A 144,179-nucleotide genomic window follows, 5' to 3' on the forward strand; every position below is an offset into this window, starting at 1 on the left:
GCTCTGACGGCATCATATTTTCTTCAGCATGTGCTGGCGACCTCTCCACGGCTTAAAATGTAACACTTCTTTTTCGCTCGATGTTCCATGTATTCATAAAGCAGTAAATTATTTTATTAAGTGATTTATTGATACATGAAAACCAGCTACCTTGCGCATCTACTTCAAGTCGTACAATACATTCAATGTACCGAATATTATACATGAATGTGTGGTGTGTGTTCTTTGGGAGATGTCTGAAAGAACAGATACCACGCACTCATATGTAACTGATTCGCCTCGATGGGCAATGAATTTGCCACTTTCGTTGCATAAATCTCAAAGTAGCGAGCGTAGACGACGTGGACGGAGACTGCGGATATGTGGCGCTAGGTGGGAATGTGGATCGACCGAGAGGCCTGCCGAGACCTCCGCGCAATTACGTCACACTGTATCCAGATGGCGCAGTGGTTAACGCAACTGCCTAGTAATTTCCAGTCCGATACTGATGCCGGCACGGTAGCTCAGAGTGTTCGGTCAGAGGGCTGCGTACTCTCTGTAATAAAAAAAACTGTGTCAAGGAATCAACGATCATCTTGAACGGATGTCTTCTGACGTCCGCCCAGACCAAACGCAACGAACTATATCGAACAAAATGGAAAAAAAGTAAGCAGGAGATCCCCGGTTCGAATCCTGATCCATCACACATTTTTACTTGTCGCCGCTGATTCCACACGAAGCCCCGATACCGCCGCCGCTGCCGCCGCCGCCTCCGCTGCAGCAACCACGCCAACACACCACGCCCTCCCATAGCCCCTCGTTGCTGACGCAGACACCCTCCCACCCTCCAACATTCTCAAAGTGCTTGTTAAATGAGTAATGAGCGTGCTTGTGTAAAAATTGGCAGTGCATCATCTGTGTTCTCATATGTGAAAGAGTGCGATACAACAAATCATATCGTCACACAACTAGGGAAAAGTGTTAAAATGCTGGAGATCTCCAGAGTGTCGAAAAGATGTTTATGTAAGTACCATACCAATACCAATACCAATACGACTAACATTCATTTCAATAATCGTGCAAGTCATAAACAATTGTGACTCGATGCAAACATCTCTCTCTCTCTCTCTCTCTCTCTCTCTCTCTCTCCCGCACCCTCTTCTTGTCTCTCTCTCTCTCTCTCTCTCTCTCTCTCTCTCTCTCTCTCCCAAACAAAATCAAAACTACCTCTCCCTAAAATCATTATTTATTTGTTGAGAGTACCCACAGACTATGTCATAGTCACTAGGTTCAAACCAAATTTAAAGGACGCCATCATTTGGCACCAATCAAAATTAATCTCACAAAATGTCATCAGTCTTTCTTTTTTTTACAAAAATAAATAAATAAAGGGTCAGCACTAAAAATCGCATACAGAACTAGAACTAAAAACAGAAAGACCACAGCACCGTAATAAATTAGGCCACACAACAAACAAATATAACCAAGTAGATAATTAGAAAAAAAATTTGCTTATCAGAAAGAACCAAAGCAAAAGAAAACACAAGAAAAAACTATTGAAAAAGATACGAATACTGTATGTGTGAAACTTAAATGTACCAAGGAGTTCAAATGTTAGATTTTCAATATTCGAGAAAATTAAATAAGGCCTGACTTCATTTTATTTTGCAATTATACTCATTTTCTCCCATTTCTTAAATGACTTACACTGCGAATACATTTTGAATACAATGAATAGCCTACTAAGAGCATTGTTAGCAAATGAAGAGAACGACTAGCGGAGAGTTTGTTGTCTTCAGCTCAGCGCTTCTCTCTGTCAGTTTATGTCGCAGCATCATCATCATTGGCAGTTACGCTGATACAGAAAAGAACCGAGGGTCTCTGCAGGTAAGAACTCATTTGGGAGAGCATTTCCTTGTTGCGGGCAGTGAAATAAATTAGACATGAACTCTTCTCGACACGTAACATGTAGTTGCTGTAAATGAGCATTTCCGCGACAAGGTTAGTTTCATTTAATAATCAATATTCGAAGTTCCTTTCATTAGAAATTTACAAATCAAATGATTTTCATTTTGTTAGATTCTTTCCGCGAGCTTCCACCATTAAATATTTTTCATACAACATACTGGGTTCTATTATTTAAGAAATATTAGAGCCACTCTTTTGTCTTTGAACTTATTCTGTATGCTCGTCCTTTCGTTAACAGCTTGCAATGAGGCACAGTCTCAATTCTTTCCGGAAATATGGAAATATGGGATCTGCTTGTTGTTGTTGTTGTTGTTCTTAATCCGTGCTTCGCAGTATGTCATGTGAGAAAAGAGCAAGCTGAGTTTCGCAAGAGAGATGCTTTCTAAAAGCATGCTGATTCGCCGGCCGGAGTGGCCGAGCGGTTCTAGGCGATACAGTCTGGAACCGCACGACTGCTACCGTCGCAGGTTCGAATCCTGCCTCGGGCATGGATGTATGTGATGTCCTTAGGTTAGTTAGGTTTAAGTAGTTCTAAGTTCTAGGGGACTGATGACCTCAGAAGTTAAGTCCCATGGTTCTCAGAGCCAGAGCCATGCTGATTCGTGTGCATAAGCTTCTCAGTCAAGAAAAATTATTACATTCCGACTAAGAATATGCTCACGGATTCTGCAGCAAACCGAAGTTAGGGATACTTTCAACCTGTTAGTAAGTCAGCCACAATACCTAACAGTGCAAAGGCAGTCTGCGTGGGCGGTACGCAGGGACGCCAGCCCGCTGTGGCATGAAGCAGAGTCGCGAGCAGAGCTTGCTCGTGTTTACCTATGCAGGAGGGGCGATGCGCGGCTTGTGTGCGTTACTCATGCCCCAGCAGCCAGCAGCCAGTGTGCGCGCCGCGTGGCACGTGCTAATGGCTAGCCGCCCTGACAGCTGACGCGCAGGGGTGTGGCGGCGTTGCACGGGCAGTCGCGCGCAAGGCGCCGACACCCACTTGTCCCACACCGTCCCCTAGCCTCCCACCCTACCGGCTGCGATTCGCCACGCGCATCACACGCGGAGGACTGTATTGACACTGCGGACTTATATACTGTCTCACCAGCAGCATCGGACACCTCTGTCTAATGCGGTGTTGACCACCATATGGCACGAGAAGCGGTCGTTCATTAGAGTTGTTATATTTGTAGTACTATGCCCAGCTCATGTACCGGGTGATCAAAAAGTCAGTATAAATTTGAAAACTGAATAAATCACGGAATAATGTAGATAGGGAGGTACAAATTGACACACATGCTTGGATTGACATGGTTTTATTAGAACCAAAAAAATACAGAAATTCAAAAAATGTCCGACAGATGGCGCTTCATCTGATCAGAATAGCAATAATTAGCATAACAAAGTAAGACAAAGCAAAGATGATGTTCTTTACAGGAAATGCTCAATATGTCCACCATCATTCCTCAACAATAGCTGTAGTCGAGGAATAATGTTGTGAACAGCACTGTAAAGCATGTCCGGAGTTATGGTGAGGCACAGGCGTCGGATGTTGTCTTTCAGCATCCCTAGCGATGTCGGTCGATCACGATACACTTGCGACTTCAGTTAACCCCAAAGCAAATAATCGCACGGACTGAGGTCTGGGGACCTGGGAGGCCAAGCATGACGAAAGTGGCGGCAGAGTACACGATCATCACCAAATGACGCACGGAAGAGATCTTTCACGCGTCTGGCAGTATGGGGTGGAGCGCCATCCTGCATAAACATCGTACGTTCCGGCAGGTGTTTATCAGCCAGGCTGGGGCTGATGCGATTCTGTAACATATCGGCGTGTCTCTTACCCGTCACGGTAGCAGCTACAAAACCAGAATCACGCATTTCCTCGAAGAAAAAAGGCCCGATAACGGTAGATGTGGTAAATCCAACCCATACCGTGACTTTCTCGTCGTTCAATGGAGTTTCCACGACAGTTCTAGGATGTTCAGTAGCCCACATTCTGTAGTTGTGGGCGTTGACAGACCCTCGGAGCGTAAAATGAGTTTCGTCGGTCTACAACACGTTACTCAACCAATTGTCATCTTCCGCCATCTTTTGAAACGCCCACACCGCAAATGCCCTCCGCTTCACTAAATCGCCAGATAACAGTTCAAGATGCCAATGGATTTTGTACGGATAGCATCGGAGGATACGCCTAAGTGCCAACCAAACATTAGTGTATGGAATGCCGGTGCAACGTGCGACTGCACGAGCGCTGACTTCCCCGTGCATAGACGAACCCGCTGCAGTCTCCATTTCTTCCTGAACTATCTCAGCAGCATTACGCCTTGTGCTCGGTCGGCCACTACGGGGTCTATCGTCTAAACAACCCGTGGCTCCGAACTTCGAAATCATTCTCGCCACAGCTGCATTTGTCAATGGACCTTTACCCGTTCGAATCCCCTTCCTATGGCGATAGGATCGTAACACTGAACTAACACATTCCCCTTTCTGATAATACAGCTTCACTAAAAGCGCCTTTTCAGGTAACGTCAACATGCTGCGACTGCTGGCGCATCTGATTCTCTCTCTCATTACAGCTCCTTTTGTACACGATTGTCATGCACAGTCACTGACGTTTCGCTGTCCAGCGCCATCTGTCGGACATTTTGTGAACTTTGTTTTTTTTTGTTCTAATAAAACCCCATGTCATTCCAAGCACGTGTGTCAATTTTTACCTCTCTATCTACATTATTCCATGGTTTATTAAGTTTTCAAATTTATACTAACTTTTTGATCACCCTGTACTATGCTGATGCAACATTAACTTCTTACCGAGGTCCTCTTGGCCACAATCTTGACAGGTGAAATACACTGAAGCACCAAAGAAACTGGTGAACGCATGCGCATTCAAATACGTAAATAGACAGATTATGGCACTGCAGTCGTCAACGCCTCTGTAAGACAACAAGTGTCTGGCGAAGTTGTTAGATCGGTTACTGCTTCTACAGTGGCACGTTATCAAGATTTAAGTGAGTCTGAACGCGGTGTTATAGTCGGCGCACTAGCGATTGGACACAGCATCTCCTAGGTAGCGATGAAGTGGGGATTTTCCCGTACGACCATTTCACGAGCGAATATCAGGAACCCGGCAAAATATCAAATCTCCGATATCGCTGTGGCCGGAAAAAGATCCTGCAAGAACGGGATCAACGATGACAGAAGAGAATCGTTCAATGTGACAGAAGTGCAATCCTTCAGCAAATTGCTCCAGATTTCAATGCTGGGCCATCAACAAGTGTCAGAGTGAGAGCCATTCAACGAAACATCATCAATACGGACTTCCGGAGTCCAAGGCCCATTCGTGTACCCTTGATGACAGCACGACACAAAGCTTTACGCCTCGCCTGGACCCGTCAACACCGACTTTGGACTTTTGATGACGAAACATGTTGGCTGGTCGAACGAGTCTCGTTTCAAATTCTATCGAGGCAGATGAACGTGTACTGGTATGCAGAGAACGTCACGAATCCTTGGACCCTGCATGTTATCAGGGAACTGTTCAAGCTGGCGGAGGGTCAATAATGGTATGGGGTGTGAGCAGCTACAGTGATATGGGACTGCTGATACGTCTAGATAGGACTCTGACAAGAACGTAAGAATCCCGTAAACAAGGGAACCTCTTCAAGTATCTCTCAGTAAACTTCATGCCCTTGCCTCTGCCTCACTCTTTCCTACTGAAAGCTGTCCGTCATTGCTTTGAGAGATTTATAGTTGTTGCCTTTGTTGCTGGGGTTGTGCTCCAACGATGCAGGCATTTTGTGTGTACTTAGCAACTCACACGAAGGGTGCAGTTACCGGGCCAATCAGCCAAAAGTGATTTTTCTGTAGATTTCTCACAGTGGTATCGTCCTCGAATAAAGGTTAGGTGAGGTTAGTGTTGTTTAACGTCCCGTCGACAACGAGGTCATTAGAGACGGAGCGCAAGCTCGGGTTAGGGAAGGATGGGGAAGGAAATCGGCCGTGCCCTTTCAAAGGAACCATCCCGGCATTTGCCTGAAACGATTTCGGGAAATCACGGAAAACCTTAATCAGGATGGCTGGAGACGGGATTGAACCGTCGTCCTCCCGAATGCGAGTCCAGTGTGCTAACCACTGCGCCACCTCGCTCGGTCGAATAAAGGAATTGCCTGCTGTCAGTTACAAGTAAATAATGAAACTTCTGCTTTGAACGTCAGCGGTTTTTTAATAACTGGGAAATGCTTGGTGATCCATTTTATTTCTATGATGCTTTACGACCACATACATTAAATTAGGCCTTGGACCCTTAGAAATCTTTCATACTGAATTGCGCAGGAGGGTCTGGTAGCAACTTTATGTCGAATGAATTATGGTACACCACTAGACTACTTCGTAAAGCAAACACCGATATGATAACTTCAAATTAAAAATATTCGTTGTAATAAATAAGGACTTTGGTCAGTGTATTTCACTGTTCCTTTCGGAGACAGGATGGCGCTATCGTTTCACGAAATCAGCGATCGTACATGATACTGAAGATCTAACTACTGCAGAATGTTACTACCTTATTACGATAAAAAAGGGGTTGTGGAATCTCTAGTTGAGGGAGAAACTTTTTGCACTGTAAAAAGACAGTGATGTAATTTCCATTTGGAAAACACCCTGCGGACGATGACAAGCAACATTTCGCGAATAAACTGACATCCAGGCAAACTCTGCGATAGTATTGTCTCTAAATTAGTTATCTGGTTTCGAGTAAGAAGAAATGATTCTGGTGGGCGACCATGGCAGAACATGTGTGACGAACCCAGACAGGAGCGGTGTGCGCCGCGAGGCCACTGCCCTTGCCTGGTGCGTGCATTACCACTTAAAGCTCGCAGATGGAAATTAACTGCACCTGGCAGCTGCTCTGAGTCCACTTAACGCAGAGCGTCCACTTCACGGAAGAAACAGACCAGTCGTTAGTGGTGATTATCTTCTCAGACCTCTGCAAAACCACGTCTCTCTCTTCCTCCACTCCACCATCCCTCAGCAATGCTGTGTGTACGGGGGGGAGGGGGCGTGGGGGGGGGGAGGAGTGAGAGAGAGAGAGAGAGAGAGAGAGAGAGAGAGAGAGAGAGAGAGAGTGTGGCGGGAGCTAGAAGTGATACATACGACTACGTGAAATTTCCGTTTGCTTTGACCGACGGTTGTTGATTGCATCGGAGGTCAGCTTGCAAAAGACTGAGGAAAAGATGTATTGCACTGATTGACAGATTAAGATACCAGTCAGAAATTTCGTCGTGTATTATACAAAACATGTCCGGGAAGTAACAACTCGTATAAACATGTCTTTAAAACCAAAATTTACTTTTACGAAAAAGGGCATTTTTTAAACTATTTTCTGCATTAGTTGCCACCATTGTTCAGACGTTTGACGTAGTCGGAAATCAATTTTTCCATGTCCTCTTCATAGATCGATGCCACCAGTGAGAACAGCCACTGCTGAGCACCGTTTTCTGCGTCGTCATCGCTGTCACAGCACCATCCTCCAAAATCACGCTTCATGAACAAGTGGTAGTCAGCAGGTGTGAGATCGGAGCTGTAGGGCGAGAGATATTAAGTTTTGATTTTGCGTGAAACCAGCAGAATGGGCACATGCGTTGTCATGAAGCAACACAGTGAATTGACTGAGCATTCCAGGCCTTTTCTTTTGAACTGGATACCGAAAATTTTCTCAATGTTTCACAATATCGCGCCTCATTGATCGTTTCATCTCTTGGAAGGAACCCAATAGGAAAAATGCCCTGCGTGTCCCATAATACAGTTTATACAATTTTTTGTGATGACAACGTTGTTTTGAATTTTTGTTTCTTGGAGGAACGGCAGTGCCTTTATTCCATCGACTGTTGTTTTGAATCTGGCGTGACGTGACAAACCCAAGTTTCATCATCGGTCACAATTATGTTTACGTGTTGTTCTACCTTATCACTGTATCGGAAAAGAAACGTCGAATCATTGCGAAGTCGCTTCGTTTTGTTGGCATCCGTAAGTATTTTCGGAATGCAGTGGGTAGAAAATTTGCTAAAAATTGTGCTATCTGTGACAATTCATGCAAAATAGTTTTTGAAATTTGTGTAAGCTCATCAAAAACGACTCTTACTGTGAACCGTCAGTTCACACGATCTTTCTCATTCAGATTCTCGACCAAACCATCAGTGACAACAGAAGGCCACCCACTCTGTGCTTCGTCGTGAACATTGGTCCACCCATCATTGAATTGTCTCACTTTTTCACCATCCATCAGTCATTACATTTTCACCCTTGGACCTTTAAACGTGGACGATGAGTTTCAGCTGACTTAACATTCTATGCGTTCAAAAATCGCATTATAGAGTGCACCTCACAGCTGACGGGCTCAGAGATTATCTGAAACGTTTTGGACAATACGTAACAAACAAACACAACATGTAATGGCGTCAGAGGAAAGACAATGAACGAGAGAGACGAGTGGGAATGTGCGGGACTGTGACACTAGTGCTGTGGTGGCGGTAGAACGAAACGGTACTTACTTTCCGGACACGCCTCGTGTTTACTTTGCTGGTTGTTTGTACTTTTTTATAATTCATTAATCTTTCTATTATATGTTCGTATAGTGTAACACGCAGCGCACTAGCTTGCGACAGGAAGGTGAGCCACTCCCGAATGGAATATGCGCAACGAATTAACGACCGTGGCTGGTGCATAGATCAGCTTTAGTGTGTTTTTAGGCGGTTTCCCTACTCGTTTCGGGATATGTGCTAGGCTCGTCTCCATTGTCTGCTTCAGAAAATACGGCATTCAAACAGTGGAAATACGATGACACACAGAACAACGTTCACACAGTTCACAGACGAGAGACGCACACAATTCCCTGCCTTAGGTAAGTGATGGCGACGGTCACAGTATGCGCAGGCGGCCACAGAGTTAAATAAAAATAAAAATGATAAATTCTGAGCACAGCGTATCCCGTACTAGGCGTGGTAAACGCTAACGCAGAGAAGGAGAAGCATTAATCTTTCTAGTGGTTTGAAGGTACCTTCCGTCATTTTCTGCCTTATGCTAATTTCATCCATCTCTATTTCATTATTACTCCCAACATCTTTTATAATCTGTTTTGCATATTCTACTCATTGCCTGCTCTTACAATTTTTCCCCGCTCTACTGTTTCTAGGAAGCACCACCATCCTCATAATTACAGTGTTCGAGGACGTAATAGTGATTTAAAGGTAATCGATCATGCTGCTCTCTGCACAGCTCACAAAAGGTCTCTAATATGGGGCCTCTAAGCCGGCCGAAGTGGCCGTGCGGTTAAAGGCGCTGCAGTCTGGAACTGCAAGACCGCTACGGTCGCAGGTTCGAATCCTGCCTCGGGCATGGATGTTTGTGATGTCCTTAGGTTAGTTAGGTTTAACTAGTTCTAAGTTCTAGGGGACTAATGACCTCAGCAGTTGAGTCCCATAGTGCTCAGAGCCATTTTGGGGCCTCTAGAGATTTCGATGTAGCTGCCACTGTTATCTCTGAAAATTGTCTGACGGGGACGAAACGTTAGTAAATAGTTTTATACATTTACCGGGAACTCTCATCACAGAAGTTTTAAACGAAGCTTTCCATTCCTCCTAAAACCACACTGATCTTCTTCCAGTATCTTCATTTTCTTCTATTCTCCTGTATTTTGTGTACGTCTGCAGTCTACAGGCCCGTGTTATCAGACAAATCTCGTAATTTTAACTTGATCTTTAATGGGAGGGAAATCGTAGTTGTACAAAACAATGCTGAAATGTCGGCACAAAAACCTATTTACAGTGTAAAAAGTACTAGAGTTTTCGCTTTTCAAAGGCCAAGCCTTCATCTTCAGAATTACTTTAAAACAAACCAATATAAAAAATTAAGACCAGTAACGGTAATATCATTTGGCTGCTTACCTTGGTGCAGTGTTTCCTTAAAAAAATGTACACACACAACACAGTCGTCTGATGAAGTAGACTAAAACGGAATAGCTATGTTGTCCATAGGTATTTGCAGCGTCACAATAATAGCTCTGTGCTTGCAAAACCCCTGTATTCCTGAAAGCTGTGTACCGCAAACACACACAAAGTAACGCAAATGATCTCTCCAGGAATGTAAACATGAAATCAAAGAGATTCCGAAGAAACAAAGAGGTGACAAAAGTCATGGGATAGCGATACCCACATATGATGAAAAGTATCCGGACACCCCCAAAATCATACGTTTTCCATATTAAGTGCATTCCGCTGCCACCTACTGCCAGGTACTCCGTATCAGCAACCACAGCAGTCACTAGACATCGTGAGAGAGCAGAATGGGGCGCTCCGCGGAACTCACGGACTTCGAACGTTGTTAGGTGCTTTGGTGTCACTTATGTCATATGTCTGTAATCGAAACTTCGACGCTCCTAAACATCCCTAGGTCCACTGTTTCCGATGTGATAGTGAAGTGGATACGTGAAAGGACACGTAAAGCACAAAAGCGTACAGGCCGACCTCGTCTGTTGACTGACAGTGACCGCTGACAGTTGAAGAGGGTCGTAATGTGTAATAGGCAGACATCTATCCAGACCATCACACAGGAATTCCAAATTGCATCAGGATCTACTGGAAGTGCTTTGTCAGTTAGGCGGAACGTGAGAAAACTTGGATGTCATGGTCGAGCAGCTGCTCATTCGGCACACATCACGCCGATAAATGCCTAACGACGCCTCGCTTGGTGTAAGGAGCATAAACATTGGAACAGTGGAAAAACGTTGTGTGGAGTGACGAATCACGGTACACAATATGGGGATCCGATGGCAGGGTGTGGGTATGGCGAAAGCCTAGTGAACGTCATCTGTCTGCGTGTGCAGTACCAACAGTAAAATTCGGAGGCGGTGGTGTTATGGTGTGGTCATATTTTTCATGGAGGGGCTTGCAATCCTTGTTGTTTTGTGTGGCACTATCACAGCACAGGCCTGCATTGATGTTTTAAGCACCTTCTTGCTTCCCATTGTTGAAGAGTACTTCGTGGATGGTGATTGCATCTTTCAACACGATCGAGCACCTGTTTGTAATGCACGGCCTGCGGCGGAGTGGTTACACGACAATAAGATCCCTGTAATGAACTGACCTGGAGAGAGTCCTGACCTGAATCCTACAGAACAACTTTGGGATGTTTTGGAACGTCGACTTTGTGCCAGGCATCTCCGACAGACATCGATGCCTCTCCTCAGCGCAGCACTCCGTGAAAAATGGCGTGCCATTCCCCAAGAAACCTTTCAACACTTGATTGAACGTATGCCTGCGGGAGTGGAAGCTGTCATCAAGGCTAAGGGTGGGCCAACACCACACTGAATTCCAGCATTACCGATGGAGGGCGCCACGAACTTTTAAGTCATTTTCAGCCAGGTGTCCGGATACTTTTGATCACATAGTGTATAAGGTGGCGGTAGTATCGCATACACAAGGTATATCAAAAGCTTTCCCTTATAAGCATTCCGACGTGATTATGACCACATGACGGGAATTAATAGAGTTTGAACGCGGAATGGTAGTTGGTGCTACACGCATGGGACATTCCATTTCGGAAATCGTTAGGAATTCAATATCCCGAGATCCACAGTGTCAAAGGTTCACCGAGAATACCAAATTTCAGGCATTACCTCTCACCACGGATGACGCAGTGGCCGACGGCCTTCAGTTAACGACCAAGAGCAGCGGCATTTGCGAAGAGTTGTCGGTGCTATCAGACAAGCAACACTGCGTGGAACAATCGCAGAAATCAACGTGGGACGTACGCAGAACACATCCTACAGGACACTGCAGCGAAATTTGGCGTTAATGGGCTGTGGCAGCAGACGACCGATGCGAGTGCCATTGCTAACAGCACGAAATCGCCTGCAGCACCTCTCCTGAGTTGTGCTATAGAGGACTAGAAATTTCAGTTAGTGAGAGATGATGGTAAGGTTCGAGTGTGACACAGATCCCATGAAGCCATGGACCCAAGTTGTCAATAAGGCACTGTGCATTATGGCGGTAGCTCCATAATGGTATTCGCAGGGTTTGCATGGATCGTTTTCTGTAAAAGATTATGTTCGGCAACTTGGAGGCCATTTGCAGCCATTCGGGAACTTCTTATTCCTTAACAACGATGGAATTTTTATTGAGGATAATGCGCCACGTCAACGCCACAATTGTTCGCGACTCGTTTGAAGAGTATTCTGGACAGTTCGAGCAAATGATTTGGCCACCCAGATAGTCCGACATGAATCCCATTGAACATTTATCAGACATAATCGAGAGATCAGTTCGTGCACAAGATCCTGCTCCGGCAACACTTTCGGAATTATTAACGGCTATAGCGGCAGCATGATTCAACATATCAGCAGGAGACTTTCAACAACTCGTTGAGTCTATGTCCCGTTGAGTTACTGCAGTACGCCGGGCAAAAGGAAGTCTGTCACGATATTAGGACGTATCCCATGACTTTTGTACACTGAAAAATCATAGAAACTGGAACTGCTGCCTAATATTGCGTAGGGCCTCCGCGAGCACGCAGAAGTGCCGCAAAACGACGTGGCATGAACTCGACTAATGTCTGTTGTAGTGCTGGACGGAACTGATACCATGAATCCCGCAGGGCTGTCCATAATCCGTAGGAGTACGAGGGTGTGGAGATCTCTTCTGAACAACACGTTGCAAGGCATTCCAGATCTGTGCAATAATGTGGTGGCCAACGGAAGCGTTTAAACTCAGAAGAGTGTTCCTGGGGCCACTCTGCAGCAATTCTGGACGCGTGGGGTGTCGTATTGTTCTCCTGGAATTGCCCAAGTCGGTCGGAATGCACATTGGACATGAATGGATGTTGGTGATCAGACAGGATGCTTACGTAGGTGTCACCTGTCAGTCGTATCTAGACGTATCAGAGGTCCCATATCACTCTAACTTCAAACGCCCCACACCATTACAGAGCCTCTACCAGCTTGATCAGTCCCATGCTGACATGCAGTGTCCATGGATTCATGAGAGTGTCTCCATACCTGTCACGTCCATCCGCTCGATACAATTTGAAACGAGACTCGCCGACTACGCTACATGTTTGCAGTGATCAACAGTCCAATATCGGTGAGGGCGTGCCCAGGCGAATTGTAGAGCTTTTGTGTCGTGCAGTCATCAAGGGTACACCAAGGACCATTTGCTCCAAAAGCCCATATCGATGATGTTTCTTTGAATGGTTCACACGCTGACACTTTTTCATGGCCCAGTATTGAAATCTGCAGCAATTTGCGCAAGGGATGCACTTTTCTCACGTTGACCGATTCTCTTCAGTCGTCGTTGGTCCCTTTCTTGCAGGATCGTTTTCTGGCTGCAGCGATGTCAGAGACTTCATGCTTTACCGGATTCCTGATATCCACGGTACATTCGTGAGATAGTCGTACAGGAAAATCCCCACTTTATCGCTACCTCGGAGATGCTGTGTCCCATCGCTCGTACGCCGACTGTAACACCACGTTCAAACTCACTTTAATCTTGACAACCTGCCATTGTAGCAGCAGTTACCGATCTAACAACTGCGTCAGCCGCTTGTTGTCTTATATAGGCGTTACCGACCGCAGCGCCGTATTCTGCCTGTACATCTCTCTATTCGGCCATGAACAGAAAGCCAGTGATATACCGTAATGTCACCAAATAATTACAGATATTTGAATAAAAAGTCTGCTAAGTGCCTGAAAAATTATCTTTGTGTGTTATTGTGGTCTTAGAAATCTAGCGTCTTTTACGTTGTAAATAAGTGGCTGAATCCAGATTTTTTTATACATATATTCGTATGTTAGGGAGAGGGGATGTAGGACAAAGGGAAATAGAGTATGGGGAGGAGAAGAACGAAACGAACAGTTCAGAAATGTTGGATGCGAGGAGGATCGTAGAGAAGAGCGCAGATGTACAGTTGTAAAATGATCGTCAGCTCACAGAGTTTCTCATTTGTCATTTCGATTGGTGCAGCACTGAAGGAATCACAAGAACGTTGGCATCTCCTTTCCAGAACTTGGGGTGACAGATCAAAAAGAAAACCTCTTTCGGAGCAAGTGGCAAGCTGCGTCATCGTGCAGCACTCGGGAGAAGTCAGCGCCGAGCAGTAGGCGGCGGGCGAATGATTCACAGCTGACCGGGTCAACCGGCGTGACCACCTCTCGTTAGCGGACCTGCGCTTCCGGTGGCGGCCGCATTGACTCCCAGAGAAGTAACTCACCAGCTGCTGTCCAACGTCCGAGACCGTATCACTCAAAAAACGTCCAATGACTGTAAGATTCTATCTCCGCTGTTTGTTGGCGTTGCAGAATGATCGGAAAACCGAAGAAGAGTGTCGTTATTCATGAGGCGTTCTTAAAGAACACCGACTGTTACTAATATTTCTACTGTCAGGGATTATGTTGACAGCTCGAACACCTCTTCATGAAATTGACAGGTGAATCGGCAAGGTTTAACTGCTGTCAGGTACTGGGATGAGATCTTCGGACCTAATGTACGGTTCTCACGAGGTGGAGTGGGCTCAGACTACGTACTGATGGGCGATAATGCTCGACCTCATAGGGCACAGGTGGTTGATGTTTTCTTTAAAACGGAAGATGCTACGCTCATGTCGTGGCCTAGTCGCTCTCCCAATTTGAATCCCATAGAGCACATCTGGTTTGTACTAGGGAGACAAGTTCCATCACGTCATCATTCACCAACCATTCTCTAAGGCTTCCGACCAGTTCTGCAGGAAGAATAGGCATTATTGCCTCAACATGAGATAGAGGACTTGACAGCATGCCCCGTCGTTGTCAAGCCTGTGTTGCTGCCAGGGGTGGTCACAACCCATACTAAGCACATTAACCAGTTGTCAGAATTTGTGAAAAAATCCATCAAGATGGAGATAAAAGAACGTGTGTGTCTACAGCTATGCACGTTGCAGTTGCTTACATTGTATTCTTTAATTGTTTCTACTTTACTATCACACATTAATACTGTTTGGAGGCAAAATAAACGCAATCTTGCAAAATTTCCGATTTTTGCTTTAATTTGGACGCTAGAGTAGTTGGCGTAAATGGAGCACCCAACTGAATGCGTGTCATCCTAGTGTTGCATGACAGTATTCTGTGCATGTGCATGTGCATGTGTGAAAATCTCGCATGGTGGTGTACGTACGTTCATAATGGAAATATTCCCTCTGGAGAGTTCCCTGCAAACGTCCGTATCCCTGAAATAATTAAAGTTATTTCAAACTTGTTCTCAACAAAAGCAGGTGAACAGATGAACTCATGTAACTGGCTGGAGGTATGCGATATAGCACGAAGAGAATCTGCCCGAGAGAAGCAATCAGCCAAAAGGATAGTTTGGACACAGTACTTTACTAGCACGATCCTATCTGAAGCGGGATGCTGCAACCTTCGTCTGACCTATGATATTTATCAAGTCAGTGACAGCGGAACCTACAGTTAAGCGTGGATACCGAACCTCATTTCAAGCTATCTAGGAGTGTTCTTTGTTGAATTCAGTATTTATTATGAGTGAATAAATCACGATCCCAATCATGGTACATTGTTATAAACATCAGTGTTAAAATTGCAACTTCAGTAAGGAGAGAAAATAATGAAATTTCACTCACTGTATGCACACAGTATGTGAGGAAAAAAATACATGATTAAATTTGTAGGGCATTGAAAAGTGTACAGGTAAGATATCTGTGGCAGTAATAATGGCTCCTACATGGTTGGGCATCGAATCAAACTGAACTTGCATGGAAAATACGGGAACATCATTCCATGTTGCTTCAGTACTATGTCAGAGTTTATCAAACGGAGGGGTGTGTCCGTCTGGCGGAAACACATGACCAAATGTTTTCCGTGCGTGAGAGATCTGGAGACCGTGCTGACCAGGCAAACAGTTTAACTCCCTCTGTATTGAGGAAGAACAGGACAAGGTTTCCCTGCTGAAAAGAACACAAGCCTCGGGATAATTAATGCAGTCTTATAACGTTCTTTCTCCTGGAGTTTCTCCACCTGGATAGGTCCATCATAGTGCTGTACGCCGAACTGCCTGAAAGCAGACGCGTCTCTTTGCTGCCATCCCAACAGGAGCCGCAACTATGATCACTGTACCGACACTCCATGATGCTCCACACATAGTCGCATAGTCCGTACAGGTACGTGGCGTGACTGTTCGGTTCTGCACGGCCAAGGGAACAATTTGTCTGTCCTCTCGGGCGCTAGTCACGTAGCGCCGTCACATCCTGCATAGCGTAGATTATGGCCCTCATGAAACAGTCGATTCCGTATTCAACATGTGGTGGTAGACGTTTATTCATTTTAGATCAGGCATAATACGTACTACCCACAAATAACCAACATTCAAATGTGATTTCTGAATAAGGAACCTGCAGCGGTATCTTTCCACAGTTACATAATATATTTGGCGTTAATCGTACCCACTTTGTTGACTTGCGCTGAACCGTCCCACAACAAGCAATATGCTTTTGCTGAGAGCAAAAGGACTCTGCTGATACCAATACGTCGAAGTCCGACAAAAGCAAAGAAAGACATTGTTTCAACCAGACTGTTAGTTTCAATGAGTTGTTTATTAAGCACTACTGATACTGATCAGTTTGGATTGACCGCTCAGTCATAACAACGTATGTGTATGGACTGGAAGTCAACCGAGCGAGGTGGCGCAGTGGTTAGCACACTGGACTCGCATTCGGGAGGACGACGGTTCAATCCCGCGTCCGGCCATCCTGATTTAGGTTTTCCGTGATTTTCCTAAATCGATCCAAGCAAATGCTGGGATGGTACCTTTGAAAGGGCACGGCCGACTTCCTTCCCCATCCTTCCCTCATCCGATGAGACCGATGACCTCGCTGTTTGGTCTCTTCCCTCCAAACAAACAACAACAACAACAACAACAACTGGAAGTCAACAACACAGAACTCGCTACCAACGAAATAGCGGTACTGTTTTCTAAAGGCGTGGTGAACGTACTTTCAAAACGTAAGTACATAATAAAAACCAAAAGGTACTAACATGGGATGAATGCCAATGGCCAGCCGGAGTGGCCGTGCGGTTCTAGGCGCTACAGTCTGGAACTGAGCGACCGCTACGGTCGCAGGTTCGAATCCTGCCTCGGGCGTGGATGTGTGTGATGTCCTTAGATTAGTTAGGTTTAAGTAGTTCTAAGTTCTAGGCGACTGATGACCTCAGAAGTTAAGTCGCATAGTGCCATTTGAACCATTGCCAATGGGCACAACAACAGGATAAGTATCCAGAATCCACGTTACCCAGTTTTAAGGCATGTGTGAAACGCCATCTGAGCCAATGTGGTGTTTTATTTACTGATGTGCGGAACTTAAAGAAGAAAGTAACTTTCGCCTGATGTAACAGTGGCAAGTAAAGTAACTCGATGAAACTTGGTCCATACATAGAAAGAGCTGCTATAAAATAGTGCAGAAATACACAGTGAGACCAACAGAAATGAGATTTTTACAATAAAATACAATAATTATATTGAATTCACCTTCATTTATGATGGTCCCACGTACATTTCAAAAGGCGGAACACGGTTTTTTAAACGCAATGCAGTTTTGCAACGTGCTCCCCATTCTATTCCTTCAGCAGCGTGTTTGACAACTGTTGGATGGTCGTTGGTGCGTATGGACGTGCTGCCATACATCTCCCCAACGTATCCTAACGCGCTCGATGGGATTTAACTCGCGGGGACGGGCAAGCCAACCCATTCACCGACTGAGCGAGGTGGCGCAGTGGTTAGCACACTTGACTCGCTTTCAGGAGGACGATGGTTCAAACCTGCGTCCGGCCATCCATATACAGGTTTTCCAGGGTTTCCCAAAATCGCTCCAGGCGAAAGCCGGGGTGGTTCCTGTGAAACGGTATGGCCGATTTCCTTCCCAATCCTAATCCGAGCTTGTGCTCCCTCTATGGCGATTTCGATGTCGACGGGACATTAAACCTAATCTTCCTTCCTTCCATTCGCCGAATATCCTTTCGTTCCAAGAGAACAACCGTCTGTGCAATGCTATCGTGCAGTGTGATCCACAAAAATGCAGTCAGGGCTGAATGTATCCCTGAAAACACGCACACGAGGAAGGAGTACAATACTGTTGACAGGTTAGAGTAGCGTGTTCAAAGATTTGGAGGACATTACGTCCGTACAACTTTACAGCTCCACACACCTAGCACATGAGCCACAAAACTTTCGTGTTCGACGATGTTGCTGGGTGTAGTACGCGTTCCGCCCCTCCACAGGTGAGGGTACGTGCAGCAATGTCGAACATTATCATTCTGGTGGTCCAGGTGTTATGGGGTGAGGAGGTATAACATTGCATGGGTGTACTAACTTCCAAATATCTGGACACGGTAACTCACTGGTCAGCGTTATTGTGAGACTGTACTCTTCCCCCATGTTCGTCTTTTCAGGTGTGCATTTTTCTGGCTGACAATGCGCGACCGCATGGAACAGCGCAGGTGGAGGAACGCCTGGAACGAGAGGACATTCAGCGAATGGACTGCCCTGCCCGCTCCTCCGACCTAAATTACACTCCTGGAAATGGAAAAAAGAACACATTGACACCGGTGTGTCAGACCCACCATACTTGCTCCGGACACTGCGAGAGGGCTGTACAAGCAATGATCACACGCACGGCACAGCGGACACACCAGGAACCGCGGTGTTGGCCGTCGAATGGCGCTAGCTGCGCAGCATTTGTGCACCGCCGCCGTCAGTGTCAGCCAGTTTGCCGTGGCATACGGAGCTCCATCGCAGTCTTTAACACTGGTAGCATGCCGCGACAGCGTGGACGTGAACCGTATGTGCAGTTGACGGACTTTGAGCGAGGGCGTATAGTGGGCATGCGGGAGGCCGGGTGGACGTACCGCCGAATTGCTCAACACGTGGGGCGTGAGGTCTCCACAGTACATCGTTGTTGTCGCCAGTGTTCGGCGGAAGGTGCACGTGCCCGTCGACCTGGGACCGGACCGCAGCGACGCACGGATGCGCGCCAAGACCGTAGGATCCTACGCAGTGCCGTAGGGAACCGCACCGCCACTTCCCAGCAAATTAGGGACACTGTTGCTCCTGGGGTATCGGCGAGGACCATTCGCAACCGTCTCCATGAAGCTGGGCTACGGTCCCGCACACCGTTAGGCCGTCTTCCGCTCACGCCCCAACAGCGTGCAGTCCGCCTCCAGTGGTGTCGCGACAGGCGTGAATGGAGGGACGAATGGAGACGTGTCGTCTTCAGCGATGAGAGTCGCTTCTGCCTTGGTGCCAATGATGGTCGTATGCGTGTTTGGCGCCGTGCAGGTGAGCGCCACAATCAGGACTGCATACGACCGAGGCACACAGGGCCAACACCCGGCATCATGGTGTGGGGAGCGATCTCCTACACTGGCCGTACACCACTGGTGATCGTCGAGGGGACACTGAATAGTGCACGGTACATCCAAACCGTCATCGAACCCATCGTTCTACCATTCCTAGACCGGCAAGGGAACTTGCTGTTCCAACAGGACAATGCACGTCCGCATGTATCCCGTGCCACCCAACGTGCTCTAGAAGGTGTAAGTCAACTACCCTGGCCAGCAAGATCTCCGGATCTGTCCCCCATTGAGCATGTTTGGGACTGGATGAAGCGTCGTCTCACGCGGTCTGCACGTCCAGCACGAACGCTGGTCCAACTGAGGCGCCAGGTGGAAATGGCATGGCAAGCCGTTCCACAGGACTACATCCAGCATCTCTACGATCGTCTCCATGGGAGAATAGCAGCCTGCATTGCTGCGAAAGGTGGATATACACTGTACTAGTGCCGACATTGTGCATGCTCTGTTGCCTGTGTCTATGTGCCTGTGGTTCTGTCAGTGTGATCATGTGATGTATCTGACCCCAGGAATGTGTCAATAAAGTTTCCCCTTCCTGGGACAATGAATTCACGGTGTTCTTATTTCAATTTCCAGGAGTGTATATCGAGCTCGTGTGAGATGCGGTGAACAGTCGTCCTGCAGAACGCCCACAAGCATCAATGACCATCCAGCAGCTGACAAAAGTATTGTTGGAGGAATGGGACGCCGTACCACAAGAACTCCTTGTCAACCTTGTGGTCAGCACGGGAGCAGAGCTGCATAACCATCCTTGGTGATCGCACACTGTTTTAAGAAGCGTGTTAGGCCTTTTTGATGTCTAGGGGACCACCATAAATCGCGGGGACTTAACCGTATTTATTGTCTTTGATTAGAAGTGTCGTTTCAGTTCGTCTCATTGCATATTTCTATACTAACGTGTAGCAGTTCTTTACGCGTATAGTTTCATTAAGTCATGTTTCATTAAGTCATGTTACTTGGCAGAGACACATCACGAGAAAATGATTTTTGTCCTTAAGTGTCGCATTCCAGTGTATATACTGTACTGTGTTAATAGGTGTGAGCGTACAATGCCGAATGTGCTTTAAAGTACTGGGTGGTTATAACTAAAATGCACCTACTGCGGAAATCCAAAGTGGGCTGTAATTATCGTATGGCAGCGAAACTTGGTAGACATGTTAACGCAGTAATGCGGAGCCGATTTACACTATAAAACAGTTTAGTTCCGGTTGTGGCCTCCAACTCTTGCGCTCTACAATGTTTCTATGACCGTTTGACATCCATCCTGTCATTTCACAAGCCATAACGTTAGCGAACAGTATGGCTATCGAGAAGAGAAATCATGCAGTTAGTGAAACTGTTTTATGCGAACGACAACAATTTCAGTGGTCCATTGAGAATGTGTCACTGACTGAAAGGTCTGAAAGAGGCCCGAAGCCATTAAATGGTTTAAAGAAGGTGACATTGAAATCCGAAAACTTGGGTGTGCTTGACGTGAAACCTGGAGGAGGAAGGCGTCCTATCCCGGTGGCAGTTATTCAAATGGTTGCTGTTGCTGTAACTGACAATACAGCAGCTATACCAGGTAGCGCTAGTGCTCGGGCAGTGTCACGAGAATTGTCTACTCCGTGGTCAACAGTGCCGAGAGTTTCGTGGTCTACATCTACAGCTACATGGTTAATCTGCAATTCACACTTAAGTGTCTAGCAGAGGGTTCATCGAACCATTTTCATACTACTCTACCATTCCACTCTCGAATGGCACGTGGGAAAAAGGAACACTTAAATCTTTCCGTTCGACTTCTGATTTCTCTTATTTTATTATAATGATCATTTCCCGCTACGTAGGTGGGTGTCAACAAAATATTTACGCATTCGGAAGAGAAAGTTGGTGACTTAAATTTCGTAAATAGATCTCGCGGCAATGAAAACCGCCTTTGTTTCAGTGACTGTCACCCCAACTCGCGTATCGTATCAGTGACACTCTCATCCCTATTGCGCGATAACACGAAACGAGCTGCCCTTCTTTGCACTTTTCTGGTCCCGCATTACACTGCCACCCGCACAAGATACAGACGTTGCAGCAAGTGAAACCTCATGATCCGCAGCGACGTTCTCAATTTGCAATTTGCTCTTCGGTTTTCGACACGGATCGAAGCTAATGACATGTGGTCGAGCAATATGCTACGGAGTGACTAGGCACATTGTACACCACATGATGCATGGAGTACATAGAACTATCGAATATGAGGTATTGTTAAAGCCCTTGTCGCGCATGAAGAGCCATTGTACTCGCCGTATGTGACTGTCTGGTGTCGATTCACGAATATCTTTCCTCCCGGTCCGTTTTTCTCCGAATCGAATACACCCAGAGGGCCTATCAGGTGTATCGCGATGTCTGTACGTTATCGAGATCTTCTACAGCATGCGATTTCTGCTTTGGAAGAGCGCAACTGTTTGGAAGCCACAGTACTCATGCCAAATGTGGCAACACCTCATGTCACTCACCCAGTGAAAGATATCCTTAACGCAGCATTCCACAAACGTGTTATCTCCAGAGGTTTTTCAGGTGCTTGGACAGCAAGCTCACCTGATCTGAATACATGTCATTTTTTGCTCTGGGGATATCTAAAAGAACGCGACTACCAGGGACACGTTTGGTCTCTACCTGATCTGAAAGCCATTATACAGGAAGACGTAGCTCAGATTCCACCGGAACTGCAATAGTTGATCACGTCGTTTTACGGATATAGCACGCCGTCGACGTCTCCGGTGATCACATTAACAAGTTATGTAAACAGAGTTCAATAATAAATCAACATTATGCATTTCTCACTTGTATGACGTTCTTTGCCCACGTCTCGATCAGGATCCATTACATATGGAAACATTTATATAATTCTTGCATTCACAGCACCAGATTTGCCCTAGTGGCCAGATTTTGAACTAATTTTTTCCCAGTGTAAATCAGTTCCGCATTAAAATATCTACCAACACTGGACCTCCGTTAGAAGCTGCACTTTAATTGTAATTGACCGGTATTACAAGCACTATTGTAGCTCATCCATAAGCCGTTCCTTGAGTTTATTGATGAGGTGGTTCTCATCACGAATAAGTCTAGTTCTGATAAACGATTTAAACAAGAAAAAAAATTTCTGCTGAATATGAGCAGGAACTGGTGGATTTCGCAACTTCGCTGGAAAGGGTCTACTTTGAAATCGAAGCACTGTTGCCTCGAATTGTTGCTGCTAAGACATATGGGTTACAGACTTTGTGCTGGAATTGAAACAAATTTCCTTGAACTTTGTCGAATGTCAAATCATCATGATAGATTGCCATGTGGAACAAATGTCACCGCAGTTTATTACCGTGACATCATACGGGAACTACGCAGGTAAGTGCACGAAATATGGCCTTGGAAGGACGAGGCCAGGCCACTCATTTTGCATGACAACGCTCAGCAACACGTGGGAAACGCAGTCATCGAAATAGTGTGGGAACTGTTAACTCACGCTTCACACAGTGCGGATGAGAGCCCACCAGTTAAAACAACCTACGGGTGGTCATACTTTCCTCTCTCTGTACCATTCCTCGGCGGCATTAGACAGATGAGTGAAGACAGTATCTTCGAAACTTTCAGAGTCGGCCTTCCAACGTCTGCATGTAAGTTATTCTTCACAAGCCGTTGTGCAGTGACAGACGGCGATTTTCTGTCATATTCCACCTTCGTGTTGAGCGAGGTGTGACTGCAGTCTGTATGCCCTTTAATTTTGTTTCCCTATGATGCGTCCGACGGTAGGAGCATAACTGTTACAAAATTTTATTCGGCTACCGTTTTTCAAAATTTACCGCAACTATATCCGTGAGACAGGATCGAATTTTTTACAATAGTCCGATGTGAGACTTCTGAGCGTATCTGATACACTTCAGTAAAGGTTATACCGAACTGATACCAGATGATACTTCGATATAAAACAATTTTGTGATTGACATTTTGGCGAGTCGAGTGATAAGGATCAGACACCAGCCAATCGCTGTTCTTTCCCGAGCGCCACGCGCTCACTGCTGCTTATTATGTAGTTGCATGCTGAACGTTGTCAAGCCTGGCTGTCTGGACGCTGGAAATACTGAGGCCGCAATTGCAGTCTGTCAATCACAAAGCTGTTTTGCGGCATAAAATCCATCATTTGTATCCAGGTTAATATAAAGTTTTAAAATGTCTATTAACACACAGGCGGAATTGCAAACTAGGGAAGTTTCACAACACATCAAAAGAAGTTTTGCATCAACTCGGTTCCGAGAGTTCCGGAACCAGTACAGAAAATTCGAATAGAGATCAACATAAACATCATTTCCGCCCTTTTTATTGCACATGAAAACCACACGTTGCATGTTGTACCACCATTCAGCGAGACCTTCAGAGGTGGTGGTCCAGACTGCTTCACACACCGGTATCTCTAATACCCAGTAGCACGTCCTCTTGCACTCATGCATGCCTGTAGGCACTGTTGGTCCAGATTGTCCCACTCCTCAGCGGCGATTCAGCGTGGATCCCTCAGAGTGGTTGGTGGGTCACGTCCTCCATAAACAGCCCTTCTCAATCTATCCCAGGCATGTTCGGTAGGGTTCATGTCTGGAGAACATGCGGGCCACTGTAGTCAAAAAATGGTTCAAATGGCTCTGAGCACTATGGGACTTAACATCTGAGGTCATCGGTCCCCTCGAACTTAGAACTACTTAAACCTAACTAAGCTAAGGACATCACACACATCCATGCCCGAGGCAGGATTCGAACCTGCGACCGTAGCGGTCGCGTGGTTCCAGACTGAAGCGCCTAGAACCGCTCGGCCACTTCGGCCGGCTACTCTAGTCGTTTTCCTAAAGGAAGTCATTCACAAGATGTACACGATGGGGGCGCGAACTGTCCATGAAGACGAATGCCTCGCCAATATGCTGCCGATACGGTTGTACTAGCGGATGGAGGACGGCATTTTCGTACCGTACAACCGTTACGGCACCTTGCATGACCACCAGCGGCGTTCTTCGGCCCCACATAATGCCACCTCAAAACAGCAGGCAACCTCCACTCGCTGGACAGTGTGTCTAAGGCGTTCAGCCTGACCAGGTTGCCTCCAAACACGTCTCTGGCAATTGTCTGGTTGAAGGCATATGCGACACCCATCGGTGAAGAGAACGTGATGCCAGTCCTGAGCGGTCCATTCGGCATGTTGTTGGACCCATGTGTACCGCGCTGCATGGTGTCGTAGTTGCAAAGATTCACCTAGCCATGGACGCCGAGAGTGAAGTTGCGCATCATGCAGCCTCTTGCGCACAGTTTGAGTCGTCCTGTGGCTGCACTAAAAGCATTATTCAACGGGGTGGCGTTGCTGTCAGGGTTTCTCCGAGCCATAATCCGTAAGTAGCGGTCATCCACTGCAGTGGTAGCCCTTGGGCGGCCTGAGCGAGGCATGTCATCGACAGTTCCTGTCTTTCTGTATCTCCTCCATGTCCGAACAACATTGCTTTGGTTCACTCCGAGACGCCTAGACACTTCCCCTTGTTGAGAGCCCTTCCTGGCACAAAGTAACAATGCGGACGCGATCGAACCGAGGTATTGACCGGCTGGGTATGGTTGAACTACAGACAACACGAGCCATGTACCTCCTTCCCGGTGGAATGACTCGAACTGATTGGCAGTCGGACCCCCTCCGTCTAATAGGCGCTGCTCATGCATGGTTATTTACGTCTTTAGGCGGGTTTAGTGACATCTATGAACAGTCGAAGGCGCTGTGTCTGTGATACGGCTATCTTCAGGAGTTCCGGGAACCGGGCTGATGCAAAACTTTTTTTGATGTGTGTAGTTTTTTCTTTTTATTTTAAACTCGGTTTGTAATACTTGTTGAATACCATTCACCTACATCATCATACAGCGATAGAGACGCATTCGTGCTGCTTATATACGTCATCCCAACATCACTTGGCTTGAGAAGTAGGAATTTGCGAACAAGTGAGTCTTTTATCTTAAATGGCCGATTGCACTCTTGTACTTCGAAAACTGACTGACATGTGTGAAGAATGTGTTAGGGTTCGTTAAACCCATTATAACTGGCGATTAAAACAGTGTATAATCGACTTCGAAAAGCAGAATCCTCGCAGATGTATTCAAGAGTAACATAACTGACTTTAAAACTTTGCCGGGTTCGGTGGCCATGCGGTTCTAGGCGCTTCATTCTGGAAACGCGCGACTGCTACGGTCGCAGGTTCGAATCCTGCCTCGGGCATGGATGTGTGTGATGTCCTTAGGTTAGTTACGTTTAAGTAGTTCTAAGTTCTAGGGGACTGATGAACTCAGATATTAAGTCCCATAGTGCTCAGAGCCATTTGAACCATTGTAAAACTTTTTTTCCGGGTGCTTCACCCATTATTTACGGCAGTTGTACACTTCTGAACTATCTGCAGCAACTCCTCTTCTTTGGGCGACAGACTTCAGACTGAGGTGTCACAGTATTCTAAGTTTTTGTGGTTGTGTTTTATAGTTGCAAGAAGAAGAAGATTCTCTTAAGCTATATGAATCTTCTAGCACAAAAAATATAAGATTTGAACTAATGGCAGTAACGTCCTGCATATTTACAGTTTGAAGCTGAGGAGAGAGATGTACGTTCGTACGCAAGATCTTTCGATTACGCTACCACAAGTAACTGTGCCAGCTACGCCATCGACGACTTACTACTACTAGCAGATACCTTGCTTTTAATATTTATCCTCCTCCTTTCTCAGAAAGGTCTCAGACAAGTCAAGGCTTGCTGCACACATGCATTCAAGGAGAGGTCGGTGCAATCTCCAAGTGCGTCGTAATTCGCCTAGTCGATTTAAATGCATGTGTGAAATACGTTTGCTAGGAAGGCACTTCCCTAAAAAATTGAAGAGTTCACAGCTTCGTTATCATTAGCATTCGAATAAAGGTCGTGTTTCTGAGTTTCATGATTTGTAACAGTGATCGATCACACTAAAGATGTTGACGATAATTTGATATTTGAATCTGATTATGTTGACTAGGTGTTGCAACAGAGTATTGGGCGTTGGTGAAATTTCTTGCAATTAAAGTAGATTATACTGTAGAAAGTAAAAGGAATTTGGTAGTGTCCGTTGTTATTGAAAACTGTGTTCGATACCTTATGTTGGACGAAAATAAAATACTGAATAGGTTATTCACATAATTCTAAGTTTTAAAGAAGCCCTGCACGCAATGTGTGTATGCACTTTTTGTGAAACTATCAGAATTTACTTCATAACATTGTTACGAGAGACTGTGTGCCACTTGGTTTGGTATGAAATTATTTGCATCATCTTTAAAACCAGATGACGAGCGCTTCGTACTTGATGATAAAGTGGTCACTATAGTGTGTATTCTTTTCGAAAAGACTTGGCTATTTATTAGCTATGAGTCCAACAGGTGGCGATTTAAAATTAATTTATCGTAAAATAATGTAATGCACTGAAACTGTAACCCACTGGTTGTAGATATAATATATTGAAACTGTAACTTAAATGTTGAGTGTATGGGAAAGATGTGTACTGAAATAGTAATCTACCTGTTGCAGATGCATTGAGAAACTGAAATTTTAGCCTAAATGTTGTAGGTGCATTGTATAACGGAAATCGTAGGTCAATGTTTGTAAAATTACTATAACAATGTGACGAAAAACTTCCATAATACATTGAACTACACGTATGTGTTTCTCATTTGATGTTTTCTAGTCGTACCTGTCTGAATTTGTGCGATTGTGCGATTGGCAGATCGGTTCATCCCCTTGATTCATATATACAATTATCTTCATCATATCATTTGACAGCTACCAGAGAGTGGAAAAAAAAAAAAAAAAAAAAAAAAAGAAAACGGCAGAAATGAATCAGCTTACGAAGAAGTCGAGAAATGCGATTGTACAACCTGATAGAACAGCACAAAGCTGTGGGTGGGCAAAATATGTGTAACGCAACTGACTGAGAAGCTTTGTAATTATTCTGTTTCCAAGAAATAAAACAGAAAACGGGGTGGGGGGTTGAGGGGGGGGGGCAGATGGCTGGCGAAGGGAGGGCGAGGAGTGTGGCTTAGGAAAGGGGGGGGGGGCGGTATGACAACGTGACGCAATTGTCCTGCTCCTTCATGTAAGTAACCTGACAGTCAAAGGTCAAACTTTGTCCTGAATGACTAGCTGCCATGCCACTACTCGGGATGCCTGTCGTCTTCCTTTTGGACGCTACGGTATATCTGCAAGTAGTGGAGAAAATCACTTTAATTGGAAGATACGTACTTGCATATTCAATACACACTGTTGTTACTGACTCAGATAACCGGTTTACTTTTTTAGAAGTGCTTCGAAAATCCAGTTTTATAGGGAGTATGCCCTCAAATTCGAGAGTTTTAGGTTCACATACCGTACCTGAATAATCCTCGGGTATTAGTAGATGTAGTTAATAAAAGCTACCGTGATAAAATGCATCGACAAATAGTTACTTGAAATAATAAACAGAAAAAAAACATCTCCATATTGGTTTGCATAATTTTTTTTAATCCTTCACATTACTCTTTTAAATTAGTAATCTGTCTAACGGAGGTGAAAGTAAACCTGCATTACAGTTCAGTTCAGTAGAGACCGCTGTGCCTCAGAATGTGAATGGGACAATGCGGCTTGTACGCTTTGTTCAGCCTGCCAACATGCTTCGAAGGCCGTTTCAAACTTATACCGGTGCGCATTGTCACATTACGGCAAGAAAGTTTATCAGCAGCGGAAGTTGCCCGCCATTTTGCATACACTGCAGCAAAACAAGCGGACCTTCAACCACTATGTGAGGCGCAGGACACTCAAGACCCGCTTCGTAGTGACCTCCCGCCGTTTGCAACACCAGGATTTGTCCGACGCCTGGTATTCATCGTAAAACAGTACGTAGGTGGCCAAGCAGCAATACTACTAGTTCCAGGCACGCAGTGCCACAACCTCATCAGCAAGATGGCTCAATCTTGTTCGGAGCCATTATCACGTACGGATGTACGCCTCTCAGTACTGACGGCGGTAGTTTTAAGGACGTTCAGAATAGGGACAGGATTCACCAACATATTATCCAACGCTGCAGTCAGAATTATACCAATTTTGTGCACACCTCCCTCAAGCATGTAGGAGTCAACCGAATGGAACGGTCAATATGACATCTGCTGACATGAACCTGGGCGAACAAGCTTGGAAACTCTTGAAACGGTAAGTGCGTCGTCGCAGGAGCCCTCCACCTTCACTGCATGACATCAGGGGTGGCGTAGCCAAAGGCCAAGGAAGTGGTATGAGCATCATGTGAACAGCATGGTTAGCACATACTGCGATATCGATGGTGTCTCGTCAACGGCGCGTCGCTGGCCGTTCACATCTCCGTGGAAGACGATACGTTTAGACCTCCTGCCAACATACTTTCTCAGGCACCGCTGTCTCTAGCACTCGCTGCCTTCAACGGGTGGCACCACGGACACCACAACTCGACGCCCTCTTCACAGCACTCGCTTATTTCTTCGGCCAGTCCTTTTAAAACAACGCACAGTGCCTTCAGACCTCGGAAGACTCGCAGTGAGATTACATCGATACAGCACGGCGCTGCAAATCTAAAGAGTTAGCCAATGACTGTACCTCATAATCGCTAGCGATTGAACCATCCTGTTTAAAAGACAGCTCGGAGATTGATGTATCACAGTACGAATGAAAGACTCATAACATTACCAATGTTACAGAGTTCTCATGTTTCAATTTGTACATACTGTAAAACAGAATGAAATATGCTCTTATTACAGCACAAAAAAGACGAATATGTCCTGAGCAGAGTTAGGGGTGTAAACGAAGGGAACTGGCTTCTGAACTTATCTTGCAATTTCAAAGACATTTAAATCAAAGAATTTTGACATATTCGCTCTCTTTTACCTGTTAGTATTGGTACCCATGTCATATAATAAAATGTATCGTGTGTCGTGTAACATGACACGTGCCATCATATCATCCAATATGGCATTTTTCATGTCTTTCAATATGACAAATGGTTCAAATGGTTCTGAGCACTATGGGACTTAAGGTCAGCAGTCACTTAGAACTACTTAAACCTAACTAACCTAAAGACATCACACACTTACATGTCAGAGGCAGGATTCGAACCTGCGACCGTAGCGGTCGCACGGTTTCAGACTGTAGTGCCTAGAACCGTTCGGCCACCACGGCCGGCCTCAATATGACACAATCTGTCATTAAATTTTAGGCTACACGCACCTCCCCCCCTTCCCCCCTCGGATACTTCCTGTTGTAGATGTACCTCCACTCTCGAGTATTTTCTATTATAGCTGCATCCCACTCTAGAAACGCGAACGAGATTTGTGTATTTTTTCTCTTACACCCCTCAACATAGATGTAACAGAGTGTGAGTTTGGGAGAGAAATGTTCCCTTTGGGAGAAGGCAGGTTACTTCATCGGAAAGTTCATTTACTTAACTGCACAGATTCAGATAAGTCTGTCTTGCAAAATCTCGATCAAAATTGCAATTGGAGGCGTTAGTCAAGCTGAGATTCCCACTGCCACTGGCAATTTTGAAACCAATTTCGTTTTAGAATAAAGATCATGCGCGAAGTCTGCTCTGTAGCGTGAACGATATGTTCGCTCAGTTCGGTTAAGAAAAAGTAAATATTATTTCAAATCGTCAGCAGATTCTTTTTCATCATCACGAATTTTACTGCATAACTGAATAGTTCCTTATTTTAGAATCGCCGTTTGCTGCAATCTATACTTATTTAAGCTACAAATGAGGTATGCCCTGTCCATTAAAACATATTCAATGGATTAAGTCTGGAATAGAGTATTGTTTTTACATGCGGTACTTCCTGATTAGGAAGCAGTTCGACACAAAAATTATAGGGTGAACTGCTCTCTAATATTTAAGTATCGAACATAAACTATCTTTGTAGATTAAACCCACTGGTGATGCTTCAATGTAAAAAGTGAAATGCGTCTGGAACATAAATATAAATTACAACAGGACAAAGGTGTCCCAGTTTATAGAACGAATATTTATACAGGATGTTCCGCAGTTCCCGCTGCAGGTTTGTAGGGGTTGTACGGGGGAGTTGTAGATAAAGTTTTAATAAGGAACGCACGCCCGAAAAAGTACGATTTAGATGTAAAGTAAGTTCCACGATCAGGTCCCGCTTCTAGCTACCGACACAGCGGAGACAGTGGGCTCTGACTTACGGGCTTTACAGGCGGCGTTCCACGTAGCTACCCTGACTTTGAACGTACCAGTTTCCCCAGGCCGTTACTGCAGTGACGGACTGGGACGATTCGCTCGATAAGCGCCTTGCTCAGCTCCACTATTACGTGCCATACCATGAAGCAAGAGGTTCGAAAGTGTTTCGATCTTCCAACTTATTTTATATCCGAGTGGTACATTTTCGAACATGGGTTCCCCATCAACCTGTGTCCGCTAAGTCCCTCCACAGCCCCTAAAAGTCTATCATAGAAGTTTAGAAACTTTCTGTACACTTGATGTGGATAATGTCCTCCGAAACAAACTAGTGAATAGTTCCTGTTTCGTATGTGTACCTCGTCAATCATGCTGCGACGTAAAGTAAGGACCCGATTAACGAGAAACTTTTATGGATAATACTGATATACTAAACATCCTCATAGAAGCACACAACGCCACACGTGTCCCAGCTGCTTACTCGCTTCCGCTAACGCAAAGGAAATTAGCACTCTGCTTTTCTAACTGCGTCGCGAGCAACTCTTGCAGCTTAGCACCTAACTGTTATCGTCACAAAGGTTTCTCTGCAACGTGTTACCATGCCTTGTAACTTAAACGCAGACCACCTTCGACATCTCACCTACGTGTGAACACCCACAGGGGCGAAAAAATGTTTCGTCTTTCATAGAGACAGCAACCTTTCAGATGTTCTGACATCATAATTGCTTTTTATTTTGTTCCATTCTTCGTCCATTTGAATGTTTTGAAACGTCCCCTTTGGAAAATTATATATTGACTGTGCTGGTAAACCTCTTACGTTATTTGATTTTCAAACAGCTGAGCAAAACTGAACGTACTCAGACATTTCTCTCTTTACTTATTCTGATCAACACTAAACAGACACACAATATTTTTAGCGCAACGTAATCTGACTTTCAATAATCCCTACAAAAGAATGGCCCTGACTAACAATAATCTGTACCTTTCATGAATCACTTAACTCACAAAAATCTTCGTTACTCGAACTACTGCAATACAGCGAGCGCCAATATTGCCAGCTAAATAAAAAATTCTAACTACTGAAGGCACTAACTGCTGGTAGGCATAGTTACCAAATGTAAGATTTTGATGGAGACCAAACAATGTATTTACCTTGATAGTGTTCAAAAGTCATAATATATATCTATCAGTTCAGTCCAGTCTTGCAAATTTCCTTTTTCTGACGGACACACATCCAGATCAACCGCTCTCAAAACTCTGTCATCTCTCTCCCCACGTCCACCACTGCTGGCGGCTCACCTCCAACTGCGCAACGATACGTGCTGTTCACCTCCATCTGCCCAACACTACAATAGCAAATATTCCAACAATGCAAACCAGCCACAGACTGCACACAGCACAGTCAGTGATTTTCATACAGAGCGCTACGTGGTGTTACCAACATAAAAACCTAAACGGCCTACTTACAGTTTCTACTCCACTTCTTATACCTGCAGGGCTGATATTAAAATAAGTGGGGCGGTTCCGTTGTAAAGGAAACGGCCAATTACCTTTCGGATCTTTCCCCAATCCGAGGACTTGCTCTCCCTTTAATGACATTAACGTCAATGGGACGTTTAAGCCTAATCTTCCCTCCTGCTTGTGATACGATACTGGAATCATTCACCGATGGAAGAGTCTCCAGTACAAACAAGTATATTGAGAATTGATAAAATTCAAATGGAGACTTGAATTTTTGTATGTAAATTGAAGGGGGATCAGTGCTGTCAGCTGCAGCGGGAGATTAAGCGGCATCAGCGGCGATGAGCGAAAATGTGTACCGGACTGGGATTCGAACCCAGGGTCTTCTGCTTACTAGGCTGGTGCGATAAGCATTATTGTACTGTACGGAATATCTTAGTACGCCCTACGGCTGACCCACACGAGCGCCACTTATGCGCAGTCCCTGTCCATTACACTCCCGTCCGCTTCTTACAAGGGAATCTCCTCATCGCAACCCCCTCAGATTTAGCTATAAGTTGGCACAGTGGATAGGCCTTGAAAAACTGTACACAGATCAATCGAGAAAACAGGAAGAAGTTATGTGGAACTAAGAATAAAATAAACAAAATATACAAACTGAGTAGTCCATGGGCAACATAAGCAACATAATGGATATTGTAAGATCAAGAACGCCGTGGTCCCGTGGTTGGCGTGAGAGCTGCGGAACGAGAGGTCCATGGTTCAAATCTCCCCTCTCGTGAATATATTAACTTTTTATTTTCAGACAATTATCAAAGTTCAGGCACTCACACATAATCAACTTCGCTCTCCAAAATTCCAGGACATGTTCAGATTTGCTTGGACATATGCAGGATTTGACTGTCTACACACGGGAAAATTTGAAAACGTTAATAACGTATGTTTTGACAGAGCACAGGGAAAACTGTGCGACTGTGAAACTGTTGCATTCATTTGTTGCAGTTTATGTGACAAACTCTTATGTTTTCATCACTTTTTTGAGAGTGATTATCACATCCACAAGAAAACCTAAATCGGGCAAGGTAGAAGAATCTTTTTACCCATTCGCCAAGTGTACAAGTTAGGTGGATCGACAACATATTCCTGTCATGTGACGCACATGCCGTCACCAGTGTCGTATAGAATATATCAGACGTGTTTTCCTGTGGAGGAATAGGTTGACCTATGACCTTGCGATCAAATGTTTTCCGTTCCCATGGTAGAGACACGTCCTTTCGTCTACTAATCACACGGTTTTGCGGTGCGGTCGCAAAACACAGACACTAAACTTATTACAGTGAACAGAGACGTCAATGAACAAATGGAGAGATCATAGCTTTGCGAAAATAAAGAAAGTAAACTTTTCACTCTTACACCTCTTGTTCCACAGCTGCTCACGCCAACCGCGGGAACACGGCGCTCCTGAGCTGGCGCTGTCCTTGATGTTGCCCACCTTGCGCATGGACTACTCACTTTATATATTTTGCTTATTTTTTTCATAGTTCCACAAAACTTCTTCCTATTTTCTCGATTGATCTGTGTTCAGTTTTTCAAGGCCTATCCACTGTGCCAACTTATAACTAAATCTGAAGGGGGTGCGATGGGGTAGTTCCCTTGTTAGAGATTCCTACAGGATGTCGGACGTATTTGTGAATTCACAATGAAGAAAGTGGTTCCAGTGCTCAGCCAGGCTTACAAATTATTTTTTATTTAAAATAAATAAAAAATAATTGAATTTTTATGATTATTAATTTTTATTGAGTTAACTTCTGATTACGGGGTTGAGTTAATTCATTGATATGTGTGTCAACATAGTTAGTTCCTACAAGACAGTTAAAATGTGCTAGTGTGTGCTTACCGTTGTTTTTCCTTCTCCATTTCGCCTTTCCCAGGATAACTGATATACAGTACGAAACATAAATTGATGACGTAATTTGAGAACATATACATACAAGTTTAAATAAGGGCTTTTTACGCCTATTGTTGATTGACGTGTGTGCAAAGTACTGGAGAGTATGGTTAGTTAATTTAAAGGAACATTTAGAGGAACAATATAACAATATTAATGATTATCATTCGTGTTGTGGCAGAAATATAGATGTAGAAGTACACGGTTAGAAAGGTATCTGATACAGTATTTAAAATTTTACAAGGAGTTTGTCAAATATGGTTGCTCTGGTACCACAAATGTAGGAAATAAAACGTAAAAGAAAGGAATAGGAACAACAGCGATACATACGTGTAGTGCCTAAGTTGAGCTTACAGCTCTGGTAGAGCTAGAGTTGGGAATCTGATACGGAAATTTGGGGAATATTAACGTTGGCAAATTCATGTATCGAACCATTGGACATAAGCTTTGACAGCATGACACAACATTTACAATGAGTGGCTGACTTAAGAAAAACCACGAATATTGTTCGGCTAGTCAGGGAGAAGAATCTCTCCGGTCGTTTTGCCTAGTTAGACAGCATTACAAATTCGATAAGATTTATGAAAAGGTGGAGGACTGTCGCTTCGCAAATGCAAGTCTAGTGTCTTACCACTGCTCTACCTTTTTTGGTCAATTACGTTGATGTACACATCATACTCCGTCTGGGAGTCTACGAGAATGTGAAATCGAAATTCTCTGTTCGTATACTTCGTTTGTAAAATAGTTATTCTCACGCTACGAGAATTACTTTGTCTTCGACTGCCAAACTATCCGTTCTCAATCATGTCTGGTTGCGTGTAGCACTATTTAATTGGCCAATTACGCCGAAAACAATGCATTTTGACGAAGAACAGTAGGGAAAGGTGTAACGCTGGCGTGAAGGGATTCGAAGCTCACCCACTTCCCTTCCCCACCCTGTGGACGGTAATTGAGAGACTGCAGACTGTAATTGCCCATTAAGGTAAATGAAATTGCTGCGAATATTTCCAGCAAACTCAAACTTTTCGTGAATAATTCCATTATTTGCAGACATTACACAGCAAGAAAATTACGAAGGGATATGAGATTATATTGAAACAGCTGTCAATTATTTGTAATATGTCACTTACACGCCGTATGTGCGTAAACACAAGCCAGAGTATCTTTAATTCAGTTACCGGGTCGGCTGCTGTTATAAGCAATATTAGCAGTTATAGCCTTACAAATTCCCTCGCCGGCATGGGTGGCCAAGCGGTTCTAGGCGCTACAGTCCGGAACCGTGCGACCGCTACGGTTCCAGGTTCGAATCCTGCCTCGGGCATGGATGTGTGTGATGTCCTTAGGTTAGTTACGTTTAAGTAGTTCTAAGTTCTAGGGGACTGATGACCACAGCAGTTAAGTCCCATAGTGCTCAGAGCCATTTGAACAAATTCCCTCAATAGACAACGTTGACTATTCTGGAATCGAACTTTTATGTACTTATTTACAAAAGCTTTATCAACACAGGTCTTCTTGATTGACAAATGCAGATGTGAGTCATCGAACTCATCATTCAGATGAGCACCGCCTTTATCGGAGCTCGTATGTAGACGAGCTAAGAAGCTGCTACGTAAAGTGCTCTGCAACAGGAATACCGGCGAATTCTCTACGAATGTTGACGTTCAGCGCCGCATTTGGTCAGAATCAAGAAAAAGTGGTGATGAATAAAAAAGTTCGGAGTTTTAGGTTCCGCTTAGAAACGGTCAGCTGTTTCTTCCTAAAGTTAAATTTCGGGTTCAACGCGGCATTCATTTGGGAGCCGTGCGACGAGCTTGTAGGGCTGCAAACGTACTGCGTCGTTCGGACGAAATATTTTTGTTCAGCCACGTCAGATGGAAATTTTTTAAATGAAGGTAATTCCCGACAGTACGTTCTTAATTAAGAACACTTATTTATTTGTTAACTGACAATTTTGTTTTTGTTAAGTAACTTGCAGGCAAAAAAGCTGTACAACGCGAGAGGCAAAAAAGAGATAAGATTTAGAGTCTTCGGTATTCCGCCTTCTCTTTCATTCCGCCGTTAACTATGGGCTTTTATCTTCGTGAATCAGTCTTAAAATCCAGCTACTAGCCGCAACTCCGGCTTTGAGGTATTTTTTAAACGACCGTTGCAAACGGCAGTTATTTACGTCAAACTAACGTAGAAACGTTTGAAAGCTACGCCATTGCAACAGCCAGGCATAGTACCAAAGAGTACTCACGGTATCATAAGACAACTGTAGACCATAGACTGTTACCAATCGGTCCGCTGCAGGTAGGTGCACAGGAATCAGCAAACAAATTAATAAGACACGATTGTCTAAGCTTTGTCCGAAAGTCTTCTCGCGTAATTAATATGGAGCAACTGTTCGGCCATTTCTGCCAACAACAGATCCCTTCATTTATTCTTAGCGTAAACCATCTCCCAAGAAAGTGGAAACTTTCTCGTCGGAAGCTGTTGCCCTCTTGGTACCCGCTGCAGAGATTACAAGGAATCAAATGCTGAGGATGATGAAGAGGATACAAATGTCATTAAAGTAGAGAATGAAGAAGAAAATGAAAATCAAGACGAAGATGAATCAGAACAGGAAGATAATTAAGGAGATTTATAAAAATTTCAATTTTTGTTTCTAAAGCATATTTCCTGTAATAAAGACAGTAATAGAGGAAGTTTACCATAAAATTATAAATGTTCACTGAGAACATCTTTTGTCTATTTCATTTATTTTTGACAAATTCTTTTCGCCATATTGGACAGCCATTTTGAATTTTTCAATTTTGACATAAAAATCTTTATCAGAAGTATCATAAAGCCTATTATACCCATTTTTGGCCTGCCGGAGGAGATTTTGAAATGTTGGCCATTTTTTCAGGATTTTGGGGGCACTGTACAGCGCCTCGAGGATTGCATGGCGATTTTCGAACTCTCTGGACTTAACGTACTAACAGGAAATGAAATCGGGAGCCCTCAAATCGGGTGAACTTGAGAGCCTGGTCACATCACTAAATCGCGAGATGCGACGTTCATGAGACTGCGCACGCAGTTAGTTCATAGTCAGACGGGCGGTTTTTTGCAGTAGCACTGTCGTATTGATACCTCGTGGTTGGACAGAGATGCTTTTTACCGCAGGTACGACAAAATTCCGATTCATACACACATATCGCTAGGTATTAACAGCGCGTGCTGTACCATTGTCATCCCGTACGGAATATGAACCGGCGATCCCAGCACCACACCATTAATTTCGGGCTGTGTAGCCTCTGCTCATGGACTTGCTGTAGCTTCCCAGTGCCCCAAAAACCGAACACTTACCACCTTATCTGTGGGCCTTAGGATTGCATACCTGTATCTTGTAGAGCCGTGCATGCAAATTCAGTTCTAAAACACACTGTACACTGCCGTAGCTTATGTTTAGTGCCTGCGATCTCCGGTGGAGCGTTCGCCGAGAACTTGTTCGGAAAGATGCTCGTAAACGATCAAGGTTTTCCTGTGTCCTCATGTTTCAGTCGTCCAGTACGTTTGCTGTCACGCACTGACCCATCATTTCGCCACTTAGCTATCCAATGCCGTGCAGTGTAGCCATCCGGGCCGTGTTTACGATGGTTCAATTCGCGGAAAGCTCGTTGGGTCGCTACTACTGACTACGTTTCAATGTAAAGCTCTACCATATGGTCACAGTCTTGCACAGTCCACTTCTCCATCGTAACTGAATGTCCCATTCCCTTGCAATGCTGCTAGCGTGTCATCGACTACCTGTGCACTTGCTCGCAGTCACAACAGTCAATTGAAGAGGAATATTCTTTGTGACTCATCCATCGCGTACGCTTTCATTGACTTCACTCCGTTGATTTCCACTTTCTATTCCTTTAACAAAGCTTTCATTCAATATGTTCATCACCTCTCTAGCCAGACATTAATAATGAAACACACCGATATGACCACTACTCATGATCATCACCTCTCAAGTTGCTCATTAACAAATGAAGCAAACCGATAGGACCACTGCTCATCACGATACTAGGCACGTAACACACATGACGAGATAGTGTTATGTCTCTAGGTAATGTAATATTACTGTAATATTCCGGCTGCGAGTGCCAGCGATGATGCGCTACCGTAATTGACACGACAACGCTCTTTGCGGAAACAACGCTCTTTGCTGTGGGGAAAAAAAAGCATCTAGGTTTTTTTGTAATTGTTGGAGATAAGGAATGCCAATTGGAGATTGTGCTTTTCTGAGGTCAGATAAGTTTGCATATAGAAGTAATATGAAGTGCAGAGGTCAACTTGTGATCGCAGTTATCAAGAATAAAGAATTGAGTTTGTGAAAAAGAAGGTAAATATCGTTTACGAACTTTTATTCGGTGTTCGATCCTCGGACCTACATAAAAACTATTCGTGTGTTTGGCAATACAGTGAGTGCATAGTAATTTTTTCGCGAAATGACAATCCTGGGTGAATCTGCTACTATCACGGTCCGAACGACGCGCAATATTTCGCCGTCAGCTTGTGTGTTCAAGACGTTCCCTAGGCGACCAGTTTGTTAGTCAGAAGATATCCCATTGCTGGTCAACCTTCTCATTCTGAAAGTGTTCCCAGAAAAAATCTTACGGCAATTGTGAGTGTTGTAGTTGCCACGATAGACGGAGTCTTCATCGCGAGTTATAGCAGTTTCCTCTGACTTTGCCTGGCGTACTATGAGAACCGAAGAAACGGAAACTTTCGACCGCCAACTGATCCTGTACCTAACCTCTTTTCTCCTTACAGCAGCCTCGAAGAAAACATATTCATCTACAGTCAATTTTTTCACAGATTGTTTGTATTAGACAGGTAATTTTTTTTTTAAATGTATGCATCTAGGGAAAAAAATCAGAAGAGAGTTTAAATGCAGTACCTGTCCTATCTGTGTCAAAGTCAAAGGTCACGTTAGTAATTAATTAATATTTTCTTTACGACGTAGCAGTTCATTAAAGTAAGGAAAGTATATAAGCAGAACAGAAACGAACGGAGATCATTCTAATAGCCGTAGCGGCCGTGAATGATGGAACATATTAACTTTGACAGTAACTTTGAGAATGAACAGACTGTTATAGCCCGGCGCCTGGGAATGAGCATCTCGAAAACGTCGAAGCTGGTCGGCTTTCCGCGTGCCACTGTAGTGGTGACGTATGGAAAGTGGCTGAAGGAGGGGCGACAAGGTGTCGGATGTCTATGTCTCATCATAGAACGTAGCGACTGGATGGTAGCCAACTCTATTTGTGACAAATCTGACGACAGGGTGCAATGCTGGTGAAGGTACAAGTGTTTCGGATCTCACCGCTTAGGGCACATTGTTGAAATGTGACACCGCAGTCGACAACCCGTACGTGTTTCCATGTTGACCCAGCAGAGCCATCAGTTACGATTGCAGTGGACATGGGATCTTTTTAACTGGACCGTGGACGAGTGGAAACATGTCACCTATTCGGATGAATCACATTTCTTGTTACAACACGTCGATGGGCGTGTCCAGATTCGCCGCCATCTAGCTGCTCGGAACACGCACCGCGCCACCGTCTCAGACTGGTGGGAGTAGAACGAGGGCTGCTCAAAAACATCCGACTTTTATTTAAAAAATCTATCATTATTCAGATATAATTGTTGGACATCAGTTAACCTTCAGAGCAGTACCCTTCAGATTCTATACACCTCTCCCAACGTTGCTGCTACTGGAAGCATCGCTGGAAATCCTCTTTTGGTGTGGCACACAGCTGCTCCGTCACATTCTGCATAATGTATTTCCCGTTCTGAAATCTGGTCCCTTTCAGAGACTCTTTCGGTTTAGGGAGGCTGAAAAACCAACACCGCTTTTTGTTTGGCCAACAAAACTATTAGAACCGAAAACGATGATCGGGTGCATTATCGTGGTGAAGGTGTCGAATGCCCACCGTCAGAAGTCCAGCCGTTTGCGTCACACAGCTTTACGAAGGCGATGCAGAACCTCTAGGTAGTACTCCTAATTGACCTTCTGGGGCGTACTCTGATGGACAACGCTATTGGAGTCCAAAATGAGGGTGAGCATGACTTTCACATTGCTGCGGATCCGTCTAGTTTTTTAGGATTTCGGAGATGATTGATGCTTCCACTGCGATGACTGGAACTTCCTTTCTGAGTCGTAACCATAAACCCAGGACGTATCAACAGTGATTACTCTGTTAACGAAGTTGGAATTACTGTTTACAGTATCAGCGTGTCCTGTGTGATCTCCAAATGAAGTTGCTTCTGCTCAGTTGCTATCAACTTTGCTGCAAATTTTTCTGAGATCCTCCTCAGGTTCAAAGGTTTCGTTAAAATGGAATTAATGGATTCAATTCCAACTTTAAACTCTACAAGTTCTCTAATCGTCATTGGTCTATCCAGCATCACCAGCGTTCTTACGTGGTCAATAACATCCTTATCTGCGGATGTTGAGGGCCTACCTGAAAGTGCTTCACTCTTCACTAATGAGCGGCTACCTTTGAAGCGGTTGTACCACTCTTTGTGGTACCCATCGTTTCGTCGCCAAAAAGTTATCGAATCTTGCTGAATGTTTCTACTTGAGAATCGCCAAGCTTAAAACAAATTTTGATGTAGTAACAATGTTCGATTTTTTCTGTCATATTGTCCTCAACACAAAACCCATGCCGAGCCCTGTGGCCGAGCGGTTCTAGGCGCTTCAGTCCGGAACCTCGCTGCTGCTACGGTTGCAGGTTCGAATTCTGCCTCGGGCATGGATGTGTGTGATGTCCTTAGGTTAGTTGGGTTTAAGTAGTTCTAAGTGTAGGGGACTGATGACCTCAGATGTTAAGTCACCTAGTGCTTAAAGCCATTTGAACAAAACCCAACGCTACCACTTGTTCACTTGTCAAGGGCTGCCTAGCGACTGGCTGTCTCCACAGTCGTGAAAAAAAAGTCAGGCATGTGCACTACGTATGCCTACAAACACAGAGAGCTCCGATATCACTATTGGTTGCAACAATAAAAAATAAGGGCTGATTCCTTTTGAACAGCCCTAGTATTATGCTAGGAGGGGCGTTCACCTGGGCTTGCATGAGGCCAGTGGAGAAGAATCGAACGCGACATGAAATCTGTGTATACGTGGATATTATTGTGAACTACCTGCATTCCTCCGTGCTTGATGCCTTCCCCGACAGCGACGGCATCATTCAGCAGGATAACCGTCCGACTCACAAGGTCGAAACGTGCTACAGTGATCTGACGACCGTGACAGTAAGTTCACGTTGATGTCTTAGCCACCAGATTCGTCTGATCTAAACACCGTGTAATTCCTGTGGAACGCCGTCGGGCACCACATCTTTGCCCACAGACCACCGGTCTGTAACTGCTGGGAATTGCATGATTTTTGCGTAGACATCTTGTGCCACATAATGAATCCATGCCAAGGAGAATCGATATTAAGCCGGCAGTCACAATGTTTTTGCTCATTACTAAACGTCAAAGCGGTGCTGTTGTATTTTCATCCAGTAGTATGTCCCCACAAGATAAAATTTCAAAGGAGCATTCTTCGCAAACTCCATTAGATTGTGGGAAGCAGAAAATGTATACAGATTTGAAAAATGCAGGAATGAGAAGAATATTGATAACAGTTTGGCTGAACAAATACCGATGAGTAAATCTAATGAATGTTAGCCTCTACGAAATGAGGTAGGCCAAAACAGGTCCAAAGGAGAAACCAAGTAACAAATCAGCTGGTAATGGCGTAGGTGGTCTGAAACGGTTATGGAGAAACGAGGAAAGAGAGAACCGCTAAGTTGCAGAGGAGACAGGGGCACGTTTACGCAAAGCACTTTTCTCGGTAACCATTCTTGCTAAATGGCCACCGACACTGCAAAATTAATGCCGCCGTCTACTGAGGGCACTGACCAACGTCATGACACCAGATGCGTGAACGTCTTAACGTGAAGTGTGGTGTGTAGTTGTGGAAGGGGAGTAAATTTTGTTACTCTATTTTGTTACTCTATTTGCTCCTAGGAAGCACGCCTCTTAGGACTGAGAATGGACAAATATATGATCGTTTACAGGAGACTATTCTACTTCGTAAGGCACGTTTCTGTAACCAAAAAGCCTGGAAGTTATTACTGTAGTTTGGAAACGAATTGAAACACGGCGATGGGGAACGTTCACGCAGTTCTGTTGGGGCACACTTAGCACTGGTTAGCACTGCAATCCGAACTGCTACCCCAGTCAAGGGAACTTTGAGACAACATGTGTTGGGAACGCAATCTAAAAAAAGAAAAAAAATTAAATTAAAAAAATTAAAACACAGGAGAATAAAAGGTATAAATTTTTAAAAAAGCTATCTGAACATAATGTCAAGGAGAAAGAATTCATTCTAGAGCAAGGACTGATAGAGGGGCAAGAAATAGCTAAAAAACAAGAACAAGGAGAAATATGCATGTGCCTATTTCTCATATTAAAAGTTTTCTGTGCGAGGGCAAGTTTGAACTTGGTAACTCATCATGCTGTTCTGTCTTCTGCAATCCTGTTCTGATCCCCGTTATAATTTCCGCTACCCTTCATGTCATCTATCACCTTCCTCTCAATCTCTTCTCACAACCTAGTCCTTTTATACCGTCTGTTAGAAAGCACTCCCGTCTCAGCGGATGCCCCATCCAGTTTTTCTTCCTTTCTCTCATAACCTGCAGCAATCTAATCAAGAGGATGTAAATTGCCTTTGTATTTAGTGCTTGAAAGGATGCAATCAATCAAATATAAGTCAAGAATGCATCCACTGCCTTAGATGTAAGAAGTGGGCACATGAAGATTGTACCACAGGACACACGCTAGTTTCTGAGTGCATAAATGGCAACTTGGGCCATAACGTTGAATAACCTTTAATTAACATTCAAACTTCTACGTTGGCCATATTATGCTAACAGGTGGAAGTTCGCTAAAAATTGTTTACTGTCAGTGAAGCTGTTCTTTTATCATGTTAATTGGTGTAAGAAAGACTGTAATTTTGTTACGGCCAACAGTGCGCGTTTTGAAAAGTTTATCAGCCTGTTTTGTTTACTCATTATTGAGTACTGCGATATGCGTAAACGTGCCCCCACATAAGCGGAAACCAGCACCATACGTGGGTACACTCGACTTTGGCCTATGTAAAATTATTTTGCAAAGTGTAACATTTATATATATATATATATATATATATATATATATATATATATATATATACCAAGTTATACTTTAATAATCATGTTATAAGGCTAAACAGTTATAAACACCAACCAAAAGATTTTAAAAGTTCCGAAAAGAAATTTGCATAAATGTGGTCCGGTACCCCTATGTTGTTTAATATAGTGATTTCTGAACATTCTACTCATTTCCAGAGCATCTACCTAATTCTGCGCAACTAAAAAATAGTGAATATATTGTTTTCGCCATGTAGCAAGTATTACCTACGATTATATGTTAAGTATAAGTATACTGACTGATTTGTAATCTATGTAATGTGTTCTGCATACTTTTCGTTGCCACTCGCTTGGATTAAATATCCGGTTTTCAGATACAGAAGCCTAATAAAAAGAAACAGCTATAGCCACTAGAATTTAATTTTCTTCCAAATGTTTGGCAGGGCTCTTTCCCTTTTACTCTCATTGAAGGATATTCCCTTAAATGAGATGAAAAGCTTCCCTGTGTGTTCCATAACTGTGAGATTCACAGGTTTACATTCTTAAAAATAGTGAGACGCGAAGGTGATCTAATGAGGCTCAAGCAAATGTTACTTGATCAAAGAATGATCGTAGCTGTATATAAGTTGTACGAGGGTAACTCCAAAAGAAACGCACACTATTTTTGTAAAAATACAGTTTTCATTCTGCATGTGGAAAGTTTTACAGTATGTAGATACATCCTTCCCCCTTGTTTTGAAACTTAGTTCAACTTGTTCCCGTGAGAGGCGCCGTCACAGCATGTCTTCAAGATGGCTGCTACACTAGACGTTCGTCAGAAGCAACTTGCTGTCATAGAATTCCTGTGTTGTGAGAACGAGACAGCGGGAAACATCCACAAGAGGTTGAAAAAGGTGTATGGAGATGATGCTGTCTATCGCAGTACAGTTAGTCGGTGGGTAAGCAGGTTACGTGATGAAAGCGGGCACCGCAATATTGAGGATTGTCCTCGTAGCGGCAGGCCTCGTACTGCACATACTCCAGGCAATGTGCAGGGAGTTAACGAATTGGTGACTGCTGAGAGACGCATCACAGTGAACGAATTGTCACGCTGCGTTGGGATAGGGGAAGGAAGTGTTTGCAGAATACTGAAAGTGTTGGCGTTAAAAAAGGTTTGTGCCAGGTGGGTTCCCAGGATGTTGACAGTGGCTCACAAAGAAACAAGAAAAACGGTATGCAGCGAACTTTTGGAACAGTACGAGAATGGTGGAGATGAATTTCTTGGAAGAATTGTGACGGGTGATGAAACAGAAATTCGTCATTTCACACCAGAGACGAAGAGAGAATCAATGGAGTGACACTATGCAAATTCACCCAAGAAACAAACAATTCAAAACCATACCTTCTGCTGGAATAGTTATGGCTACGGTGTTCTTAGACTCCGAAGGACTCTTGCTTGTGGACATCATGCCAAGTGGAACCACCATAAATTCTGGTGCATATGTGACGACACTAAAGAAACTTTAAGCTCGACTGAGTCGTGTTCGGCCACATCAGCAAAAGCAGGATGTTTTGCTGTTGCACGACATTGCACGGCCACATGTCAGTCAAAAAACCGTGGAAGCGATCACAAAACTCGGATGGACACCACTGAAACACCCGCCTTACAGTCCTCACCTGGCTCCATGTGACTATCATCTCTTTGGGAAACTGAAAGACTCTTTTCGTGGAACAAGGTTTGAAGATGATGACCCCCTTGTGCACGGTGCCAAACAGTGGCTCCAATAGGTTGGTCCAGAATTTTACCGTGCGGGTATATAGGCGCTGGTTTCAAGATGGCGTAAGGCAGTTGAGAGGGATGGAAATAATGTGGAGAAATGAAAATATTATTACTAAAGGATGTATCTACACACTGTAAAACTTTCAGACATGTAAAATATAAGGCGGATTTAAAAAAATAGTGTGCATTTCTTTTGGAGTGACCCTCGTATAACCCGGCCGACAGTCATATAGTCCTAGAAGGGTCTAAGTACCTATAGCTGGTTTTAAAAGCCGATGTTGTCCAGCGCTTTCAATAATGTCGCATGTTTATGAGTGCTAACACAAATACGTCAAGTTATTTTATGTTTGCACAAAATGGCGTAATGTCTTGGAGACATAGTGATCGACTTACGTTCTGTCGTTATTCATATTTTTTTAACGGCATATCGTATAGTCGTTGCAGTTTCGAACGGCTAGTGGTCCTTTTCAGGCTAAAGAGACTTGCTGAAAATCGTTTCCGTTGCTTTATGAATAATACCGAAGACAACAATAAATGTAGTAGACATAGTCACAGGTTATGTAGATGGAGTGAAATTTTCAGCTTGTCTCTTCTATCTGAAGTGTAGGCGTAAAATTTTTTGAAGTTTTTCACCGTTACAGAATATGAATATTTCGTGGCCAAGTGGGGGTTAATAATGTTGTGACTTGGCAAGACAGCCAAGCGACTATGAGGTGAAGCCGAAAGGCACGCGTTTAAACTCACGCAGGCTGGCGTGAGGTCTGGAACAGTTAAAGGAGTTGAGACTAGTAAAAAAAGTACGTAGCTTCTGGAATACTTAATTTTAATCCATAATTGGTGAACATCGGTCTGACGGTACATGCATCACAAGATAAATAGCAAATGATAATGGCACCTTGCTAGGTCGTAGCAAATGACGTAGCTGAAGGCTATGCTAACTAACGTCTCGGCAAATGAGAACGTAATTTGTCAGTGAACCATCGCTAGCAAAGTCGGCTGTACAACTGGGGCGAGTGCTAGGAAGTCTCTCTAGACCTGCCGTGTGGCGGCGCTCGGTCTGCAATCACTGATAGTGGCGACACGCGGGTCCGACGTATACTACCGGACCGCGGCCGATTTAAAAAAATGGCTCTGAGCACTATGGGACTTAACATCTATGGTCATCAGTCCCCTAGAACTTAGAACTACTTAAACCTAACTAACCTAAGAACATCACACAACACCCAGCCATCACGAGGCAGAGAAAATCCCTGTCCCCGCCGGGAATCGAACCCGGGAACCCGGGCGTGGGAAGCGAGAACGCTACCGCATGACCACGAGCTGCGGGCGCCCGATTTAAAGGCTACCACCTAGCAAGTGTGGTGTCTGGTGGTGACACCACAAATAAGTTGTTGCAACCCCAAGAAACTTTGATGTACACCTTGAAAATGGAGTCGTATCTCCGAAACGTGTTGATTTAAAAGAGGTAAATACAATATTGTGAATGGAGACGTTGAGTTTAATTTTCGCCAGTATTAGAAGACGCACAAAGATATTGTACGCAGACTGGCTGCGGTGCTGTATATCGACTCGGTGTTGTCGCATCTTATTGGGACACAGCACCCCAGCCGTAGCGGTGAGTGATAGGCGCCGAGCGAGGCAACGCAAGGCGAAGCAAATGGGGGAAGACGCTGTGGAAGCGAAGCGAGCCGGGCGTTAATGGCTAATCGCTGGCTGGGCTCGCACGGGAGCGAGTCGTGGAACGTGGGGAACGCGCGGCCGCCCGGATTCCAGACAGCGCGCCGTCTTGGATTTCACTGTGGTGGTTGGGGGTGGAGGGTGGGGCCTGCAGGCTGTTGGTACGGCTTCAGGCGGCCCCTGCCTTCTGCCGGAGGCGGTAGGTGTTTGCGTGTCTGCGCTGCTGCCCGCCACAGGCCATATTCCCAGTGTCCTCCAGAGATAGGAGACACAGCCATACGCAGAGAGGACGCAACACGGCCTCCAGAGACGCGCAAGGTAGGAATAGTTGGACACCAAAGAGGCTGCACACAATACGGAGTGCGCCATACGTCACTAAAATACACTGCACACCACAACTTACGTATCACTTTTCCACAACCTCGTATTTGTCTTCTATAGCGATGTAAAAGTTAAAAGTTTGGCTAAAAGGTGTCTACAACTTTGTCCTGTACTGTTGGTATCCTCCGACGCCACCCACTGGCTCGACAACGCTCCAAGCGGAACAGTGTCGACACATGCGAAGAAAAGATCGGAGCTCAGATCGTGGGAAGTGTAAGATGGGCTAATGATGACTCTCGTCGGCACCAAATTTCACCACCGTGAATGTGACACGATGGGAAATTCGTCAGAACTTCTCTTACCCATATTTCACCGCTTCTTTTGAAGCCTCTTCGACGGAGTTCAGAACCACAACGCCCAACGTTGAAATCTTGTGGTTATCTTTTGAGTGGCTGAGGAAAACCTTTCGACACACTGCTGCTCAGAATCGATACGAAAAGGTCTCTGCAGTTGGCATAAAGAGCGTCAATGAAACCAATCCTTTCTTTGGAGTTGAAACACGTATGTGGTGGTGGTGGTGGTGGTTAGTGTTTAACGTCCCGTCGACAACGAGGTCATTAGAGACGGAGCGCAAGCTCGGGTTAGGGAAGGATTGGGAAGGAAATCGGCCATGCTCTTTCAAAGGAACCATCCCGGCATTTGCCTGAAACGATTTAGGGAAATCATGGAAAACCTAAATCAGGATGGCCGGAGACGGGATTGAACCGTCGTCCTCCCGAATGCGAGTCCAGTGTGCTAACCACTGCGCCACCTCGCTCGGTAAACACTTATGTATTCAGTAGCAGCGATGGCATGACAGAATCTCTGACCAGAGAGTTATTTGTCGTTGCTAGTCTGCGCTTGACTGCGCGAGTGTTCAGTTGCGAGAAAGTAGTTGTACGTAGCGAGTCGCGAGAGTATGTAGTTCAGTTACGAGTTAGCAGTTGCCTGTCGGAGTTGTGTGTGAGGAGTCGGTGGGCGTCGACATGGGTCTCTGGTCAAGGTTCAGGACGAGGTATATTGATAAATAAGGTAATGAAGCAGCATTGCGCACATCTGATAATGTAATGTATGTTAATTGTAATTAATTTGTTCAAGAAATACCCCAATATTAATTTTGTTTTCAAAGCAAACGTTTTTAAGAAAAGAATTATTACAATTGAAACAATATTTCCCATGCTTTTCATTCCAGAATCAATTTATCAGGTTAATTATTGCACAGGGCCTAAGGTCAGCGCAGTTGCCCTTATAAAATTTATCAGGTTGATCTTAACGTTAATTTTGTGGGGACTTAACATTTTTGCACATTTTTATTATCATTGACTTTTATTACTGTGGGAAGCTAACATTTGGCACTATTTGCAATTCTATTCAATCCTTTTCAGTTTAATATTTTCACGGGGAGGTTACGCTTAGCACGATGTCTATTCTCATTTAAATATTTTCCTTTATTTTTTTGTGGGGAGGTTACAGAGTGTTGATTTCAACAGATGTTACTGTTGAAAGTGACAGTTCGAAGTGCAGTGAGCAAAAGGACGTCTCTCTTGACAATCTTTGACGCTGCTGACTCTCCTCACCGCCCCTCCCCCCCACCCCGACGGTTCCCACCTTCTCTAGGTCTTAAGTACAACCCAGGTGTCGGCCTTTTACCCCATTTTCAAGTATTTCATTTTATGTCTTTAACACATATTGCGGGACACTGAACATGTGGTCAAGCTCAAAGTTGGCTATAAATTAAGAAAGATATTGACTCGTCAGAATTTTATGTCTGGCATTTCGTGGGAGAGCCAATATTTTTCTTAATTTATGGCCAACTTTGAACTTGACAACATGTTCAGTGTCTACATTCACATCTACATCCACATCCACATCCACATCCATACTCCGCAAGCCACCTGACGGTGTGTGTTCAGCAATATATGTTGAAGACATAGGTTATACTTAAATAAACAATTAAACAGCCAAATGGCGGTGCGTTCCTTTAAAAAAACAATACAAACAATTGAACGTGTTCGCTCCCATTTCGAGTCACTACGACTGAACTTTGTAGCCTTATGTATGGTATAGAACCACTAGGAATTGGTCACAACTATTCGACGAAATCGGAACGTGATCCAAAGTAGCAAAGGGTGCTTATGCAGTTTTAGCCACCCTGTTTCGTGCTCTGCTTTGGCGTGATCATGGGGGCATGTGATATGACAAATGCATGAATAAAAAGGCAGACGCTTCCTCTAGGACCACCCAGTTCGGCTACACCATTGATACCACCCGGCCTCCATTGTTGACAACTTTAGAAATGTACCGGTACAAAGATCCCTGGCACGGCGGCCTTGGCAACACCTGGCGACAGTGCTGTTCATTGCAGAAGGTGTACCTCCAGGCGTGTTATCATACACACAGTTGACGAACGCCGGTGCGTCTCTGAGGAGCACCAATGTCAGACCTCATACCAGAACCTACGAATCCCTCGTAACCATTGCTATAGTAGGACGAAGTGGTATGTGATGCGCCGGACAATTCGGGAAACATTCACGATTACATGCGTAGTGCATTTCAACCATTACGGACTGTACCGCGAAGTAGGAGATTTGAGAATGGCCCGGTCTCTAAATTTATTTTACATCCAAATGATACATTTCCAGAAATTGTGTTTCTTTCGAAACTTTATCTACCAAGCCCCTTCACTAATCCTAAAATCTGTAAAAGGAACTGTGTCACACAGCTTGCATATTATGTGCCTGCAGAGACGCGGTACATGTATACTTCGATGAAGCACTTGCTGACAGACTGTTTGAGTTACGTCAGGAGACCAACAAATTGGGAAAAAGCTGCCCAGCTACACTTAAGAATTACGAGAGGCGTTTTAAAAGTCTGTGCAAAGTCCGAGAGATGGCACCAGCGACGCGTATCGAGGTCATGTTTAGTTAGTAGCATCTTTGGAAAGAACGCACACCAAGTTTCAGCCATATTGGTCTATTTCTTTGTGTTTGGCATTCGTGTGAATCAAGGAAGTCGAGTGATTGTCAAAAAATGGACGAAAAAGAATTTCGTGTGGTGATTAAACATTACTGTATGAAAGGCAAAACCCCCCCTGAGACTAAAGAGAAGCTTGATAAACATTACGGTGACCCTGCACCTTCGATTAGAACAGTTTATAAGTGGTTTCAAAATTTTCGGAGTGGCCATATGGGCACAAGTGATTCTGAACGTTCTAGACGCCCTGTGGAGATTACAACTCCAGAAATCATTGATAAAATTCATGATATGGTGAGCGATGACAGAAGAGTTAAGGTGCGTGAGACTGCTAGTGCTGTGGCATCTCGAATGAACGGGTACATAATAAATTTTGCATAAACATTTGCACATGAGAAAGCTATCCGCAAGATGGGTTCTGCGATTGCTCACGCTTGACCAAAAACAGAATCGTGTGAAGTGTTGCAAGGATGGTTTGCAGCTGTTCAGGAAGAATCCGCAGGACTTTAAGTGTTGTTTCGTCACTCTGGATGAAACATGGATACATTACTATACTCCTGAGACTGAACAACAATCTAAACATTGGTTTACAAAGGTAGAATCTGCACCACAAAAAGGCGTAGACCAGTTCTTCGGCCGGAAAGGTTATGGCGACTGTCTTTTGGGATTCGCAAGGGATAATCCGCAACGACTATCTGGAAAAGGGTAAAACTATTAAAGGTGCATATTATTCATCGTTTTTGGACCGTCTGAAAACTATGCTGCAAGAAAAACACCGGCGATTGGACCGCAAAATAGTCCTTTTCCATTACGACAATGCCCCAGCACACACATCAGCAGTTGTGATCCCAAAATTAGTGGAAATAGGATTCCAACTCGTTTCACATCCCCCCTGTTCTCCAGACTTGGCTCCCTCGGACTACTATTTGTTCTCCAATTTGAAGAAATGGCTGGCGGGACAAAAATGTTATTCAAACGAGGAGGTGATTGCAACAACTAATAGCTATTTTACAGACTTGGACAATTCCTATTATTCGGAAGGGATCAAGAAATTAGAACAGCGTTGAACGAAATGTATAGGTCTAAAAGGAGAATATGTTGAAAAATAAAAAAGGTTTACCCCAAACGAGTAAGTAGTTTCTATTTTTGCACGGACTTTTCAAACGCCGCTTGTATAAACCGAAGAACAAGCAACTATGAGTCATGTGGGGTGCATTGCGTCCCATGACCAATGAGCCTCAATAATGCGCGTAGCTCAAATGGCGAGTCGTAAAGAACGTGTTTCCCAATAAAATACAAGACTACCTGTGTGTATTCTATCGTTCCTAGAAGTTTATGGATGAGGACGTGAAGCATAAAGTATGCTATTTCCAGGTGTCATATTTCTACCTCGCTCTTTACGTGGTCCCTAGCACTTCCATTACTACAGCACAGCACACGAAATAACTGCTCCTCTTCGGCTACACTTTACAGCAGCAGCACACAAGTACAGAAAATGGAGACACACTTCGGCTATGACACTTTGCGCATCCCACAGTGCCCCATATCATGAGCGGATCGGCTCTTTCACATTTATAGTGCTTGTTTAATAAAGTGCACCCTCTGTCAAGCACCTCACTTTAGCCATATGCCGCATATGCGTTTTTCGCTTGTATACTTTTCATGGGCCACGAACAACTACAGAAAATGTTGTCAGTCATAAAAATGTTTACAAGCCCACGAGCAAAGGACCGCTTGGAGAGGGGTACAGGTATCTGAACGTCAACAAAACTGGTATGCTAAAACCAAGGATTTGCGGAGAAAAAGAAAAACGTTTCGAGAAAGAAATAAAATTAGTTGTAATTACTTTTCTTTCTTTACTACAGTCATTCTCAGTCCAATTTCTACTTCAGAACATGCCACCGCAAATAAGCAGCTTATTTCATGTAATCTTTTTGTTTTTCTTGTGAAGTCGAGGTTTTCACCGTGTATTGCGTCCGTATAAACTCTTGTTTGGGCTTTGTTTTCGCTTTACTTAAAGGATCTTCAGTGATCAGTTCTGTAGCTCCTACATTACAACTATTATTCTTCAGTATACAAGAGCTGCATTTTTAACGCATTTCACTGCAATCACTAACACACAACATTATCTCGATTCCATATTTTTGTATCTCCACGTACCTATATATTCACCAATATCCATACGCAGGGTGGTCAGAAGCAGCCTGAAAAGTTTGTAAATGTGTTGCAGGGTAGGATGTGCCAAGAAATAGCTGTTAAGAAAAGAATTCGACACATTGTGCCGTTTCTAAGTTAACTGGCTTCGAAGTTAGCCAATCAGGCCGTTGCGCGCATCAATTCAGGCGGCCCGCTAAATACAATTACTTCCAGTTGTTCTCATGGCGTAGATGATAGTGCACGAGATTGCTCAGCCTTTGGCGCGTGTTCGATCCTTACTATCGTCCCATGTATCGCTCTTTTGTTCGGTTATAGGAAACCAAAACAAGAACACGTCTGCCGACACCGTCTCTGGCGGACAGCTTGTATTTGCACGCGCAACGGCCTGATTGGCTAACTTCAGTGCCAATAAACTCGGAAACGGCGCAACGTATCGATTTTTTAACAATTATTTCGCAGCATAACCTACCCTGAAAGACCCTTATAAGCTTCTCAGACTGTTTCTGGCAGTCTACGTGACAACAGGCAAACGAGAAAATGGACCATTATGGCAGTGCAGTGCAGTGCAGTGGAGTGTGTTGAAAACCAAACGCTTCAGTATGGAAGAACTAACTGAAATTATGTACGAGTCAGAAACAGACCACAGAAAATGGTGTAAGCAAAGCGACTTACAGGTCTTATACAGTCCCAAAAGACGGTGTGAAGCCCTTAGAGATTGTAACCCTTTTCAGTCTGATATCATGCACCTAACTTATGAAACTCGATAAACGTGTTATTTCTGCATTTACTAATATTTATTCCGCAAACTACTACTATCGTTTTAGTGGTCCTAGTGAATGGACTCGGTAACACTATTATCGATATTACCTATAACGGTAATTTAGGTTAAGTAGTGTGCAAGTTTAGGGACTGTTGACCTTAGCAGTTAAGTCCCATAAAATTTCACACACATTTGAACATTTGAAAAGCCTAAATGAATTAATATTCCCCCTGTGTATCTCAGGTCAAATCACTGGTACGTTACTTGCTAAATTGTGCTGCGTGCTTCTATCTTATCTGCAAAACGTAAGGTCACTATCAAGTAAAGTCAATCCAAATAGATAACTATGAATCGTGTTGGTACTGGGTACAACTTTGTCTGATTAGGCTAGCAACCGTTTCCTTGAACATAATTACAGTTTACTTTATTGTTAATAGATCCTTGGTTCGATTCCATTTTGTCTCGCTACTGCTTCCTTTCAATGGAAATTAGTCCGACATCTTTCCACTGCGCACGGCCACTGTCAAAGAAGTATCCTTTCACAGAAATAACATTATCGGCATATCGCTAATGTAATAGTAGGTAGTAGTGTTACAACTTCAGAAAAATTTTACTGTCTTTACCTCCTGTTCGCTCAATTTTCTTTTTCTTTTTTCTAACGGACGAAAATGACTCGTCGACACAATGGTGGGTTCTTTACTTTGCTCCGGGAGCAGATCGAGAGGATGAAGTATTAGTTCACTTTATTAAGTTCGCGCAATCTATTTCCACAGAAACGTCATAAGTATTTACGACTGTCTCTCAACAGTAATGTATCACTTGATACAGACGAAATACGTCTCTCTGTCAGAAAATATTTAACAATAACTTTCACGTAGTGTTCTGTCTAAGGCTGGCCTACTAGAAGAAGATGCTGTAATCTTGCTCGATGATAGCGAACTGTGCTGAGCCATGCTGTGCTCGGTCGTTAGCATAAGAGCGGTCCCGGCGGTGAAGGGAAACGTTTCTGGGTGTGGCTACGCCGCTGTCGCACATTCGTCGACGCAACGTGCAGCGACTGTCTTCTCGTTGCGAGATACCAACCTTGCTTTACTTCGCTCTTCAGCCGTCTCTACAATTGCCTTTCTTTTGTGCCTCTATCAAAGATGAGGGCAACATAATCGTTTATTGGTCTATTAACCTCGAATACTAGCACTTCGCGGATGTACTGTTTCTTTGGAAGATACACGTATAAGGTGCCTGTAACACTATGGAGCTAACTGTGCAGCAATATTGATATGTACTTGGTCGATCTCTTTTACGTAATCTTTGCAGAGATCCGCCTGGATAGCCGAGAGCACTAAGGTGCAGTTTAGCGAAGAGGGCTGGTGAGGTGGCCAGTCCGGACTTTGTTTTTAGGCGGTTTCCCACGTCACGCCTCAGATACACGTCACGCAAACAGAACACATCACACCTAAACATTAACTCTATACTAAGGCTAAGCTCTAGAGATGGGTCGTTCGCGAACTAACAGGTCCAAAGGATCGGTTCGTCAAGATGAAAGGAACGGGCAAGGAACGAATTCTAATGAACGGGCAAGGAACGAATTCTAAGGAACGGTCTTTTATAGTTCACTTCGGTCGCGGCTTTGTACTTATAGTTCCCAGGAACGGGAAACGGTCGGTCTCGTGCCCGCAACGGCACGCCGGCCAGTCTCGTTCCAGCCTCGGTCCCGTTCCCGTCTGTGTCAGTCTCGGTCTCGCTCGGGCGGACTCGTCTTCCTTCGCGTGGCCACTCGTCACAGTTCCACAGCCGACAGCTCATGGTTCAAAATCGAGTTGTTGTCCGCTTCATTCGCTGCGCACGCCCATTCTAGATCTGTTTCACACCTTTTTTGAACTCTCAACTTCTGGTTTTTTCCTTTTCTATTCAGCGTCCATGACCGGTAATTAAAATGTATTTTATAATTACATAATTACATAAAAATTACGTGGTGTGTAATACATACATCTTTCAGATAACAAAACGGAATATCAGCTTACTTCACTATTTTGCTAAACAGTGGAAGAAATAGTTGTAAAAAGGCAAGATTTTTGTTGTTGTTAGACATGAAAAGGAATTCGGCACTGCACACACGAGTGGCCATTTTCCGTCTTTTTTTGATTCAAGGTAAAAGATCATGTTCATTGTTATGGAAGGCAGACCGACTTATAACCGAATGAAGCCCGCGCTCCATAATCGAGTGTCTGGTGTAAAGAGAATATGATAACTTCTACAATATTATTTCAGTGGTAAAGGGTGGCGTACGAAAGATCGGCCCCCAAGTACTAGACTGCACATTGTCGCCCACCAATCGTCATCTGTTGTGTCGAAGTTGCTGTTTGCATTAGCTTATTTGTTATTTCTTCACTGCCTAATTATTACATGTTTATCTATGCTGCTCGTAGCGGTCAACAAATCGTGCGTAAATGACGAGCAGTCTGTACTCGGGACCGGTTTTTCGTGCGCCGCCTTATATTATTTCACAGCGATGAGCCACTTAACGCTATAGTTGGCTAAACGAGAGGTTTTGCAGAATCACTAAAATTACAAGTGTGTGAGAATTCTGATATGAATAAAAACTCTGTACTCCAGGGGGGGAGGCAAGTGCCCCCCCCCCTTCTTGGCGCCTTCCATCTTCAGTCTGTTTAGTACTAATTTTCAATTTTTCATAAGAACCATATACCAAGCACAAATGAACGGTGAACGAGTAGAAATGAACAGTTCCAAAAAAAAAAGAGCGATCACCAGTGAACTAGTTCCCAAGCTTGAACGAGTTTGCCCGTCCCTACTAAGCTCGTAGGTTCCTTCCTGGGGGGAAGTGTGGGAGGGGGTCCACCAAATGCCACTAACACAGCCGAAACCGATGTATAACAATGCCGACCTCTACAGAGAAACGGAAAAGACAAAGAGGAAAAGAATAATATTACGAGAAGTACTCGAGTGAAGGTCAGATATGCTTCCTACGTGGTGTTGACCTTAACAGGTGGATTTGGCTTCCTGGGAACCCTAACAGATTTCGAATGCCATTAAAGAAAGTACGTCGTACTGCATGCTATAATTCCGAAAATCTCACTTCGATATCCTGAGCTAAGGCTTCTGGTGATTCATCCTGTATAGGCGAATACTTACTTAAACGCTGTTAGTATATGCAACAAAGTAGACAAAGGTGTTTACTTGGTTGAATTTGTGATCCACGCATGAGTAGTAAGAAACACCTCAGTCACTATGAACCATAGAACACAGTCAGCTGGTACATGTACAGAGTTTGCACAAAAATATGGAAACGCCGGAAGAAATGCATAGTTGAATTTGAATGCAGATGTGTATATGCAGAATGAAGCGACGAATGAAAATGTGTAACAAGGCCGGGTTGCTAGTCGTAGGTCAGCCTGCTCGTTGCGCTGTCGTATTTGACCACCACGGGCAGCTGTGCAATGTCCCTAGGAAGTTGCAAGTGTCAGTTTTGTCAGAATAGTGTTTAGTGTAGTTGACACTGGACGATAAGTGACTTCGAACGTGGGCATATTGTTGGTGTTCGTATGGTGGGTACTTCTGTAACCAAGGTAACTGAAGTGTTTGGTGCTTCAACAGGCACCGTATCGAAGACATGATGTTAGGAAGAATTCCCCTCACAGCTGGTAAAATTGTTGTTTATTAAAACACGATCGGTTTCGCGGCTTTAAGGCATATCATCAGCTGAACAATATTAAAAGATCATACGCATATCCATCGTTCCTAGTCAAAAGTTATTGGTATGCCCATGATCTTTTAGCATTGTTCACCCGATGATGAGGCTTAAAGCCGCGAAACCGGTCGTGTTTTAATATACAATAATTTTACCAGCTGTGAACGCCCTCGACACGGTGCCTGTTGAAGCACCAAACACTTCAGTTACCTTGGTTACAGAAGTACCCATCATACGAACATCAGCAATTTGCCCACGTTGGAATTCACTTATCGCCCATGTAATACAGTGACAACTACACAAAACACTATTCTTACAATAGCTGACACTTGCAAGTTACTAGGGACATTGCACAGCCGGCTGGGGTGGCCGAGCGATTCTAGGGGCTACAGTCTGGAACCAGGTGACCGCTACGGTCGCAGGTTTGAATCCGGCCTCGGGCATGGATGTGTGTGATGTCCTTAGGCCAGTTAGGTTTAAGTAGTTCTAAGTTGTAGGGGACTGATGACCTGCGCTGTTAAGTCCCATAGTGCTCAGAGCGATTTGACATTGCACAGACGCCCTTCAGTGGCCTTCAACAGCTGCGGTTGCCCGGAGTATAAAATAGTTTGTGACCGTATCGAAGATTTGCACCGCATACAGGGAAAGCGGGCAATCATCATCCACTACGTCATAGCGCGGACGAAAGGGTGTGATGCGTGATCGTGACGGTATGGAAATTGTTGTGGATCGTGACGAGAAATAACAGGACGACAGCTGCAAAAATCGATGCAAAATTGAATGTGGGCACTCGTGAACGCCGTCAGCACCAAAACAACACCAAGGGAGCTGCCTAAGCAGCGACCTGCAGGGCGAGCTGGAAATCCAGAACCATCCGTCAGTGATGCAGCTGCCTGTAACTGGAAAAAATGGTGCCGGTAACATAAAACATCGACTACAGAGGGATGGAAGAAAATGATTTGGTCGGATGAGTCGTATTTCACACTGTTTCCAACTTGTGGCCGAGCTTACATCCGACGAGTGAAACATGGCGGTGGTTCAGTGACGATTTGGGCAACCAAATCGTGTTATTCCCAAGGTACTATGGTTACTCTGCTACGTCCCACTACTGTCAAGGATTATGTGCCCCTTTTGGGCGAACGGGCCATCCCATGGTACAATGTTTGTTCCCCACTGGTGATGCTATGTTTGATGCGATGTTTCAAGACGAGAGGGCCGCCGTTTTCACCACTAGCATCGTCCAGGACTGGTTTTGTGCACACGGGGATGAACTGTCGTATTTCCACTGACAAATACAGTCACTAGATCGCAATGTTATTGAGTCTTTGTGATCTTCTTTGGAGAGAAGGGTGCGTGATTGCCATCCATCATCATCAACTGAAGCAGCGACTATTTTGCAAGAGGAATGGTATAAGATTCCCTTGAAAAATATACAGTATTTGCAGATATCCATTTGGAGACGACTAGAAGCTATTTGGAATGCCAACGGTTTTCTGACACAGTATTAAGTATGGTAATGTGTTGTATTTTTGGTGTTTCCATATTTTCGTCCATCCTCTGAATCACTCTGCATAAAATAAACACTTTGGTATAGGGGCAAAACTTCAAACAATCAGTACGAAAAAACAACACGTCCCATAAGTGACATGTGGCAGCCATGAAAGATGGATGTAACTAATTAACTGCTAGTTGGTGAAGTTCGTTGACACAGGCTGCACAAACGGTGAGTGCGGTAAGGTCGCACCGGCAACCACCGCTGGGCTGAGGGAGTGCAGATGCCACGTGGCGGCGCCGGACCCACCGCCCCCGCACGACACCCGCATCTGCAATTCGAGCCGCCGCCCGCCCCCAGCGCCCAGCGCCATCCGGCAGGCGGGATTAAAGCCCTCGCCGCCCTGGGCAGCGGCGCCGGACTGACTACCTGCAGGCACAGCCGGGCTTAACTCCGACAGCGGCCATCCTGCTGCCCTTCTGCAGGCCCGCCGTCAACGCCCGACGCTGACAAGCGGGATCACTGCCTGCATTTCTACACTAAAATATTATCCAGAAGACACCGACTGTCAAGGTTTCCGAAACGGTTCGTGTTGGAATTTTTTGGCTAGGCCTGATGTTTACAGACACATTAGACACAGAAATTTATGCACTGATGAACCTTTCAACTGCAGTCAGTAGCAATACTAGGCAATAGTATCTACTTCCTGAGAGAATTCAGTGATCCCCTGTGTTGCATCGCTAGCGTCCTACATTCCGTCTAAGATGTTTATACATCTACATCTACGTGATTGCTATTCACAATAAAGAGCCTGACAGAGGGTTCAATGAACCACCTTCATGCTGTCTCTCTACCGTTCCACTCTCGAACGGCACTCGGGAAAAACGAACACTTAAATTTTTCTGTGCGAGCCCTGATTTCTATTATTTTGTTGTGATGATCATTTCTCCCTATGTAGGTGGGTGCCAACAGAATGTTTTCGCAATCGGAGGAGGAAACTGGTGATTGAAATTTCATGAGAAGATCCCGTCGCAACGAAAAACGCCTTTGTTTTAATGATTGCCACACCAATTCACTTATCATGTCTGTGACACTATCTCCCTATTTCGCGATAATACAAAACGAGCTGCCCTTCTTTGTACTTTTTCGATGTCATCCATCAGCCCCACCTGATGCGGATCCCACACCGCACAGCAATACTCCAGAATAGGGCGGACAAGCGTGGTGTAAACAGTCTCTTTGGTAGACCTGTTGCACCTTCTACGTGTTCTGCCAATGAATCGCAGTCTTTGGTTTGCTCTATCCACAATATTATCTGTGTGATCGTTCCAATTTAGGTTATTTGTAATTGTAGTCCCTAAGTATTTAGTTGAATTTACAGCCCTCAGATTTGTGTGACTTATCACGTAATCGATATATGTGCGTTCAGTACTCATAAATAAGTCTCCTAATATACAGAGTGGAAAAAAACATACAAAACTCGTCCATAAAATGTTTCATCAAAAGATACGCAACCCAACTTACATCAATGATGAACGTTGGGTATCCTACTTTAAGCTGCACGAAATATTTTTTGGGCCAGTTGTACGAGGGCGTGCTGAAAAGTAATCCTTCGAAATTTCTTACGTGAAAACTCTTAAAACTTTATAAATAATAAAAAAATTATTAACGCTGTACATCTTTATTCTTCGTGTCTACGTATTTGCCCTCTGCCGTTATAGGGCACCAAACTGTAGCGCGTGACATCGCGGTGGGTAACGTAGCTACGTCGGTGTCTGAGAAACAGCCTTCTGTAAATCTGCAACAAATCTTTGGTTCACTGTCATCTATCATTCTCCGTACAGTCCCGACTTGGACCCATCCGATTTTCATCTCTTTCCAAAACATGGAGAAAAACATCGTGAACTTCACTGTGATAGTAACGAAGCGGTGCAAGCAGAGATGAAGTTGTGGCTCCTTCAACAAAATGAAACAATTTACAAATGGTTCAAATGGCTCTGAGCACTATGTGATTTAACATCTGAGGTCATCAGCCCCCTAGAACTTAGACTACTTAAACCTAACTAACCTAAGGACATCACACACATATATGCCCGAGGCAGGATTCGAACCTGCGACCGTAGCAGTTTTGCGGTTCCGGACTTAAGCGCCGAGAACCGCACGGCCACCGCGGCCGGCTGAAACAATTTACACTGACTGTATCAACAAAATGGTCTCTCGCTGGGAAAAATGTGTTCTACGCCATCGTCATGGAAAAAAAGGACACGTTATATGTCAGGTATGGATTTTTGTTACATAACTGGTCCGTAGAGATTCACATGCAGAATGCACGTATGATGAATGGTTACCTATAAACGAGGATTATGCAGATGTTTATACGTTGCGTAACATTTACTGACAATGACGTGTATTATCTAGCAGGGAGCACATCTTAGCAGGAAATGCTACAATTACATTAATTGTATGTGTATCGTACACATTGTTCACAGGTGAACGAACTAAGTGAACGCTGCCGGGTCAATAGTTATTCCTTTTTATGTAGAATGAATATCTCCTCTATAAAATCAACCTAGATTTCGCAAATAGGCATTTTGTGGAACTTAGCTGTCTCTGTTTGTATATGAGATACAGAGCGAATCAGACAAAGGGGCCCAGATTTATGTCGTGTTCTTCGGCTTCAGAAAGGCATCTGACACAATTTCGCATTGTCTTGTAGTGAATGAAATATGACATCTACATCTACATCCATACTCCGTAAGCCACCTGACGGTGTGTAGCGGAGGGTACCTTGAGTACCTCTAACGGTTCTCCATTCTATTCGAGTCTCGTTCGTGGAAAAAAATATTGTCGGTATGTCTCTGTGTGGGCTCCAATCTCTATGATTTTATCCTCATGGTCTCTTCGCGAGATATACGTAGGAGAGAGCAATATACTGCTTGACTCATCGGTGAAGGTGTGTTCTCGAAATTTCAACAAAAGCCCGTATGGAGCTACTGAGGGCCTCTCTTGCAGTCTTCTACTGGAGTTTAGCTATCATCTCCGTAATGCTTTCGCGATTACTAAATGATCCTGTAACGAAGCGCGCTGCTCTCCGTTGGATCTTCTCTATCTCTTCTATCAACCCTACGTAGTACGGATCCCACACCGGTGAGCGGTATTCAAGCAGTGGGCGAACATGTGTACTGTAACCTACTTTCTTTGTTTTCGGACCGCATTTCCTTAGGATTCTTCCAATGAATCTCAGTCTGGCATCCGCCTTATCGACGACTAATTTTATATGGTCATTCCATTTTAAATCACTTAATGCCTACTCCCAGATAATTTATGGAATTAACTGCTTCCAGTTGCTGACCTGCTATATTGTAGCAAAATGATAAGGGATCTTTCTTTCTGTGTATTCGCAGCACATTACACTTGTCTACATTGAGATTCAATTGCCATTCCCTGCACCATGCGTCAATTCCTTGCAGATCCTCCTGCATTTCCATTGTTACAACCTCTCGATATACTACAGCATCATCCGCAAAAAGCCTCAGTGAACTTCCGATGTTATCCACAAGGTCCTTTATATATATTGTGAACAGCAACGGCCCTACGAGACTCCCCTGGGGCACACCTGATGTGTCTCTTACTTCGGAAGACTTCTCTCTTTTGAGAATGACATGCTGCATTCTGTTATCTAGGAACTCTTCAATCCAATCACACAATTGGTCTGATAGTCAATATACTCTTACTTTGTTCATTAACGACTGTGAGGAACTGTATCAAACGCCTTGCGGAAGTTAAGAAACACGGCATCTACCTGGGAACCCGTGTCTATGGCCCTCTTAATTTCGTGGACGAAGAGCGCGAGCGAATGACCTTATTGAGGATCAGGCCAGATTTGTGGCTGGATTCAGGACTTCCTTGCAGATATGCACGGTCCAGTCACTTTCATGTCACCACCTGACAAAAGCCTGAATAACCACCTATTGCAGCGCTGACGTGCAGGAAGAGAGTCAATGAGTTTCTGGGAGGTACCAACAAAGATATGAAGCCATGCTCACTCAAGTGCCGTCGCCAGGCGCGCTGGGTTTCTCGGTTGATGATCCATGGCGCTCACAGCCCCGTCCCGGTGCACTGCGAGCTGCTTAGAACGTTGCTTTGGCCTGTTGGCACATGCCGTCTTGCCACAGGCAGGGGTAGACGTGGTCCTAGGCTAGATGCATACTTGTGTTGACCCACTGCACCTTCCCAAACGACGAGATCACGCAGGTAATGCCGCGAAAACATTCCCTAGATCACAACGCCGCCTTTTCCAGCCTATAAGTCTCCAGCAATTGTTGCAGCTCCGTACAGGCCAAAGGCCCTCTGTCCGACAGAGAATAAACCATGGTTAATCTGGAAAGGTCAGCTGTCACCACTCAGTGGACGCCCGGTTATGGTACTGGCGTGCAAATTCCAGCCTTCGTCGCCAGTGAACATGAAGCCTGGGTGCACGAACCGGGCGCCTGCTGCGGATCCCCGTACGTAGCAGCGTTTGAGAACGGTCGTTGAGGAGACGCTGTCGGTAGCCCCTTCGTTCAACTGGGTGGGCAGTTGCTCAACAATTGCGCGTCTATACGCCCAGGTAAGTACGCGCAGCTGTCTATCACTCCTCTTATCTATTGTCCGTAGTGCGCTACAGTTGCCTCGGCGCTGAATAGTGCAATTTAGCCATGCACGGTATACTTTAATCACAGCGGCATGCGAACAGTTTACAAACTTAGCTATTTCGGAAATACTTCCACCCTTGGCCCAAAAGTCAATGTCACACCCTTTTGGACGTCAGATAAATCGCTCCGTTTTCGCATTAGGACAAGGACCAAATTTTTCTCCGGCGTCCATCGGGCACGCTTTATATACTGCTGCCACCTGCCGTACGTGAGTGGTTATTGCACGTTGATGTCGAAAATAGACGGTGGTGACATTAATGGGACTGGTTTCTGTAACTTACCACTTTGACCTTAACGTAAAATGTCGACAGATACGTAGGTAATTTCAGGAGTTCTCCAAGGAAGTGTGATAAAAATCGTTACTTTTTACAGTATACACTTTCACTAATCCGGCTCTCAGTAGTCCGGCCCCTCAATAATTCGGCGCACATACAAAAACACGTGCGAAATGAATTATCGTACACAACAATGCTTAGTTAAACAATGCTTTACTGTATTAGAAATTGTAGCTTTCTTTACAGTTCGGAATCACGTCTTCTAAAAGGGAACACGTTACGCTAAACCTCAAGCAGAAACTCGAAATTTTAGATAAGTTGAATCGAAGTTCTTCGCAGATAGCCGTTGCTGCTGAGTTCAGCGTTGGAGAAGCAACCATTTATGGCATCAAAAAGAAAGAAGATGTTATTCGACAGTACTCAAGACCAATGAATAATGAGTTGAGAAAAACGGAAGGTTATGCTAAAGAGTGAGAATGAAGAACTGGACATAGTTGTTTACAGATGGTTCATACAACAACGCAGTAAAGGAATTGAAGTCAGTGGCTCGATTATAAAGAAAAAACCATCTTCATTTAACAAACAGCTTGGCGGTAGTAACTTGTTTGCAGCGAGCGAAGGTTGGCTATCAAACTGGAAAAAACGACATGGCATTCGGCAGCTGACAGTCACTGTGAAAAGTCGCTCAGCTAACGATAAGGATGCTGATGAGTTTGAAAGCAAGATACGGAAGATAATAGAGGAAGAAGATTTAACTGCTGATGCATTGTATGGTGCTGATGAAACAGGACTCTTTTACAAGACGCTTCCTTCAAAAATAAGCAACAGAAACAGCGCGTAACACTAATGGCGTGTTGTAATGCAAATGGGAGTCATAAACAACCGCTTATGGTGACTGGAAAATCTCAACATCCACGTTGTTTTCAACACACTGACATAAATACTACCAGGGCAGTATTGCGCTCAGAAGAAAGCGTGGATGGACAGATAAATATTCTCTCGGTGGTTCCGTGAAACGTTTGTACAAGCAGTGAGAAAAGAGCTAAAGAAGAAAAAGTTTCCACTGAAAGCTATCCTTATAAATGACAATGCTCCCAGTCATCCTTCAGATGTTTCTCTGAAGTCCGATGGTATACAAGCACTCTTTCTCCCACCCAATGTGACAGCCCTAATTCAGCCCATGGACCAGGGAATTTTGGAATGAATTAAACGCCATTGTCGAAATTCACTTCTCGTCTCCTTGCTGAACGAAAGTGAAAGCGACTCTATTGAGACTATACTGAAGGCATGGAAAGCTATTAACATACGTGATGATATTTTCCAAGCAGCCGAAGCATGGGATAAAGTGTCCACCTGCTTAGCTGGGTGGTAACGTGCTCCCCTCCCATGCAAGCGGGGCCGGGTTCGATTCCCGGCGGGGTTGGAGATTTTCTCCGCTCGGGGACTGGGCGTTGTGTTGTCTTCCTCATCATTTGATCCCCATCACTGGCGCTCAAGTCACCCAATATGGCGTCGAATGAAATAAGACTTGCAGTTGGCGGCCGAACTTCGTCGAATAGGGGCCTGCCGGCCAACGATACCATACGCTCATTTCCATTTTTTATGGGATCAAGTTGAGAGCGCTACCATAATGAGCAGTTGGAGAAAACTGTGGCCACCCATTGATGCCGAGTTGAATCCAGTAGTGAGTCACAGCGATGAGCCAGTCAATTCGCAATTATCAATTACTTTGTACACTGACATGTTCCACGACCTTCCAGGAGGAGAAGGAATTGATGATGAAGATGTTACTAAGTGGCTCAATGAGGAAAACTGTGATACGGACCAAACTTTAACAGATGAAGAAATAAGAAAAAGGGTGCAAGAAAGTAATGATCAAAGTTATGAAGAAGAGGATACAGGAGGAGAGAGCATAAAGATATCTCACACTGCTGGTGCTGAGGCTGCCGAGTCTTCCTGGAGTACATTATGCAACAACCAGATACTTGCAGTACGGATGTAATGTTTGTAAAGCGGTTGCGTGATAAAGCGTGCCACCGTCGCGTATCATCATTGCGAAAGTTAAAAATTAGGGACATGTTCCATAGTGAGTGATACGACTGTACAATCATGTACAATATACACTCAAGGACTAAGTTTTCTTTGAAAATTAATGAATTTTTGGATTTGATAAAGTATATCCTCTATGTTTTAAAATTACCCGCCAGGGTAGCCGAGCGCGCTAACGCGCTGCTTCCTGGATTCGGGTAGGCGCGCCGGCCCCGGATCGAATCCGCCCGGCGGATTAACGACGAGGGCCGGTGTGCTGGCCAATCTGGATGTGGTTTTTAGGCGGTTTTCCACATCCCGCTATGTGAATACCGGGCTGGTCCCTACGTTCCGCCTCAGTTCCACGACTCGCAGACATCTCAACACGTTCGCACTATTCCATGACTTACACTCGACGCAGACAGCAAGGGTACACTAATTCCGTCCTGGGGGGGTACGAGGTGGCGGCAGGAAGGGAAACAGGCCATCCCTTTCCACTAACCTTGCCAAATCCGTTCCTAACAATGCCGACCCTGCGGGACATGGCACCAGTGAAAGAAAGAGAAGTGAAAAAATCCTCTGTGTTTTAAAATTGTCTCCTTCAGTTTAATAAAGTACAGTACAATATATCCCCTATGTTTTCAAAATAAATGAAAAACAAAATAAATGAATAAAATAAATTTCAGACACTCAATAATCCGGCACTTTCGCTAATCCGGCACCCATATGAGCCAGGAATGGCCGGATTAACGAGAGTCTAGTGTATATAAAACATATAGTGGGCAACGTTAAAAGCTCCGTGCGCCGTACTTTCCATGCGGTAATCGTAAATGAAACAGTTAAAGGGCGAGGAAGTGGCGGATTGTGCTATCAGAGGTACCACATGCCACTCACCGTAAGATGACTTGCGGAGTATAGGCGTAATTTTAAACGTTATGTAACGAAAATCCATAACAGACAGACAATACACTGAGGTTACAAAAGTTATGGGATAGCAATATGCACACGTACAGACAGCGGTAGTATCGCATACACAATGTATACGAAGACAGTGTATTGGCGGAGCCGTCATTTGTACTCGGGCGATTTATGTGAAACTGTTTCCGACGTGATTATGCCCGCACGTCTGGAATCAACAGACTTTGAACGCGGAATGGTAGTTGCAGTTAGACGAACTGGACATCGCATTTCGTAAGTAGTTAGGGAATTCAATATTCCGAAATCCACAGTGTCAACAGCATGCCAAGAAAACCAAATTTCGGGCATTACCTTTCACCATGCACACTGCAGTGACCGACGCCTTCACTTAACAATTGAGAACAGCGGTGTTTGCGTAGCTGTCAGTCTTAATAGATAAGCAACATTGCGTGGAAGAACCGCAGAAATCAAAGTGGGATATACAAGATACGGGTCCGTTAGGAGAGTGTGGCAAAATTTGGCTTTGATGGGGTTTGATAGCAAACGATCGACGTGAATGCCGTTGCTTACCGCACGACATCACTTGCAGCGCCCACACATCGGTTGGACCCTAGACGACTGGAAAACCCTAGCCTGGTCAGACGAGTCCCGATTTCAGTTGGTAAGAGCTGATGGTATAGTTCGAGTGTGGCGCATACCCCACAAAGCTATGGACCCAAATTGTCAACAAGGCACTGTTCAAGCAAGTTGTGGCTCTGTAATGGTGTACGATTGTTTACATGGAGTGGGCGATTGTTTAGATGGAATGGACTGGGTCTTCTAGTCCAACTGAACCGATGACTGACTGGAAATGTTTACGTTCGACCACTTGGAGACCATTGGAGCTGTTCAAGGACATCATGTCCCCAAAGAACGAAGCGTAATGTCTTGGACCACAGCTGTTCGCGATTGGTTTGAAGATCATTCTGGACAATTCAAGCGAATGGTTTGACCACCCAAATCGCCCGATGGCAAACTCGAGAGGTTAGTTTGTGCACAAAATCCTGTACCGGTAAGACTTTCGCTATTATTGAGGGTTATAGAGGTAACATGGCTCAATATTTCTGCAGGGAACTTCCGACTTGTTGAGTCCATGCCAAGTCGACTTGGTGCACTAGCCGTGCAAGAGGAGGTCCGACACGATATTAGGAGGTATCCCATGACTTTTGTGACCTCAGTGTATGTTTTGTCCATGATGATGGCCTAAACCCGAAACCGCTTGAACAATAAGTTTTTAAAACAACTAAGAGGTGATCCTTGAAATGAAATGTCGTCCGTGTCACTAAGATCACTTGATGTAAGCAATCTATTTTTTTATTTTTTTTCTCAGCGGCTCCGCAACAAATGGTTTTTTTTAGCAGTGAGAGGTGATATCTCAAAACTAGTTGTGTCCTAAATAAACGGCATAATAGTGTCTTTCTTGAGATATTTTCTGTAAGATTTCGGTATTTTATTGTAGTTAGTACGAGCTCCTCGCATTTGGTTGTTTGTATCTCGTGCCACATTGCCTTGCAGTAAACGGATTTGTGATCCAACCGCAGGAAACCTATTCTTTAAGATATTACTGCTACCACTGTTCTATTACATTATATTATATGAAAAAGTAACTCAAGACGTTCTCAAGCGAATGGTTTGATCACCCAAATCGCCCATTTTTGCCTTCGAAAGTTCACGGTCCTTTTTTTCACATTCAGCACGGCTTCGAACTTGTGCTAAGTCTCGAAAGACCTTATTGTTGATTACAATTTAAACTCCAACCTTTTTTTCTACATAACGAGTATCGGATAAATGACATCAGCGCCGGTGTCAAGCTGCAAGTCGACAATTCTGTTATTACTCTCAGGAAATTACATGCAGCTACAATATAGTGTTCTGTCACTTATTTTCCTCTAATTCCACACGCGAAGAAATCATTATGAGTTGTCTTTAGCATTAATTCTTTTAAACTAATAATCACAGCCAAATCGGATTTTTATCATGTTTTGTTCAGCATGTTTTATTAATTTCTCAGTATTTCAATAGTTACTGTAGTTACCATTTCATTCAGTATATACGACGACTGTCTCGGAATCCTATCTGGGAACACAGGCATAGATTAAAGTTGCCGTATACCTAACAGCTGCAGCATTTTCCGGTGTGTGCAAATACTGCGTGTGCCAGGTGCGACAGCGAACCCTCGTGTCACTTCAATGCGACTCGTGGTGCGTCGACACATCGACGGCAGAAGATGTTCACGTATCGCAGACTCACCTGTAACAAACAGAAATACCGCTGTTAAAATCTCTATTGTGCCACATTCAAGTCAAGGTACAGAAAGAGTAAAGTGTGTACAGCTACTGCTCAGTCTTTAGGTTACACCTTGTTGACAGTTTTTGAAAAGACGGAGCCAAGTGTTCACTTCGAGAAAGATACAGTTGACCGTGTCTGTGTCTAACGCTCATGTGATTCTCGGTTGCCATTCTATTTCTTCCACCAAACTGACTAGCAAATAGGAACATTGTCTTACAAGCGAAGGTCAGCACTTGTGGATGACAGATTTCTATGAAATTTCGTACACGTGTTACCCATCGAAGAAAAACCCATCGATACCTATTCTGTATTTTAGCTCAAAACTCCCTAGTTTTTGAGAAAATACCCAGTGAACGTTTCTGTTTCACTAACTTCTCAATGGCCATAAGAGCGAGACAGCCAGCATTTGAAGCTAAATGGCTCTGAGCACTATGGGACTTAATATCTGTGGTCATCAGTCCCCTAGAACTTAGAACTACTTGAACCTAACTAACCTAAGGACAGCACACAACACCCAGTCATCACGAGGCAGAGAAAATCCCTGACCCCGCCGGGAATCGAACCTGGGAACCCGGGCGTGGGAAGCGACAACGCTACCGCACGACCACGAGCTGCGGACAGCATTTGAAGCAGACTTTTTCGTGTTTCCTGATGTCTATTCAGATCCGCTTCTCGATTTTAAATATCTAAAAATTATGTATTTTTCAGTATTTTAATAGTTTTCTTGCATTTTAATAGCGTACAAATATTCTCGTATTTTCTATACAGCATAGATGAACGCTGAATATGGTTCTCCAAAGACGAAAGATTATTAAGCAGTTAGGGACAAGTGTTGCCTGAGGTATACTTCTAAGTGTAGAGTATTCTGTTTGTTCCTGAGATGTCATAAATTTCAAAATGTAAATATTAACTATTATAAAGTAAAATTCTAATATTTTTAATATTCACGATTTGTTCCACACCAAACTATACATGATATACAGGATGACCCAGAAATCCAGCAACAAACTTTCAGAGCTCGTAGAACGGATCAAAACAAGACAAAAATATATAGTAGTCATGGGCTACAAATTGCATACCTTAAGAGCTTTGAGACTTGTTCAGTAAAAGAATGTGTTTCACAGTAGAGAAGAAGAACATGCGCTCATAGCTCTTGACGTACGCATTTTAAAGCCCACTTTTACTAGACTTTTTTGTTTCACTACCACTTCTCAGAATATGGAAAGCAAAGGCCTTTAAGTGGAACACATTCGTCTTTCAGTAACGAAGAGGAACACGTGTTTATAGCTCGTAAGGCATGCATTTAACATACCATGTTTACCAAGAATTTTATTCTTGTATTGGTCCATACTATCACCTCTTTTATAGACGGTAAATTCGAAAAAAAAGAGTTTCAGAAACCTGTAGGCACTTCACCACTGTCCCATAAAACAAATTTGCCTAGCTCTTATTTTTCTTATTTTTTTGAAGACCATGAGTGTGCAAGTTACATCCAAACCTTTGATCTACAACCATGTAAGTGCTCCATAATAATGACACTTTTATGGTAATTTTTATGGTAGTTTGAAGTGGACATATATGAAGATATGCACAAGCACAAAATCACTATCCTTGATAAACATCAACGGTTTGAATTCCCTATAGAAAGCAACAATATTTCTACGGAAATCCATACTAATATTATAAATTACACTTTCACGACTAAAACGATGAATCAACGTTGATAGAATTTGCTGTGGAGATACCTGGAGCGCTGAGGAAGAACTTAGGCTGCTTTTGAAAGTGTGTAGTACTACATAATTATTGATTTCAAGAGTATAACGCTAAATATGGAACAGTAATTACTATTTGAAAAAGTTATTTACTCTTTGACTTTTGCCCTTTGTTATATGTATGAAAACGATGTTCTTGTTTAATGTATTCTACATAATACGATTCAACGCAATGAATACAATGTTTATACAATTTTCTACGTTTTTAATCCATACTTCCATACTAATGTCAGTCACAAACCCGTCGTATTTTAGACGCTAAGCATCATGCGTATATTGTTAACGCCTCGTTGCATTTAGATTTGAATGAACAGCTTGTGATTATGCAATTAGCGCTGCTGTTTCACGATCGTAGGTTCCTGGGTTCATTTCCCACCAAGATAGTCTTTTTTCTGCTTGTGTTTTGCTGTGTGCGTTGTCATCATCAGTTTATCATCATCGACGTGCAAGTTACCGAAGTGACGTCAAATAAAAGGACTTGCACCAAGCTCCCGAACATCCCATGTGGGGTCTCCAGGCAATAAACCCATACGTACAATTAGTTTCATTTTAGTGATACGCGAACGCAGCCGTGGGTAATAGCTACAATCCAATACTTATACAATCCTCAACATGTTTAATCCATGCCAATTCATACTTCCATAGTAATAATATAAATGCAGAAGTTGTGTCTGTTACGTTTTAACGCCTAAAGTGTTGAACCGTGAGATAGCTTGAACTCCACGAAGACTTTACAAAGTGTGTAGTACAAGATATTTATTGATTTGAAGAATCTTACGCAAATTAAGAAGAAATATTTACTCTTTCACTTTTGAATTTTATCAAATTTGTGAAAATGCTGTAACTGGTTGACATGTTCTATGTAATACGATTCAACGTAATCAATACAATGCTTATTCAGTACTCGATGTGTTTAATTCACATTTCCATACTAATTGTTGATTCTGAAAGTAACTCACTCTTTTACGTTTACACGACTCTATCGCTGAACCGATTTTGATGGTATTTGGAATGGAGATGGCTTGAACCCTGAGGAAGACCATCGGCTACTTTAAAAAGTTGTATCTTTTTGAGTATTATTAACGTTTTTAAAATTTGTTTACGTGAGTGACATGCAGACGATGCTGACACGATAATCGGCGACTCTTAGCGCATATAGATTATTCCGTGACAATGCATCTCCATTGTTACTGTGCGCTTGGTTTACGTTATTGAGTTCCTACACCACTGGGGCTTCCTGGAAAGTTCTGGTTGAGATACAAAAACAAAATCGGACGGTAAGCCCGAGAACCATATTTAAAACTATTTCTATTAGCAGCTCAAACGTAAGTCTGATTTAGCGCATAGTTCTAAGAGAGCCCAACTTGCTAAAGTTACTCGAATCCAACAGAGCTCAGAGCAATCTCATGTCTACCAGAACTTGGATGCAGAACATCAGAAGCCCTTAAGAGCTACAGCGACATTGGAACAATCACAAACCTGTCGCATTTTAGACTCTGAGCGTCACGAATCTCTTACAGCTTCCAAGACGCTTGAAGACTCACGTCGACGGTGCCATTTAAGGGCTGTACGAAAAATGGCGTCACTTTTATATTTGGAACGTGGGCGGCTTTTGTGAGGCTGCATTTGATTATGGTCTGTTAACTGAGCATGTTAATCAAGAATTAGTCATCATAGACTGCTGGATAAGAAAAAGATAGGCACTATAACGCATTAAAATGGAGTGGAGAAACGGTTGGTATGTGTTGCTCTGGCGGCAAAATCTCACACCCAGTACTAGGTGACCCGGAGAAAGCCCTGGAAACGATACTTCAGCACGAACGTAACGAATCGAGATATTTTTATAAGTATAATAAGAAAACGTAATACATTTTTCCAGATTCGACATACAGCAAAATAATAGAAACACATTCATTATGTTTTTTTACCAGCACTGCATCCTTTTGGTATACATACGTCCCTACACTACTATATACAAAGACATCTCGTAAAATTACTAGCTTACTTTCTCACCATCATTCATCACAACAAAACAACTGACATGTGAGCGATGCAGCGGTAAGCAGCTAGTGGCTTTATAAAGTATTATGGACGCGAAGCTGCTTTTTACTAGGGAGGCACCGTAACGGACATGAGTATATTAGCTGATTTCATGCAATGGGTCCGGGTTCGATTCCCGGCCAGATTGGAGATTTTCTCCACTCGTGGACTGGGTGTTGTGGTGTCCTCATCATCATTTCATCCTCATCAGCGGCGCTCAATTCGCCCAATTTGGCGTCGACTGAAATAAGACATGCACTCGGCGGCCGAACTTCTCCGAATGGGGCCTCCCGACCAACACTGTCACACGCTCATTTCATTTCTGATGAATAAGCAACAGCCTTCCCACCAACTTAACATTCTGTAGGGATGCATCGCAAACAATGCATACTTATGTATTTCCTTTCTTGGCAAATTAGTTTTTTTTGTGATGAGAAATTGGCATGTCAGTAGTAATGTTACTTGGGTTGTAATGTTATTTTTAATGCACCCCTTTATATTGTCTATGTAGTTCTGGAAGCTTCGGCCCAAAAAGAAACATTTTTATCTGTGTAACAAATATCTGAAATAAAGGAAGTCACAGTGAAAATGGGAATCGGCAGTGTTAAGACGATTGGGGAGCAAGTGTAAAGTGATTCTGCGAGAAATTTCCTTAATTTGTGGAACGAGGATCAGCTTCTGTAGTGGTGAAAGTAGAGAAGACTGGAAGAAATCAAGGACAGCGCCGTGAGATGGAGGACACTATTATTTCATCCGGAGAGGAGAGCAGAACTTGGAACATTCCAGAAGATAATAATAACGCCATTATTGCGACAAATTACTGCATTTCGGGAAGAAAATTTTATTTTCCGGAAATCATCGTAGTAGAGAAATCGCGGATAGTCTGAAGATATTGGAGAAGGGAGAAGAAGTCACAACCAAGAAGGTTCTAGAATATCAGAGAAGACAATGGGAGAAGAAGCCGAAATACGTCAGTCAATAGGCTGATGTGATCACATCAATAGCACGAATATCAACCGTGATCTTTTCGATCAACGAACTGAACCAAAGGCACTGTGAGATTTTACCTGCTACTGACTTACAAGTGAAGAACGAAAGTGTTCTGTGCATCGATTTGTGAAATGTTTCGTCTAAAACTGTGTTTTAACAATGTGAGGGCCAAGCTTCTTATTAATTAATTTTGAGTGAAATAATGAACCGATGTTTTGCTACTTAAATAAACGGTTTAGCTGCCGTCATTGGCAGAAGTGTTAATTCACTGTCTGCTAAATGTATCAAAGCGACAAATTTCTTTCCGCACCTATTGGAAACCGCTTACGGATTTATTTTCGGTGTGTTTTTCCACGGAACGACCCGCCGGAGCAGCTGCGGAATTTATTTTGAATTTCCTTAGTAATTTAGCTAATTAAAGAGATCGCAGTAGCCATCTTGCAGCTGCTCAGCGATCACCGAGAACGTCAGAGCGGCTGCTCCAGAGAAATCCCATCACTAGGTAGTCAATAACAGCCATAACAGTGATTCAGCAATCATCCATCAGCCGCCATTTCTATTATCATGGCCGGCCGAGGTGGCCGAGCGTTTCTAGGCGCTACAGTCTGGAACCGCGCGACCACTACGGTCGCAGGTTCGAATCCTGCCTCAGGCATGGATGTGTGTGATGTCCTTAGGTTAGTTAGGTTTAAGTAGTTCTAAGTTCTAGGGGACTGATGACCTTAGAAGTTAAGTCCCATAGCGCTCAAAATCATTTGTTATCATGGCAAACAAAAACAGACTTCCCGAGTGAATATGACATTCAAGTGTACCACATTCAAAAACCAGTGTCACCATCCCCTAAGAAAATTACGAAGCGAATTCCATAGTGTACCAATTATACGTATACATTCACGGCACTTAAATTTCTCTCGCAGACACTACATTGGCATCCGAAGATATAGTGCAGCTGTTTTAATAGATAGGGAATGGTTAGTTTTTAGCACGAGGGAGCAGTAACTGCTGCGCAGAAGCAAACCCGTTTCTGACGTTCTGCGCATGACGTCACTGAGGAACAGCTCTTGGCGCGAGCGCGCGAAGTGTACGTCTGAGCTTTGTGTTGTCGCGGTTCGTCCGTGTTGTGTTTCGTGCGTGTTGTCGTTTCCGTTTGGTTATATTTGTGCAGTGAGTGTTTGTCCGAAGTATTTGAGTGTGTGGAAGCAATGCCAGGTTGTGCTGTTGTTGGCTGTAACTCTCACAATCGCAATACAAAAGGGACTGAAATAGTGTTGCATTGTTTCCCACGCGGTGAAAGTCTGCAAAAGGTTTGGCTTTCAAAATGCTTTAGGAAAGATCCTGTGAACGTAGGGAACGCTAGAATATGCTCTCGTCATTTCAAGGAAACGGATTATATCCGGGAATTACGTTCAGAATTGTTAAATTTATCGCGGAAACTGATCCTTAAGAGTGATGCGTATCCGTCTTGCAATTTGCCTTGTGGTAGTAGCGCCAGTGATAACACACCGATTGCAATAGAAGAAAGGAAAGAACGTTTTAACAAACGTGAAATTCGTAGAAGAAGCCTAGAGACTTTAAAGAAGCTCTCACCATTGAAGAGGAATGTTGACAAGTATACATTTACAGATGAAGTTCTTTGTAGTGATCCACATAAAGTCACTTTACAGAATTCTGTAGCGTCACTACAGAGGAGAAATGCTCATCTAAGGAACACGTGCATGAAATTGCGAGCACGTAATAAAGATCTTAGAGGTCAGCTGTCCTCAATGAAACGACGTCTGCACGAAGAAGAATTTAATAAAAAGGAACTTGTGTCTCGTGAAACTAATCGAATATAGGGCAAAATATTTTCACCCAATCAAATTAGAAGTTTGTTGCATGGTTCGAAACGGGTTCGATGGGGCAAAGAGGACATTTGTAAGTCTATTACTTTACGTGCTCTTTCGCAGAAGAGTTACAATTTCCTCAGAGAAAAAATCGGATATCCTCTACCTGCAGTGTCAACCTTGCGTTCTTGGATTAATCGCAGTTTCAGTTGCCAGCCAGGAACTTCGAAGGATGTTTTAGTGATGATGAAAATGCAGGCTGCAACACTGACTGACATTTGATGAAATGGACATTGACAGTAGAATTTGTTACGATCAGCAAGATGACAGGATTCTTGGACCTCACAGTAATGTCCTTGTTGTCATGGCCCGAGGCTTGTTTGCAACGTGCAATCAGCCTATCTATTTCAATTTTGACGTTCAGATGACAGCAGCACTCTTGAACGAAGTAATTGTTTCCCTGGCCAGCATTTGCTTCAATGTTGTGGCTGCAGTAGCAGACATGGGTGCAAAGAATAGTTCTGCCTGGAAGGAACTTGGCATTACTCATGAAAATACTTGTTTTCCACACCCGTGTGATTCTCTGAGACGTGTGTGGGTGTTTGCTGACGCTCCCCATTTGCTCAAACTATTAAGGAACCACTTGCTGGATCAAGGAATAATGTTGGAAAACAAGGCTGTGACAAAAACTGTGTTCGAGAAACTGTTAGTTTTGGACAGTGGCGTGATGAAAATATGTCCCAAGTTATCTCAGCAACACATTACAGTGAAGGGCAGAGAGCGACAGCGAGTACGCTTAGCAGCTCAGCTGCTATCAAATACAACTGCACAGGCGATTCGGTATTTGATGCCTGAAGAAGGACACGCCAGTGATTTCATACAGATGGTGGATGAGACTTTCGGTGTACTTAATTCAAGGACAAAAGAAAGTAATAAATCACTAGCCTGTGGATTTGGTGTCAATTTTCAAACCCAAGAACAGTGCCTACGTAAATTTTCTAACTGTTGTGAGAAGATGAGTGTTGGCAACTCAAAGCATCTCCTACCCCTCCAGAAAGGATTTTTGAAAACTGTTCGGTCACTTTTGGGTCTGTACAGTGACTTAGCTGTTTATAATATTGAATATATTCTTACAGCATGGTTAAATCAAGACTGCTTGGAGAACTTTTTTCTCATATAAGAGACCTTGGACGTTTTTATGATCATCCATCGCCAGTCGAGGTAAAGAGCCGGATAAGACTGTTGTTGTTGGGAGCAAACGCTCATGATATTCCTCTTTCAAATGCATCGTCTGTTGAGCCAGGTGAAGAAGGGAGATTCGTGACTGCAACTGTTTTTGGCAATATCCTGCCTGATATGTCTGAGGCGTTGGTAATGGTTGAAGGAGAGAAGGAGATAGAAGATTTAGATTTTAGAGTAGGAGAATCGGATGTGCCTCCAATGTCACTGGCTTCTGATTGCAGCACTGAAGGATTTAAATATCTTGCTGGATATGTAGCTTATCGATGCAGACAGTATGACAGATCACTGGCCACACCCACTGGAGAGTTACTGACACTGCCTGAGGAGACATCGAGAGGATGGCTGGGCATGGTTTCTCGTGGGAGTTCGCTTGTGCCTTCAGAAACGTGGTTCGAAACAATTAGCAAATTTAAATTAATTTTTGCCCAGATCCATGGACACGACAGTTTGTCCAGGGAAACTGGTGTCATCAAGAACCTGTGCGCTATACTTACCGAGCGATTCCCCACTATTCACCCAGAAATCATTAAGATTTACGCTAGGACGAGAACATTTATCCGACTGCGTTGGCTGTCTGCAAAGGACAAGTCGAAGAAAGCAGTTGCCGCTCAGCAACGGAAAGCAAGGAAGTGGTATTTGTCATCGCTTTAGAATGTAAGTAAACAATATTTGTTGAAGTTAAATAATATATAAACTTAGTGATAGAAGTGAAGGTCCTCTGACTGTGTTTGTTTCACAACTAGCAAGACTCTACACTGACAGTGTCAAGGATTGGCTTATTGTTCCCCACACTACATACCAACTTTGCTGAACGGCGGACTCGGCAAGTTAATTTACCACTATTTCCTGTAAATCGTATTTTGCAGCACTTTTTTAAATTCAATGCCCTTTTATATAAGTGAATTTTAACAACTAGGGCAAACATTATACATCCACCTTGATAAAAATATAAGCCAAAGGTTTGAGGTGTGTGTGTGTGTGTGTGTGTGTGTGTGTGTGTGTTTGTGTGTGTGTGTGTGTGTGTTTGTGGCAGTTCAGGTAGGTAATTCAAATGCTTCCTACAAATAAGGCAATTGCATAATTTCTTGAGTGAAAACGACAGTGTTTTTGTAGACATGATGTAAATAGAATATAAATGAGCGTTACATAAAGCTTGTCAACAAGATAACACTTTTCCCAGAGCCAAAGTTAGAAAATTGAATGCTCATTTCGAACGTTTACTTCGTAGAGAACTGCAATTTGCACTTATTTTTGTATAGTTTGATCTATAGACGCTTGATTTTATTAAAGTCAGCACTCAGCAGTGTCTGTTTAAAAGCTGGACAAGTTACAGAATATAGCAGTAACTTTCTAGAAATAGCAGAATAACAATTTACCTTTTACTATTTCTGCAGAAACTGAAACATTTCACAAATACTTCGCTTAAATGCGCGGGTTGCGTCTTGTAGCGCTGTTCCAGAGGCAGCGGCGGTTCCTTCGTGACGTCACAGCCTCAGCCAATGGCAGGACAGAACGCTTACTGCTCAACCTTATTTTTTTACGGGCCTTGGTTTTTAGTACTGCATCAGTATCGTTTAGGCTGTAGATTCGTAAGTCGAACTGTCATTCGTTTGGAACATGTAAAATACGATGTAGGTGTTATTGCGAAATAAGACAGAGAATTTCGTTTACGTCGCATCAACACCGAAAGTGTTCCTTCCTGCTGCTGCTTCTTACAAGACAGTGCTGTTTCTCAGTTTGGAGAGATTTGCAAAAGAAATTTTAAAAAAAGACGGTAGTGTTTGTATGAACATACGAGATCCCAGACAGTATTTACTGTGAAGTTTATCAAAGAACTTAGCCTAGCTGACATCAATATTACGTTGAGACTTCATCCAGATGTGCCATTAACTTCACTGCAGTTTAGTACTAACCAGTATTACGATGAACTTAGTTCCAGTTAGCCTTCACATCGTCATATGTCACTAGCCCATACAATAAACAACATCTTGCTTTTCATCTACATCTACGTGTTCAATCTGCTATTCACAATACAGTGCTTGGCAGAGGGTTCAATGAACTAACTACAAGCTGTCTCTCTACTGTTCCGCTCTCAAACAGCGCGCGGGATAAACGAGCACTTAAAATTTTCTGTGTGAACCCTGATTTCTCTTATTTTATCGTGATGATAATTTCTCCCTCTGTAGGTGGGTGCCAACAGAATGTTTTCGCAATCGGGGGAGAAAATGGCGATTGAAATTTCATGAGAAGATCCCGTCGCAACAAAAAATGCCTTTGTTTTAATGATTGCCACTCCAATTCACGTATCATGTCTGTGGCACAATCTCCCCTACTTCGCGAAATACAAAACGAGTTGCCCTTCTTTGTACTTTTCCGATGTCATCCGTCAGTCCTATCTAATGCGAATCCCACACCGCACAACAATACTCCAGAATAGGGCGGAGAAGCGTGGTGTAAGCAGTCTCTTTGGTAGACCTGTTGCACCTTCTAAGTGTTCTGCCAATGAATCGCAGTCTTTGGTTGGCTCTACCGACAACATTTTCTATGTGATCATTCCAATTAAGGGTATTTTTAACTGTATTCCGTAAACATTTTGTTGACTTTACAGCCTTCAGATTTGTGTGACATATTGCGTAATCGAAATTTAGCTGATTTCTTTTCGTACTCAAGTGAATAACTTCACACTTATTTTTATTCGGGGTCACCTGCCACTTTGCGCACCATACTGATATCTTATCTAAATCATTTTGAAATTCGTTTCGGTCATCTGATGACTTTACAAGACGGTAAATGACAGCATCATCTGCAAACAATCTAAGACGGCTACTCAGATTGTCTCCTATGTTGTTAATATAGATCAGGAACAATAGAGGACCTACAACACTTCTTTGGGGAACGCCGGATATTACTTCTGTTTTACTCGATGACTTTCCGTCTATTACTACGAACTGTGACCTCTCTGACAGGAAATCGCGAATCCAGCCGCACAACTGAGGCGATATTCCATAGGCACACAGATTCGTTAGAAGACGCTTGTGAGGAACGGTGTCGAAATCCTTCTGAAAATCTAAAAATATGGAATCAATTTGACGTCCCCTGTCGATAGTACCCATTACTTCATGAGTATAAAGAGCTGGTTGTGTTTCGCACGAATGATATTTTCTGAATCTGTGTTGACTACGTGTCAATAAATCGTTTCCTTCGAGGTACTTCATAATGTTCGAATACAGTATATCGTCCAAAACCCCTACTGCATATCGACGTTAGTGATATGAACCTGTAATTCAACGATCACTCCTACTTCCCGTTTTGGGTATTGATGTGACTTGAGCAATTTTCCAGTCTTTAGGTACGAATCTTTCTGTGAGCGAGCGGTTGTACATAATTGCTAAATATGCAGCTATTTTATCAGTTTAATCTGAGAGGAACCTGACTGGTATACAATCTGGACCGGAGGCCTTGCCTTTATTAATTGATTTAAGCTGCTTTGTTACATCGAGGATATCTATTTCTATGTTTCTCATTTTGGCAGTTGTTCTTGATTGGAATTCAGGAATATTTACCTTGTCTTCTTTGGTGAAGGAGTTTCGGAAAATCGGGTTTAATAACTCTGCTTTAGTGGCACTGCCATCAGTGACTTCACCGTCGTTATCGTGCAGTGAAGGTATTGATTGCGTCTTGCCACTGGTGTGCTTTATGTATGACCAGAATATCTTTGGGTTTTCTGTCAGATTTCGAGACAGTTAATTATGGAAATTATTGGAAGCATCTCGTATTGAAGTACGCGCTATATTTCGAAATTCTGCAAAACTTTGCCAATCTTCGGGATTTTGCGTTCTTTTAAATTTGGCATGCTTTTTTCGCTGCATCTGCAACAGTTCTGTAGCAAATCTTACAGTATTTGTGTACTCGTCTCTATTGATGTATTTAACTCTGGTAGAACTCAGTCTCCATTTGTACAAAAGAAAATGTTCCGACACACTGACTGACTCATCACTGCCCAGTGCAAAACGCTAAGAACAGAAACATGAAATTTGGAGAGGGTGTTGATCTTGTGCTATTGGCGTCATTTAAGAACAGAATTTTCGAAATTGCACCCATAAGGGGAAGAAAAATGGTTGGAAAGTTTTTTGAAAGTATGTGGGGATTTGGAAGTATTAAGGAAATTTCTAAGCTAGAACTACGAAAATTGTTATTTGCTGTCTCAACCAAAAATAAAAGAATACGTCTTTCATTGTTTGGGAATGAAACAGGGGATGAAAATATTTGATTATGAAAAAAATTTAAAAGCAAAATCAATGAAAATTAGGATTTGGCTTTTCAGTTAGTAATAAAAGAAAAACATGTTTGAGAGGTTTTGGAAATTTACTCCTAAGTGGGTGGAATAGGGGATGAACATTTTAATGAGAATATTGCATTATATTAAAAGAATTTTTAAATCTAACTCCATAAAGATGGTTAATTGCTCTCTGAAGAAACATGTGTAAGGGGATTAAAATTTCTATGGAAATATCAACAGAAGTATTGAAAATGCAGGATTAACAAAGACCTCCTATTCCGACTACCGGAATCGCTTCTTGTCAGAAACACATTGGGGAAAAGACCGTGCTTATATGGCCTTAATTAACTTGAAAAATTTATATGTTGCAATTTGCAAACAACGTAAAAATTCGATTAAAGAAAGAATGAAAAATCTGCGCAGACCATACAGTCTACGTAAGCGATGCAGCGAGCGCTAAGCTAGTGTTTTGTAAGGGTGAGGGTGGGTGTTCATGCGTGCAGAATCGGTCATCTCAGTCAGATATAAAGGGAAAAGTAAGCCGTCGCATAATTTCACAGACAGTCGTACAGCGAAATCAAGTTGTGAGCGCATTACATACGGCGTGTGGGAAAAGACTGATTTCGTTCGGAGCTATCGCAGGGTGCGTCACAGGTTCGCAAGCTCCATAAATTTTTGTAAGACCGTCTTAACCGGTAATAATCGTGACACAGTCAGGCAACAGCCGGAGGGATACCGGCAGAGACCATTTGGGAGCGTTTTAGCACGTCTAAAGGGTATGTCGCATATTGGAACTCAGCATGCAGAACGATAGCTGACATGTATCTTTGGTACTTTGTCCTGAAGAAAGAGTTCAGAAGCGTTTATCAAATAAAGTGTCGTATCTTTTGCTACAACTACGTGGGTATATAATTAGTCTGGACGTTTTCGAAAAGACTTTAACAACGCGCGCACTTTCCTCGTCTAAGAATATGCCCAGGTAGCTGTTCAATACTTGGAGAACGACATTATATAAACCTGTTGCGTCTCAGAGCTAACGGTAAGTAGTAATTTTTTGCCGACCGTACATTTAGTTGACCCATGTAGCGTACCCGTTTCTGTGGTAAACTTGCACGTGTACTGCACACAGTGGGCCATTTCTTAGCACTTCACAATGCGCCACGTCAGAGTTACATAGAATGATTCTGCGAACAGAAGCATCCAGATGGCAATGCACTTCTGTTTACTGTGTGGGAGTTTGCTTACAGAATGATAGCAGAAGTAAACATGCGACTAGCGTCGACATCACAGCAGTTTCTAGGTTATAAGATAATACCGGGTTTCTGGCCTAGTCAGATCTGAGAAAGAAGTCTAGCTTTTGACGAGACCTATAACCATAACAAGTTGGTTCAAATGGCTCTGAGCACTGTGGGACTAACCATCTGAGGTCATCAGTCCCCTAGAACTTAGAACTACTTAAACCTAACTAACCTAACGACATCACACACGTTCATGCCCGTGGCAGGATTCAAACCTGCGACCGTAGCAGTCGCGCGGTTCCAGACTGAAGCGCCTAGAACCGCTCGGCCACCGCGGCCAGCCCATAGCAAGTAACACCGATTATTGACAACATCCTTCTTCTGTACTTCAAGGTTAAGGCGATTGTATATGTTCAAACTTCGCTTTCCACTGCCACCTCATTATGGGCAATGTCCCTTCTCCCTCTTGGCTTGGGATTCTGTCAACAGTGATCCTTTCTGAAGTGATATTTCTGTACTGATCAACTTCCTTCATGCTTTTTTATTTGTAAATGTCTAGTTGATTCTTAATATGCTTAACTCTCACAGTGTGACGGTTATTGAATGAAAAAAATGGTCATAGTTTCTGAATGGTTTGCGTCAGGACGTTCAAACTGCACGGTTGTCCGAGGGGTATGATGGGAATTAATATGTGCTGTATGGTTTAGTTTAGCGGCGAAGCCCACTTTCATTTGGCTGGGTTCGTCAGTGATCAAAACTGGTAGATTTGGGGGACTGAGAATCCGCATTTCGCGATCGGGATGTCTCTTCATCTCCAACGGGTGACTGTGTGGTGTGCAATGTCCAGTCACGGAATAATCGGTGCGATATTCCTTGATGGCACGGTGACTACTGGGCGGTACGTGAAAGTTTTGGAAGATGGTTTCACCCCATTGCCCAAAGTGACCCTGATTTTGACAAGATGTGGTTCATGCAAGACGGACCTCGACCCCATCGAAGCAGGAGAGTGATGTCCTGGAGGAGCACTTTGCGGATTGCATTCTGGCTCGAGGGTACCCAGAGGCCACTGGCATGGGCCTTGATTAGCCGCCACATTCTCCGGATATGAACACATGTGACTCCTTTTTGTGGGGCTATATTGAAGATAAGGTGTACAACAATAACCCCAAAACCATTGTCTAGCGGAAAACGGCCATTCAGATCATCGATAGCATCGATGTTCCGACATTTAAGCGGATCATGCCGAATTTCGCTAGTCGTCTTCGCCACTGCATCGCCAATGATGACGGACATATCGAACCTAAATACAAGTATTTGTAGTGACGTTTACATGTTGAATGAAGTGTGTGCGCGCAGTAGTTTGTAACTAATTTATGTTTTTTTCCATAATTGCCACCCTGTATATGATCTTCCTTTGGTAACACCTCTCGCTTTCCTGACACGTCTGATTTCTGTAGCTTGTAGTTTACTTTTGTCATTTTTTCGGCTTTCTTGCCTCTCTTCCTTATGGAATTACAGGTGTATCCATGTTTTTTATAAAATTTTAATTTAGTTTCTTCTGTACGTTGTTTAGGAACGTTTTGTTTATCTTTCCGTATACTGACTGATATTTGTTTGTCTTGTTTTCTATACCCTTGCCTAAATTATAGCTTATCTTACATCCTAAACAATTAAAGCTGGAGAGTTGCCCTATTACTATTTTTTAGTAGGTATGGTCTTTACCATGATGAGAAATGATTTTAGCTTTCTTTTTTGACATATGAAGGGTGTATTCTCTTTTTCTTAATTGATTGTGATTAGACACTGCTTTATTTTTAGGAATAACAATGCACGACCGCATTGAACAGCGCATGTGGAAGAGCTATCGGAACCAGAGGATATCCGGCGAAACGACTGGACTGCCCATTCCCACAACTTAATCCTCTCAAGCCCTCTGGCTACAACTGTGTATATTAACTTACACTGTGTCTTAGCTGCAACAGAATTATTTTTTCCTAATGGAAACATGAGGTACACACTTGCGAATGTTCAACCTTTTCATCATGAGCAATTGTTGCCAACTGTTGGGCATCACTATGAAAATATCAGCAAGTCAATGCAGCAATGTGCAGCAGCTCCTGACCACAGAACTCACGGATGTGGTTAGTTCGCTATATTTCACTACATAATTGAATATTGTTATTGTTACTTTGCATGGCAATTATTGAATGATGATTTTACTATTTACTACAATACAGAATTAATTGTAATTAGCTGTTTTACTCCATAAAATGAAACCCAGTGTACAAGGTATGTTTTGAAAATGCGTACATATTTTTGTGTAACTCTTGGGTATAAAATCATTAAAAACCAGCTAAGAGCATTATCACATAAAGAGAAATTTTCCTTCCTCGAGAAAAAATTCAGATCTGAAAGGGTTAAGCCCCGTCGAACACGTGTGAGATCCTCTGAGGATACGTACTGCAGAACGTCCACATGCACCAAAGACCGTCCAGCAGTTGCCACCCACGCCACTGGAGGAATGGAACGCCTTACCTCAAGAATTCCTTACCAACCTTGTGGCCACCATGGGAGCGCGTTGCGCTGTCATCGCTGATGATCACACACCATATTAAGAACGATGTCCCGTCTTTTGAATGTTCAGCTGAAAATGAAAATCAAGCTGACTACACTTTATTGTCTTTGAATAAAAGTGTTATTTCTGTTCGTCTCATTGCGTACTTCTTTCAGTTATGTCCTGTGCTATTCTGTAGCAGTTCTTTCTGCGTTTGATTAACTTTCATCTAGCTAGGTTGCTTGACAGTGACACATAATGTGAACGTTTGTCCTTAAGTTTGGCCCACCAATGTATAGCTTTCTGCGCCAACGTCATCCTGCTTCCGACGTTTGTTCCGCGCGTGTTAATGTCATTCCTATTATTGACAGTCCGCATGAACCGAACTCGGTGTTTTGCGAATGGATTTGAACTTTGTACCTACGTGGACCAGGATATTCACCCTATCTCTCTCTACTGGAAGCAGTTAAACAATGTTGCTGTGTTTTGTTAATAGGTTTTTCATATTGTAAATTTGTGAATACACCCTAAATATTAGAGTTGTCTGTAAAATGTTACCAATTAAATGTAGGGAAATCAGAATAGGTAACGTGCACGTGCAAATGACCCTCTCCGAGTGTTATTCTCTTTTTTCTCACCTACATTCTATCCCGTAACTTCACAAATCTGCAACAGGCAGTGCTATGCATATAATACTGTTTAACCTACTTTCCTTTTCAAACGTCTTGTATTAGTAGCTGCGCTGCTAAGTAGTTTTATCACATACACTGATCAGCTCCAAGAGGTAAGTTGGGTAACAGTGCATCGAGTGGCCCAATTACTTTTGAGCCAAAATCATTTGTCTTCAAATACTGAATTAATATACTTTTAATTTGTAGTCAGTGGCGTATCTCCATTTGTTTTGTTTCCAACATATTCACTTCGGATCTCATTTTACACAAATTTCACTCACATCTGTATTGGTTCAAATGGCTCTGAGCACTATGGGACTTTACATCTAAGGTCATCAGTCCCCTAGAACTTAGAACTACTTAACCCTAACTAACCTAAGGACATCACACACATCCATGTCCGAGGCAGGATTCGAACCTGCGGCCGTAGCGGTCGCACGGTTCCAGGCTGAAGCGCCTATAACCGCTCGGCCACATCGGCCGGCACACATCTGTATCGCAGGAATGATTGCTAATGAAGATTCCACTTTCACTACTGTTGTGAAATGAGATGTTATTCATTTTTTTAGGGGGTCGTAACTATTAAATTTGTTTACCTTGCCAGGATATTTCAGGTAACAGTTTGGTACCATGAAATTAGTATTTTTTCTGTTGGGTCTTCTTCCAGGGCTAAACACCTCATACAACACGAAAAAGAATACCATACGCGTTAGATCTCTTAAGACACTATAACCTGCTCACGTAACTGTCGACCCATACACTGTCAGGCAATAGTGCTAGATCCAGATATTGCTTAATCTTTACCTTATGGTAACTAACGAATAACTGGAAGATTATTTTAGCAATGTTACTTCAGAACAAACCATGCTGTATCTTTATACCCCTCAACAGCCAAAAGAATTGTAATTGTTGCATGTTATCACAATTGGTGTAATGACCAGTTTTTAGTTATTACTTGCCCTGTATATCTTTACTCAGTTCATTATCAATTGTATCACCTCTGTAATAAGATGCTATGGTGTAAATAAAAATCGGAACGGTACCTTACATGGCTATACTGCCTTTATTTTTGCCTTTTGCACGGGAGGATCATATTGACATTTACATATGATGTACAAATCATGATGCACATTGCAAATACTTTCTAACGTGCATTAGTTATTTTGGACAATTTGTCCTTTTATTTATGTTCCGTCGAAAATTTGACATTTTCAATGTGTTTCATCACAGTAGGCAGATTTCTTTCTAATTAACGTTGATTGGCGTTTCTTTAGGTTTTGGAAATCAGTTTACATATATGCATACGTGCGACCTAAAATCATAGAATGGTACCTTATTAGATTAAGATTCCAGTATTTAATCAGTCTTCGTACTATAAAAAACCTGTCGCGAATCTAAGTTAGTTGAAAGACAGGAACTGCACAATTTCAGTATCGTGTCTTTATAAACTAGACACGAGAGAAATTGAGGAAACGCATTCTGAACCGGAAAATCTCCAAAAGATCTCTGATTGTCCTTCCTTTTTTGCTCCGCATGTCGAGTGGAGAGCAAAGATCCTTGCAGATTCCTCTGTTACGCAGTATCGCATTCCTTGTAGCTTCTATTGACTTTGTGCGCTACATAATCTATCTCAGATTCTCAAAGGCACGCTTCCGCTTCTTGTCATGCAAAGCAGAGGAGGAGGAGCAGGAGACGTATTGAGGCTGCTTGAGGAACTAATAAAAGTCGAGCCGGCCAGAGCGCAGTGATGGAGGCAGCCTTTTATTGGACAGCGCCGAGTCTATCGGAGCCGGAATTTCCATGTGAATGCGCCACCACCAGTACGCGGTGCGCAGGCGCGAGCGCTGCGCCCTCCCAGGGGGCGCCACACGGGTGGGGAACCCCCTACCGGAACCAGCCTGCGAGTTTTCGGAGAGTGGAACTTAGGATGGGACAATGGTACAAAACTTTGCACTAATTTTATCAAGCCGTGTCAATAATAGTAAGCCGTGACATGTCAGTACCATTCGCGGCATGCCAGACACTGTCACAGTGATCGACCACATCACCAGCTTCACATCATCGGAAGTACTTCGTAACGACGGTTATATTGTCAGATGTAGGACTACCAGATATATGTCTGGGCACCCAAGACTTGCGCTGGGGTCTACATCTTCGGTCCGTTTCTCTGGCATGCAGCACTGGACCCCGTCTCCCCATTAGAGGTTACCGCTTCTACGCTCATTCAAAAAGCCCATGCTTTCGAGCCACCATTCTCACTAAACGTCTAAAACGGGGAACCCGGCCACACAGTGTTAGTTGCAGGTTGCCTATCTATCGGCTTACAGGGGCTGTTTTTTGAATGACCAGTCTTCTGGCTTGTTCCTCTCCTGTGGCAATATTTTCATCTCATATTAGTACTTGCAACATATGTCTTCAATTATTTGCTGAATGTATACCAGTCTGTCTTCAACTACAGTTTTTACTCAGTACAGGTTTTACACTCTAGTACCACAGAGTTATTCCCTGATGTCTTAAGAGATGTTCTAGCTTTCTGGCCCTTATTCGTGTCAGTGTTTTCCGTATATTCCTTTCCCTGCCGATGCTGTCAATCTACTCATTAAGAGGTATAATCTTATGTTAATGGTTTAACACTACAAGTGTTAAAAGTTAGAAACTGCCTATATAGGCCTTGAGGCAGTATAACTCATGGCGCGCAAAAATAAACCAGAGCGTCAGAGCATAGCTGTAGCGGTGTATCTGACTTACGGTGGAAGCACAATACGGTTCCTTTAAGTGTGCAAAACCTCTATTCAGTTTTGCTTCTGAAGGATGAGAAACCCTATCTCAGAGTCTCAGGGAGCTTTCGTGAACATATTTAACGCGCTCAATTTAATTTTTGGAGGTGGTAACAATTCTCTTCTACATCCACGAGGATCTTGCGCAAAAGAAGAAGCGGTGAGTTATTTGTAATAGCCGTTATTATATTACTAACTGGTGCAGCCATTGACATCGGAATTTCAACTTCATATTGTTGTTAATATAAATAGTATATTAAATACGTCGTTAAAATCGCTTTACGTGTGTATTTATATATTGAGTGTTAATTATAAATGTTTAATAGGTGGTACGCGTTTTTTTAACAACTTAGGGTCCAGCACACTAAAAACCAAAAGAAAAGCCACTTTGATTAATGAGTGGTTTCTTCGGTGGCCCTTATTCTTTCAATAAGTGAAAAATGTCAGTTTCCCCTCTAACTGGCATGGTAACTCAGTTCAAAGATTGGTATAAAGATAAGGAAAACCATCAGCAACAGGGAAATATGTATAAACGCGTAGCTGTATGTACCAACCATAGGGTTTTGGAGAGCTTTACCTTTCCCTTGCTGACTAGTCTGTACTAACCAGTACGTTGTCATGTAGTTAGTACAAGCTTAAATGCATATTAACATAGCAGTCAGTGTTGAACAGGTAACAATAATCAATAATTTATAGCAATATGAGCATTAGGAATAGGAGAGGTGAAATGTAAAGGATGTGTGAAGTTATAACCTAACATTCTATGGGCATATCCTTTGCATAGAAGTGCATATAACTGTCGCGAAATGCTCTTTCATACGCCTTTGCACGTCTGGTTATTATCCAGATGTATTAAGCACGGAATCCAGAATCATGACTGATGCGCTAGAAATGACCTCAGTTTTGTGATCTGATAATAGTCGGATCACATATGTTCTACTATCTGACGTCAAAAATCGGTTGTGTATGTTTATGGAGGAGAAAGTATTGTTTTGTCAGCAAAATAATTTTTTTCTAGAGATTAGAAATAATTTTTTCATATATAATCCAGAATAAATCGATAAAATAAGTTACTAATACATTTACGTAGCTGATTAAGGCTGGCCGCTGTGGCCGAGCGGTTCTAGGCGCTTCAGTCTGGAACCGCGCGGCCGCTACGGTCGCAGGTTCGAATCCTGCCTCGGGCATGGATGTGTGATGTTCTTAGGTTAGTTAGGTTTAAATAGTTCTAAGGGACTGATGACCTCAGATGTGAAGTCCCATAGTGCTCACAGCCATTTGAACCATTTAGATGATGAAGACAGAAGAGGCAAAAGATGAAATAGGTATTTTTCATGCCCATTTTACTGAAATATATAAAATTTTTAAAATCACATATGAGCAGAACGAGACAATAATTAGCTATATAGTATATAAATGACGATAATCAGATAACAGCCTTGTATTAGTTACAAGCTGCGAAAGAAGTCAACACTGAATACTTATGTCTATAATTATTTTCGTGTTTCAGTGAAACAATGAGTGTGAATCGATGCTTGTTTGCTTTCTTACCAAGAGCTTGGGTCGCTAACCTCGTTATTCGTATTCATCTCAGAGCAAAAAGAAATGTTTCTTAACCTGCTCGTTATTCATGGCGCTTACGGTCGTAAAGAGACTTTCACAAAGGTTGGTTTCAAGCACTGCGGGTGTAAAAATTGTCCACACATATTATTAAGGAAACATCCGTGTATTAGCTTCCAGTGATTTACGACCTCGTAATTTTGGGATGTGGTATACGCCTCTGTAATTTCACTTCGGCCACAGTGGAGCTCGACCGTAACTACTGAAGTCAAAACATATTAACCAACGAGAAATTAGCGTCACGTTTTCAGAAGAATGTAGGCTGGGCAAGATATATTACCAACAGTCTTCTTCTTTCTAACAGGCGTGCTGAGCTTTTAGCCACCAAATTTGTTTCATTTTAGTGTAAAACAACCACAGGAATCTTGCTATGCTTCGTGTTGGTTGAACCGTATGTAGTTAATCCATAATTAGAGTTATAAAATGAGAGACCCAGCCTCAAAATCATACTGATAGAGGAAAACTTGTCCGAAAAATTTGAGAATAAGGGCCATATTAGACACCGAAAAACGCAAAACATATTTACCGTAATCAGTGGTACACAGCAGGAATGAACTTGAACAAAAGAATTTCGATCAAAAGAGATAGACTGTGTATTGTGATTTCAATAAAGGTGGATTGTTTTAGGAATTACATCAGTTTTTAGCGAACTGTGTTAGCTGCTAATAAGGGCACATTTTCTTATAGTAGTCTGAGCTTGTGGACCGTTTGCTGGACAAACTGATATAATCTTGTCAGTTTTTTTACTATGTAAATAGAAGTGACGAAGATGTATTTTGCTACTCCATATAACCTGGGCTGTTTCGTCAATTTTCGTAGGATCCCAGTATATAGCAGACATACAATTCAAGAGACTATTTGTAACTTGACACTTATCTACAGCTCGTATATGTCAAAACATGACGGTCCATGTTGCTTCCTCTGTCTTATCATCCAGACCAAAGCAGAATCGATAAATAACAGTCCATCTAAATTTCTAAAACACTGTAGAAGGGTAGAAGAACGACTAACCAAGTTCGTGTGTAGATTTTCGGAGAGAGATTATCCACACAATGCATAAGGTAGCAAAGGCGGGTAAATGTGAAAGCTGTCGCAACAGTGGCTTAGCATCTCTAGTATCCAAATTGCTGACTAGAATAATGTAAAAGGAAATCGAGGAGCTGCTTGATGAGTATCAGTCTGGTATCAGGGAAAGTCACCAAAGGGTACTTCTGACGTTGCAGTTGATAATGGACGCAAGACTTCAGAAAAATCAAGACAAGTTCATTAAATTTTCCGACCTACATAGTGTGTTAGAAAATGTAAAATGGCACAAGATGTTCGAATTTATGAGCAAAACAGCAGTCAGCTTTAGGGAAAGACGGGTAATATGCAGTACAGAAGAAACAAGGTAATGATAAGAATAAAAACAAAGAACAAAGTGCTCAGTTAAAAAGTGTTGTTCATTCTGTGCATCGGAGAACCAAATAATTGAGGAAGTAGTGTGCAAGTGCTGTTCCGAGATGAAGAGTTTGGCACATGACAGGATTTCGTGTCAGGCCGTATCAAACCAGTCAGAAGACTAAGGACGTGAAAGAAAAAGTACAGAGAGGAATCGCATTTGAAACCTGGTGTTGCAGAAGAATGCTGGCTGTTAGATGGGTAGGTCTAACAACTAATTAAAAGCTACAGACGGGAGGTGGCAGCACTAGCAGTGCAGGGTGTATAGTGGGTGTCGGTGGGGGGGGGGGGGGGAGGAAAAAAAATGCGGTCGTTGTCGTAATGCGAAAACGGCTCCATTTATCTGACGTCCAGAAGGGCACGATCATTAGCTTTCGAGCCAAGGGTGGAAGCGTTTCGGAAACGGCAAAGTCTGTAATGTGCTCGCGTGCCGCCGTGGTTAAAGTATACCGTGCGTGGTAAAACGGTGCGACCCAAAACCGGTGCATAGGCTCGTGTGGTGTACCGCGGCCCATAGATGACATGGGTGAACGACAGCTGTGGAGGTGTATACGGCCGAGTATATGTGCAAATGTTGAGCTGCTGACCGCCCAGATGAACCAAGGAGCTGCCAACAGTTTCTCAACGACCGTCCAGCGAACGTTGCAGTGTACGGGCCTCCACTGAAGACACCTGGTTCATACACTCATGCTAACTGCTGTTCATCGCCGACGACGGCTGGAATTTCCACGCCTGCATCGCAACTGGAGGTCTACTGAGCGGCGACAGGTGGGCTTGTCAGATTAATGACATTTTACGCTCCATCGGACAGATGGCCTTTGGCATGTACGGCTTGAAACGTCTGGAAGCAAACACACTGTAACCAAGAGGGAGCTTTATGGTCCGGGGAATGTTTTCGTGGCTTTCTCTAGGTGATTTCGTCACTCTGTAAGGCAGAATGGCTCAACACAAGTACGCATCTATTATTCTCGGGGACCATGTGCATCACTCAGGCACGGTGGCATCTACCAGCAGGACAATGCAACTTGTCATACAACTTGCAGTGTATATGCGTGGCTCGAAGAGCAGCAGAATGCATTTGTCGTACTTCCATCGCCAACGATCTCCCCGGATTTAAACCCAATAGAGAATCTGTGGGACACCTCGATCGAGATGTTTGCGCCTTGTATCCTAAACCGAAAAACCTAGCGTTGCTGGCCACGACACTGAAGTCGACATGTCTTCAAATAGCTGTTGATATTTTCCACAGCGTAATTGACTCTCGTCCAGCGTGTCTCGCAGCGATCCTCGCTGCAAACGGTGGCTATTTGGGTTTTTGCCAGACGGTCACATTATTTTGAATGGACCGTGTATAATTTTGGCAAATATAAAAATCAGGTATTCTAGATTACTAGGAAGATGTTTTTTGCTAGTAATTTCAATCTCACTTACATTGTCTTCTTCAGGAGTGAGGAGGAAGAGGGAATGTATGCAGCCTAGCATTGTACAACAGTCGCAACAGCATGCATACCTACGCATTACTAGAATATATTCTGAGCTCAACCATAAACAGGTACGTCGAACAGAAGGGAGTAGGCTCCAGGCCAATTTAGGGAGCACAGCAATTAGGTTAATGGAGTATTTCTTGATTTCCGTTAAGGAATTGTCTCGGAACCAACATCAACGTTTACTGCTTAAAGTAAGACCATGTGGGACACAAGAAAGTTGTGATGTACTGAGAATTATAGGGTAGGAAGATGTAGAGCCATCTATGGGTGTAGAAGTAGCCTAATACATGCCCCAGGGAAGAACATTGGGACATTTGTTGTTCCTGTTGTATGTTACTAACCTGGTTAAAACTATTACTACTAACCTCAAACAAGTGGTTCAAATGGCTCTAAGCACTATGGGACTTAACGTCTGAGGTCATCAGTCCCCTAAACTTAGAACTACTTAAACCTAACTAACCTAAGGACATCACACACATCCATGCCCGAGGCAGGATTCGAACCTGCGACCGTAGCAGCCGCGTGGTTCCGGACTGAAGTGCCTAGAACCCCTTGACTAACCTCAAACACTTTACAGGTGATGGAGTTATCTATCAAGATGTACAATCGCGGAAAAAACTAACAAATTTCCAGTCAGACCTTGATAAGCTTTCAAAGTACTGCAAAGATTGGTAACAACGTTTAAATCTACCGAAATGTAGAACTGCGCACTTCATACACGCAGAAATGCAGTATTCTGTAGTTAGCGGATAAGAATTCTAAAATCAATCCACAGAAATACCTGGGTGTAACAATTTCTAGGCATATGAGATGAAATGATCAAATAGGCTCAGTGGTAACTGAAGCATGTTCCATTCAACAAGACGTTTCTAACTGTTCCTCATCTTCACTGGGGATAGCAGTTTCATCAGTGAATCTTATCACTGATGTCTTTCCACTCTGAACGTTTCTTATGTTTCTCTCATTGCTACTGGGGTACGGTATTCATACCAAACTTGTAACTTCAGTGTTATTTATTACTTGAAAGGATGTTTAACAGCAATTTGCGTAAAAGTGAAAAGTTTCTCATCAATGTATTCATTAGGATATACTCATAGAAATAATGTGACTATTGAGTATAGTCCATGGAGTAATTTCGAGTAAGTCACGTAAAGTTGCCGCGAGCTGTGGGGCATGCAGTGCGGCGCAGCGGTCAGTGTCACTAAGCTGGCTTGCAGTGGGTCGCTATTTCAAACCCCACCAACAGCAGTCATTTGTTATCTGGTATTTATCATCTCTGGGAGGCTCGTATGTGTGTAATGCTTGTATAGTCTGGAAATATGCCTAAATAGTAGCACTCTTCGTCCAACAGTTCACTTTCGTTCTGACTGTACATAGGGGTCGTAATAAACGAGTTTTCAGTGCTAAGTGTTGGATTCATTGACGATCCTGCATTCTGACTAGAATGTGGTTACGATGTGAAAATATGCCTTCTAAGCCAGAATATCCGAGTCGCGTTTAGTAAACTCCGTTTCAGCCACCAGCATCAGCTCAAGATCCAACACATCGCGTTTCACTGTGCTAGGACAACTGCTTGGTGTGAAGACGCCAGTTCAGCACGATTTATAGAATTTTGCAACGTTTTCTGATACTTTAAGATCAAGCTGCGGCCGCCACACGAACTGTAGTCGCATAGAAACTGAGTCTAGTACCGTGTATGAAGTGGTAACATTTGTACGGAGAAGTTATCATAAACAAAAAATATAACCAATAATAAAACCATTGCAAGCTGCGTAACAGACAATACGAAATCCTTCATAACTCATCGTTTAAAAACGTTACAGGTGTTTTAAAAGTATCGCGATACGCTTTCGTTTAATAGAAAAATTTGGGGAACTGTAACCAGAAAATGGTGAAAGGTATTAGGTTGGTGCATAAGTACGTAACGTTTTTGTTTTCATGTTCGTATTCCGGTTGCTATGAGTTTATTTATCGATTGTCATTTTTATTTGCAATTGTCTGTTGCTATCTAACAATGAGTTAAAATATTGTTGTTTTTGTCGTTTGGAAATAGTGAGTGGAGGTTGAGACGCTATAAAATGGAGTACCAAGTGGAGAAATTGGAACATTTCCGACACTTCCTTCTGTTTGTGTTCAGTAGAAGGGTGACAGCAGCGGAAGCAACCGGAAACATTTGCGCCACTATGGGGATAATACCACTGGACAGAGCACGGCAACTAAATGGGTTTTCTCGTTTTAAGGAGGATCCTTTTGACATCAGTGACTCACCGCGTTCAGGAACACATTCGGTGTTACGTGAAGATCGTTTAAACACATTAATACACAACGATCCACGTCAGTGTATTAGAGGACTGACAAATGTGACGAACTGGGATCATTCCACCGTAGTGCGACATTTGTATGCAATGGGGAAGGTTCGAACGTCGGGTGTATGGGTACTACGAACTCTAAGCCAAAATCACAAAAATCAGCGGGTGGCCATACGTGCATCTCTGCTTGCTTGTTATCAACAGAGTAGTGAACAACACCGACCATTCTTATCTTGTGTTGTTATTGGCGATAAGAAGATGTCTTTATGCTAACGTAAGGAAACGAAAGAAATTGTTGATCCCAAACAAGGCAGCTACTCTCCGAAGAAAGATTTGCGCACATTCACAACAGATAATGTTGTACATCCGGTGGAACAGCTACTCTGTAGTGTACTACGAATTGCTTCCGCGAGGTGCAGCCATCGCTGCTGCCATTTATTGTCAATAACTGAGGCGTCTAGCAGACGCAGTCCAAGAACGATGACGAAGAAGACTGCGTGAGTGATGCTACTCCGTTACAACGCCCACCGGCTTTCTCCTAGAATGACAGAAGACACTAAAAAAGGGTTATTACAAATGATTGAAGCGATTTCACAGCTCTACAATAACTTAATTATTTGAGATATTTTCACAATGCTTTGCACACACATACAAAAACTCAAAAAGTTTTTTTAAGCATTCACAGATGTTCGATATGTGCTCCTTTAGTGATTCGGCAGACATCAAGCCGATAATCAAGTTCCTCCCACACTCGGCGCAGCATGTCCCCATCAATGAGTCCGAAAGCATCGTTGATGCGAGCTCGCAGTTCTGGCACGTTTCTTGGTAGAGGAGGTTTAAACACTGAATCTTTCACATAACCCCACAGAAAGAAGTCACCTGGGGTTAAGTCGGGAGGGCGTGGAGGCCATGACATGAATTGCTGATCATGATCTCCACCACGACCGATCCATCGGTTTTCCAATCTCATGTTTAAGAAATGCCGAACATCATGATGGAAGTGCGGTGGAGCACCATCCTGTTGAAAGATGAAGTCGGCGCTGTCGGTCTCCAGTTGTGGCACGAGCCAATTTTCCAGCATGTCCAGATACACGTGTCCTGTAGCGTTTTTTTTCGCAGAAGAAAAAGGGGCCGTAAACTTCAAACTGTGAGATTGCACAAAACATGTTAACTTTTGGTGAATTGCGAATTTGCTGCATGAATGCGTGAGGATTCTCTACCGCCCAGATTCGCACATTGTGTCTGTTCACTTCACCATTAAGAAAAAATGTTGCTTCATCACTGAAAACAAGTTTCGCACTGAACGCATCCTCTTCCATGAGCTGTTGCAACCGCGCCGAAAATTCAAAGCGTTTGACTTTGTCATCGAGTGTTAGGGCTTGTAGCAATTGTAAACGGTAAGGCTTCTGCTTTAGCCTTTTCCGTAAGATTTTCCAAACCGTCGGCTGTGGTACGTTTAGCTCCCTGCTTGCTTTATTCGTCGACGTCCGCGGGCTACGCGTGAAACTTGCCCGCACGCGTTCAACCGTTTCTTCGCTCACTGCAGGCCGACCCGTTGATTTTCCCTTACAGAGGCATCCAGAAGCTTTAAACTGCGCATACCATCGCTGAATGGAGTTAGCAGTTGGTGGATCTTTGTTGAACTTCGTCCTGAAGTGTCGTTGCACTGTTATGACTGACTGATGTGAGTGCATTTGAAGCACGGCATACGCTTTCTCGGCTCCTGTCGCCATTTTGTCTCACTGTGCTCTCGAGCGCTCTGACGGCAGAAACCTGAAGTGCGGCTTCAGCCGAACAGAACTTTATGAGTTTTTCTACGTATCTGTAGTGTGTCGTGACCACATGTCAATGAATGGAGCTACAGTGAATTTATGAAATCGCTTCAATCATTTGTAATAGCCCTGTATAAGAGTTGCTTTGGAAGTCATTCCGCATCCACCTTATTCACCTTATCTTGTACCCTCAAATTTTGTCCTTTTCCGCTCTGGATCGAGCAAGTTTCTAATGAGCTTCCTTTCCGGATGAAAATGCTCCTCGAACATGGCTGGAAGATTTCTTCGCCTCAAAACCACCTGATTTCTACAGTCGCGGCATTGAAAAGTTATCCCAGCGTTGGCAGACTGTTGTAAACAGTGAAGGAGAATATATTATTGTCGACTAAAGTCTCTGTTATGCGTATTTGTCGTGGTTATTAAACTTCTGGAAAAACGCTACGAACTTACACAACAACCTAATACCGACAGATCAGTGACTGTTCGATAAGCCTCTGTGCAGATGCTCTTCGTCTCTGACTCCCTTTTGATTGTTTCGGCACGGAGCAACGCTGTCGGCGTCTGCACAGTGTCTTCACTTAACCGGTAACTACCAGTTACCAGCGGACAGTGTCAAGCAGCACACAGGCCAGCGCTTTATGTAAATTACAGCAGGTGGGAGCGGCAACTTCCCGGCTCATACTAAGGCAACTAGGTCCTGCTAGCAGTTCGCGGACACGTGACAGCAAGGCAGTTGTTCTTTCTCTCTTTCTTTACATTCGGAAGGATTCCGTCTGCCGTTAGGCACTACCATAACAATATGAAAGTACTGATATGAACACCTAATGTCCAGAGCTGGCTTTTGTTTTGATATTTTCTTCAACTGTTCAGATGTGTGTGAATTCCTAAGGGACGAAACTGCTTAGGTTATCGATCCCTAGACTTAAGCACTACTTAAACTCACTTATGCTAAGAACAACACACACACCCATGCCCGAGAGGGGACTCGAACCTCCGGCGGGAGGGGTCGTGCATTCAGTGACATGGTCCCTCAAACCACGCGGCTTTTGTTCCTTATATTGTGCTACAGGAATAACATGCCAGGAAGGGAATGATACACCTGTAATGGACGACCGAATGAGGTGGAAGTATGCAGTTTGAGGGGGAACGCCATTCATGTGCAGTGATGGTGTTTTGTAGACTCGTGCGGAAAGTTAATCCATTATACTACCTAATTCAGTTCGAGAAGCTAATTTACGCTGCCAGACAAAAAAAAAAAAAAAGAACTGAGTCACCTTGAAGGCGAGGAGGAAACCATATGGAACTTTACGGTTGAGGGAGAATATGATTTTATTTCAGTGATGACAGCATCGAGTTCAATTTACAAATAAGTTGGCAGTGGGAGCACTCCTGCCAGTGCGATTTTCCACACCCTTTGATCTGGATGCATTGTTCCAGTAGGGAAGAGTGTCTTCTGAGTCAAGCTGACCCACAGTTTGTTGAAGCAAGTCCTTTACATCCTGGATACTGACAGTGGAACGGAGTTGACTTTCGAGCTGATCCCACAGATGTTCTAGCAAGAACAGATCTAAGGATCATGCTAGCCAAGGGAGTACTTTAAAGCATCACGCGTTCATAGTGATAAGTGCCATGAGTGGACTGCTGAATAATGCCACCACGAGTCTGCCTGTTGACATACCCGACTCCTCCCCTCCCCATAACGCCACGAGTAACACCGCTGCACCTCTTCAAAATACTGGAATAATGGGACCATGGTCTCCGCCGGCACTGAACACAATATGAGGCCGCTCATCAGTAGTCCATGCTTCTCCGTCAAAGTAACACTCCAAAGGCAGCCGTTTGCGTCAGAATGTTAACGGCAGCCTAAGCATGGGGTGGTAATTCCCTAGTCCGGCTTCTACCAGTGTCCGACCAATTGTGCTGGGCGACACAGAAAGTCCATCACCTGGTGTGATGGCAGAGCAGATGGGAGGTGGTTATGACATGGTTGTTGCACAATACTGCTTGGGGGTGACCAAACCCGTCGCCACTGCGTACACCGATGACTGCCGCTGCCTTAGAGGGCGAACGACTGTCATATCGATTAGCGACGATTAACATCAATACCATATGATGGCGCGAGAAGCTGTCATTGGGTTATGCGACACAATCTATGCGGTCGACACTGATGTGACATTATTGCAGGAGGTACACGTTCTTGGCCTCCAGGACACGTCCGGACACTCGAAGTGCATACCACAAGCATCGGATATGGGCAGTGACGTCGCAATGCTTCTGACTCACTGACTCATCATCGCTCAGCTCAAACCACGAAGGACAGAAACTTGAAATTTGGAGAGGGCGTCGTTCTTACACTCTAGGCATAGTCTAAGAACGGAAATTAACATATAAGGGAGTGAAATAGGCGATGTCACTATGAAGGAAATTTTAAAGCTCTAACTACGAAAACTGGTATTTAGTTAGTCAGTCAGAAAGAAATGTGTGTCTCAGTTTGTTTAGAAATTCAGCCACTAAGGAAGTACAGCTGTGTGTGAAACTTTCTTTTTAATTAAATCAATGTGAAAGAACTACGAAAGCAATTTTAGAGCTATATCTATGAAAACCGGTATTTGAATTCTCGGTTGCAAACTAAAAAAATGCGCGTTCATTGTTTTGGGCAACTAAACACTTAAAGAGACTGAAACTGGGGACAAATAATTTTATGAAACGATTTCGAAAGCTAAATGTATGGAAATTTGTATTTAACTTTTATGTCACAAATAAAAATATGATGTTTCACTGTTTTTGGAAGGGTGAAACAAACCAAAATATTTGAGGTGAAACAAAACAAAATATTTCGATATATTAAAAATATTTTAAAGTTGCATCTACGGAAATTGGTATTTCACTTCTCGGTCAGATATAAAGGAATTCTCTTTAATTTTAGTGAAAAGTTAGAATGTGTTGCAGTTTGTGAAGAGACCATAGAAATTACTCGTGTGAAACAGCAGGTGCCAAAATAGTGAGAGAAAGGGGAATGTTGAGAGGAAACTGAAAGATGGAGAACGATAGCTACTAAAAGAACCATAGTTGAAATGTAAGTCTGGTGGGAAAAAAAAGGCTCTGAGCACTATGCGACTTAACTTCTGAGGTCATCAGTCCCCTAGAACTTAGAACTACTTAAATCTAACTAACCTAAGGACATCACACACATCCATGCCAGAGGCAGGATTCGAACCTGCGACCGTAGCGGTCGCGCGGTTCCGGACTGTAACGCCTAGAACCGCTCGCCCACTCTGGCCGGCTTGGTGAGACAGGGAACCATTAAACTGTTATTGAAACTTAAATAACGTTTCCCTAAAACATACTGTTTTATCATATAAGCAACATTTATTCGATTTTTTTAGGTAGAGAGACCTAAAAGTTTCAGTGCTTGTACAGCATAAATATTTACACCTTTACAGTAGTGTTGTCATAATATATCAAAAACCTAAGAAGAGTACCAACAGAAGTTGGTGAAACAGTTGTTTTAATTTTCCCATATACAAGAAAAATAGAGCGATTAATTAGGAGAGTATCAAAATCTACTTGAGGAAATATGACAAAGATATCCACCACAGTACGCCAAAGGCATACGGTAGCTTTATGTTGCATGCGGCTCAAGAAAAATTGTTCCTTAAACTTAATATAGCAGATATTGGCAAGTCCATGTCCACATACCAAATTCACTAAAACTTGGACTACTGATATATCCTTCAACAGCAAAGTCTGATTATGTTGGTGGTCAACCACCTCAGACAGACGATGATGGCATCGACCCGTTCCTATCGGTACTAGACATCTTAACTTTTCAGGAAGTGTTTCAGCGGTGGATTTAATTGGATGGACGTTTGCTGGAACGAACCGGCCATCAGCTGCGGATGTGGAAGCCCCAGCTAACAAGTGGCGGCTGTCTCTCGCGATTCCGTTACGCTGGTGAAGGGAGAGACGGCCCACAGCGGAAGAACTGCGCTGCGCAATCTGGCGTCTACGATCCGAAGAGGAATCTCCTTTACACCGATTGCGGAAGTGGCTCCTCATCTGTTTCTCGTGCCATAATACTCGTATTCTCTCTTCTATTTACACTTTCACTATACCATGTAGAGCCAAAGTATGAGGTGGTTTGTGTCATCCCACGGGTCTAAAAGAAATAAAAAGAAATATTTTCGGTAGGTGGAATTCATAGCTGTAACTTATTTTATGAAAAATCACACCAGAAAACTCAACGATAGCTGGTAAATGAATCTCTTTATTTAGACACCAGTTTCAATTGACAGTGTACATTTGTTTTCTAATAATACGTGGGTTGGCCAGAAAGTAATGCACCGCACTTTTTTCTTCAACAATTCTCTACTGAACATAATGAGAATTATACGCATGAAGGAATGGTGTTTTGTCTAACCACCCTATTCTTCTACGTTATCTCCACCCCGTTCTGTGGCCTTCCTCCAGCGCAAAACAAGGGACTGTATGTCCTGTCGGTACCCACACTTTTGAATATCCAAGAGCGCGGATAATTACATCCACACTTCCTTTGCTGATTGACAGATGCTGCGCCAACTACCGAGCCGTAATGCGTCTGTCCTCCCCGACCGCTGAAAATCGTGGAGCTCCGACGAACCGCCTTCTGTTGACCTCACCCTTCGTGCCCAGCGATTAATTGTACTTCAATCGACAGCAGATGCTGCGTAGACTTTGCACAACCCTTTGTGAATATTCCCCACATTTCTTTCTTTGCAGGGAGAAATTCAACGACGGCACGTTGCTTGTAACGTACATCACCTATAGACACCATTTTGATACTGTCCTGCAGCTTCGGTATCTGTCGGAAGTGACGGAAACTTGGCGCGCCCACTCAGGAGTCTTCAAATAATACATAAGCAATGTTTCGCAACTGTAGCATTATTTTCGGCGGAGAAAAAAAATGCGGTGCATTACTTTCTGGGCAACCCCCGTACTTCCATAAAAGAGTGTCATTCAAAGTAGAAGATATTGCATAACGTGCAACAATTCACCAGACCTCAGTTCTACGTAAAAATGTTCTTTCAGAATAACCGTTTTGACTCCAAAACCAACAAAGTCAAAATGTGTGTTGCAATTCACTTTTTTTACAGGGTACACATCACGATCAGAAAAAAACTACAAAACTGTCCTAAACTTCAAGAGCGAAGGAATCAAGTGCATAATACTTGTAAGTTCATAAACGTTCGTTCATGATTACTCCATAAGACTGCATTGCTGTAAAAGGTTACGAATGTGGGTACATGATTCCTTTCACTGTAAAGATACACTAGCTAATAAAGAAACTGATGATTCGTCACACGCCGTGTGAATCATTCATTTGGTTTCGTAACGGTATTGGGAAATATTGGTGATGATGTCTCATTCTTCTGTTGAGAAGAAACATTTTAGTGCGAACTGTTACGTTTTCTTAGCTGTATCCAACCAATGACAAGATGCATATGTAGCCCAGCAGTACGTGAGTTTAGTGATCTCATTTTAATGTCCTCCTGTCTCTCCTGGTTAGTGTGGTTTTCTACCTGTGCCACTGTAACACGACGCGTCACTCCAGCCGTCATGCTACACAGGCGAGGAGCTGATTACTGATATACCCACAAAGTTTTATTATTATTAAGTTAATTGCAAGGTTAAAACGTAAGGCAACAGTCCAGTTTTATTCACCGAGAAACTGCACAGCCAAACGAGTTGCTATGTGCCATTGCGCCGATTAATATAGTCACTCACAAATTTTCTGTGCACAACGTACTCTGTGCGTCACTACGTGGAAAATGTAAACTCTTTGTTCTCTCTCTATCGAAAATTTTTCGAATGACGCAATACTTTCTTAGAACCGTTTGAAATGATTCGCTTGTACACTAATTTATTTACACGTTTGAAATATGGGACATGAAATAAATTGATACAAACTATCTTGAGATGTAACAGACTGATCTGAAATGATTCGTTACTGTTATCGGCACAAATTACAATACTATGATTTTTAAGAACAACATTGACGATGTACTTTGCACAACTCGTACCGGGTCTTCTGAAAACGAACAGTAGCCGAAAGGCATCAGGAAATTATTGAAATGCCTTTGGGCCAGAGAAGTACGCAATTGATGATGATAATGATGTCCCATACTCCTTGACAGAGCGTAGGGGACGATGCGGGAGACCCGCACCGCTGTACTACGCAAGGTCCTAGTGGAGGTGGTTTGCCACTGCCTGCCTCCGACCGTTATGGGGATGAATGATGATGATGAAGAGTACACAACACTCAGTCATCTCGAGGCAGGAAAAATCCCTGACCCCGCCGGGAATCGAACCCGGGAACCCGTGCGCAATAAGCGAGAACGCTACCGCAAGACCACGAGCTGCGGACAAGTATGCATTTATATGAATATAATTATTGCCACTGCGTCTAATTTTACGTTCATGCAATACTTTTTTTTTAACAAACGAGTCAACCACAGGATTAACTAACAAGGGGAGGCCGCTAATTGTGAAATTCAGATTCGATTCATACTGCGCATAATAAAAGCTCATGGCCAGAGGTATAATGTGGCAAAGCACCAAGATGCACTTCTCAGCCGTTGTCGAGAAAATCGACAGTTAAAAGAAACCGTTGCGGTGAAATACTCTCTACGATTACTAATTTTCTACACCGTCGTGGTGCAGCGGTAAGCGGTCGGATTCGTAATCTAAAGGTCGCCGGATCGATTCTCGCGCCATGCTACTTTTTTAAAGTATTTGTTTTTTGTGATTCAAATATATATATACTGGCGACTTCGAACATCATTATGTTTTCCGCAAACAAAGTTGTATTTCACAAATGTTATTAATTATCTTCATAATGTTAACCACGTATAGATAACGGAAGACGTAGAAACGATAATCCGAAACGAATACGTATAGCGTAAGTCAAACGTTCGAATTAGAATAGAGACCCTACGAACACAAACTTGCTGTGGCAGGTATGAAATATTAACTCCGTTACTCGCTCGTTACACTTGAAGGACAGATGTTGAATGGGCCGAAACGAGCCGCCGCATAACAGCGTAGTTGCCTGCTAACTTCGAAAGAAGGTAGATGCGGTCCCTAGCGCAACTTATAACATCGTCGAAAATCAGTGCGGACGGGAGATCTTTGGTACACCCTGTTAAACAAACGGAAAAATGGAGGCGGTACAATTGGAGAGCGATCCGCCTTCACCAACATGCATAAGCAATTTATTAATAGTTATATATATATATATATATAATTACAAACAACTAATAATAAAGAAAATTGCACGGCACGAGATTCGAATCGGCGACCTTCGAATTACGAACCCGAGCGCTTACCGCTGCGCCATGGCGCTGTAGAAAATTATTAATCGTAGACAGTATTTCACCGCAACGGTTTCTTTTAACTGTCGATTTTCTCGACAACGGCTGAGAAGTGCATCTTGGTGCTTTGCCACATTACACCTCTGGCCATGAGCTTTTATTATGCGCAGTATGAATCGAATCTGAATTTCACAATTGGCGGCCTCCCCTTGTAAGTCCAGGCACTAGTAAAGTAAAACGTAGCTGGATGTGTTGCAACAGCGCATAAGAGAGGCATTCAGCTTACGAGATCGTGTCAACCTGCTCACACAGCTGGAACTACAGTAGCCCGGCTTGAGAAACGTCTAGCTTGCGAATCATATTCAAGTCGACTCTGTGAGTCGATATATCGACAGTCGATCTAGCTCACCGGTGATCCCAACTGCATTTTTTAGGAGATTTGCCATGATCTTATAGCTAAATGCTGCTCTCGAATCTCAGAAAGCACGACACACATTTAAAATACAACAACTCACAGAAGAAAGTATTCACGGGCCACAGATGACAACGAGACTAGATCCTTGAGAGGAATTTTGATCTTGATGGCAGAAAAGCATGCAAACCTGAAATACAGTCGGATAATCGTGAAATATGCGATAAGTTATCCCCTGACTAAGGAATAATCGGTAGGAGGAGGAGAAACGAGACGAGGTGAATGTGGTGCTATTTTAAATTCCCGTTTTACGTTTGATCTGTCTCTTAGCACGTCAGATAAGATTTGTAACATCTTCTTGCTGATGGTAAGAACCTGGACTCACATTCAGGTAGCAAAGAAGATTTTGATTCTATGTATTTTCCCTAAGCCCCTTCAGGTAAATGCCACGATGGTTACTTATAAAACGAAACGATGGATTATTTGTCGCGTTCTTCTCAAACCCGAGCATTAGTTTCTACTCGAATGACCGCATCCTCGACGCACATTCACAGCAAACTTACTTCGTTCTCGGTGATGATGCGCGGAAATTTGAAACACGTACGAGTGTGGGTTTATGCGTACATATATAATACGCAGACACACGCATCACAAATTACACAGTTGGCCGTGATGTCTGTAGTTTTTATAAAGCGAGAATTTCACAACTGTTAGAGTCTTTTTATGTTGTAGTCATTTCTGTCAACAATCAGAGCTTAGCTTTTCAAGAAGGATTTTCTTTAAAGTAAAACTCACCTCCATGTTTTATGGTAAAGTTTTTAACATTTTATGGTGTGTGCATTGCACCTTACGTCAAAAGAAGTCAGAGTATTTCTGACAAGGAAATTGAAAATAGTACCAAGTAGTTTAGTTTCCTGTAGCTGCTGCATCTGCTGATCGGTATTTGCCTTCGAGAACGTCAGTACGCCACACACACACACACACACACACACACACAGACAGACAAAAAAAAAAAAAATTAGCTTGCTGAGCAAGAGATAAGTCAGTTTTATTTCAGGGCAGATCTCATCTTCAATTCACGAGCGAACAGTTTTCAGATGTCTTGCTAGCAAGCAGATTAATTTACAGCGAAGAATACTGCTGATTTGAAGTAGCTATTTTCTTCCGAGTAGAGCAGTAATTTATTTTTGTGGATGTTCCAATTCGGATGTTGCATTTCATATCACATAACATTCACAAGTACTTCGGTACTGAGTTTTAGTTATACAGTATTCACTGAGCACATAATTAGTTTCTTTTGTCATTTAATTGGATTTATTTTCTTTATTTCAAGTTTTGCATTTCATGACGTTAGACTGTTCACATACGTAAGGCAGGACCAACCAACAGTCAGTTTTTTGCTCACCAATTGAACACGATAAGTGAAGTACACGTTGCACTAGGAGAAAGTTTATGAAACCAACAAGTTCAATTTTTTGACATACAGACAATTTTTTATAGAAAGTTTACAGGGTGCTCGTGTACGAATTTACCGTGATATCTGATCATGTCTTCTGGGTGCCTCACTTTTTTTGTGAAGTGACATTATCCTAAACGATCAGCCCGAAAACTGCCTAGACGTGTCTTCTAGCCTGCCCCCGCCCCCCCCCCCCCTCTCCCGCCGCACTGGCCGTCAGATGGAGCGCTCACTTGGTATGCAGGGGGCAGCACAGTCGCCACCGATGGAGAACACAAGAGAGAAGCGACGCAAGCTGTCTCCACGCCACGTATCTGTATTCATGGCCCGGAGAACAAATTGAAACGCAGTGAACTGAATTTTAAATCCCGACATGAATAAATAACTCCGGACGCGGAAGTATAACGAGCCATTGTGAAATATTGTCATACGCTAGGAGATTGCGATACAGAAATAAGCGGCACGTGCTAGTTTTTTTGTGTGTTGTATGTTACAGTCCGTACGTGAGATGATGGGGCGAAACATGGTTGGGGAGAGCAGGGCGAGAAGCGCGAGGGGTAGAAGAAGGGGAGGATTAAATGAAGGGAATGACGTATGGAAGGGTTGAGGAAGCGTGAGGAGTGGAGGTAATATGACAGAGGGGAGATGCAGTGAGTTCGCTAGCGAAAACATTAGCTCCAAAATATGTTAACCTGTTTACGACGACACCAAAACCGGTCAAAAGCGTTTTAATTTTTATATTTCTTATTTATTTAGTGCCAGCACACTTCCGTAGACGAGGTCGCTAACGCAAGCCTGTGAAGTGTAGCTCTACATGAATGTACGGGTGACAGAATCGTGGGATAGCGATTTGCGCATACACACATGGCGGTAGTAACGCGTGTACTAGGTATAAAGGGGCAATGCGTTAGCGGAACTGTCATTTGTTCTCAGGTGATTCATGTGAAAAGGTTTCTGACGTAATTATGGCCGCACAAAGGAAATTAACAGACCATGAACGGGGAATGGTAGTTGTAGCTAGACGAATGAGACATTCCAGTTCAGAGATCGGTAGGGAATTCAGTATTCCGAGGTCCACAGAGTTAAGAATGTGTCGAGAATACCATATTTCAGGCATTACATCTCACCACAACTAACGCAATGGGTGACGGCCTTCACTTAATGACCGAGAACAGCGGCGTTTGCGTCGAGGTGTCGGCAGTAACAGACAAGCAACAATGCATGAAATAACCGCAGAAATCAATATGGTACCTACCTACGAGCAACGTATCCGTTATGACAATGCGGCGAAATCTGGTGTTAATGAGCTATGGCGGCAGACGACAGAGGCGAGAATCTTGCTAACAACACGACATCGATTCTAGCGCCACTCCTGGGCTCGTGACCGTATCAGCTGGACCTTACACGACTGGGAAACCTTGGCCTGGTCAGATGAGTCCCGATTTCATTTGGTAAGTACGTATGTTGGAGTTCGCATGTAGCGCATGTCCCACGATGCCATGCACCCAAGTTGACAACAAGGCCCTGCGCTAGTTGGTGGTGGCTCCATAATGGTGTGGCCTGTGTTTACAAGCAAAGGACCGAGCCCTCTGGTCCAACTGAACTGATCATTGACTGCAAATCATTATATTCGGCTGCTTGGAGACTATTTGTAGACATTCATTTTCCCAAATAACGATGGAACTTTTACGGATGATGATAATGCGCCATGTCTCCGGTCCACAATTGTTCGCCATTCGTTTGAAGAACATTGTGGACAATTCGAGCGAATAATTTGGCCACGCAGATTGCCCGACACGATTCATATCGAACATTTGGAGGACATAATCGAAAGGTCATTACGCGCAAACAAACTTGCATCGGCAAAACTTTTGCAACTATGGACGGCTGTAAAGGCAACATGGTTCAATATTTCTGCAGGGGATTTCCAACGAATTGTTGAGTCCAAAAGCCACGTAGAGTTGCTGCACTACGGTGGGGCAAACGAGGTCTAACAGGGTGATCTTAGTCATCTAAGTGTAAGCTGGATGCTGGATAATTTTAGTCATCAATATTTGGCCGGCGATAGCAGGAGAGATGGTGGTGTGATTTCTTGACCACCAGTTTTTGTGACAATGTTCTAGATTAAATTCCAAAACCTCTCCGCAGTGTCCCATGAAGTCAGAGCATCTGACACTACTGACGTTGATCCGTTCTTCGGATGGGGACGTTAAGCTCAACGACTGTCTCTTGACGTTATTCGAAAGAATAATGTATATACTGGCACTAGGTTTCACCTACAACCTTCGGTTCATTCACAAAGACACAACCCAACACTCACAGCACGAACACTCATCACAGCTGTCCAAACGACACAGATACACACTCGACACTTCATAAATGGTCAGAGGAAGGCAAACTATCTCCACTAGGACCTTGCCAAGAGCGGTGATGAAGGATTCCTGCATCTGCTCCCTGACAGTCATTCCCAGAATATGGAACTACTTTGACTTTTGACGTTAATGTAGCATCGAGTCCTCAATATATATATACACCAACAGTATCGAAAGGTTTTAAATGTTTACGTAATATCGACCTTTTACTGTACAGAGGAGGACTTATTTTCAGTGCAAGGGGAAATACGGAATGCGCGCTGTGTTTAGATGAACCAATCAGATTCAAATGTACGGAGTAAATAATAAATATTCCAACCAAAAGAGAAATAGAGACCTTGATATATATTTTACTCTCTCCGTAAGTACCATTATCACAGTACGTCATTAGAAACTTTTGTTTACGACAAAGTTTTCATTTATGATACAAGGCAAAGTATGGGAATTATTTGCATGTCCAATACCAGTATAAAAATAATACTTAAATCACAATTAGAATGTAGTAGATACATACTTAATACCACTGTTTTACAATTTAATTCTCATTAAACAAGTAATAGAATACCGTTTGATGCTTCTATATTTTTATGATACTATGACTTTATAGACTACTTCTTTTCGATACGGAAACCACAGATGTCGAAGTAAAACTATCGTTAACCGCTCATCATTTGTTTCTTTTAGCTGACCTGCAGTTTGTACTCTATTTAGCCATCGAAAACAAAGGTTAACATAGAATACGTAATTGTACACTGGAAATACATAAATGCATATTTACGGAATTAAAGTTCAAGTCGTCACTGTTTTTCCACATCGAATCTTTAATAAACGGAATGATAAGTAAACCAGACATATTTATACTATCAATACATTACTTCCTAAATTTAATAATGACACAGATGAGTGAAAATGTGAGTCCTGCAGATATTTTCGTATTGGAATATCTGGATGAAAAGAGCCAAAATTTACGAGTACAACGGCCCACCTAGCGAGAATGGAATGTAAGCTGATGCCAGAAAGTATATTTCACTGGACAGCTCACTTCTTTATTTATTTATTGTAATTTGCGGTCGACTATAGACATTTTCCAAGATACTACTCCAGGCGGGCGTAAAATGAATGTGCGCAACGGAAAATAATAAACGCTAAAATGAAGATTTGGCCCTGTCTGACTACCCCCTGAAGCAGATCTTAGGATCTCTTAATTCTATAAACTACAATTTGAACATAAATGAATGATGAAGGCAACTAATCCTACTAAACGATAAACTTTGTTCATGCTTATATATTTATTGCAGATTAAAAAACCCTTTATATAACAAAGTTTACATTTCCTAAGTAAAATTATTGATCAATTGCCCAACTCTACCCCTTATTATGACTGCGCGGTCTAATACCAATAACGCGAAATAACTGACGTCATTTACGTACCAAACACTGGAAGACACTACTTTCAAAGATGATGTACGGTGGTGTGGAACCTCAGTGGAAATACACTAACATGATCACAACTGTTTAGCCTTGATAGCCCTAATACGCCGAAGCAATTCTTGAAATCACCGTATGTACTGCGTCTGGTGCGTCGAAGTGATGGTTCTCGTACTCATCTGCGGCGATGGAAGAACTCCAGCCACAATTAAACACTTTCAAACAGTAGGACGGCAGAAGGCGGTCCTCTGACTAATATGCTCTAATACTGTCTTCTCCTCTCTGTGTTCTACAGACGAGAAACGCGAACTCCCAGCCACAGGGACGGAGTTCAGATAACGTCTCAATGTAAGTATAAGCAGAAGAACTGCTCTCAATTACTGAACGCTGCGTACTAAACGATGACTTCCAACCTGGAGGTGAAGTCCAGAATCGTATAGCTTCGCAACAGCACAGAGCCTAACTGTTCTAACTATAAACTCTCCTGAGAGCAAAGGCAGCAAGTCCGTCTTTATCAACAGAGCTGATATCGACCGACCGTCACACACGGGCGCTCACAACAGAAGACCTCATCTCTCCACCGCTGGCTTCCCAGCAAGGCTTGGCTTCCCACCCTCGTAATTCCGATTACGAATCATATTCCCGAAACCACGGAATATTCTCCCTCTCTACAGATTCTTCCGAACCCCAACCAACCATATTTTAGTCTTTTGTCGTCCAGCGCGGAAAGTTTGCGAGAAGAAACCTATACTCGTACAATGGTACGCTTCTGATTAAAAATACTTGGAAATAACAAGACTGCGTGGTTTCCGAGGTGCCGCTTCTTCGTTCCTCTCACCTGCGTCCAAGATTTTCAGCGTTTCCGAAGCAAAATCCTTCCGGTTCGGCTACATGACTGGCCGGTAGCGACTCTATTATGCTCCAGCGCTTAGGTGCTACGACGTCAGTCTTGCTATTTCCTGTGTAAAGCAGGACCAACACACCTATGTGGGCCTACCACCCAAGGATTGAGTTCCGCCTGCCGTTTAATTTCCACTGGCGTTCCAACCTCTACTAGTATAGGCAATTATTCATCACGCCGTTTTTATTATAAAGACACTCCGTCACTTTTCATGCTATAAGCGTTAACAATGATTTACAAGACGTACGTGACAATGTCAGTCTCCTTTATATATTCATATGTACGATGTACGACCTATCACATGCATAATACCTAATTGTGTTTGTAGATCACCGTAAAGTATGTGGATAAGTGCTTGTAAGGTGCGAAATTATAGACACCTTACAATTCATATATTTCTCGCATAACATCGGTGTAAGAGACACAATTTTTTGCCGCAGAAGTGTATAGTCTACATTCGTAAATTACATTTCCAAATAAAAATACCGACTTTGAATTCCTCTTTTGGAAATAAACCACCTAGGGTAGTGAGTTTGTAAACACAGCTTTATGTGCTGCAGGGTGTATTCGTGATGTCAAGAACTATATCTCGAGATGCATAAAGTGAAAGTATAAAGGGGGGGGGGGGGGAGGGATATTTTAGCATCGGCGGTCGCCTTACGTCAGGCCACGGGCGTTCCCGGAAGACGTATAAAACTGCTACATCGCGCCGCTGCCTGAGGGCGGGCAGAAAGTAAGTCATCCGGCGCCCCTCCTGCGGGGAAAAAGGAGGTGGCCCACGAAAGTGCGGGGGCGGGTGGCTGGCGACATTTATTGCGTCCCCGGAGGGCTTTCAGCGCGGCCGGGATTGCGCCGGCCGAAGAAGAATAGGACGCCACCGCCACGCATCATTAATCGAGCTGACAAGTGAATTATGGAATTATTGTGGGGAGCGCAACTTGGGCAAAAAGTATGGTTTAAAGGGGAGCCACCGCCACGTTTCTGAACAGGACTGCAGATGGTGTCGTAAGTCCAAGGCTTCCCTTCCGTTGCTAACTAACCCATCTCTGCACCTTAAACGACCAGACTGGAAAATGAGATATAGCACTACGCAACTGAAATACACTGACGGGGCAATGAAACTTCGGGAATACATTTGACTAGGTAACATACACTCATGCTCATAAATTAAGGATAATACTTATACATGGCGAAACAACGTTCTGGTGGACCGTTTGCAGGTTTAAATCACCTCGATCGTCGCACGGTGGCGCTGGCAGCAGTCCACATACGCAGAGGTGTTTTGGTGCATGTGTACGAATTATCGATAATGCCGCACAACTCCTCCTAGTGTTGTGATTTTTTCCGTCAGTGCATGTGAAGTTGTACAGCTTCTCAGCACAGTGCGAAACTAGTACCGCAATGAAGCGAACATTCTATTCTCTCAGCGTCTAGGTCTACATCTACATCAACATATACAACCTACAGACCACTGTGAAGTATACGCCAGAGGATACATGATACCACTTTTTCTGTTTATTGCCGTTCCAATAGCGTACGGAGCGCGGAGATGTTGACAACTTACATGCTTCAGTGCATGATGTAATTAGTCTAATTTTAGTCTTCACTACGAAAGCGTTACACAGGAGAGTGAAATATATCTCGGTTTTATTCTTTTAGTACTCGTTCTCGAAATTTCGTAAGTACACTCTCTCAGGATAACTTGCGCTTATTTTAAAGAAGCTGGCAGGTTTGGTTTTTCAACATTTATGCGTCGCTCACTCGTCAGTCAAACACACCTGTGAGCATTTGTTCCACCTACTTTCTTAAGGTCCAATATCCCCGTTAGTCCTATGTGGTACGAGTACCATACATTTCACCAGTGTTCTAAGATGGAATGCACAAGTGATTTGTAAATCGCCTCCTTTGTAGAATAATTGCATTTCACCCTTAATCTGCCAAGGAACGGAAGTCTGCCATCTGTCTTACCTACGACTGAGCCGAAGTGATCATTCCATTTCAAATCCCTACCCCCAGGAATTGGACTCACTTATAGTCAAAGTCTACTACAAATTTTAGTTCAATTACGTACTTAATTTTACATTTCTGGACATTTAAAGCAAGTTGCTAGTGTTTTCGCCACTCTGAAATCTTAACAACATCTAACTAAACATTTGTGCAGATTTTATAAGACAATACTTCATTCAAGATAACTGCATCGTCAACTGCAATTTTGGGGTTACTATTAATATTCTCTGCAAGATCATTAAAACAGAACATGAACAGCAAAGGTAACATCTTTGGACGACTGTTGTTTTTAATGTACGTCAGTGTCTTTTCAGACAATGTTAGACACTTTTTGTTGAGGACAGCAACACTGGAATCAGAGATAGAACACCACAACTCCTAGCTGAGGAAGGAAACTAAAATTGTTAGTTATGATTATAACTGGTCACTACGCAATAATCTTAAAATGAACATAACTAATGAAAAAGCAGGATTTTTCCTTGAAGAAGGAAAATAATCATGTAAAATTAAATTTGAATGAAATTTTCAGACGTTCAGTTACAACCACATCACTTTTGGGATTATTTCTGACTGTCACCTGAAATGAGGGAACATACAACTACGCTAACAAAGAATATGTCATCATAATTAGGCCCTTAGAGACCTTTCAAAGGTGTAAGACAAACAATGCCTACAGCTACATGCACTCCGTCTTTAGCTATAAAATCATTGTCAGGGGCCCCAACACACAACATGGACACAGTATTCGAACTACAGCAAAGGGCTATTATAACAACAGATAATATAGCAGCTGATCTCAATGTAAACACCTATTTAAACAAAGATAAAGCAAACTAATAGCAAAAAATAACACTTCCTACATGGGAACTAAAACTGCAGAATCAGTTGCTCAAGCCTAATAAATAAACAACTAAAATCACATTTCAAATAAGACATACCTATGAAATACAATGGCGGAAGAAAATAGTTCACCTGGAGAGACAACGTCGATTTTGATCCGATGACGACATGTGCCACTTGGACTGCAGTAGATGTACTGATAATGGTTTTCAAAATCGTCTTCCGACAGGTAGCGTAGTGGCATAGCTACCAGAGCCCTATCTGTGAACGCTCCTTGATAAGAAATACTCACAGCTAGAAGGCTCAGTGTGGTGCAAAGATGTGAAGCAAGCCGGCAACCATGCCACGGAGACACACTCGTGCTTCCTGCAGACAACTGTCCGAGTTCGAAAGGAGTCAAACTGTGGCCTTCTGAGTGGCGGGATGGACCTTTCCGAGCACTGCCACACAAGTTGGACGTACTGCATCGGTTGTGCAGCGATGCTGGTATCACTGGTCACGTGAACATTCACACAATTGTACATGTTTTTTGGCCTTCATGGAGCACAGACGTCCACCAGGATCACAGCAGTGGCAGATCGTTCATCTTCCATAGCACAGATAAGACGCCGGCCTAGGTGGACGAGCGGTTCTAGGCGCTTCAGTCCGGAACCGCGCGACTGCTACGGACGCAGGTTCGAATCCTGCATCGGGCATGGATGTGTGTGATGTCCTTAGGTTAGTTAGGTTTAAGTAGCTCTAAGTTCTAGGGGACTGATGACCTCAGATGTTAAGTCCCATAGTGCTCAGAGCCATTTGAACCATTTGAACAGATAAGACGGTTTGTGAGACCAGACGTCAACACGAACTGTTGCGAACAGTTTATTAGCAGTGAGACTACAGCAAACAGTCCTTCCGCTCACACTGCAACATCGACGTGCACGTCAGGACTAATGCCGTCAGAGGGTCACTTGGAAGGTGGAATGCCCCGTCGTGGTCTTCAACGCTGTAAGCAGATTCTGTCTGGACGCAAGCGATGGTCGTTTGCAAGTACGACGTAGCCCCGGTGAGCATTGTCTCGTAGAGTGCCTTCGCCCAAGACGTGTTGGCTCCATCCCAGGCCTTATGGTGTGGGGTGCGATAAGCTGCAACTCTCGTTCACCTGGAGTGGAGGCTAACCAGCGCTCGGTACGTGCTGTATGTTATTCGTTCTTTTGCGTTCTTGCAGCAGGAAGGTGATGTGTTGTTGCAACAGCATAATGCTAGCCCACAAATTGCCCTTGAAACTCAAATGTGCTCTGCAAAACGTGCAGTAACTTCACTGGCGAGCACGATCTCCGTAATTGTCTTCAACAGAGGACGTGTAGGTCGGACAGGCTTGGAGTAACATATCCTCGGGCAATATTCGCGATCTGTACGAGCGACTGAATTCCAGGATCTGGATCTGCATTGCTGTCCGTGGAGGCCACACCATGCACTAAGGATATTTCAATAGCAGTCGATACCTGGTACCTCAGAACCGCTTACGCTATTTTTCTGTAAATGTAATCATTTTACTTACGACACATGCTCTGTTCCAACATATCTTGAGTGACTTGTAAATATCTAAATGGGTGTACTAATTCTGTTTCCGGTAGTATAATTCATACTACAAAGTCGAGGGTTATTTATAACAAGACACAGAGTAGGAAAGAGTAATAAACAACTGTCATTCTTTAGTAAATTGCCATGGTTTAACGATTATTAATGTAAACTATGTTCAGGATCTGCCAAGAAAAGTCTAACCTATTTTCATTCTCTTGAGTTCAACATGTCATTCATTGTGCTGAGGTGCTGACGGGCCAATTTGACAGAATGGCGGAAGTGTTGTTCAGTTCCTGATGCCAGCCGAAAGTGTGTGTGTGTATATATGTGCGTGTGGTAGGTAGGAAGGGACGGGAGGGAGGGAGGGAGAGATAGCACTGAGCAGTGTAGTGGAGTGTGCATGTGGTGTGGACAATGAACAGTGATGTGATTCAAATGAACAGTGTTAAAATATTTTTGATGAGTTTATACTGCTCTACTCATGACTTATTTTAAAAATATTTCCTTTTTAGTTAAGATGAATTATTACAATGATTAATATCATTTTGTATACGATCTACAGATGAATAATAACTAAGTCCAAAGTAGAGCATCTCGTTTTGTGTTACCGCGGAACAGGCGATAGTGTCACGAATATGATAAGCGAGTTGGGGTGGAAACCATGAAAACAAAAGCATTTTTCGTTGCAGGGAGATGGTCTCACGAAATTCCAATCACTAATTTTCTCTTCTGAATGCAAAAATATTTCATTGATGCCACCCTGCGCAGGAAGAAATGATCATTATAATAAAGTATGAGAAACCAGAGCTTTCACGGAAGGATTTAAGTGCTCATTTTTACTACTTGCTGTTCGAGAATGGAAAGGTAGATGAATCCTTTGAAGGTGGTTAGATAAACCCTCTGCGAGGCACTTAAGTGTGAACTGCAGGCTAGTCACGCAGGTGTAAAAGTAATTCTCTTTATCCTTTCTTCCGGGAGGGCTCGTTTCGAAAGATACGAGGGAGTATCCTCTGTGTAGAAGGTAGGAGAGAGATACCGGTGAAAGCAAAGCTGTGAAGGCAGAAATTGAGCTGTACACGGATTGCTCAATGGGAAGAGTACTTGCCCATGCAAGGCGAAAGTCTTGGGTTCGGATCGCTGTCCGGCACACAGTTTTCATCTGCCAGAAAGTTTCAACTGTATTATTCAGTTTAAATGCAGACTGTGGTCCGTAAGTATACAACCAGAAACAGAGAGGCGGTGTGGTACTATTGACCAGTGAACTCAACATGTATCTGTGGAAAATGGAAATAGTGGCTGCCCGGTTTCTCGTAGATAAGGACGGCGCGGCGTACTGCCCACGTCATCCGGACGCAACTCATCAGAGCGAGCCATTACCGAAAGACAACTGCGCTGAGGTTGTTAAGATTTATGAAGCAGTAAAGGGTGCAGAGGGCGAACGAGGCGGTACGTCCTTTGGCTGCGTGACAGGCGCCAGATTCACTAGCAGGTAGCCCGCGCGTCTTTTCACCAACTACTTATCCATCACTACACGGTTTTTTTAATAGACTGTTAAGCCAGGTAAACATACATTAATCAACAATAAATTCTGTTAAACCGATCCATCGATGGGGAACATTATTCTGCAAATGCTTTTGATTAATTGTTAACTGATTCTTCCATCGCTACATTGTAGATCTTCATAATCATATGCGGTAAGCACAATAACGTGTACGTTCGACGCTATTAATTTATTTTGTTAATCGGATTCCGGCTTAGAAGGCCAACATTGGACTTTAATCGACCGTCGTCTTCAAAGGAGGTTCAGTATTTGTACACGACAGTGGAGTCCTGCAACTATAGGATTTCGTACTGGGCGAGGAACACCAGAGGCCAGTGCATTTTCAGCAGTAAAGATGGTTCCCAATTATTAGCTAGAAAAGAGGAACACAAAATTATTTGAAACTACAATGAAATGAATACCCCTAGCTGCATACAACAGTTGATATAAGTCAACGACAGTCAAAAATGTGTGCCCCGACCGGGACTCGAACCCGGGATCTCCTGCTTACATGACAGACGCTCTGTCCATCTGAGCCACCTAGAACACAGAGGATAGTGCGACTGCAGGGACTTTTCTCTGGCACGCCCCCCGTGAGACCCACATTCCCTAGTTATTATCCCGCACTATATTCATAGTGCCCCTGCCCACTATACTCATTACTCGCAGCTTTTTGCCGATTCCCCCAAGAGTTCGGGCAATGTTTGTGCATCCGCACAGAAGATGATGGTCAAATAGCCGGTGAGCCTTAACTATATATATATATATATGAAGATGGTATCTGTTATTTCGGACCATCTTCGTATATACAAAATTATTTGCCCTGACTGATAAATTTTACGTTGGTCAACAGTGCAATGAATAGCAACTACGTTGGCATCTGGAGGTTGCAGAATTATGACTCCACATTTTCCGAGCGTGTATTGAGCGCGGATCACAGCTACCAGCCACAGAACCACTTCCTTCACTTAGAAAACAAAGGCTAGAAACTTAATATGTTAGAAGCGCTGGGGATCAATAAACATCTGAGTCACAATCGTGATTTAACATTAAATAACCAAACGCAGCTCAGTATTTCCACTCTGCCGAGCATCGCTTAATCCTCACAGCTTTCCAATACTTCCCAAACCGCCTGTTCCTTCTATTCCTCCATTTACCCTATATTTATTCATTTATCTATTTTATTGTAACTGTGTATGCACTCTATATATTGTGTTGTTAAAATTGCTCTTCTGTCTTTTAATCTGCTTGTTTATCTCCTTCCATATGTAATACCGCTTCAAGTTAGTTTTCAGTATTCTCGTCACATAATAGGTTTATTTTATTGGGACTGTTAATCTAAATTGTTATATAGGCACCGTATTTTTGAATTTATTGTTACTGTTTTCTGTTTTGTTCCCCTCATATTTTCTTACTGTTTAGGATTAACATTTTTAACTGTCGAAGATGACATTTGTCTTGTGTTAGTAACTCAGTCTTCATGTGTAACATCTTTCTCACCGTTGTTCACAAATGTAGTAACTTCTTTGAAGGCTATTATAGAGTATGAATATCTATGGAGTGAGAATTCGGATGCGCAGAACGAGAATTCTGTCCGCAACATCTCCTGCAGGTCAAGTCACTTGATTTCGGGACGGTGCATTTTAGCTCTTATAGAACTAAGTGTATTTTAAGTGTTATTACTTTGCTGCTACAGGTAGATCACCTTCATAAGTAGGACTACCATGAAACTTTGTATCCACGTTTTACAGACATCTTAACAAGTTGATACCAAGGACTGAAACTGGCTTAGAGATGTGAAGAGCAATGGTATTGTGCTTTTTCGCCACCATATCATAGTTCAGATTCCATTTCATTACGTTTTTTCGGCAACATGATAAGAAGTGTCAACGAACAATTTCTTTTTTTTAAGATTTTCAATAGTATTTATTTATAATGTCGAATTCTGTTTACGTTACAATGACACTTTAGACGACGCCAAAGTGTCACGATAAACCGACACATTTGGAACTACGAAATTGTTACAGTGAATACGGTTATCGATTTGCAACGCATGCTTGTCCATTATTATTTTCAATTTTTCGTTAGGTACCCTTCTGCTTTTTATAGACAAGTAAGATATCTATAACATTTTTTCGCCATCTCATCAGAGAAGTAAAATCACCCCGTAAACAAGGAAAAAAAATTAAGAGCAATGCACGAATTTCGAAATAATAAAGGAAATGACAGCCAACAATATTGTAAGTTTTCTGTTGCACTGATTCACACTGTCGAGTCTATTTTAATTCATTATGTTACAGTGACACCTTCTAGGAAACTCTCTCATGCAGAAATATTTAGATCCACATACGAGTTTGAGAACCTGCATAAATTGGAGGCAGTTAACCAGATTTTCATGTTTGAATTTTATCCGCATTTGAACATAGCATCATTAGGTACACACTGACTGGCAGTTTACCCAAACACACTTGCACTTTTATCTGCCACTTGTCTCGTAAACACATGACCATAACTTCGCAGAAATTATCCATGCAGTAAAAGGCTTTATAATATCGTGTCTCGATATCTTTAAATCAAAGTGCTTCATATCAATACGACACAATTGTACGTTTGTTGTACGTGCTTCTTAAGAGTAACTGGTCCTCCTTTCACATACGTCACTTAGCTGTTACTAAAGCTCGAACGTGCAGAAACGTGTATAAAACAACGCGAATACGCGTAATATTCAAGTTTCGCTATTACCGCAAACAGCAGACAAGCAGTGTCGACCTCAAATCACGTGACTAGCCTGGTTTGATGTTGAGAACATGCACAATAGGCTATACTCACTCCATATATATATTCTACGATTACAACAATCTGTTAAAGTTTTGAGAATGACTTTGTAAGCCGCAACAGGTTAACAAAGTAAATTAGTGCTGTAGAACTTGCACAATATTGTGTTTTTAATTTTTAACTTTTTAACTTTTGATGAAAGTGAATCGCAAAGTGAAGTGTGCCAGTTAGCCGATATTTCGTCCATAAACGCTGTTGGAAGTAACAATATTCTGCAGATCAAACTGGACGAACATTTCCAAACCTCTTGGAGTAGTCTTTTATAGCTGTGCATTTTATGATCCATGTTTTAGTACGGGCTGTTACTTTGCGTAAACGAATTTCTGCTCGATAGAACGTCAGTCACAGTCCGGAACATGAACTCAGCTATAATCAAACCGAGGGTAGCCGTTCAACGGATTTTTCACAAAGAGTGCAATCGGTCCGCAAGCAGGCTGGGCCCCATATCTTGACAGGTATTTATCTATGTTTATTTATTCACTTATTTATCCAGGCAAGATTAGGGGCATCGAGCCTTGTCTTACATCTAACCAGGCATTCTACACATTTCACATTATGTTGTTACAGAATTAACATAAAAGACTTTTAATATGAGATACCACAACATCATAGTTATAGGAAAAATATAGTAGCTATAATGGTGAAAACAGTTTCTTTCACATCACACAGTCATGTAGATTTAAACTGAGGACACAACCATAATGGAGAAGACGGGTAGGATGGCGAAATGGGGGGGGGGGGGTGCACAGGGAAAGAAAGAGAAAGCGACAGAACGTAAGTAATGAAGAGAGAGGGGAAGAGAAAGACTGTGCTCGGCTAGAGTGCAGTTATGGTAAAGTAAAATATACTGTGTGATCCCGAACGAAGTGGTTTCTGCTGCCTTCCTAGGAGCTGTTACGAAGTGTCACGTGTGTGTGACTCGTGGATGACTTATGAGTGGCTAAATAATTTTCTGCCATGCTTGTATTGTGGGTGAAGAGAAGGGAGCAAGTAAAACCCGGTGCTGGCAAGTAGCCTACTCCTGTCACAGCAGCGAGGGAACCGCCACGAAAAAAAGTGAAGTCACTAACTGAGAAACGAAGAGAAAGAAATGTAACTGGTGAATGACAGGAGCATTTGGTTCACTGTTTGATAGCGAGTAACTGATGATGTATGTTCACTTTTTAGGAAAAGCCGTGAAAAAGAAGTACTTTGGCGTTTACTTAAATGCAACAGCGCTTTTTACTTTGTTTGGATTGCACGGTAGTCTGTTCTAGAGATGTACAGCTGCATCAGAGAGGATAGAAGAAAACTGTGTCCAGTGAAATTGGTGGCCACACAAAATACTTTGACACTTCTGTCCAGTATTCCTGCAAACTACCTTGTTGGTGCTCAGTGTGAGGTGCTACGTCGCCCTGACCGAACCGTGTCGACATCGGCGTGCAAATAACCAGCAACGTAAACATCCTGCTGCCGGAAGAAGGGTGCACCACGAGTGGTTAACGTAACGTTCTACCATATGCGCTCTTACACACGTAAATAGCATGAGTGCTAGTAACTTTAGCTTTTAAATCCTGCTTTCCCTTCTTTTGCAATGTATACTTTGTCTTAATGTGAAAAATCGTGTTATGCACTATCACTTAAAAAACTTTCTTTATTATTAGGTACATTGTTTTACGATGTACCTTATGTTCTTTTAAAGTATATATTACTTAATATACAATTTTTAACGCCCATACATCTCCCAGGTGACAATACTGACAATGATATGCAAAATTATTGTTATAAAGAGAACTGTTTACATGTTTGGACCTCATATATAGACGAGCGTATAAGTACAGCTTATATCGATAAGGTGCAGCCCAGTGTAAACGAGGCACATGGGAAAAAAGTAAGCAAACAGCTTATTATTTCAAAAGCAATCGTCAAAACTGTTAAACCATTCACCTCTTTGTGAGACAAGACGGTCAATGATTACGTTCAGATGTATACCTCTTTGCCCGAAGCAAATCGACAGCTACGAATGTCTTTCTTCAGAGCTCCAAAAATATGGAAATCGCAGATGAGAGGTCAGGGCTTCATGGAGAGTGTGTAAGAGTTTCCCAGCGAAGCATCTGAAGGGTGCTTGCAACAACCTTGACATGTGGGCCCGCACACATATTACCAGAGTTGTTTCGACTATGCTATATGAATTAATAATTATGGCTGTTACTTTTGAAATAATAAACAGTTTACTCCTTGTAATATTTTTTAATTTCAGTTTATTGGCTTTCGAGTCGTGCCGATTCAGCCATCTCACAAGGGAACCTCCCCATAGCACCCCCCTCAGATTTAGTTATAAGTTGGCACAGTGGATAGGCCTTGAAAAACTGAACACAGATCAATCAAGAAAACAGGAAGAAGTTGTGTGGAACTATGAAAAAAATAAGCAAAATATACAAACTGAGTAGTCCATGTGCAAGATAGGCAACATAAAGGACAGTGTGAGCTCCGGAGTGCCGTGGTTCCGTGGTTAGCGTGAGCAGCTTTGGAACGAGAGGTCCTTGGTTCAAGTCTTCCCTCGAGTGCAAAGTTTAATTACTTTATTTTGGCAAAGTTATGATCTGTCCGTTCGTTCATTGACGCCTCTGTTCACCGTAATAAGTTTAGTGTGTTTTGCGACCGCACCGCAAAACCGTGAGATTGGTAGACGAAAGGACGTACCTCTCCAATGGGAACGGAAAACATTTGATCGCAAGGTCATAGGTCAACCGATTCCTCCACAGGAAAACACGTCTGATATATTCTATTCGACTCTGGTGACGGCATGTGCTTCACATGACAGGAATATGTTGTCGACCCAACTAACTTGTAGACTTGGCGAATGGGTAAAAAGATTCTTCTACCTTGCCCAATTTAGGTTTTCTTGTGAATGTGATAAGCACTCCCAAAAAAGTGATGAAAACTTAAGAGTTAGTTACATAAACTGCAACAAATGAATGCAACAGTTTCACAGCCGCATAGGTTTCCCTGTGCTCTGTCTAAACATATGTTTTTAACATTTTCAAATTTTTCCTTGTGTAGACCGTCAAATCCTGCATATGTCCAAGCAGATCTGAATATGTCCTGGAATTTTGGAGAGCGAAGTTGATTATGTGTGAGTGCCTAAACTTTGATAATTGACACACGATCACGTAAACAATACTGCTCTGTGTACCTGTGCAGCTTCGCAAAATCATAGAATCTTTTCAAAAAGTATTTCACTTGCCGAAAACCAAACACATCTAACGGTTGCACAAGAGGTGTACAACCTGGAGGAATGGTAATCACGTCTACTCCCACACTAAAATTGTGCAATGCCTGATCCTTCTGTCCTGTATAGGTTGTATAAAAAATTAAACTTTTCACCTGAGAGAAGCCTTGAACCAAGGACCTCTCCTTCCACAGCTACACACGCTAACCAAGGGACCACGGCGCTCCTGAGCTCACACTCTCCTTGATGTTACCTATGTTGCACATGGACTACTCAGTTTGTATATTTTGCTTAGTTTTTTCATAGTTCCACACAACTTCTTCCCGTTTTCTCGATTGATCTATGTTCAGTTTTTCAAGGTCTATCCACTGTGCCAACTTATAACTAAATCTGAGGGGGGGTGGGATGGGGAGGTTCCCTTGTCAGTGACGGTCAGACGATACAATAGTGTACTAGAGATGATTTTATTTTTAGTTATGACGATACGAACATAAGGCAGCACAACATCCAGTTCTCGAACGGAGAGAACCTCCGAGCCAGCCGGAAATCGAATCCGGGCCCCCTCAACTACCGAGCCGGAATAGGCCGTGTGGTTAGAATGACTTCCTCTTACGTACATTACAAGTATAAAATGTTGATCCACAGCTGCTGTTGTGTTGTTGTTGTGGTCTTCAGTCCAGAGACTGGTCTGATGCAGCTCTCCCTGCTATTCTATCCTGTGCAAGCTGCTTCATCTCCCAGTACCTACTGCAACCTACATCCTTCGGAATCTGTTTACTGTATTCAATCTCTTGGTCTCCTTCTACGATTTTTACCCTCCGTGCTGCCCTCCATTACTAAATTGGTGATCCCTTGATGCGTCAGAACATGCCCTACCAACCGGTCCCTTCTTCTTGTCAAGTTGTGCCACAAACTCCTCTTCTCCCCAATTCTATTCAGTACCTCCTCATTAGTTATGTGATCTACCCATCTAATCTTCAGCATCCTTCTGTAGCACCACATTTCGAAAGCTTCTATTCTCTTTTTGTCTAAACTATTTATCGTCCACGTTTCGCTTCCATACATGGCAACACTCAATACAAATACCTTCAGAAAAGACTTCCTGACACCTAAACCTATAGTCGATGTTAAAAAATTTCTCTTCTTCAGAAACGCCTTCCTTGCCGTTGCCAGTCTACATTTTATATCCTCTCTACTTCGACCATCGTCAGTTATTTTGCTCCCTAAGTAGCAAAACTCATTTACTACTTTAAGCGTCTCATTTCCGAATCTAATTCCCTCAGCATCACCCGACTGAATTCGACTACATTCCAGTATCCTCGTTTTGTTTTTTTTGATGTTCATCTTATATCCTCCTTCAAGACACTGTCCATTCCGTTCAACTGCTCTTCCACGTCCTTTGCTGTCTCTGACAGAATTACAATGTCATCGGCGAACCTCAAAGTTTTTTTTCTTCTCCGTTGATTTTAATTCCTACTCCGAATTTTTCTTTTGTTTCCTTTACTGCTTGCTCAATATAGAGATTGAATAACATCGGGGAGAGGCTACAACCCTGTCTCACTCCCTTCCCAACCACTGCTTCCCTTTCATGTCACTCGACTCTTATAACTGCCATCTGGTTTCCGTACAAATTGTAAATAGCCTTTCGCTCCCTGTATTTCACTCCTGCCTCCTTCAGAATTTGAAAGAGAGTATTCCAGTCAACATTGTCAAAAGCTGTCTCTAAGTCTACAAATGCTAGAAACGTAGTTTTGTCTTTCGTTAATCTTTCTTCTAAGTTAAGTCGTAAGGTCAGTATTGCCTCACGCGTTCCAATATTTCTATGGAATCCAAACTGATCTTCCCCGAGGTCGGCTTCTACCAGTTTTTTCATTCGTCTGTAAAGAATTCGTGTTAGTATTTTACAGCCGTAGCTTATTAAACTGATACTTCGGTAATTTTCACATCTGTAAACCCCTGCTTTCTTTAGGATTGGAATTGTTATTGACAATATTTTATTTTATGTTTGTTTTGAACTACGCTTCGTCAAGTGGAAGATATACAAGTTTTAAACTACATGTTTCTAATTTGGGCTTTATATTTTCTACTATAGTAAAAATTTTATGATTGCATTTGACAGAAAATAAAATAAACTACGATCACTTCCCATTGGACTAACTTCGGCGTTAAAATTTTTGTTCGAGTTTCTTCAGGGCTGTTCACCAGTAGTTATTACATAATGAAGCACCACGTAAGAGCCCTCCGGTGTTCCGCATGCAAGACAAGTTCCGGATTTCGACATGGTTTGGTGGACCTTTCCTCGCTCTTTTTGGTTCGAAATTTCATGTTGTGCAGTTTACGGGACAGAGAAGGTATTTGGGAATGTCTTCATTTTGTTTGGTCTTGTGATGCAATAGTATACCCTTATTATTTCGGACGAATTGTATGACCTGTTTTGCTTCATCTAATCCATGGCTGCCCCTAAATATTCTTCCCTCTATTGGCAAGCTGGCAATTCCTAGATGCCGAAGCACAAATTCCACTGGACTCTTTCTGGTAACTGTCTTCCATAGACTTCTTCCCTCGCTTATCGTTTGCAGCACTTTTTTATTTCGTGTTCTACACAATTAGTCTCTCACTAAGTTTCAAAACAGCGTTCGGCCAGCTTCAAAGATATGTTGTGAACGAAGGAGAAACTCGACAGATCGTGTACTTTTCGAAGGATGCATTCCGACGTATTCCTTAATCTGTTTGGGCAACCTGGGGTATACCAAAATTTGGATGGCTGTTCTAGGAACTGGCCCCTCCTCCACTAAAATGCGAGTCCATTGCCTTAGCAACTGAAGCACCCCGCTCTCTCGCAGGTGACTGGTGTGACAGTACCGGCCCGGCCGTCTACGGTAACGCGACCTGCTCGCGGCGCAGTTAGCGGGCGTCGACATGAGCCGCTAATAGTACACTCACGACGGGCGCTAAGTACGGGCAGCTTAGTGGAAGGCCCCACCCAGCCGCCTGCAGAATGTAGACCTCTCACGCAAGCGGCGCACACACTATCTGCACGCTCCAGCTACGGAAAAGGACGCGCTATTCTTAGCCAATCTGCCGGGATTATATTCGCGTTTTCTGCTGCGGGCACGCTGTCAGCAGTCTAGAATGTCCTCAGGAACAAGCAATTCTGTAGTGAATTGCGTCTCTGAGAGTTGCTCATATTAATTTGTTAAGTGCCGATTTCAGTTTTTTAGGTCTGGACAGATTCATCTATACAGTTGTTAATATAAGATGAATGAAAAATGCTATGATAAACGCTTTGCAGTGAATTGCATTAGTACGGTGGTAGCTCATTAGTTCCCTGCTGATGGGAGTAATTTTGCTCATATATTGTTGCTGTCGTTATCGTCTTCAGCGCTAAGACTAGCTTGATGGAAATCTTCACCCAGCAGTCGAGAGCGGCGTAAGAAGATCCCTGACATCTTGCAGCACAATTGCCATATTTCAATTGCGAAGAGAAAACGGTTTGCTGACGAAAACACTAGCAGTGTACAGAGCTACGAAAACTCTGAGACGTTGCCGTAGGACATTTACAAAATCGCTTTACGTTATTCGCTGAGGTAGGTGCGCGAAGCTGCCCACACCCACCCCACTTGCTTACACCGACTCAGCTGTAGTCTACCCCTTGTAAGTCCCTGCATCTCTCCATCACTACTGCAAGGTACATCCGTTTGAACCTGTTTACTGTAGTTAAGTCATGGTTTACCTCTGCAGTTTTTAGCCCCGTACCCCTCTCCTTCCTACCACACATTTCCCCTCATTTCCAAACTGATGATTCCTCAACTTCACACCATTTCCCTATAACCAGTTACTTTCTTTTTTTCTCTTTTTTTTCTTAATGAAGCTGTACATAAATTTACTTTTTTCACCTTTATGTTCAGAAACTCTTAATTCGTTATCAGATCAGTCCGAAGACTTGTATGATGCAACTTCCATACTACTATTTCTTCTAGAAGTCTCTCTTTACATTCGTACTGAAACCTGCGCCCACTTGGTTTCTCTCTTAATTTACGACCCCTGTCCCTTCCACGCACTTACCCCCAGTACTAAATTTACTGTTCTTTGATGTCTCAAGACACACTAAAAAAAGTGGCACGACACGAAGGAATTATCTGAATAAAACTGAAATAGGGAGATTAAATGTACATACAAACAGATGACTACAATTTCAGAAAAACTGGATGATTTATTAAAGAGAAACACCTCCCCAGTAACGCGTTGGTTCATCCCTGTCCCTTATGCAAGCATAATGCCTGAACAAGATCAAGAGGAGTTTTCCCGAAAACTGCCGCATAATGAACAAAATACTGAATTAAAACTGTTATTTGTAATTCTGTTGATTCGATGAGAAATTTATTTGCAGTATCTTGTTTCGGGTAAGACGTCCATTACCAAACCATCGCCTTCATCTTTAGTATTGACTCGTAATACAACGAGTACATCTGCAAATAGCCACAGTCGAGAATCATGAGTAAAATGTACAAACTCTTCTTCAGCGCATTATCAGTGCTTCTTGCCAAACAGCAGCGGAACAACTGATACTCGAGCTTAAAGCTGTTGCAGTGTCATGTATCAGTTTTCCTGCTGCTGATTGGCAAGAAGCACTGATAATGCACTGAAGAAGAGTTTGTACATTTTACTCATGATTCACGACTGTGAATGTTTGCAGATGTACTCGTTGTATTACGTATCAATATTGACGATGAAGGTAATTGTTTGGACATCATGTCAGAAACTAGACACCACAAATAAAGGATTTTTCTCACCGCAACTTCGACACAATTAGAAATGACAGTTGTAATAAAAGTATGTTGCTGACCCATTTATGCTGCACCATACTGGGGGTTCAGAAAAATATTGGATAACGGAATATCGGTCTAGTGTGCAAAATATGGTCCCCGCTGGAATGTTACAGTTCTTTAGTTTGTTTTCATGCCCCCATATCTAATGTGTCCGTACTGAGCCGAAAATATCTGCACAGCAGTCCAAATCTCGACATTATGCGTTGCATGGCTTGTTTCGAAACAAATAAGTCCCATTCACTGATGGTACTTACCGTTGACAATCGTACAAGGAACGTTCAATAAATAATGCAAAATATTTTTTTTCCCTGAAAGCAGGTTGGTTTTACTCCGGATTCCAATACATCAAAACCCTATTTTTCAACATAATCTCAGTTCATTATGACGGCCTTACGCCAACTTGCAGGGAGCGCCTGTATGCCCTTCTTGAACCACTCTACTGGTCTACGTCGGATTCAACGTGTTACTGCAACAATAACCTCCCCATCATCCGCGCGCTGCTTCCAGCGCATCCTCAATTGGCCCAAACAGATGGGAGTCGGAAGGTGAGACATCCTGGCTGTAGGTTGGATGAGGACGAACAGTGAAGTTTTGTGAGCTCTTGTCGGGTGCATAGACTTGTGTGAGGCGTTTCGTTGTAGTGGAAAAGGAGAAGTTCGTTTGCAGTTTCGTGGCGACGAAAACACTGAAGTCGTTTCTGTAATTTCCAGAGTGTAGTATCTCAGTACACTTGAGAGTTGATCGTTGCACCTTGAGGGAGAACGTCAAACATAATAACACCTTCAGAGTCTCTATGGCTTTATCTGCTGCCGGTACGGATTCGAACTTTTCTTCGGGGAGGTGGTATGGTGTCACTCAATGGACTGCCGTTTCATTTCGGGTTCCAAGTGGTGAACCCATGTTTTATCACCTGTGACGACGTTTGATAAAAATTGTTACGGTCAGCCTCGTAAACGGCACGCAATTCCGCACAGATAGACGTTCATTACTCTTTATGGTCTTCTGTTAGACAACACAGCGGGCACAACACCTTTGAACAGCCCAAGTGCTGGACTAGTGTGTCAACACTACCGAAAGAGACGTCCAGTTGTGTAGCGAGATGTTTAATTGTGATTTGCCGATCACCTCGAAAGATTGTGTCCGCACGTTCCAACATTGGAGGAGTCACAGCTGTGTGCGACCGGCCAGCACGCGGGAGATCGGACAGCTCTGCGCGACCTTGTTGCGACGATGACAGACGCCTCGTCCCACGACTAACAGTGCTTTTGTTCACTGCCATGTGTCTGTAGACATTCTGCAAGCGCCTATGAATATCTCCAATACTCCGGTTTTCGAGCAAAAGAAACTCAATAACAGCTCTCTACTTGGAACTCCCCTCCGTTACAGGCGCCATTTTGAAGACTACTTACAGTGCTGCCACCTATCGAATATTCACTGAACTATAGATGCTGAAGTGAGAATATTCCACGATGTCCCACAAGAAATTCCACATTATTTCAACCGAAACTGATCGGGAAGTGAAAGTGTTGCATTATTTATTGAGCGTCCGACGGATAACCAATTTCCTCTTCATCCTCAAGATTGCATTAGAAACTGTTCAGTAATTCCGCAAGTTTTTCCGATTGAATTGTTGCATTAAGCACTGTATGATGCTTTACTTTTTGCTGTAATTTTTCTTAGATGTGAAGACAGTTTCATAGAAATAAATGCTATTGGTGTAAAAATGCAAATAAATTTTGATAACACAGGACAGTAAATGATCGTTGTACCACCGAAATAATCAGAAAACGTCCCTCAACAATCTTGGAAATTTTACGCTGCGTAAGTGATCAACGACTGTTTGCGAAGCAGGAAACAGTAGCGAAAGGCAGGAAGACTTGGTTAAGGTTAACGCATGGTGCAAGGACTGACAGTTGATTCTCAACGTGCTTGTGACGTATTGGGCATAAACAAGGAAGTAGCAGCAACATTACATCCAGAGAGATGAGTTCGGAGTGGATTAAAGTGTAACTGCAGGATACAACTGATTGCAGGACAAGCAGAAGTTAGACAGATTCGTTGGAACAATCCCACAGAAATGTAATCCAACCACAAAATGGTAGCTTACAAAACCTTGGTCCGTACGAGTCTTGACCGTTCTTCAATTTGCAACTCTCAGCAGGTAACGTTATTAGGGAAGAATTTAGCCGGTTCTTTTAGTATGAGCGAGAGCCTCACAGAGGTGACCATTACCTGTGTTAAATATTACAAGAGAGGTGTTGTGCATAAAGGGGACGTTTGCTGTTGGAATTCCGATGGCGAAGTTCGAAGACTAATCAGACAATATATTACTCCCTCGCAAATACAACTAGCGGAACGGCCGCGATGGGACAGGCAGAGAAATTCTAGCTCACGCTGACACTAATCGACAGTCGTTCATACTATGTATACTTCAGGAGTAGAAGAGGGAATGTGATAAGCAAGACAAAAAATGGTTCAAATGGCTCTGAGCACTATGGGACTCAACTGCTGAGGTCATTAGTCCCCTAGAACTTAGAACTAGTTAAACCTAACTAACCTAAGGACATCACAAACATCCATGCCCGAAGCAGGATTCGAACCTGCGACCGTAGCGGTCTTGCGGTTCCAGACTGCAGCGCCTTTAACCGCACGGCCACTTCGGCCGGCTAAGCAAGACAATTTTATTTATTTATTAATTATTGTATTTCTTAAATCCATTGTTTTGTTCTCTAAATCTAGTTTCAAAGCACACAATGTTTGCGAAAAACTTAAATTGTATAAATTGCTTCACTTTTTAATCAATTTACATCTGAAAGTTCGTAGAAGGAAGAAAGAAAAATTTGTTATGCCGAGGATTAAAAAAATAAAATCAGAAAACAAAAACCAATATTCAAACTTGCTGTTACAAAATGTATTACCAAAAGAAGAGAAATAACCTTTGCAACGCATTAGAAGGAACGTGCCTACTCTACCACAGAGATTAAAGACCACCTTCAGATTTCACACATTGCCAGACAAGATCTTGAAGAACTTGAAATTTATATTCACAGTTACGACTCACGACATTTAATTCTCAAGGAACAAGGAGACCTTGCATACAAGTCATCTGTACACATCTCTTTTGGAGTATGTAATATCTCCTATATTTTTATGAGTGTAACATGCAGGATGACTCCGTGATTACTTTTGAATACATTGTGGGAGTGAACAATGATCAAAGTGTTACAATTATTTACTATCAAAAACAGTCTTGATCACATTTTATTTATTACGGTGATCGGTTTCGACCACTAGTGTGGTCATCTTCAGACCAATGAGTAAGGACTTCCTTCTGCTGGAGAATCACCAGCAGAAGGAAGTCCTTACTCATTGCTTCGAAGATGACCACAGTAGTGGCCGAAACCGATCACCGTAATAAATAAATTGTGATGAAGAATGTTTTGATAGTAAATATTTGATTCCGTGATGATGTTACAAACTTTCAGGGCTGATAGAGAAGGGTGAAGGGTAAATGTATAAATTTGAGGTAAAGGACCCTGACCCGAAAACCACAGACTCGAAAGTTATAAGCGAAAATTGTTCCGATACTTCTGGCAATGGATTAAATGTGCCGGTACTGTTGTTGCTAAGATTGTAGATTAGGCAACTTTCAGAGGCACTAGTATGGACCAAACCAGGAAATATGGATTTTAAAACGCATTCCTTAAGAGCGATGAGTGCTCGTTCATCTTCGCTACTGTGAAATACATCTCTTCCAGTGAACAAGTGACTATAGCATTTAAAATATGCATTTGAGAGTCCATATTTACTGGACATTTTTCTTGTTTTGGTCCATAACACCCACTATAAAATATGGAAGGCAAAGAGCTTACATTAGAACAGATGTGTTTCACAATATCTAAGTTGTATAGGTGTTGCTCTATATCTACATCTATATATATATATGAGTGCTCTGCAGTTATCAATTTAATGCCTGTCAGGGGGTAATCCATGCATTTTATAGCCAATCTTTATCAGACTAATTTGTTTTGGTTCACACAGTCACCTCTGAAAGTTACCTATCCTACAGTCTTGGCAACAACAGTACCGGTACATGTGTTCCTCTATCAGAGGTTTCAGAGAGATTTTAACTTATAGCTTTCGACTCTGTCGTTTCCGGACCGAGGTCATTCATTTCAAATTATCTGCCATTCTCCAACACCTTTGAAGGTATGTAACATCACCACTGAATCACTCTGCATCTTTACCCGTTACCTCTAATCTGTTCGAATACTCACTGATCAGCGAGAACCTTATGATCATCGATGTACTATCAATATTAACCCGTCCATGTGATAGCAGCGTCACCTAGGAAGGAACGTCTGTTAGTCAGACTTATACGCACGGCGCATGTAGTATTAGTGAGCTGTCCGTGGGCACGCGATCTATCTGAATCTGACCTAGGGCAGATAGTGACGGCCAGGAAGCCCGGCACGAGCAAGTCGGAAACGGCATGACTTGTCGGGTGTTCGAAGAGTGCTGTGTTGTCTTCAACACCTGGCGAAACCAAGGTGTAAACACGTCCAGACGTCGTGGGTTTGGGCGACCACCACTCATTACAGATATCGGACGTTGCAGGCCGGGTAGACTGGTAAAACAGGACAGGCGGCAATCTGGGGCGGAACTATCATCAGACTTTAATGCTGGGCGGAGTACAGGCGCGCCTGAACATTCACTGTTCCGAACACTTCTAAAGATAAGCCTCCGCCGACGACGTCCCATGGCATGTGCCAGCGACATCAGAAACTACGACTAAAATGGGAACTTGACTATCAGCACTGGACATTGGCGCAGTGGCAGAGCGTTGCATGGCCTCATGAATCCCGAAACCTTGTAACCTCCCCACAAAAATTTTAAAGGAATGTACTGACAATACTTAATAGAAATGGGAGCCAAACGTAACCTCCCTAGCAATTAAATTTAATGACAATAAAAGTGAGAATCGCAATCTGACTCAAGTATAAGTTTTTCATAAAAAAATTAAAGTCCATTCAGTGACAAGAAAATATCAGTGATAATAATGATTCAATTAAACCGGAATATCGGTCTTTGGCCCTGTGCAAAACAATCGGAATTAAAGTCTTACCTCAGAATAACTGGATGTCAAATTTCTGCTCTTATCTTTGCGCACGGCTTGGAGGAACTGCATTGCAAATAATAATATTCCTTTTTCTGTGATTTTACTGAAAATTTTCTTTAAAAGAAGTGGAATGAAATGAGAAGTGCAATTAAATCTTTAGTTCAATAAAAAATAAAATTTTTGAAAAATGCTTTTGAAATCAAAATTATTATTGGGGCATTTGTTGGAAATTAATTACAATAAACAAATTTTTACATTATCTAATGATTATATTAATTAACAGTATACCTCATTCAGAATCTTGACCAGTGTTGCCGACCGCCTACATCACACAACCGCACTGGGCTGCTACTACTGACCGACCGCTCTGCATGACGACTATTAGCGTACTGCACTACATGACGACTAGTAGTGAACTGCACTGCACGACTACTACTGACCGACTGCTCGCAACTAAACCGAGCTACCGACTTCCACGACTACAGACAGAGTACTGCTCTCAACTAGACAGAGCTACAGACTCGCAACGACTGACTGACAGACTGAGAACCGCTCGCAACACTCGCGCGGTCAAGCGCATACTCTCTGGTCACAGATGCTACAATGCCTCGCCATCGCTGCTATGTTACATACGTGTTTCATAACCCTCCACTGGGGGGGGGGGGGCAAAAATTTGGCAGCGATGGTGAGTCATTTGGACTTGCCAAGCGCGGCAAAATTTTTCTTTAATTAACAAAATTCTACAACTTACAGATTATTTAAATGTTGTGCACACGCACTAAGTACAAAATACACTCCTGGAAATGGAAAAAAGAACACATTGACACCAGTGTGTCAGACCCACCACACTTGCTCCGGACACTGCGAGAGGGCTGTACAAGCAATGATCACACGCACGGCACAGCGGACACACCAGGAACCGCGGTGTTGGCCGTCGAATGGCGCTAGCTGCGCAGCATTTGTGCACCGCCGCCGTCAGTGTCAGCCAGTTTGCCGTGGCATATGGAGCTCCATCGCAGTCTTTAACACTGGTAGCATGCCGCGACAGCGTGGACGTGAACCGTATGTGCAGTTGACGGACTTTGAGCGAGGGCGTATAGTGGGCATGCGGGAGGCCGGGTGGACGTACCGCCGAATTGCTCAACACGTGGGGCGTGAGGTCTCCACAGTACATCGATGTTGTCGGCAGTGATCGGCGGAAGGTGCACGTGCCCGTCGACCTGGGGCCGGACCGCAGCGATGCACGGATGCACGCCAAGACCGTAGGATCCTACGCAGTGCCGTAGGGGACCGCACCACCACTTCCCAGCAAATTAGGGACACTGTTGCTCCTGGGGTATCGGCGAGGACCATTCGCAACCGTCTCCATGAAGCTGGGCTACGGTCCCGCACACCGTTAGGCCGTCTTCCGCTCACGCCCCAACATCGTGCAGCCCGCCTCCAGTGGTGTCGCGACAGGCGTGAATGGAGGGACGAATGGAGACGTGTCGTCTTCAGCGATGAGAGTCGCTTCTGCCTTGGTGCCAATGATGGTCGTATGCGTGTTTGGCGCCGTGCAGGTGAGCGCCACAATCAGGACTGCATACGACCAAGGCACACAAGTCCAACACCCAGCATCATGGTGTGGGGAGCGATCTCCTACACTGGCCGTACACCACTGGTGATCGTCGAGGGGACACTGAATAGTGCACGGTACATCCAAACTGTCATCGAACCCATCGTTCTACCATTCCTAGACCGGCATGGGAACTTGCTGTTCCAACAGGACAATGCACGTCTGCATGTATCCCGTGCCACCCAACGTGCTCTAGAAGGTGTAAGTCAACTACCCTGGCCAGCAAGATCTCCGGATCTGTCCCCCATTGAGCATGTTTGGGACTGGATGAAGCGTCGTCCCACGCGGTCTGCACGTCCAGCAGGAACGCTGGTCCAACTGAGGCGCCAGGTGGAAATGGCATGGCAAGCCGTTCCACAGGACTACATCCAGCATCTCTACGATCGTCTCCATGGGAGAATAGCAGCCTGTATTGCTGCGAAAAGTGGATATACACTGTACTAGTGCCGACATTGTGCATGCTCTGTTGCCTGTGTCTATGTGCCTGTGGTTCTGTCAGTGTGATCATGTGATGTATCTGACCCCAGGAATGTGTCAATAAAGTTTCCCCTTCCTGGGACAATGAATTCACGGTGTTCTTATTTCAATTTCCAGGAGTGTATATCAGACAAAGACAAAATGTGAGTACAAAACATAGTAGCAAATCAGAAAAATGTATATACAAATTATTTGACAGATAACAAAGTGCACAGGCACTGAAAAAAAATTCTTTAGCATATTCAGAACAAATAAACAGACTGGCAAAATATTATGTTGACAAGTGACATGAGTGCACATGCACTGCAGTTGAGAACATATCAATAATTGATGAAATGTATGTACAATTAGTAACAAATGACATAAGTGCATTCGCATTAAAGTATTGAATATACAGAATAGTAGAAATCATATTGAAAAATGAGAAAAGTGCACAGGCACTGAAGTTCAGTAGAAAACATATTAACACCTATCATAAGTGCACATGCACTGTAGTTCAGAACATAGCATTAAAAATAAAAATGTATATACAATATAAAAGACAAGAGTGTACATATACTGTACTTCAGAACAAATCAAAAAATGTCTTTAGCATTTTCGCAATAAATACTCATAATGGCAAAAAATCATGTCCAAAGTGCACACGCACTGAAGAAATGTCTTTAGCATTTTCACAACAAATAAACATAATGGCAAAACATCATGTCGAAAGTGCACACGCACTGAAAAAATGTCTTTAGCATTTTCACAACAAATAAACATAATGGCAAAAGAAAAATCATCTCGACAAGTGACATAAGTGTACTCGCACTGGAGTTCAGCGAATCGAAAAAAAATATATAACCCATGAACATAAATGATGTTAGCAAAAAATGATTTTCACTATGTGACAAGAAGTAGGATAGGAAAGGGAAGGATTGCATCATGGTTGTAGCACTTTAGATTGCACACAGCTGTTCTGAAAGTCCATATCTTTCCACAGAAGTACAACACCAAGTGACACAATTTGAAGTTCTTTTCCCATCAGAATTTATCAGTGTAGCCAAGACACTGAATTGTCGTAGTAATATTCCATGTTTTCATTTTGGCAGTACATTAGGTACACCAAACAGTGGGACCATAATAACGTCTTCATCGCTCACGGTGGTGGACAGCATGTCGTGTCAACACCACGCTCTTACAAGGCACACCAACGTAGAATTAGTGCAAAACCAAATATAGTGCTCCATGATCACTAGGATAAACAGGACAAATGGACATTGCAGTAATTCAGGGTAGTTAGCTTAAGAGGTGAAGGACATTAAGTCACATAATATTGACAATTACAGTCTTCATTAGTAGTTTGTGGCATTCATAGCCCAGTTATTGAACATTTCTGTACCAAGTATGTAGTATTACAGAAAAATGTTCATTAATTGTTTTACATAGAATCAGCAACCTTCTTTTCCTAGTTACAAAGCATTATTAAATAATCGCATTCTTTTCCAATTACAAAGTATAGCATAGTTAATTAATCATTTGTCATTCCAATATAGTATTAATCACTAGCCTTTTCCTAATTACAAAGCATTATTAAACAGTCACATTCTTTTCCAGTTACAAAGTATGAACATTGAAAACAAGAGCTAATTAATGGCATAATTAATAACAATTCATCGAGTGACATTAATTATTGGCACTCAGTGGCCAGCAAGTATTGAATAGAATAAAACATAGTTCATCATTCAGTATTATTCAGATCATTATGAAGTCATTATTAGAAATCAGTTAATTACAGTCATAGCATTAATAATCGTGGGCATTATAAGTAGTCTCATTACAATAAACAGTGGCAGTTATTAGCCAGTGACAAAGCATTATTTTAAATATATACTTTTTTTTGTCTCATTAAGAACTCATTACTCAAGTGACATACTATTCAGAGCCAATCAGCATTACTCAGAATTATCATAAACTAGTGACATTACGTGGGACTGGTAATACTTTTTTTTTTTTTTTTTTTTTTTTTAGCAATGCATTGCGTTGGGATCGATAATTAATTGCTGAGACATAACACTATTTGCTTTTGACCTATTGCTGCAAATGAGGATAGGTAACGTCATTCGTCATGAGTCAGCTGTAGCAAGGTTATGTAACAAGGCAGTATATGTGATCACATTTATAAATGATAAACACAAATGGGTAAAAAAATAAAATGCAAGTACTAGAACAGGTATAATAAGTAACAGGTTTAGTAAGTATCATGAAGAGCTTCTCCTGGAAAAAATACAAAATGACCTGAAAGAAGAAACGCACACTATGCTGAAAAGTAGTGAACTTCGAATTAACAGGTAGTGAAATGTGTATAAAATGTGTTCCATAGCTGTCCTTTTCAAAACTTTCCGTCATCCTACTATGCAATGTAACACCTGCTGTCAAAACAAACTGCAACAAATACTTAAATAACTACGTAGCATAAATACATAACTTCAACATTATCCTCATCTGTAAAGAAAAAAAACTTCATTATCAATACCATCATAACTTCACTATTATCATCACCTGTAAAGAAAAACTTCATTATTCATAATACCATATCCTTCATCATTATTCATCAGTATTCATTATCATCTGCAAAAAATCACTTCATTACTCATTATACAACTATTCCTTATCTCTAGCATATTTCATCACTAAAACTAAGATGTGTAGTTCAGTCTGACAGCCTGCATCAATCACCTTGTAATCGGAAAGAAAAAATTAGTTAAGACTGCTATTCTACGGTGAGTATAGTATATTCTTGTTAATGCTTGTTAATCCTGATCCATTTACTCTTCCTGATAAAGTTATTGCATCTTCTTTCTTTTATTCTGTAGGTGAAATTCCCATTTCTGTTGAATTTATTTCTTAGACGCATCATTTCTTTCTGAAATTGATGGACAGAGATTAATGTCTTGCATTTAAATCATATACCCAGTAAATAACGACTGGTTTATGGTGACACAATTAGCCATACAGCATAACATGACAGAAAACGTAATGTGTCAAAGACATTGACAGTGTTCAGATGCAAAAATGTACACAGAATAATACAATGCAGCAGCAAAAAATGTAAAACAGTCACGATCTTGAGATGTCATAAGGCAAAAATATGTCAAAGTCACTGGTGTGTTATATCTTAACTATTTTACAGTGCATACAAACAAAACTGGAATACAATCGTATACACAAAAAATATGGAAAATGTGCACGGTCTGATGCGTAACGACAAGAAAAGCGACCTGCTAACCTTACCTTGCCGGGCACTTGCCAAGAAAAAATACGATAATCATCAGTAATTAGTCAGGTGAAATAATTGCATTAGTAAATGGCATCATAGTGTGTTGAATCACACAGTGGTTTCACTCAATAAACGGTTTAATGTTTGAGATATGGTGATTGCCTTTCGATTTTCTGGTTCTCAAAGTTTCGACGTGTACAACATTGGGGTGAGGGATGCTGCGAATCCGATATGGACCTGCGTATAGAAGTTCAAATTTACTGCACTTACCTTTTAATTTACTGGATAAATAGTGTGTACGTATTAATATCTTCTGTCCAACGTGAAAGTCGCGGCGTGTACAAACCTGTTTTTGCTGTCTTCTCCGGCGCTCTGCGGCACGTTTGATGTTGTTCAGCGCAATGTTAATTATTTCGTGGTGTCGTAGGCGACGACTTTTGGGGAATTCTATTAATTCTTTAATTTTGTTTGGCGGTTCAACGTTTTTCAGTATAACAAACGGAGATAGCATAGTGGATTCATTTGGTATGGAATTAATTACATCTTGGAATGAGAGTATGTGTGTATCCCAATCAATATGTCTTTTGTGGCAGTATATTCGGCACAGCTTACCAATTTCTTTCATTAATCTTTCACAGGGGTTCGAAGAAGCGTGGTACTTGGATATATAAATCGGAGAAATGTTTCTGGCTCGTAACATGCGTGTCCATATGGTACTACGAAATTGAGATCCATTGTCAGAAATTACTTTCATTACATGCCCTACATGAGATAGAAAATGTTTTACAAATGCTTTCGAAACAGTTTTAGCAGTAGCTTTGCGTAATGGAGTGAAAGTAACAAATTTTGAAGTGAGCTCAACAGCGACAAAGATGTAGCAAAAACCTCTGTTAGTTCTGGGAATCGGACCAAAAATGTCTACAGCGGCCATATGTCTTAATTTAACAGGTACAATGGGATATAAAGGAGGAATATGTGAAGTGGTGTCTGATTTAGCTTTCTGGCAAATTTTACAAGACGCTAAAACTCGTTGAATACGTTTCTCCATGTTGGTAAAATAACAGTTCTGTCTCAGTATAAGAAAACATTTTCGTGCTCCGTAATGTGCGTAACTTAAATGAGTGTACCAGATTAGTTTGTTAACCAGATCGTCAGGAATGCATAATAACCAATTGTTGCTGTCAGGATGAGAGCGGCGAAACAGAATGTCATTGCGTACAATGTAATGGTTTCTAATCGTAACATTATTCTTATCTTCCCAAAGGTGTTTAATTTCTTTCCACACATTGTCTTTGTTCTGTTCTTGTGCTATGTCCTGCAATGACGATGAAATAAAGTTTTCAAATGCAACTTGCTGAATGTACATGACACTGAAATTTGCTTTGCAGAAGTTGGTTGCTACGTCTTGCTGATTGTTGCTCAGAGAACGCGATAGTGCGTCTGCTATAACATTTTGTGTGCCGGGAATGTGAACAATCGTAAAATTAAATTCCTGTAAATACAGTTTCCATCTACTTAATCTATCGTGAGTGAATTTGGCCGAAAGTAAAAATTGTATCGCTCTGTGGTCTGTGTAAACGGTGGTATGTCTGCCATAAAGAAAATGCCTAAATCTCGTAAAAGCCCATACAACACATAATGTTTCCAATTCTGTAACAGAATAATTTCGTTCAGCAGGTGACAAAATGCGGCTTGCAAATGCGATGTTTTTGATTACTGTAGAACCATCTTCTTCAATTTCCTGGAAAATATGTACGCCTAAAGCGGTGTTAGAACTGTCGGTGGCAATGGAAAAATTTCTAGTAAGATCTGGGTGCGATAAAAGTGGAGCATTCAACAGAGCATGTTTCAGGTTCATGAATTCAGAATGTGCTTGCTTATCCCAAGACCAAATTGTGTTTTTACCTGTTAATTAGCATAATCTGGGTGTGTCTAAAGCAGAGTGATGAATAAATTTACGAAAAAAGTTAATTAAGCCCAAAAAACTGCGTAATTGCTTCTTCGTTGTAGGAACGGTAATGTCACGTAGAGCTTGAAGTTTTTCCGGATCAGGTGCAATGCCTTCTGCTGAAATTACGTGTCCAAGAAATTTTATAGAAGTTTTGCCAAAGTGCGATTTACTGAGATTAACTGTAAGTCCTTGTGCATGAAAAGTTTGTAACAGTTGTTCAAGAATTATATTGTGTTCGGACCAGTTAGCTTCTGCGATAAGAATGTCGTCTACATACGTCGTAATTCTGTCTTTAAGTTCTGTCGGAAGTATAGTGTTCAAACCGCGAATAAAAGCTGCAGAAGAAATAGTTAAGCCGAACGGTAGTTTGCAAAATTGATAATAGTCGCCGAAACAGAGAAAAGCTGTATATTTTCTGCAATTTGGATGAAGTTGAATTTGCCAAAATCCCGATTTCAAATCTAGTGTAGAATAAATAGCTGTACCGTGAAATTTCTGTAGAAGTTCCTCTAATGTCTGTGGTCGATCTGTTTCATTAATAATAATGTCATTAATGTGACGTGAATCAAGTACAAGGCGAAGTGAGCCATCTTTTTTCTTAACAATATGTAGCGGATTTATGTATGGACTAACTGCCGGTTCTATAATTCCTTGGTCAAGCATATCCTGCAATTCCTTTTTAACCTGTTCTCTGTGAATATATGGGATGGGATAATGCTTTGCTTTAAATGTGTCGTGCGGTTTGACTTGAAATTCATACATAAATCCGGACATAGTACCAGGAATGTTGTCGAAAACTGGAGCTTGCTGTAAAAGAATTTTGTGTAACTGCGTGCGTTCGTCGTCTGTAGTTGCACTGCTTTGTCTAACTTTATCGGAAATCATTTGCATTACGTCGTAGTCAACTTCGTCTGGAGTATTATAGTTGTGTACGTACGTATCCGTGAACAATGTGGGATTACAGTCTATGTCACGTGTTGCGGAAATGACCTCTGTGCGGTTAATTGTTTGTTCTTCCGCAGATAATGAGTGCTGAAATTCTAAAGCAAGTTGTACATTTTCATCCTTTAACATTAAATAAGAATTTTGAAAATCGATAACTGCGTCGTGTTGTACCAGAAAATTCGTACCTAAAATAACGTCTGTTGTCAATAAAGGAACAATCCAAAAATTAGAGTGAAAAGTATGAACTGCAATACAAAATGATAAATGCGTCTGTAATTTGACGTCTACTCCTTTACTCGGTACTGCTCCTTTCACTTTTGTTTTGCCTAAAGGTAATGTCGGATAGGTATTCTCTTTGTTGCACTCGTTGAAAGTCTCCTCATTTATTACTGATATAGGTGATCCAGAATCGATTACTGCTGAGAATTTCGAAGAACCAATTTTAATTTCAATAACAGGATGTGAAATGGTTTTCTGAATTACTGGTCTTTCCTGCAAGAGAGTGTCTCTGATGTCGTCAAAAGTAATTACATTTTCGTGAGCAACATTTTGCGTGTCTAAGGTAGTGCTTGTATTATTGGAAGATGCGTCCTGTACATTATCTAGTCAGATTCTATCTGACGTGTTATTATTATTAGGAGGGTTCTGTGGCATTTCGACTATTTGAACTCTCCTATTACTTCTTCCAGACGTGTTACGCTCTGGATGGTACCTACTGTCGGGTTCATTCATGAGAATATGTTCTTGCGTATGATTTTGCTGTTGGTGAGACCGACTGTTATTATATGTACGCTGGTAATTGTGCTCATCGTTTTTACGTCTGTCGTAATAGTCATTCCTATACGGTGTATTGCGATAGGAATTGAAATGGTGTGTTGTCTGTACGTAGTTATTTCTTTGCTGCCATGCGTTACTATTTGTTGGGGCTGGGACTATACGTGCACGCGGCGAAACATTAAAGTTTGGTTGACCTTGTAGACTGCATTGTTGGTTAGGTATGCTAAGCGGTTGACTTTCATGCTGTTGCGGTGAAAAACATCTATTGTTACAAAAATATGGTTCCTATTGCTGATAATTATACACATACTGATGATTACGATTTTATCCGTTATTAAAATTACGCTGGTTCTGAAGTGCCTACTGAAAATTGTCACATTCGGTAAAATATTTGTCATATCCGGTTTTCATTACATACGTTTCTTAATTCTACAAAGAGCAATAGTTAAAGAGCAGTTTTGATAGATATAAAGGCTAGTAGAAGAGAAGGCAGCAGTGCAGAAAACTAAAGATGAAGCAGCACTACTACAGCTCGGGGCCCTATGCTCGCTACGGCACATATTCATTAAAGCGTAATGAATCCCCTGAGGTCAATTACGCACTGAGAATAAATTTTAGTTTTTGCGTTACAGGCAATAGCGGTGAATGTACAAAGATAAATTGTCGTATACAGTGCAAAGCGTGTACATGTACGCTGTCATTATTAGTTTCCTTAGATTTTCTTACAAATGCAAATTGCTCGAAATCTACGTTCTCGTCATTGAATTTGTAAACACGTTCGGGTTTGTATGTGAATCTGTTTGTCTGTGTCATTTCGTACTTCAAGTTGCGTAGCTTTTCAGATTTTAAGTCGCGTAGCTTTTCGGATTTTAAGTCGCGTAGTTGTTGTAAATTGTTCACATTATACACGCTGCGTAAGTCTGACAAATGTTCGCAAAGTAGCGGATTCTGTGACGTATTGGTGACTGAAATAGTCTTCAACTCTGTTACTGTAACACTTTCGTCAATTTGGTTGATCTGTCGTGCAAATTTCTCGTCAGCTTCCGTATTCGGAGTGTGTGAAACTTCCACTGACTCTAAATTAACCTCGTCGCGAATCTGTACTGCGTTTTTAGGGCATTGTTCAGTGACTGCATTAATTTCGTGTATCTGTGTTTCGTTCGTTGAACATTGTTCAGTGACTGCATTAATCTTGTCTTTATGTGATTCTGTTGTGCCTACACGTGTGCTACTTAATTCTTGTGCAACAGTGCCAACTTCTTCATTACTGTTATTAGCACAAGTCTTAGTATCTACACGTAATTGTACTTTAGTGTCCTGACATTGTATGGTAACCGCTGTAATCTGTTCGCTAGCTTGTTTGTTCTGTTCATTAAGGTTGTCTTGTTTTTCGTTCGGTTGTTTAAGACTTTCAGAAAATTCTTTGTTCCATTCTCTAAATTGTTTGATCATGTCCTCTTGTTCTTTAATAAGTTGTCTGAAATCTTCCCTATTTTGCAGCAATATTGCCATAATTTGACCCAATGTAACATTATCTACTCCATTCTCTGTACCGTTTGACGGTGTATTTGCAGGTGTCACGTTTTGCGTGACCATTTGGTCATTCTGTAATTTACAAAAACGTTCATCAGTCGGATGTACACTGTCAGACACTATTTCGGAATTAAATGAATCCGTCGTGTTTTCAGTATACTGACCATTTTCATTCAAAAAATTTGTCTGTACGTTACTTGAATTTTCTAAATCGGGTGTGTTAAGCTCGGCAGCGCTCATTACAATAGAGCGTTCCGCGTCATCAATTGTCGTCAAATTAACAGACGAGACAATTGAGTTCGTTTGTACATCATCAAGGTAAAAGTCATCACTAGTGGTTGGGATGCACTGATTGTTAGTGAACGCAGGATTGTCATCATTACACTGCGTGTCACATGTCCTATCGGTAAAGTTGTTTAAATCGGTAGTTTCGTTCGTAATACCTCGCGATACACTATTCACAGTCTTTCGCGGCATTTTTACAGTAGTCACAATATTCACAAAACAATAAGCACAATGCAAAAACAACACACAAATACAACAGAGCAACGAATTGCCGTTGACCTGTAGAAAGAAAGTCACAAGTTAATAAAAGCGTTGCGCCAAATCCTAATTATATCTAAGCAAATAAGAGCAGATATCTGACTGTCGCTCAAAAGACTCTCAACGAAATACGATCCTGGACTGGGTGTCGCCAAGTGTAACCTCCCCACAAAAATTTTAAAGGAATGTAATGACAATACTTAATAGAAATGGGAGCCAAACGTAACCTCCCTAGCAATTAAATTTAGTGACAATAAAAGTGAGAATCGCAATCTGACTCAAGTATAAGTTTTTCATAAAAAAATTAAAGTCCATTCAGTGACAAGAAAATATCAGTGATAATAATGATTCAATTATACCGGAATATCGGTCTTTGGCCCTGTGCAAAACAATCGGAATTAAAGTCTTACCTCAGAATAACTGGATGTCAAATTTCTGCTCTTATCTTTGCGCACGGCTTGGAGGAACTGCATTGCAAATAATAATATTCCTTTTTTCTGTGATTTTACTGAAAATTTTCTTTAAAAGAAGTGGAATGAAATGAGAAGTGCAATTAAATCTTTAGTTCAATAAAAAATAAAATTTTTGAAAAATGCTTTTGAAATCAAAATTATTATTGGGGCATTTGTTGGAAATTAATTACAATAAACAAATTTTTACATTATCTAATGATTATATTAATTAACAGTATACCTCATTCAGCATCTTGACCAGTGTTGCCGACCGCCTACATCACACAACCGCACTGGGCTGCTACTACTGACCGACCGCTCTGCATGACGACTATTAGCGTACTGCACTACATGACGACTAGTAGTGAACTGCACTGCACGACTACTACTGACCGACTGCTCGCAACTA

The sequence above is a fragment of the Schistocerca piceifrons genome, chromosome 2 (assembly GCF_021461385.2).
Source record: "Schistocerca piceifrons isolate TAMUIC-IGC-003096 chromosome 2, iqSchPice1.1, whole genome shotgun sequence".
Classification (NCBI taxonomy): Eukaryota; Metazoa; Arthropoda; class Insecta; order Orthoptera; family Acrididae; genus Schistocerca; species Schistocerca piceifrons.